This window comes from Panthera leo, chromosome B4, assembly GCF_018350215.1.
Source record: "Panthera leo isolate Ple1 chromosome B4, P.leo_Ple1_pat1.1, whole genome shotgun sequence".
Classification (NCBI taxonomy): Eukaryota; Metazoa; Chordata; class Mammalia; order Carnivora; family Felidae; genus Panthera; species Panthera leo.
Window position 1 is genome coordinate 44,635,876 of NC_056685.1, and position 107,511 is coordinate 44,743,386.

General features: G+C 39.4%; 3 protein-coding genes and 1 pseudogene across 5 annotated transcripts; 1 reads left to right on the forward strand and 3 right to left on the reverse strand.

Annotated features, from left to right (window-relative positions):
• Positions 1-11,975: 11,975 nt before the first annotated feature.
• LOC122225566 (killer cell lectin-like receptor 2) lies at positions 11,976-24,675 on the reverse strand. The gene is made up of 7 exons (XM_042948421.1): positions 24,582-24,675; positions 22,827-22,943; positions 21,185-21,274; positions 19,815-20,021; positions 17,777-17,919; positions 15,591-15,697; positions 11,976-12,692 (listed from the first exon to the last, which is right to left on the reverse strand). The coding sequence occupies exons 2-7, from the start codon at positions 22,939-22,941 to the stop codon at positions 12,533-12,535; spliced, it is 822 nt and encodes a 273-aa protein (XP_042804355.1). The 5' UTR covers positions 22,942-22,943; positions 24,582-24,675; the 3' UTR covers positions 11,976-12,532.
• Positions 24,676-42,574: 17,899 nt separating this feature from the next.
• Positions 42,575-51,395, reverse strand: MAGOHB (mago homolog B, exon junction complex subunit). Of its 3 annotated transcripts, none has more exons than XM_042945806.1 (5): positions 51,243-51,395; positions 47,699-47,757; positions 46,678-46,788; positions 44,625-44,707; positions 42,575-42,926 (listed from the first exon to the last, which is right to left on the reverse strand). In XM_042945806.1, exons 1-5 carry the CDS (start codon positions 51,334-51,336, stop codon positions 42,827-42,829), a joined length of 447 nt encoding a protein of 148 aa, XP_042801740.1. In that variant the 5' UTR covers positions 51,337-51,395; the 3' UTR covers positions 42,575-42,826. The 3 variants fall into 3 exon arrangements, with proteins under 3 accessions (XP_042801740.1, XP_042801741.1, XP_042801742.1); XM_042945807.1 differs by having other exon boundaries at positions 47,699-47,801; positions 51,243-51,313; XM_042945808.1 differs by lacking the exon at positions 51,243-51,395 and adding an exon at positions 49,295-49,315.
• A 1,510-nt stretch (positions 51,396-52,905) lies between these two features.
• LOC122225567 lies at positions 52,906-53,257 on the forward strand (annotated as a pseudogene).
• Positions 53,258-58,143: 4,886 nt separating this feature from the next.
• On the reverse strand, positions 58,144-102,869 carry STYK1 (serine/threonine/tyrosine kinase 1). The gene is made up of 10 exons (XM_042945809.1): positions 102,782-102,869; positions 74,615-74,759; positions 73,803-73,937; positions 71,135-71,401; positions 70,187-70,368; positions 67,519-67,602; positions 64,958-65,166; positions 63,022-63,062; positions 62,317-62,413; positions 58,144-59,803 (listed from the first exon to the last, which is right to left on the reverse strand). Exons 2-10 carry the CDS (start codon positions 74,658-74,660, stop codon positions 59,599-59,601), a joined length of 1,266 nt encoding a protein of 421 aa, XP_042801743.1. The 5' UTR covers positions 74,661-74,759; positions 102,782-102,869; the 3' UTR covers positions 58,144-59,598.
• Positions 102,870-107,511: the final 4,642 nt, after the last annotated feature.

The window sequence follows — 107,511 nt, forward strand, 5'->3', positions numbered from 1 at the left end:
TCTTAATGATAATGCTTTGCCAGAAGTAAAAACAACCTTAGCTTGACAACAGCTAGGACTCCAGGATCCAGTGAGTCTTATTTAACAAATGAAAGTCCTTTTGGAAACTTCCCCTTATCTTTACTGCCCCCAACTCCCAAGTATATAATCAGTCCCTCCTCTCAATCTCAGTGCAGCTCTTTCTGCTGATGGTCCTGTACCCCTGCTTTAATTAAGCCACCTTTTTGCACTGAAGACGTCTCAAGAATTCCTTCTTGGCTGTCGGCTCCAAACCCCAACATTTTCTACATCACATATTGTCTCAGCCTTTGAGTCTGGAGTTCTCTCTTGTCCAACAAGAGAGCAGATGCAGAATTAAATGTGAGAGAAGCTAATGTCCAGGAGGAGACAAGAGCCCTGTTTGTAGGAGCCTTTGCTCCATTTTTATTAGGATCCAAAGGCTTTCAAACATGATCGATGTGCAACAAGAGACAATGAAATGGTGAACATTAATTCATGTGTGTGAGAGAAAGGGGGTTTCAAAGATATGCGGTGTTAGGGGTTTGGGTCAATACAAAACAAAATCGCAGCATCAAGCAGGTGCCCCATCTGATTATCTTAGCTTGCCTAGGGGATAAGACAGATAGAGCATGCTACCTCAGGGTCCACAAGGCACCTTTCTTTTGCTAATTGCTCTGCCCAGGGCAATTTCACCCTGCTGCGGAGGTCTATAACCCTGTTTACTTGTTTCCCTATTCTGGACCTTCCTTCCTCTGAAAGCAGCTTTCTGTTTTCCTACTATGTTGGGGACACTTCCACCTTACTTATCTAATCTTGGATGTTTTCATCCTGTGGCTTCCTATTCCTGTGCCTTTGTTCTATATGGGAGGTGCTTTTGCCCTGTTTACCTAATCTTGGACGCTTTCATCCTAAGCCTTTGTGAACCCATTGGTGCAAGCTCAGGGAATTCCTCAACTTATTCCCCACAACATATTCTTTGTATTTCTGCATTCTATAGGTTTTTCGTACCTAATTTTCAATCATTCATGATTAAAATTAACCCTCCTAAATCACCTGATAACTCAATGGTAGCAGTACAAACAACTAAAAATTTTGTGGGGAAGGGATTGGAATTCTCATTTCCAAAGCAGGTATAAGACAACATGAAGCCAGCTGTTCCTGTATCTCCTCTCTAAGTATGGTTTGGATCCTAATGAAAGGATCAAAGATAATATAGAATTCTCCTCTCTCTTACATTGTAAACATGATAGCCTTTCTCACTGGCTAATGATATATTTACTTATTTAGAGAAGGCTTATTTTGTGTGAACCAAATCCTCATTGCGAACTCCCCTGGATGGCTACAACCGTGCCTTTCATTAGCCCAGGGTTGTTGGAAAACAGAGCCTGAGGCAAGCATTATGTGAAAACACCTAATGGAGGAAGGGGTGAAATCCAAAGAAAGCAAGACTGAGAGGCAAAAGGAAAGGGAAATGAGTCAGGGAAGAAGGAAAATGGAATCACACGATGGTACACTTTCAGACTGGCCATAGCTCCACAGGAAAAAAAAAAAAAAAAAAAAAAAAAAAAAAAAAAAAAAAAAAAACCAGGTTTTTATTCATGCACATGGAACATCTCTGAAGAGCCCTTACACAAACATTGCATCTCTAAACAGTCCTTCACATTGGGTGGAAGAGGCTAGCAATTCATCAGCTGCTTCTTTCCTGTCTCCTGTCTTTTTCTGTGGAAATTTGTCATATAAGATCTTATATTCTTGCATTTCTGGATTGTGTTAACTGAACCCTTTGGACAACTTCTGGATACCCATAGCCTCTGAGGGATCTGGTCAATCTGGGCATTGGATCTGCTTTAGATCATGCCAAGATGGACACGATGGAGGCCATGCCAAAGTCTAGTTACTATACAGGTTATGATGATCCAGTTTTATAACCATGGGTAGAGAATTGAGGCTGTGCTTACTGGGAAGCTGGGCGAGCATCCAGGTGAGTAAGACGGCTGAGAACATAAACCAAGTCCAGCACACTGCCCAGTGATGCATGTTTGAACCTTTTATTCAAGTCTTTAAAAACTTTTTAGGTTTACGTTTGACTTCATATAGGTAAAGATCTACGTTTGATGACAGGATATAAAAGTTTTCACTTAAGAAGCCAGGAAAATAAAAGCAGTCCAGTTCAAAATATGTAGAAGAGAGAAAATAATAAAGATAAAAGATGAAATGAATAAGATGGAAAGTGGACAAACATAAACAAGTCATTGAAACAAAAATCTGGTTCATCAGTAAGATCAACAAAATTCATGTAAATCTTCAGCTAGACTGATTAAGAGAGAAAAACACAAATGCAATATCAGAAACACAAACAATATCCAAGAAGAAATTACAGGATTATAGATCTTACAAACAGTAGACAGATAATAAGGGAATATTATTGCTATGGGTGGAATTGTGTCCTCCAAAAGATATGCTTGTCTTAACCCCTGCACCTATTAATATGACCTTATTTGGAAATAAGGTCTCTGTAAGTGTAGTCAAGTTGAGATGAGGTCATTACAGTGAGCTCTAATCCAATATGGCCGGTGTCCTTCTACGAAGAAGAAACTATATGTAAGGACAGAGACACACAGGAAGAATGCCATGTGATAACAGAGGCAGAAAATGAGAAATGCAGCTGCAAAACAAGTAATGCCAAGACTCAATGGCCACCACCAAAAGCCAGAAGAAGCAAGGAAAGGTTCCACTTCAAGGCTCAGAGAAAACATACTGATACCTTGGTTTTGAACTTCTGTCTTCCAGAACAATGAAAAAATAAATTTTGATTGTTTCAAGCTGGCAAATTTGTCATACTTTGTTACTACAGCCCCAGGAAATTAATACAACCATGAAAAACCATAAGATAATACGTTTGACAATTTAGACAAAAAGGACAAATTTCTTGAAAGATAAAGATTATCAAAATTAACAAGAATCAGAATGTCTAAAAATCCTCTATTAAAGAAATTATATTCCCAATTAAATATCATCTCCCAAAGAAAGTTTCAGAAACAGATTATTTCTCTAGTAAATTTGAATAACATTTACAGAATGAAAATACAAATCCTATGCCCCCAAATTGGTGGATATTCAGAAACATCCCAAATGAGTATATAAGACCAGTAATTCTCCAATACCATAAACAAGAAAAGAGATTTAAAAAATAAAATAACAGACTAATATTCTTCATGAATATAAGTACACAAAGTACACTTTTAACAGTATATTACCCAAGCAAATCTAGCAATATATAAAAAAAGAATAATAAATATAGCATTACCATGTTGGAATTATCCAAGAAGTACAAGTTTCGTTTAACATCGAAAAATCAATTAATGCAATTTACCACATTGTGACTATAAGAGAAAATCTATATAAGCATCTCAAGAGATATAAAAGAATTATATAACAATATTCAACTCCCATTCATGATAAAAGTATCAATCAACACGAATAGAAGGGAATTTCCTCAACATAATAAGGAGGATCTCCGAAAAACCAAAAGCAGACCTCACACATAGGGTGAAAAACTAATTTTTTTTTTGTAAGATAGGGAACAAGACAAGGAAGTCTACTATCATCATTCTCTTCAACATTGTACCAGAGGTCCTAACTAGTACAATTAAGCAAGAGAAAAAAATGAAGGAAAGGAAAAAGTAAACCTTTCCTTATTTTTGTAAGACGTGGTTGTGTATACAGAAAAGAAAAACCATAAGAGTTCATAATAAAGGAAAAAAAAGAAGAGAAAGAAAGAAATCCTACTGGAGATAAGTAAATTTAGCAAAGTGATAGGATAATATAAACTCAGTCTAAAAAACACCCAATTTTATTTCTACAAAATAACAAGAAATAATTAGAAAAACATGTTAAATGTAATTCATAATAGCATCAAAAAATATAAATTTAGCAAAATATGTATAAGACGTATATCCTGAAATGTATCACATTGCTGGGAGAAAGTAAAGAAGACCTAAGTGGAGAGATAAATTATGTTCGTGAATTATAACACTCAAATTGTTAAGATGCCAATTCTCCCAAATTATTTTACAGATTCAATGCAGGCCCAGTCAAAATATCATTAGGCAATTTTGAAGAAATTTTGAGAAAACACAAGATCCCAGAATAGCAAACATAGTTTCAAAAAAAAAATGTTTTTTGGAGGGTTAGCACATCTGATCCCCAGGCTTACTGTAAAACTACAGTAATTGAGACAATGTGGTATTACTGCAGGAATAGACATGCAGATCATGGAGACAGAATAAAGAATCCAGAAACAGGCCCACACATATATGACCAATCAATTTTCTACAAAGACACTAACGTAATTCAACTGAGGATTAAACAGTCTTTTTAACAAATAATGCAATTCAATCTACGTCAAGAAACAAGAAAAATCTCCAATAAACAACCTACCTTGCGTCTAAAGGAGCTAGAGGAAGAACAACAAACAAAACTTCAAACCAGAAGAAGGAAGGAAATAATAAAGATTAGAACAGAAATGAATACTACAGACATTGAAAAAAAACAATAGAAGAGATCAATGAGACCAGGTGTAGGTTGTTTGAAAAACAAAATCAATAAATTAAAAAACCTCTAACCGTATTTGTGAGGAAAAAAAGAGAAAGGGCTCAAATACATAAAATTACAAATAAGAGAGGAGAAATAACACCCAACACCACAGAAATACAAACAATTAGAAGAGAATATTACGAAAAACTCTATGTCCACAAATGGACAACCTAGAAGAAATGGAAAAATACCTAGAAATGTATAAAACCACCAAAACTTAAACAGGAAGAAATAGAAAACTTGAACGGAGCAAGAACCAGCAAAGAAATTGAGTCAGTAATCAAAACACTCCCAACAAACAGAAGTCCAAGACCAGGTGGCTTCACAGGCAAACTCTACCAAACATTTAAGGCAAAATTAATATTTATTCTTCTTAAATTATCCCAAAAATAGAAAAGGAAGGAAAACTTCCAAATTTATCCCATGAGACCAGCATCATCCTGATACCAAAACCAGACAAAGCCACCACTAAAAAAGGGAACTACAGGTCAATATCCCTATTGAAGAAACATGCAAAAATTCTCAACAAAACACTAGCATATCGAATTCAACAGTACATGTTACAAAATCCTTTAACTTTGAATTAGCACTGTTGTATTCTTTGGGTAAATACCTACTGGTGTAATTGTTGGATCATAGGGTAGTTCTGTTTTTAACCTTTTTGAGGAACCTCCATGCTGTATTCCAGAGTGGCTGCACCAACTTGCATTCCCACCAACAGTGCAAACGGGTTCCCTTTTCTCCACACCCTCGCCAACACCTGCTATTTCTTGTGTGTTGTTGATGTTAGCCACTTAGACAGGTGTGAGGTAATATCTCATTGTAGTTTTCATTTGTATTTTCCTAATGATCAGTCATGTTGAGGATCTTTTCATGAGCCTGTTGGCCATTTGTATATCTTCTGTGGGAAAATGTCTATTCATGCTTTCTGTCCAATTTTAAACTGGATTATTCATTTTGGGGGTGTTGAGTTATAGAAGTTCTTTAAGTATTTTGGATACAAACCTTTATCAGATATGTCATTTGCAAATATCGCTCCCATTCCATAGATTGTCTTTCAGTTTTGTTGATTGTTTCCTTCGCTGTGTAGAAACTTTTTATTTTGATATAGTCTCAATAATATTTATTGAAAGGGATACATGCATCCTGAAGCTTATAGCAACAGTGTATACAATAGTCAAATTATGGAAACAGTCCAAGTGTCCATATTGGACAAGTGGAATATTACTCAGCCATAAAAAGAATGAAATCTTACCATTTGAAATGATATGGGTGGAGCTACAGAGTATTATGCTAAGTGAAATATATCAGTCCGAGAAAGACAAATACTGTATTTCACATATGGTAAAATCATATGTGGAATTTAAGAAACAAAACAACATTTGAGCAAAGGGAAAAAAGAGAGAGAGGCAAACCAAGAAACAGACTCTTTTTTTTTTTTAAGGAAGTTTATTTTCTTTTTTTTTTTAATGTTTATTTATTTGAGAGACAGAACATGAGCAGGGGAGGGGCAGAGAGAGAGGCAGACACAGAATCCAAAGCAGACTCCAAGCTCTGAGCCGTTGGCACAGAGCCTGACACAGGGCTCAAACTCATGAACTGTGAGATCATGACTTGAGTAAAATCTGTCGCCTAACCGACTGAGCCACCCAGGCGCCCCGAAACAGACTCTTAATTATAGAGAACAAAACTGATGGTTACTAGAACAGAGGTGGGTGGGGAATGGGTCAAATAGGTGATAGGGATTAAGGAGGGCACTTGCTGTAATGAGCACTGAGTGATGTATGGAAGTGTGAATCACTATATTGTACACCTGGAAAAAAAGACATGCATTTAAGTCTTTAAAAAAATCATTCACTGGGGCACTTGGGTGGCTCAGTTGGTTAAGTGTCCAACTTTGGCTCAGGTCATGATCTTGTGGTTGGTGACAGCTCAAAGCCCGGAGTCTACTTCAGATTCTGTGTCTCCCTCTCTCTCAGCCCCTCCCCTGCTCACACTCTGTTTCTCTCTCAAAAATAAATAAACATTTAAAAAAATCATTCACCATGATCAAGTATTCCTGGGATGCAAGGATGGTTCAATATTCACAAATCAATCAGTGTGATACATCACATCAATAAGACAAAGTAAGAATCATATGATCATTTCAATAGATGCAGAAAAAGCATTTGACAAAATACAACACCTATTCATGATGAAAACCTCAACATAGGTTTAGAAGGAACATACCTCAACATAAGAAAGGCCATTTATGAAAAACCAGCACCTATCATCATCTTTAATGGGAAAAAACTGAGATCTTTTCCCCTAAGCTCAGGAACAAGACAAGGATGTCCACAATCACCACTTTTATTCAACATAGTACTGGAAGTCCTAGCCACAGCAATCAGACAATGAGGAGAAATAAAAGGCTTCCAAATTGGCAAGGAAGAAGTAAAACTCATTATATCCAGGTGACATGACACTATGTATAGAAAACCCAAAAGACTCCACCAAAAAACTGCTAGGACTGATCAATGAATTCGATACAGGTCCATGTTCCAAATCAATGTACAGAAATCTATTGTTCTTCTATACACCAATAATGAAACAGAAGAAAGAGAAACTAAAAAAACAATCCCATTTATAATTGCACCCAAAATAACAAGATACCTAGGAATCAACCTAACCAAAGAGACGAAAGACCTATAGATGAAAACTATAAAACATTGATGAAAGAAATTCAAGACAACACAAAGAAATGGAAAAGACATTCCATTCTCATGGATTATAAGAACAAATATTGGTAAACTACCTATACTACTCAAAACAGTCTACACATTTAATGTAATCCCTATCAAAATAACACTAGCATTTACCACAGAACTAGAACAGTCAGTCCTAAAATTTGTATGGAACCACAAAAGATCTCGAATAGCCAAAGTAATCTTGAAGAAGAAAAGCAAAACTGGAGGCCATCACAATCCCGGACTTTAACCTGTATTACAAAGCTGTAATCATCAAGACGGTATGGTAGTGGCACAAAAACAAACACATAGAGCAATACAACAGAATAGAAAATCTGGAAATAAACCCACAATTATATGGTCTATTAATCTTCAACAAAACAGGAAAGAATATCCAGTGGCAAAAGACAGTCTCTTCAACAAATGATGTTGGGAAAACTGGACAGCAACATACAAAAGAATGAAACCGGATCACTTTCTTACACCATACACAAAAATAAATTCAAAATGGATGAAAAACCTAAATGTGAGACATGAAACCATAAAAATCCCAGAGAACACAGGCAGTAACTTCTCTGACATCAGCCATACCACATTTTCTCTAGAAAAGTCTCCTGATGGAAGGGAAACGAAAGCAAAAATGAACTACTGGGACCTCATCAAAATAAAAAGTTTCTACACAGAGAAGGAAACAATCAACAAAACTAAGGGCAAACTACAGAATGGGAGATAATATTTGCAAACGGCATATCCAGTAAAGGTTTGTATCCAAAATACTTAAAGAACTTCTATAACTCAACACCCCCAAAATGAATAATCCAGTTTAAAATTGGACAGAAAGCATGAATAGACATTTTCCCACAGAAGACATACAAATGGCCAACAGACTCATGAAAAGATCCTCAAAATGACTGATCATCAGGAAAATACAAATGAAAACTACAATGAGATATTACCTCACACCTGTCAGAATGGCTAACATCTACAACACACGAGAAACAACAGGTGTCGGCAAGGATGTGGAGAAAAGGGAACCCGTTTGCGCTGTTGGTGGGAATGTAAGTTGGTGCAGCCACTCTGGAATACAGCATGGAAGTTCCTCAAAAAGGAACTACCCTACGACCCAGCAATTGCACTACTGGGTATTTACCCAAAGAGTACAAGAACACTAATCCAAAGACGTACACACACCTCTATGTTTATAGCAACATTATTTACAATAGCTAAATTATGGAAGCAGCTCAAGTGTCCATTGACTGATGAATGGAAAGATAAGAGTTGAGATGATGATGATGATAGATGATAGATAGATGATGATAGATGATAGATAGATAGATAGATAGATAGATAATAGGTAGGTAGATAGGTAGGTAGGTAGATAGATAGATAGATAATGGAATACTACTTTCACAGCCATAAAAAAAGAATGAAATCTTGCTATTTGCAATGGTTCAGATGGAGCTAGAGTGCATCATGCTAAGCAAAATAATAACAGTCAGAGAAAGACCAAAACCATATGATTTCACTCATATGTGGAATTTAAGAAACAAAACAAAAATGCAAAGAGAAAATATAAGGGAGGGAGAGATAAATCAAGAAAGAGCCTCTTAATGATAGAGAAGAAACTGATTAGCAGGGGCAAGGAAGGTGCGGGAATGGGTTAAATAAGTGATGGGGATTAAGGAGTTCACATCTTGTGAGGAGCACAGAGTGTTGTACAGAAGTGTTGCATTACTATATTGTATACCTGAAACTAATGCAACACTATATGTAAACTAATGAGAATTAAAATAAAAACAACAACAATAATAATAAGCCTCAACCCTTTCTCACACCCAAAAATTAACTTGAAATGAGTACAGACTAAACATATAAATCAAAACTATAAAGCTTCTAGCAGAAAACATTGGAGAAAAATCTCTGTGACTTTAACGTAGGCAAAGATTTCTTAGATAAGGCATAAAAAGCACCAAAAAAGAAAAAAAAAACATATTAGGCTTCATCGAAAATGTAAGACTTTTGCTTTTGGGAAGACACCATTAAGAAAATGAAAAGAGAGGCCCCTGGGTGGCTCAGTCGGTTGAGCATCCCACTTCGGCTCAGGTCATGATCTCACGGTTTGTGGGTTCGCCCCACATCAGGCTCTGTGCTGACAGCTCAGAGCCTGGAGCCTGCTTTAGATTGTGTCCCCTTCTCTCTCTCTCTCTCTCTCTCTCTCTCTCCCCCTCCCCCACTCGCATTCTGTCTCTCTCTCTCTCTCTCTCTCTCTCTCAAAAATAAACATTTTAAAAAAAAGAAAATGAAAAGAGAAGACAGACTGAGAGAAAGTATTGCAATACATATATCTAACAAATAATCTGTATACAAATTACATAAAGAACACTCATAACTCCAACTTAAAACAAGACTTAACGGACACTTCAATGGGCTAAAAACTAAACAGACACTTCACAAAAGAAGATATACAAATGGCCAAAAAACACATGAGAAGATACTCAATGTTATTAGTCTTCAGGGAAATACAAATTAAAAAATACAGTGAGATACCATTACACATCTACCATAATGGCTAAATTTTAAAAGACTTATACTATCAAGTACTGGCAATGATCTGGAGCAACTGGGACTCTCATATGTTGCTACTGGGAAAGTAAAATGTTGCAACCACACTGGAAAACAAACTAGAAGTTTCTTATGAAATTAAACATGCGCTTACCATAGGACTCAACTATCAAACTCCTAGGTATTTAATAATTTTAAAAAATGATCTCAAAATTGGGGTGCCTTGGTGGCTCAGTCGGTTGAGCATCTGACTTCAGCTCAGGTCATGATCTCATGGTTTGTGGGTTCGAGCCCCACATCGGGCTCTGTGCTGACAGCTCAGAGCCTGGAGCCTGCTTCAGAATCTGTGTCTCCCTCTCTCTCCCTGCTCACACTCTGTCTCTGTCTCTGTCTCAAAAATAAACAAACACTTAAAAATTAAAAAAAAGGGGCGCCTGGGTGGCGCAGTCGGTTAAGCGTCCGACTTCAGCCAGGTCACGATCTCGCGGTCCGTGAGTTCGAGCCCCGCGTCAGGCTCTGGGCTGTTGGCTCGGAGCCTGGAGCCTGTTTCCGATTCTGTGTCTCCCTCTCTCTCTGCCCCTCCCCCGTTCATGCTCTGTCTCTCTCTGTCCCAAAAAAAAAAAAAAAAAAAAAAAAAAAAAATCTCAAAATAAATAAATGAACTTAAAAGGGGGGCAGGGGGCACCTGGGTGGCTCAGTAGATTGAACGTCAGACTGTTCATTTCAGATCAGGTCATAATCTCATGGTTCATGAGATGGAGCCCTGCCTCAGGCTCTGTGCTGTAAGCACAGCTTAGGATTCTCTCTCTCCTCTCTCTGCCTCTCTCCCACTAGTACATGCAGATGTTCTCTCTCTCTCTCTCTCTCTCTCAAAATGAATAAAAAAAACTTAAAAAAAATGAAAACACATGTCCACACAGAAACTTATACAAAAGTATTCATGACAGGTTTATTCGTAATAGACAAAAGTAGGAACTACATCAAATATCCATAGGTGGGTGAATAAACTCTGGTACATTGGTACAATGGAATACTATTCAGAAAAAAAAAAGAATGAACTACTGATACATGAAAGAGTACATGATTATGAAATTCTCTCACAGTCAAAACTAATCCTTTAGTGACAGAATGTGTAACTGGTTGTCTGGGAACCAGTGGGTAGTGAGAGGGAAGAAAGGAACTTTTGTAGGTGATAGAAATGTTCTATGTTTTGACCCGATGGTGTTTAAGAGATGTATACATTTGTTAAAAACCCACTGACCTCATGACTTAAAATGGATGCGTTTTATTGCATGAAAGAATAACTCAATAAAGTTGTATTTTAAAATGTCAAGGTCAAGGAAAACAACCCTGAGGAATTCTCCCAGATTAAAGAAACATCACAACTGGGGCACCTGAGAGGGGGGTTCAGTCAGTTAAGCAACTGACTCTTGATTTTGGCTCAGGTCATGATTCCAGGGTCGTGAGATCGTCTTGCGTTGGGCTCAGCACTGAGCATGAAGTCTGCTCTCTCCCTCTGGCTCTCCCCCTCTCACGCTCTCTCTCTCTCTCTCTAAAATAAAATGTAAAACAAAACAAAACAAAACAAAAAGATACATCACAACTAAATGTATCATATGACCCTGAAACGTGCAGGAAAAATGCCTATAAATGATATAATCAGGATAGTTGACAAATTTGAATATGGGTTATAGATGAAAACACAGTACTCTGTCAATGCTAAATTTCTTGGTTTTGATAATTTTACTATGGTTATACAAGACAAAGTACTAGTTCTAATAAAACATTTAGGAAAGGGACATAATGACCCCGATTTATTATCAAACAGGTGAGCAGGATGGGGGGAGGGGAGAGAGAGAAGGACTATAAAGTACAGATAGGACAAAATATTAACAAATGGTAAATGTGCAAAGACTATATGAAGGGCTTTTTTTCATTTTTTTAATGTTTACTTATTTTTGAGAAAGAGAAAGACAGAGTGTGAGCAGGAGAGGGGCAGAGAGAGGGGGGGGAGATACAGAATCTGAAGCAGGCTCCAGGCTCTGAGCTGTCAGCACAGAGCCTGATGCCGGGCTCAAACTCAAAAACCACGAGATCATGACCTGAGCCAAGGTCGGATGCTTAACCAACTCAGCCACCCAGGTGCCCCATGAGAGTTTCTATACTGTTGTTTCAACTATTCAGGAAGTATAAAATTATAGCAAAAGAAAAACATTTTAATGAGAGGTGATTATCTAGATGGGAGAGGGGAGGCTAGATAACTATTTTTTAGTTCTTAATCGTGCCATCCCTCAAAGCCGAGGCTATTTAAGTGATTCATCCTATTAATAAGGAAAGACCCAGCCTATTAATAAGGAAAAGACTAGACTATCAGAGATGTCTAATTGCTTCAGGGAAATAGAAAGAGAGAATTTCTCAGGGCCATTAAAGAGAGGGGAAATTGCTCTCCAAAGACAAAATCTTGCCCTCTTCCTCAAGAAAAGATCAGGTATCTAATTTCTTAAATCATAGTCCAAAAAGAACATTTTCTTCCTTCTCTAACTCATCTCCGTTTCCACAGTAAACTAAGTCCTGCTATCAAAAACATTAGTTTGTAAATAATCACAAATTATCACAGCAACAAACAAAAAAAATTACAAAATTCTATCTCATCTTTTCTTATAATTATTGAAGCAGGGAAAGAAAATATTACCAATTGTCTTCTCACAGATACAATTGTACTTCTGAGAGCACTCAGCATTTGTTATTCTTGTTGAAGATAAAAATGCACATTGTCCTCTCCCAGAAATATTCATGAATGCATAGTGCCTGTAGAAAAGAAAGCATACACGCTCAGCTGTTTAATTCTGAAGCTGACAATAACATAAATTATAATTTTTTAAGTCCATTGCCTAAATATCTAGAAAATGGAAATATTATAACTTCATCAGTAAAAGATTTTCTTTTGGTCTTAGCCTATTAAACAGAATATCAACTTTTGATCCCATAATAATCTCTCATTTTATTTTACACTGGGAATTTTTGTTAGAAGGCAAAATTACCTTGCAATATTGCTATGGAGTCACGATACAGTAAGCCTGCTTTCCATCCCTCATATAATTGGTATTTGCTATGTATTTGAATATCCAAATCTCTTACAGAAAGAAAAGAAAGAAAGAAAGAAAGAAAGAAAGAAAGAAGGAAGGAAGGAAGGAAGGAAGGAAGGGAGATAAATGAAACTATCTTGTGAGGCATGGGCAGAAAGCATAAGATGTATTAAATATATATGGATAAGTAAATCAGTAACCTTGGAGACATGTCAGGTATATATACAGTATAGAGCATAGGAAAGGAAGAAAGAACAAAGCAGCACTAAATGTCTCACTCAAAATATACACTATGAACAGAGATACTTAACATCCATGAGGTCTTAAACTCACCTCCCACTGGTGACACGCATACTGGCCCTCTGCCTAAAAAACTCAAATAAAATCCATACCTGCTCAGCAGGTTCACTGAAAAGCTGCAGTTGTGGCCGGGCTTACGTGTTCCTGCCTCTCCCCAAGAGAGAAAATGTGTATGCTGGCCATAGAGGCTTCTGTTTGGTGGGCCCTCTTAGTCAAAACTCAAGTGATGTCCTAGAAACCACACCATTATCAGGAAAGCAGTATGGAGAAGAATCAGGCCATATGAAGATTACTTAAACCAGGATTCGAGTGATCCTTTTACCCACTGGCACCCTATCCTGAGTTTGACAATTGATCCCATTCCAGCGCACTGTGAAAAGCTATCCCATTTCTTTCCCCTTGCATAGTGCTATTTGTTTTAAATTGATTTGATTAACTGTACAATTTAGGCATCTTAATTTGGCCCATGAGCCTTTCTGTTCTATGCTTCTGAGGTCTTTGCTTAGAAGTGTATTCACTATGACTATATCGAAGTAATCTCCTTCATGACATCTCTTGTAAGTTTGCAGCCCAAAATCACACTACTTGTAGGACCTAAATTTAGAATTAAAAGTGGCCCAGATACACCATACCCCAAGGTATCCAAAAACAGCTAATTATTCCTTGAAAAAGCAACCTTCATCTCAGTCCCCAAATAATTTCCACAGCAGCTCAAAAAGAAAAACAAAAATCACTAAACACTACAAAGGAAATGACACCATGAACAAAAGCAAGCAGAAACAATAGAGTAGACCCACAGACTTCAAATATTAGAATTATCGGATACCAAATATAAACTAGTATGTTTGATATCTTTCAAAAGACAGTTTGAAAATATGAGTAACTAGCAAGATTTGAAAACTTAAAACAGAATCCCTAGAAATCAAAAGTGTAACAGTTAAGATTTTTTAAAAGTCATTGAGCAATTTAAAAGAAGATTATAACTAAATATAAACCCAAGCATTTACAAAACACTGCACTTCAAAATAAAACTTTAAGGGTGCCTAGCTAACTCAGTTGGAAAAGCATGCGACCAGGGCCATGAGGTTGAGCCCTATATTGGGTATAGAGATCACTTAGTTACTCACTTACTTGCATAAAGAAACAAATTCAAAATAAAACCATAGTGAAGGTATATGTATGCATGTTTGTGTGTATACTCATGTATATTTATGTCTATAAATAATATAACTAACAATATACAGATCAAATGATGTGATAATATTTCACACGTATCGAAAATATCCTAAGTCAAAAATGCGTTTAATACACCTAACCTACTAGGTTAGCCTAGCATGCCTTAAATATGATCAGAACACTGATGTTAGCCTTTAGTTAGGCAAAACCATCTAACACAAAGCCTATTTTATACTCAAGTGTTGAGTATCTCCAGTGATTTGTTGAATCCGATAGTGAAAGTGAAAACCAGAATGGTTGGATGGGTACAGGATGGTTGTAAGTGTCCGGGTTGGTGATCTTGTGATCACGTGGCTGACTGGGATCACGTGGCTGACTGAGAGCCGCAGCTCCCAGCATCACAAGAGATCATACTGCACATCACCAGCCCAGAAAAAGATCATATGAAATATTCAAAGTACAAATTCTACTGCATATTGCTTTCACATTATTGTAAAGTAGAAAAATTATAAGTTTGGGGCCCCTGGGTGGCTCAGTCAGTTAAGCGTCCGACTTCAGCTCAGGTCACGATCTCACGGTCTGTGAGTTCGAGCCCCGTGTGGGGCTCTGGCTGATGGCTCAGAGCCTGGAGCCTGCTTCCGATTCTGTGTCTCCCTCTCTCTCTGCCCCTCCGCCGTTCATGCTCTGTCTCTCTCTGTCTCAAAAATAAATAAACGTTATAAAAAAAACAAAATTAAAAAAAAAAGAAAAATTATAAGTCAAACCATTATAACTCAGGGACCATCTACAACGGTGTGTCAGATGAATTTGGGGTATCCTCAAAATACCCATCTGTCATTGTGGGAGGGATCACTATAATTCAGTCAGAATGATGTACTTTATAATTTTGGTTTATTTTGTGTGCCTCATAACACATACGTCTGAGCATGTGCCTAGGATCATAATTTTGTTAATAATCTGCATGACATTTCCCTTCCTTTTTAATTATACTTCCTAAAACATTTTCTTAATCACTCTACTTGTTCTTACCAATGACCCCTGTGGGAAAACTGTGGGAAACAAGACAAGATTCTTTTTAGATACAGATACATCCTGATTCCAACACCAATGTTGGAGTTGGAATGCATTCATTCCAGAGACTTACATCCCCAAAAGTGGGTCACTGTCAATCCATTTCCATTTTCTTTCTCCTCCTTTATATGATAATCCAATCCAGTAGTAATTCCTATAAGTTTGGGTTTGAATGAAGGTCTGTAAAGGAAACAAAACATATCATGTGACTAGCTCCCATCGGTTAGATAAATGAAAAAACCAGATAAAGGTCCCAGCTATTTCTGTGGCTGGTACTCTGCTATGTTCCATACCATACTTCATCTCTACTTCTTAGAAAACCCTCTCTTCCCGCCTATCCCTGTGCTTTTATCTTCTGAAGTAATTTTCTATCATAGATTATTTACTTAGTATTAAAAATGGCTGCCAAGGGGTTCCTGGGTGGTTCAGTCGTTTAAGCATCCAACTCTTGTTTTCAGTTCAGGTCATGATCTCACTGTCATAAGATTGAGTCCCAAGTTGGGCTCCATGTTGGGCATGGAGCCTGCTTAAGATTCTCTCTCCCTCTCTCTCTGCTCCTCCCCTGCTCGTGCTCTCTCTCTCTCTCTCAAACAAAATCAAATAAAATTAAAATTAAAATTAAAATTAAATGGAGAACTCCTGGGGTGCCTGGGTGGCTCAGTCAGTTAAGCATCTGACTGTCGGTTTCAGCTCAAGTCATGATCTTGTGGTTTCATGAGTTCAAGCCCCGCATCAGTCTCCGAGCCTGCTTGGGATTCTCTCTGTCCCTCTCTGCTCCTTCCCCACTCACGCTGTGTCTGTGTCTCTCAAATAAATAAGTAAACTTAAAAATAAAAAAAAAAAAAATGGAGCACTCCTTTAAAAAAATTTTTTTAATAGAATAAAAAACAAAAATGGCTGCCAGTCTCATGGATTATTTAAAACACGAAAAAAATGTAAATTTAAGTATCTAATAATAGACTTGTTAAATAATTTATGACACTATGAAACTACTCAAAATCATGCTCCAGAAAAATATTTAAGGATACTGACAGTGATCATTACATATTCTTAGATGAAGAAAGGAATTTTCAAAACAAATTTATTAAAATAAGAAGTATATATAAGAAGTTGTGCATCAGAGCTGAGAAAGGCTTGCTATAGTGTAGTAGTTAGAAAGGGTGAAGGGAAAAGGGGCAGTATTTGGAAATATTTGCTATGTCAAAAAATGTAATATATCAAAGTGACATATAATGTCTGATCAAATGTGTGAGTGTATTTTAAAATATAGGTTTAAATTTAAGTGGGTTTTACTGCAACAAACAAAAATAATTTTATGACTTCATATCATAAATTTTTTTTATGTTGTGATTTAAAACATCTATTAGATTTGCATATAAATGTTGTGTTGTTTTCCTAAGTGATAAGTAGACGTTTCAGACTGGTCTTTGAAAACATTTCTCAGTAAAAAACATTCTGTGTATGTGGATAGTTTTTATTGGTAATAAATTTAAAAGATAATTTTGATATTGTCACTTTATTTTCTCTTTTTACAATTCATTTTAAAAAATATACATCGATACAATATATTAGAATATTGATCAAATGAATGTTATGTACAGATGCAATGAAAATCACCATTAGGCTAATTTGTAAAACTGTTATCACTTTTACGTTACTCATTATTATCTCCATTTTGCAGCTGGAAAAACTGAGACCCAGACACTAAGTAATTCACCCAAGCTCACTTAGCTAGAAAGTGGCAGAACTGGATTTTGCCTGATACCAGGCAGTCTGGCTCCTGGATTCCTAATAGTACCTACTGGATTAGATTGCCTCCAGGTACTTAGTTGCCACCTTAGAAGGATAAATAACCACTGCTTCCAGGCTGCAAATACCAAAGGGTTAAGAGCTCCATTGAAGGAGAGCCATGCTTTTCAGTGAGCTGTTCTCCTGCAGATGCCTTAGAAAAGGAAATGAATGCAAAACCCCAAAGTGAATCTTCAAGGGGGTTTTCCATTTTGGAAATATTAATGGTCATCATGAATAGATAATATAAGAATGCTTAGTAAGTGGCAGCATCATATATGCCCATCAGTAGGCAGGGTTTTCCAGAACGCTTAACCTTCTTAACTACACAACTTGTGCTCACTCAACAGATACAACCCAGAGGATAACTGAAGGTCCCTCTGTCTGGATTGCCACATCCTCATTATCTTGGGTCCCTGGGTAAGAGACCTGGTGCAAGAAAATAAAAGTAAATGTAACAGTCCATGTTACCAGTTCATCTTGATCATTTATCTTCAGAAGAAATGAATTATAGCTTTGGCATGTCTGTTTACATCCCTTCCAGTTTTTATATTCAGGAATAAAATAGTAACACTTTATTCCACAACAGGACCAGTGGCTTTCATAGAGTTTGCCTGCAACATATAAGGTGAAACATTACCTGCTATTCCATTAAGCAGAGCCATATATTTATCAGCCCTCCATAACTAAGTAAAATCTTAGTATCATCAATAATGACAATATTACGTTCATCAAGATTCTGGAATGCAAAGAGATAGCTCTCATGTTCCTTGCAGCACAATTCACGACAGCCAAGATATGAAAACAACGAGTGTCCCTCAATGGATGAATGGATAAAGAAAATGTGATATATACAATCAATAGAATACTCTTCAGCCTTTAGAAAAAGGAAATCCTGCATAGGCAACAGCATGGATTAACCTTGAGGATATTATGCTCAATGAAATAAGCCAATCACAGAAGTATAAATACTCCATGATTCCACTTATATGAGATACAAAAAATAGTCAAATTCAGAGAAACAGAAACTGGAAGGTGGTTGCCAATGGCTACAGGAGGGGGAAGTAAGGAGTTTTTTGTTCAATGGGTATACAGTTTCAGTTGTGCAAGATGATTAAGTTCTAAAGATCTGTGGTACAACAAAATGCCTTTGGTTAACAATACTGAAGTGTGCACTGAAAAACTTGTTAAAAGGGTGAATCTTGTGTGTTCTTACCCACTCCCAAAAAGAGAGACATGAGAAAACTTTTGGAGGTAATGGATATGTCTATTACCCTGATTATGGATGATTTTACAGATATATGCATATGTCCAAACTTGTCAAATGATATACAGTAAATATGTGCAACTTTTGCATGTTAATAATACCTCAAGAAAGCTGTTTTTAAAACAATAAAAGTAAGTTTTTAAAAAGATTCTGGGGGCGCCTGGGTGGCTCAGTCGGTTAAGCGTCCAACTTCGGCTCAGGTCATGATCTCACAGTTCGTGGGTTCGAGCCCCGCATCTGGCTCTGTGCTGACAGCTCGGAGCCCAGAGCCTGTTTTGGATTCTGTGTCTCCCTCTGTCTCTGCCCCTCCCCCACTCGCGCTCTGTCTCCCTCTGTCTCAAAAATAAATAAACATTAGAAAATAATAATAATAAAAAATTTTTTTAAAAATAAGATTCTGGAATGTCTTCTAAATAAAAGAAACATTCTTCGGGATTTTTTTCTTTTCCTCATACATTTTATAATGTATCAAATTTTTGAAATAGCATTGATTCTTTAATAACAGAGAAGATAAATTCCTACAACCTACCATATTGAAATGATATTAAATATGCAAAATCTTTGTAAACTCCAAATCCTAAACAAATATTTAATAGTTGTTAATTAACCAGGTCAGTTCATTCCACCATTATACATGATAACAGAGTTTATTATGTGAGATTTAATATTCTTATCTCTTGGATGTTTTTAATGGTATTATCAGACCGAGTTGCACAAACATCAACACTTAGGCAAAACTTGCAGGAGCACTGCAGAGAGCATACAGGCCAAATATCTCAACTCAAGGCAGAATGGGAACACATGCACACAATCATCTTTCCAAGAGCATCCAAATGAAAGGCATTGTGCCCATTTTAGCCGAAGTACATTTTTACTTATAGCCTCCATATCTCATGTCAGCAACAAAGCGGAGTGCCTAATTTGCCCACAGGTCCAAAATGATCCAAGTTTTCAGGGAAGCTGACACACGATTTCACCTTCTGGGAGCAGTAGAAATGCAGGGCTTGTCATTGAGTTTGGGGGAAATATAGAGCCCTACTAATCCAAATGGCTCCTGGGGTCTGTCTCATATTTGATACAGGCAAACCCGAACACTCATATTACATCTCAGAAGTAGAAATAAAAAGTTGCCTGGTAAACCTAGATCACTAGCATAGATTGTAAACCTGTCTATTTAGCCTCAAACCTTCTGGGAGGGGAAGAAATAAAAGAAAATCATGCAATCTTCCCTTCCTTTCATACCTATATTTTTTCTCTGGCATGTCCTTTCTATAAAATCCTGCTTCATTTTCTGCTGAAGACTTTCATTTTCACGACTGTTATATTCCAAAATCTTATTTGTCAAAAGTTGCTCCTTGAAGTAGCTGTCATTTTGCACAATTTGGTACTCTTGGCTCAAATTTCTTATCTTTTCCCTCTGCTGATGGTTTTCTTGAATATACTGAAAAACTAAAATTAACAGCATAGGTATAATATAAAAGTACTCATACGGCTTAACTGTTAAAATGTAAGACAAAGGAAAGTCTCACTTTGATAACCAACCCATTTCATTACTTTAAATGAGTAATTTGACATTTAGAAAGTAACACCTCAATAAACTAACCATAGAAATGGAACCACCAAATTTCACACTGTTAGTAACCTGAGTGTAGAATAAATAAATAAAATTATGATGGTAACACCTTATAATTCGGTTTTGTTTCTTTTTAAAAGTTAGTGCATCATTTATAAATAGGTACCAAAGTAAAAATCAGTCAATCAACTTTTAACAACACATCTGAGCATGAAAAACTGTGCTGAGACACATAAGGAAATAGCATCATTGTTATTAGAGGAGATAGAATATACACAGAAGAAAAGAGAGAAAGATTTAAATATGTACATTTATCTGAATGTAACATATTAGTAATTTTCTCAAAAAATGTCAAGAAATTCAAATAAAAGATAACAGTTGAATTTAAGGGGCACCTGGGTGGCTCAACTAGTTAAGCATCTGACTCTTTGTTTTGGCCTTAGGTCATGATCTTTCAGTTTCCTGGGTTCAAGACCCATGTGGGGCTCTGCATTGGCAGCTCGGAGCCTGCTTGGGATTCACTCTCTCCCTCTCTCCCTGCCCCTCCCCCACTCACGCTGTCTCTGTCCGTCTCAAAATAAATAAATAAACTAAAAAAACATTTAAAAAGTTGTATTCAAGATCATCTAATGTCCATGTACAGAATCACTCTTTCCACTAAACTATATCTTCGTTAAATACTTTAAAAAAAATCACAAGAAAGTCATAATTTCTTCTGAACAGCTATTTCTTGAAGAATGTTTAAGAATCACAGTGATCTAAACTCAGAAGTCAGAATATGACTAAGTCCTGTAACTGGAGGAATGTTATCATGTATTATACACAGTAAGACAACTCACTGAACCACAGAGTCACTGGAATAGGTAAGTAACATGAAAATAGCACTGTGACATGTCTATGGAAAAAATCACCCAGAAGGAGCCACCTGGGACATTCCCTGATGGGAGTCGGGGAACAATTAACGGAGCACAATTAATATTTGCACAATTAGCGGTCCCTGCTATTACTCAGGCTTGAAGGATATATTTCAATTACTCACTCTTTGTCCCCAACACTGCAACTGTCACCAATAGTAGTAAACAGAGGATCCCAAGAATCACCGCAATGAGATGCCAGGGCACTGAAAACTCTTTAAATAAAAAGAAAGATAATTATCAGGGGCAGAGCATGGCCCCTACTAACCTTAGCCTGGGATACCATTTGAAACAAAGAGACAATCTTCCCTAAAATTTTTACAAAAATATATCATACCAATTGATTTAAATTCGTAACCTAATAATTACAGTTTTAAAGTCTCAGATTTCTGGGGCGCTTGGGTGGCTCAGTCGGTTGAGCATCTGATTCTTGATTTTGGCTCAGGTCATGATCCCAGTGTCATGGAATCCAGCCCTGTGTCAGGCTCAGCAAGGAGCCTGCTTGAGATTCTCTCTCTTTCTCTCTCTGCCCCTCTCCCCTTTTATGAAAAAAAAAATAAGGTCTCAGACTTCTGATGATATACACCCACTGTAGAAATATTACACATAAGAACAGTCCAATAGGATTTTAAAAGTACTTCCCTTACTAAATAGAAAGCTGTCCAATGACTATGCTGTGCACTTGAAACTAAGGTGCATTGCATGTCAACTATCCTTCAATTTAAAAAAATCTAACCAAGTTTTCAAAAAGAAGCACAGAAGGCAATAGACATAATACACATTTATAAGAATCCACACGGACATTGTATACTCTTTCCTGTGATCACAACTAATCATGAAGAGGAACAAAAAAGCAGTCAATATTCTTGAGGAATTGGTAGCCAACAGTGGATATTCTGAAGCTGGAAATGTGATTGGGATCTATCCTTAAACGAGTTTCTAGAAATAGGGGCGCCTGGGTGGCTCAGTTGGTTGAGCGTCCAACTTCAGCTCAGGTCATGATCTCACAGTTTGTGAGTTCCAGCCCCACATCGGGCTCTGTGCTGACAGATCAGGGCCTGGAGCCTGCTTCGGATTCTGTGTCTCCCTCTCTCTACCCCTCTTCTGCTCGCATGCTGTCTGTCTCTCTCTCTCAAAAATAAATAAACATTAAAAAAATTTTTTTTAATTTCTAGAAATCAAATTTCCTTTCTTTTTCATCAATTCTATTTTTCCCTAGACAATATTATATTTAGCCTCCTATTTTTGAGGTCCTTGATCTGAAAACTGTATCTCTGTCACTAAATTAAAACAGTAAAAGTCATTCTCACTTTAGAGCTCGTGACAATATTTGAAGGTAGAACAGAAAAGAGAACAGAAAAAAAAAAATGAATGCTCCTTCTGTTTCTTCATTGCCGTTAAGGTTTGGTAAATATTTAAGACACCTAAAACACCTTCTATCTGAATAAAAACATTGTTTCTAACAAATATTGTCATTTTTCAAGCAGTCTCTAAGACCTTTATTTCTCTAGGAAATGCAGTGTTTTCTTGAGACTGTAATCTGTCCTTCACTTTTAATGGCCTCAAAAATTCCTCTTGATCAGCTTTATGAATCTAAAAGAATTCATCAATTTCTCCATTCTCACAAACTTAAAAAGAAAAAAAAAAAAAAGACTTGCTCTGCTACCTACGCCATTATCGTTTCCTATCACCATTTGAGAACCTGAAGGACAGACAGGAACTTTTTTTCAAACGTCAAAGTTTGAAAGAGATGCTTAAGACACGTACCTTTGTCATCAGTTTTCCCAGGCCTTTGAGTCCTACCTGGCCTTATTCTATTTTGTGACTCTGAAGGAGACTGAAGAAATCTCAGGGTGGAATAAATCACTTTCTGATCGCTCATCTCTACAGGAAGAAGGGAAACGTGTTTTGCATTAAAACCTCACAACAGGATGATTTCTTTCCAAAGAAAAATTACAGTGTCAGTCTATAGAAATATACAAGAAACATACCTAGAGGTGTGTGTGTGTATCTGTATGTGTAAGGGGAGGTGTGTTTAACTCCTTCAAGTGCACAAAGCATGTGGACTGAGCCTGATATATATAGGAAAGCGAAAACCTTTCAATATTTCTGTTAAACTCATTTATACTTCTAGTGATTATTGCCATTATGATTAGAAATACAGAAAGGTGGTTTTTTTTTAATCTATCAATACACTGAATAGGCTGAGTCATATTCACCCAGCCAATTTAACTCCAAATGTTCAATGTACATATACAAATGTTGGGCAAATTTGAGGCACCATTGTAAATTACTGAGACCATTTTAAAACTATCAATTCAAAAAACAAAAATTCTGTTTCTGAAGTACTGAAAAAATATAAGTATCTTGCCTTAAAAAGCCTTAATATACACATTCATATCTATATATAAATATTACAAAGTTCTTGCATTCTTTTCAGTTATGACATGACTCTACTAGAGTGTTTCCCAAAATACATCCCATAAACCATCTGCAAAAGAATTATTAAGGGTTAACATCACAGATTGCTCAACAATCTGATTCCAGTGCCCCATGCAAGGTGTGTGGAATAAACATCTCTTAGGGGTGCCTGGGTGGCTCAGTTGGTTGAGCATTCAATTCTTGATTTTGGCTCAGGTCATAATCCCAGGTAGCCCCATGTCGGGCTCTGTTTTGAGCATTGAGCCTACTTAAGATTCTCTCTCTCTCTCTCTCTCTCTCTCTCTCTCTCTCTCTCTCTGTCTCTCTCTCTTCCCCACTCCCCCACTTGCACGTGCTCTCTCTCTCAAAACAAAAATAAATTAATTAAAAAATAACGATTAAAAAAATCTCTTAGTTGGAGCCAAGACTCCTGTATTTTTAATCCCAAATGATTCCATGTATATTTGAATTTTAGAAATAATTTTCTAGTGTATGATGTTGCCACAGAAGCCTCTGTGAAAATAAAATTTGTCAATAGGCAGTCATTAGTTAATATCCATAAAGGATTTGATCTATAATAATATCAATATAACAAGAAATTATTAAATAGTAAACGTCTAAAACTTACCTTGGTTCTTATATTAATCAGTGTGAAGAGATGATATCTAAGGAGCAGAAAACGTGGAAAACAAATTGCACATGTAACTATATCCTTTTTCAATTTTTTAATTAACTTCTAAAATTTTCTAACTTCTTCACATTTTCCCTAATTTCCTAAGGAACAGGAGTGTTTTCACTTATTCAGTCCTTTAAGATGGATAGTATGTAAGTAACTCAACATAAAGCAAAACACGCAGCATATTGAGAAAAAGAAAATAGCTTCCCGTGAATGCTGCAGTAGTTTTCATATCCTTTAGAGTTCATGCAGTTCTGATGTGATCATTAGAAAATTCTTTTCTAGCAATCCCATATTCATGCCAAGCCACTTGTAATAAAACGCCATATTCCTAGCATCTTTTTTCCTGAGAATTTTTTCTTTATAAGTGGGACTAGTAGGATACTCAGATAACAAAGCTATGAGAAAGCAAAAGCAAATGTTACCTGTGTCTATGCCAGGCAGTGATGCAGGTGGAGAACACTGATCCAGAAATGCGGTGGAAGAAGCTGGCCTTTCCAATCCTGGATCCCTTGTGTGCGTCAGGGCTATAAGACAGAAGGCAGAAATGAATTTTCTCTGAATGGTACTCACACTAAAAAAATTAGTGCCCCTCCTCTTGACCAAAGTGGTGAAAGGAAATTATATCAAAAGGCTGATGTTGAGGTATATCTTCCTCCATTTCAACTAATCAACCACTTCGAACTCTTTGCAAAATAACAGTCAAAATCAATTATTTGAGGACTGAACATATAAATGAACACAGTTTTGTTCTAAATTCTAAGTAACTAAATTCTTTAACTCTTAAATAGCCTGTTAGAAACTTTGTCTTCCATGTTGCTATTTGAAAAAAATGTATTATTTCTTTTTTCCATTTATGTGTACTACAGATAAGTGTATTTTAGAAATTGTTTTTACATGTCCATAATTCCACTACAAAAATTTTGGCGTATATTCTTCTAGTTTTTCTATCCACACACTGGGTTTATTATCAAAGTTGGAATCGTTCCATACATGATGTTTTTGATTATTTCCTAATAAATGTTTCCTCATTTAAAAAATATTCATCTACAATGTGATTTTAAAAACCATATATAGTCATTACCCAGACAGATTATATCACAATTTATTCAGGCAATCCCCTACGGTTGGGCATCTGGGTGGTTTCCATGTTTTTTGCTAACATAAAAAATATTTGGCCTTATTTTTGAATACTGTCTTAGAAAAAATTTTTAAACATAAAATTATGGGATCGATACGTTAAAGAACTTTGATACATATTGCCAAATGCCTTCCAGTGAAGTTGCTCCCATTTGTACATCACTAGGTGTGTGAGAAAATGCTCACATTTGATCTTTTAAGAAGAGATACTATTGAAGTATTCCTCCACTCGAGTTTTGTGCGTGAACCTTACTTCGTGAAGATCTTCAACCTTCCAGCTAAAGGAAATTCATCTCTGCAACTGTTTCTATGAGTCAGACCTTACCAGAATACAGCCAAATCTCCCTGAAGTTCATTGTCATGTAATACAGTCCTTGTCAGTCTTCTGACATACAGCTCTATGAAACCAACCGACGTTGCCCTTCACATCACATGATTATGGTTAACGTGGGGTGTGGCAGAGAGGAGTGAGGTGGGATGAGAAACAGAAATTGGTTATGCAGAGACAACTCACCCTTATTTCACCCGACTCTGACCAAATTCCTCGCTTATTCTTTTTTTCCCTTACCACGTCGAGCCACAACCAAAGCATTGTCCTTTAGAAGGATTTCTCATTCTTCAGTTTGCTCATGCTGCCCACCTCACTTCCATGCTACTTTACAAACACAGCTACTGACTGTTCTCACCGCTAGGACCACCATGTCTAGGTTATGTTGCCAGTGTTTGGTCCCTGTCTGTCCCCAAAGCGGTCCTGAATCTCTGAATCACCACTTGTCATCATGTGCAGGCACTCAGCTGAAATACCTCCCAGAGACTAATTTAATTCAATAAGACAAAGCAAAGTTGCATGGGTAGTTTCTGGACACTTCAAGAATACATGCTGCTGGGCATTTTCTTGTCTTTACCCCACTCCTGGTTCTACTTTGTTCATCTCCAAACAGAGAAAGATCTTAGCCTTCTATCCTAGCACCAAAAATAAATAAATAAATAAATAAATAAATAAAACCAGTTCTGCTGAGAGAACATTGGGAGTAGGGGTGGGAGAAGTATTCATGGTGATCAAAAAAGTGGCAGAGAGAGACACTATCATTTATTGGAGGACCCACTGTACATCCAACCATATCAAAACCTTCCAATGCTGAGAACTGTTTATTACTGTCCCCATTTTACGAATGAAGAAACTAACGTTAAGAAGTTAATTGACTTGCCGACACCCACGTTCTTGCTAAGTCTTGACCCATGTTTAAAATCAGGCCTGACTGAATATAAAGCACTGACAGAATATGGATTCAGAAGGGCTTGGATTTGCAACAAACCTCATGCTACAAAGCATGAATTCTGGAAGCAGGCAGATGTGGCTTGAAATACCAGCACTAGCTTCCCTGTGAGATGTGGGGCAAGTCACTACCCTTCTATAAAACGTCGGGTTCATCATAGTAAGATAGCGAGAATATTTGCCTTCTCAGGTTGTTATGAGAGTTAAGTGAGACCGGGTCTATCAAGTGCCAACCAGACCTGGTAAACATGCAGTAGGCACTCATTAGATGTTAAATATTATTATTTGAGGTCCAAGGTTCAAATCCTTTCTAGCTGCAAAAATGTGAACCAGTCACTTGCGATCTTCAAGCCAGTTTCCTCCCATGCTCTATGAGAATATCACTCACTTGATAGACTTGGAAGACTTCAATGAGATTAGCACTACAGATAGGATTTCTCAGACTTCAAAATAAATAGTCATTTTTTCCCTCTCTCTCCCAAGGTTCTATAAATAGTAGAAAAGCCAGGACTGCAATCCAGAAGTCCTGACAGGCTGAGCTAGTTTCTCTGTTCTAACATGTGAGGTTTGGAGTGTAGACACTCGGAAGAAAGGAGGTGGGAAGGGGCGGTCAGGCACATTAGTACTGGAAAAACGTGGGCGGCATCCTACTACCTCCCTAGAAAAACCATTCTGTGCCCTCAGATCTAGCTATTTATATTTTCCTGTCCCTGTGGAGACACTAGTAATGCTGAGCCTTTATTCTGTTTTGATTTACATCCTTATAGCTGATGAAAGGGTGGAGAGTTCTCACGATGGAGCCTAGACAGCTGCAGATTACCTTTTTTCACTTCCATACCTGTCTGTCTTCTCTACGTAAACTCTGTGACTACCATGTCTGTCTGGTCCCTTATCGTAACTGCAGCACAGACAAGAGATACGATGCCTACATGTGTGCTTGATGAGCAAGGGGGTTCGAGTTAAGAGAAATTGACTATAAAATCTAGATTTTTCCATTTTAGAGAGAAGCCAGTGAGAGGTCTTCTGAATTCACTTTTGCTCAAAAGACACATAATACATAAAACATATGTATATACAAAGCATTTGTTTACTTACTTCCTGGTTGCTTGGCTGCAAAGCCTTTTTCCATTTGGGAAACTACACAACTTACCTCAACCCCTACTGGCAATATTCACTTTGTCAGCTAGGAGCTTAGATCACGGCTTCTAGTCACACCTTCCAGCTTTCTGGTCACACCGTCAAACCACAGCAGCATGCTGTTTCTCCTCTTGAACGTGAAGTATGTCTAGCATAAACACTAGTTCCTACGAAAAGATGGTCTTCCTCCCTCTCCTGAGAAGTGGACCTCACCTAGCCAAGATTCCCACCTCCACGGTTGTTAGACTTAATGCCTAAACTTCATGACACTGAGCGACTTCTGGCTCTTGTTGTAAAAACTCAAAAGACTTCATTTGAAGGTTCCTGTTCCCCTGACTAGTACCTCATTTGTCCTTCTTGTCTTTACAATAAAAACTGTTCTAACACTCTAGAGTCAAAATCTTTGATATTGGCCCAATTGCCCTCCAGCAGTCAATCAAACAGTACCCATCCTTCCTCCAATTTCTAAATACCTAAATGAGAAGACCGTCTCAGGAAATAAGTAAGCATGAAAAATTATGGGAAAAGAAAAAAAAAGGATTTCAGGTTGCTATTTGGGCTCTCCGCCACTAAAGGATAAAGTCTGTTCATGGGTTGAAGGGAAAATAGCTCTGCAAAGTAGTGGCACAATTAAGAAGTTAGATGTTTGAATTAGTGTTCCCTCCACTATATCACACAGTTCAGACTCTAAGCTCACCCTCAAACCATTCATTTACCTTTGCTCTTTATTTTTATTAAATTCTGTGGATTTTCTATTCTAGCTCATTACCATATAATGCTAAGAAGCCAACTATTAAAACTGCCCATAGATGTGTATAGGAGCCTTATTCACAATTGCCAAAACTTGGAAGCAACTGAGAGGTGCTTCACTAGATAAAAGGATAAACAGTTTAAAAGGATAAACCGTGGTCCATCCAAGCAATGGAATATTCAGCGCTAAGAAATGAGCTATCAAGCCATGAAAAGACACGAAGGAAACTTAGTAAGAAATGAACTATCAAGCCATGAAAAGACATAAAGGAAACTCAAATGTGTATTACCAAGTAAAAGAAGTCAATCTGAAAAGGCTACATATTGTCTGATTCCAACTATGACACTTTGGAAAAGATAAAACTATGGAGACAATACAAAGAGTAGCAGTTGCCAGGGGATGAGAGTAGGGAGAAATAGAATAGAGCCCAGGGGAATTTTAGGGTGGTGAAAATACTAGCTCTGAGACCAGAATGATGGATATATGGTCATTATACATTTGCCCAAACTCACAGAACGCACACTGCCAAGAGTGAACCCTAATGTAAACAAACTATGGGTTTTAAGCGGTTATGATATGTCAGTGGAGACTCATCAAATATAACAAATGTGCCACTCTGCTGAGAGATGCTGATAACAGAGAAGGCTGTGCATGTGGGCAGCTAGAGTATATGGGAAATCTCTGTACCTTCCTCTCATTTGGCTGTGAACCGAAAATTGCTCCCCCCCCAAAAAATCTTTAAAAAAAAATCACAGGGATCACTGGTTGAACTTACAGCACAACCCATGTTCACAGGTCTCAAACAAAATGGTCTAATGATGGATACACAAAATAATCTCAGCTCTCATTTACATTAAAAATGTCCACATGAATAAACTCAGTCTGACATCGATGAAGTATCCGCATGTACTCTTAACTGTAAGAAGCAGAGGTGCAAAACCTAGAAACTCAAAATAAAGAATTCTCGCCGGTCCTCTTTGCAGGGCCATTTATCTATTCCTTGGCTGAACAAAATTAAAGTGCTCTACTTGGACCATACATGAGAAAATTAGAATCGCAGTGGGACCACATCCAAAAGACACATCCTGTTCCGAGGTATTTGAATATACAGCTCTGTGGCAGAGGTATGTGTGTATGCAAAATTCATGGCAGTTGGAAGGTTTGCACAGTGGCAGAAATGAGTCTCTTCCACCTCAGACTAAGTTACAAAGACACATAATCTGAAGGCAGGAAGTACAAAAGACAACAAGCTCAATCAACTGTTACAAAGCACCTACTCTACGGAAAAGACTGTGCTAGGTGCTGGGTGGTGACACTCCATCCCAAAAAGGAACAAAAGGAGGGACGGGGCACAGAATCAATACTTAGGAATACTTTGATTATTGTAAGAGGTCTCTTTTTTTATGGGGAGAGGGGAAAGGGAACATGTATCTGCTGACCTGAGTGCTATAACAATCTGGTTTCACATAAAATTAGTACACAATTTAGTTTTTAGTGATCCTTGTCCGCTAGCAACTTACCATCAAGGAGAGCCAGTTCAAACAGGGTACATGAAAGCCAGAAACAATATAAAGTATTTATCCTAATGACCTATCCTCCAATCTTGGTTTGAACATGAGAAACACAGTAGATAGTGGAGACAGAGCATAACAAGTGAGTCAGCGCTAGAGGGAAGTCAGAGAATGAAAACAGAGTTAATGCATTAGAGGCTTTTTTTAATCTAAGGACTATTTCCCCCAACTCCCTCAATCTTCATCATTTTAGTCAATGTCTTCCTCAGGAGACTCAGAATAAAGATTCTCTCAAGGAGCAACCAAAAATTGTGGCCCTACAGAAGGTTAACAGAGCAATTTGTTTTTCCCTTCCTCCTCGAGACTGACGTCTAAGAAAATTATAACATGACTTTATGACTTTACATTGCATATCCACCAAGGTCTACAACTTAAGAAGATATGCTTATTTTCATAAGAGACCAGCAGGTGAAGACAGTATAGTCTTGCACCGTGGAGATCAGGTGACGTTCCAGAGCAAACCTGAAGAGGATGCCCATTCGTGTTCATGCCTGTTTATGCAGTGTGAAAGACCAGACGGTACTCCAAGGCAAACAGGCTACCAAGACGTGCTTTAGAGCTACATTGTCCAAAGGATAGCCACAAGGGACACTGGCTACCTAAATTTAATCAAGAGGGAGGAGTCAACAAGAGGGATACCAGAACTTCCCTCCTCCCTCAAACTCGGCAGTATTGAGATCACTTGGAATTCCAGGAATCCAGGCTGCAGTCGGACAGAAACCTCTCCAGGAGCTAGAGAGAAGCTTGGCAGTTCAGAGGTGCGTTTAGTGAATTGGGAGAGACCAATCGGGTGGCTGCGGAGGCAAGGAAGAGGGAGGTAACCCTGTCGGTGGAGAAACAAAAGGAGCAGAAAGAGGCTATGGAAGTGTGGGATTGTATTTGAATAAGAGAAAAACCTCTCTGGACCACGGTCCAGGAAACAAGAATACAAAGAGAGATGAGAGACAGTTTCTACTTTGCAAGCAGCCCAGGAGTGAAGATCAGAGATTTCAGGGTTGCAGGACTATCTCCGGACCACAGCCACTGCCTGCAGGCTGCCCTGCGTGCACCTGGTGGGGAGGAGAGCCAGCCCCCGGCTTGGTAATGCTCTGGGGGCGCACTGCAAGAAAGCTGTCCCCTCCATGCAGTGCTGTGAGAAGAGGGTTTACTAATGCTTCAAGAACAAGACGCTGCAGGCGCCAGGCAGACGCCCGTTGTCCACCGGGCGGAGTAGTGCTATTCTCGGTCCATGCAGAGTGGGATCCTTTAAACCACCGAGTTTTGAATCCCAGTAGAGTGCCCAGGACGCAGGGAGACTGGGGAGCCGGACAAACCCGGCCTGCTCCCGCCCATGCTGCTCAGGGAGCACTGCCTGAACAGTGTGTTTCGAGACACCCAGTGCAGGGGGAGGACTAGGGTGTCACCATTTTCCTCCCCGTCACCAACACAGTGGGGCTTAAGGGAACAAGATAGCAGCACCCAGTGCAGGGGGCACCCAGTGGAGGCAGGACCCACTAACACCAAACCTCACCCCTCTGAGGCTAGCAATGGCTTTTCTCCAGGAGTGAGATTGACACTCACGGAACCAGTAGGCCCCTCTTCCAGACGAGCACAGCCACGGGGTCCAAGGCACCACTGGACAACTGTCCTGTGGTTTTGTATGTGAGTCTGTTTTTGTTATTGTTGTTGTTGTTGTTGTTTTCTTCTTTCTTTTTTTAATTATTTTTTTCTTCTTTTTCTTTCTTCTTTTTCCCTGCCTTATCTTTCTGCTCTCCTAATTTTTTTCTTCCTCCCATGGATTCAGACTTGAAGTTTCTGATTTGATTTTTAGTCGATTCTTATTATGCAATTTTTTCTTTCTTTTTTTTTTTCTCTCTCTCTCTCTCTCTTTTTTTCTTTCTTGGTCTGGTTGTTTGTGTAATCAGACCTTTTGCCATATTCTTTTTACACCTTTTCTGTATCTCCTTCTTCTTTATTTTCATCTCTTTCTGGATTAAGCCCTATAAATTATTTGATTCTCTGACTGCTCTCTCTATCCACCCTAATCATTTATCTCTTAGTTTGCAATAAGGTTTCTTCCCCCCACCTTGTCCTCCTTTCCAGGGTTGCTTCAATGAAAAATCAAAGCATACCTGGTGGGCGGTCCAATACACCACTAGAAGTAGTGAGATACAGCAGCCAAGGCACAACAACGGAGTGCACATAACACACTCCAAAAACATTTCCTGAAGTGCCAGACCCTGGACAGTCCTTTTTAATATAGTAGTACTCGCAAGTGCAGGACACATAACAAGCTATTAAAACATGTAAAGGACAGAAAACTAGCCAAAATGATGAAAGGGAAGAATTCTTCTCAACAGAAATTCCAAGAAGAAATGACAGCCAGAAAATTGCTCAAAACAGATAGAAACAACATATCTGATCAAGAATGTAGAATAGTACCCATAAGACTAATAGCTGGGCTTGAAAAAAGCATAGAAGACGGCAGAGAATATACTGCTGCAGAGATCAAGGACCTAAGAAATAGTCACGATGAATTAGGAAATGTTGTAAATGAGATGCAAAATAAACTAGATATAGTGACAGCAAGGATGGAAGAAGCAGGGGAGAGAATAAGTGAAATAGAAGATAAAATTATGGAAAAGGAAGAAGCTGAGAAAAGGTGAGAAAAGAAATTAATAGACCACAGGGGCGAATCAGAGACCTAAGTGACTCAATGAAACAAAATAATATTCATATCATAGGAGTTCCATAAGAGGAAGAAAGGGGCAGAAGGTTTATTTCAGCAAATTATAGCTGAGAACATCCCTAATCTGGGGAAGAAACAGGCATCCAAATCCGGGAGGCACAGAGAACTCCCTTCAGAATCAACAAAAACAGATCAACACCATGACATATCATAGTGAAACTGAGAAAATACAAAAATGAAAAGAGAATTCTCATAAGCAGCTAGGGAAAATCAGACCTTAACCTACAAGGGTAGACACGTAAGGGTAGTAGCAGACCTGTCCACTGAAACTTGCAGGCCAGAGGGAGTGGTAGGAAATATTCAGTGTGCTGACTAGGAAAAATATGCAGCCAAAAATCCTTTTTTCCAGCAAGGCTGTCATTTAGAATAGAAGGAGAGATAAAGGCTTTCCCAGACAAACAAAAACTGAAGGAGTTCATGACCACTAAACCAGCCCTGCAGGACATCCTGAAGGGGACTCTATGAGTGGAAAGCAGCAAAACCTACAAAGGACCAGAGACAACATCACAAGCACAAAACCTACAGATAACACAATGACACTAAACCCGTATCTTTCAATAATCACTCTAAATGTAAATGGACTAAATGTCCCAATCAAAAGACATAGGATATCAGAATGGATAAAAAAACAAGACGCATCTCTATGCTTCCTACAAGACACTCATTTTATACCTGAGGACACCTGCAGATTGTGAGGGGATGGAGAACTATCACGCTACAGGATGTCGAAAGAAAGCTAGAGTAGGCATACTTATATCAAACAAACTAGATTTTAAAACAAAGACTATAACAAGAGATGAAGAAGAGCATTATATCATAATTAAGGGGTCTATCCATCAAGAAGAGCTAACAACTGTAAATGTTGATGCCCTGAACATAATAACCCCCAAATATATGAATCAATTAATCATAAACATAAATGAATGTATAGACAACAATACCGTGATTGTAGGGGACTTTAATACTCCACTTACAACAATGGAAAGATCATCTAGGCAGAATATCACTAAGGAAACAATGGCTCTAAATAATACACTGGACCAGATGGACTTAACAGGTATATTCAGATTTTTCATTGAAAAGAAGCAGAATACACATTCTTCTCAAATGCATGTTGAACATTCTCCAAAAAAGATCACATACTGAGTCACAAAACAACCCTCAACGAATATAAAAGGACTGAGCCATACCATGCATATTTTCAGATCACAATGCTTTGAAACTTGAAATCAACCACAAGAAAAAATTTGGAAAGCCTCCAAGTACATGGAGGTTAAAGAAGATCCTACTAAATCAAGAGATGAAGAAGGGCATTATGTCATAATTAAGGGGTCTAAGATGCACCCCCATGTTTTTACCAGCACTATCAACAATAGCCAAAGTATGGAAAGAGCCCAAATGTCCATTGATGGATGAATGGATAAAGAAGATGTGATATATATGTACAATGGAGTATTACTCGGTAATCAAAAAGAATGAAATCTTGCCATTTGCAACTACATGGATGGAACTGGAAGGTATTATGCTAAGTGAAATTAGTCAGTCAGAGAAAGACAAAAATCATATGACTTCACTCATATGAGGACTTTAAGACAAAACAGATGAAAATAAGAGAAGGGAAACAAAAATAATATAAAAACAGGGTGGGAGACAAAATAGAGGAGTCTCAGAAATATGAAGAACAAACTGAGGGTTGCTGGAAGGGTTGTGGGAGGGGGGATGGGCTAAATGGGTAAGGGGTATTAAGGAATCTACTCCTGAAATCATTGTTGCACTATATGCTAACTAATTTGGATGTAAAATTTAAAAAATAAAAAATAATAAAATAATAAAAAATAAAAAAAAAATAATTAAGGGGTCTATCCACCAAGAAGACCTAACAATTATAAACATTTATGCACCAAATGTGAGAGCACCCAAATATATAAATCAATTAATCACATAGAGAAACTCATTGATAGTAATACCATAATAGTAGGAGTCTTCAACACCCACTCACAGCAATGGACAGATCATCTAATCAAAAAATCAACAAGGAAACAAAGACTTTGAATGACATACTGGACCAGATGGAATTAAGATATATTCAGAACATTTCATCCTAAAGCAGCAGAATATACATTCTTCTCCAGTGCACATGGAATGTTCTCCAGAATAGACCATATACTGAGACACAAATCAGCCCTCAGCAATTACAAAAAGGTCGAGATCATACCATGCATATTTTCAGACCACAACGCTATGAAACTTGAAATCAACCACAAGAAAAAATTTGGAAAGGTAACAAATACTTGGAACCTAAAAAACATCCCACTAAAGAATGAATGGGCTAACCAAGAAGTTAAAGAGGAAATTAAGAAGTATATGGAAGCCAATGAAAATGATAACACCACAACCCAAAACCTCTGGGATGCAGCAAAGGAGGTCATAAGAGAAAAGTATTTAGTAATCCAGGCCTTCCTAAAGACGGAAGATCTCAGATACACAACCTAACCTTATGCCTGAAAGAGCTGGAAACATAACAGCAAATAAAACCCCAAACCAGCAGAAGACAGGAAATAATAAAGATTAGAGCAGAAATTAATGCTATAGAAACCCAAAAAACGTTAGAACAGATCAATGAAACCAGAAGCTGGTTCTTTGAAAGAATTAACAAAATTGATAAACCACTAGCCAGTTTGATCAAAAAGAAAAAGGAACGGACCCAAATAAAGAAAATCAAAAATGAAAGAGGAGAGATCACAACCAACACAACAGAAATAAAAACAATAATAAGAGAATATTATGAGTAACTATATGCCAATAAAATGGGTAATCTGGAAGAAATGGACAAATTCCTAGAAACATATATACTACCAAAACTGAAACAGGAAGAAATAGAAAATTTGAACATACCCATAACCAAAAAAGAAATCGAATTAGTAATTGAAAATTTCCCAAAAAACAAGAGTCCAGAGCCAGATGGCTTTCCAAGAGAATTCTACAAACATTTAAGGAAGAGTTAAAACCTATTCTCTTGAAACTGTTCCCAAAAAATAGAAATAGAAGGAAAACTTCCAAACTCTTTCTATGAAGCCAGCATTACCTTGATTCCAAAACCAGACAGAGACCCCACTCAAAAGGAGAACTATAGACCAATTTCCCTGATGAACATGGATGCAAAAATCCTCAACAAGATATTAGCCAACCGTATCAAACAATACATTAAAAAAATTATCCACTATGACCAAGTGGGATTTATACTTGGGATTCAGGGCTGGTTCAATACCCACAAAACAATTAACATGATTCATCACATCAATAAAAGAAATGACAAGAACCACATGATCCTCTCAATATATACAGAGAAAGCATTTGACAAAATACAGCATTCTTTCTTGATAAAAAACCCCCAAGAAAGTAGGGATAGAAGGATCATACCTCGAGATCATAAAAGCTATATATGAATGACCCAACGCTAATATCATCCTCAATGGGGAAAAACTGAGAGCTTTCCCCCTAAGGTCAGGAACAAGACAGGGATGTCCTCTCTTGCCACTGTTATTCAACATAGTATTGGAAGTCGTGGCCTCTGCAATCAGACAACACAAAGAAATAAAAGGCATCAAAATCGGCCAGGAGCAGGTCAAACTTTCACTCTTCGCAGATGACACCAACTAATCTTTGACAAAGCAGGAATGAATAACCAATGAAGTAAAGACAGCCTCTTCAGCAAGTGGTGCCAGGAAAACTGGACAGCGACATGCAGAAGAATGAACCTGGACCACTTTCTTACACCATACATAAAAACAAACTCAAAATGGATGAAAGACCTAAATGTAAGACAGGAAGCCATCAAAATCCTCAAGGAGAAAGCAGGCAAAACCTCTGATCATGGCCGCAGCAACTTCTTACTCTTACAACAACTTACAACGTCTCTGGAGGCAAGGGAAACAAAAGCAAAAATGAACTACTGGGACCTCATCAAAATAAAAAGCTTCTGCACAGCGAAGGTAATAATCAGTAAAACTAAAAGGCAACCGACAGAATGGGAGAAGATATTTGCAAAGGACATATCAGATAAAGGGTTAGGATCCAAAATCTATAAAGAACTTATCAAACTCAACACCAAAAAAACAAATAGTCCAGTGAAGAAATGGGCAGAAGACAAGAATAAACATTCCTCCAAGGAAGACATCCAAATGGCCAACTGACACGTGAAAAAATGCTCAGCATCACCAGGGATGACACATGAAAAAATGCTCAGCATCACCAGCATCATCATCAGGGAAATACAAATCAAAACCACAATGAGACACCACCTTACACCTGTCAGAATGGCTAACATTAACAACTCAGGCAACAACAGATGTTGGCGAGGATGCGGAGAAAGAGAATCTCTTTTGCACTGCTGGTGGGAATGCAAACTGGTGCAGCCACTCTGGAAAACAGTATGGAGGTTCCTCACAAAACTAAAAATAGAACTACCCTACGACCCAGCAATTGCACTACTAGGCATTTATCCACAGGATACAGGTGTGTTGTTTTCAAAGGGACACACGCACCCCCATGTTTATAGCAGCACTATCAACAGTAGCCAAAGTATGGAAAGAGCCCAAATGTCCATCAATGGATGAATGGATAGAGAAGATGTGGTATATATATATACAATGGAGTATTACTCGGCAATCAAAAAGAATGAAATCTTGCCATTTGCAACTACATGGATGGAACCAGAGGGTATTATGCTAAGCCAAATTAGTCGGAGAAAGACAAATATCATAGGACTTCACTCATGTGAGGACTTTAAGAGACAAAACAGATAAACATAAGGGAAGGGTAACAAAAATAATATAAAAACAGGGAGGGGGACAAAACATAAGAGACTCTTAAATATGGAGAACAAACAGAGGGTTACTGGAGGGGTTGTGGGAGGGGGGATTGGCTAAATGGGTAAGGGGCATTAAGGAATCTACTCTTGAAATCATTGTTGCACTATATGCTAATTTGGATGTAAATTTAAAAAAATAAATTTAAAAAATTAGACAGAAAGAAAGAAAGAAAAAAATATCCTACTAAGGAATGAATGGGTCAATCAGGAAATTAAAGAACTTTAAAAATATATGGAAGCAAATAAAAATGAAAACATGACAGTCCAAACCCTTTGGCATGCAGCAAAGGCAATCCTAAAAGGAAAATACATCATAAATCAGACCTATCTCAAAAAGCAAGAAAAATCCCAAATACAGAATCTAACCTCACACCTACAGGAACTAGAAACAGAGCAGCAAAGAAACCCCAAAGCCAGCAGAAGAAGAGAAATAATAAGGATTAGAGCAGAAATAAACAATATAGAATCCAAAAACAAACAAACAGTAGAACCTATCAATGAATTTAAGAGCTGGTTTTTTGAAAAAATAAACAAAATCAATAAACCCCCAGCCAGACTTCTCAAAAAGAAAAGAAAGAGGACCTAAACAGATAAAATCACGAATGAAAGAGGAAAGATTACAACCAATACCACAGAAATACAAACAATTATTAGAGAATACGATGAAAAATTATATGCCAACAGACTGGATAACCTAGAAGAAATGGACAACTTCCTAGACATTCACACGCTACCAAAACTCAAATAGGAAGAAATAGAAAACTTGAACAGACCCACAACCAGTGAAGAAATTGAACTGGTTATCAAAAATCTCCCAACATTTAAGAGTCCTGGGCTAGATGCCTTCCCAGGGGAATTCTACCAAACATTTAAACCAGTCATGGTACCTATTCTTCTCACACTGTTCCAAAAAAATAGAAACAGAAGGAAAACTTCCAGACTCATTGTATGAAGCCAGCATTACCTTTATACCCAAACCAGTCAAAGACCCCACTAAAAAGGAGAATTACAGGCCAATATCCCTGATGAACATGGATGCAAAAATTCCCAACAAGATACTAGCAAATCAAATTCAACAGTATATTAAAAGAATTATTTACCATGATCAAGTGGGATTCATTCCTGGGCTACAGGACTGGTTCAATATTCACAAATCAATCAATGTGATACATCACATTAATAGAAGAAAGGGTAAGAACCATACGATCCAGCCAATAGATGCAGAGAAAGCATGTGACAAAATACAGCATCCTTTCTTAATAAAAACCCTCAAGAAAGTCAGGATAGAAGGAACATACCTTAACATCATAAAAGCCATATATGAAAGGCCCACAGATGATATCATCCTCAAAGGGGAAAAACTGAGAGCTTTCCCCTTGAGATCAGGAAATGACAGGGATATCCACTCTCACCACTGTTGTATAACATAGTGTTGGAAGTCCTAACCTCAGCAATCAGACAACAAAATGAAATAAAAGGCATCCATATTGGCAAAGAAGTCACACTTTCATTCTTCACAGATAACATAATACTCTACATGGAAAACCCAAAAGTCTCCACCAAAAAACTGCTAAAACGGATACATGAATTCAACAAAGTTGCAGGACATAAAATCAATGTAGAGATATCGGTTGCATTTTTATTCAACAATAATGAAACAACAGAGGTATCAGGGAATCGACAATTGCACTAAGAACCATAAGATGCTTAGGAATAAACCTAAACAAAAAGGTAAAAGATCTGTACACTGGAAACTATAGAAAGCTTATGAAAGAAATTGAAAACACAAAGAAATGGAAAAACATTCCATGCTCATGGATTGGAAGAACAAGTATTGTTAAAATGTCCGTACTACCCAAAGCAATCTACACATTCAGTGCAATCCAATCAAAATTGCATCGGTATTCTTCTCAAAGCTAGAACAAACAATCTTAAAATTTATATGGAAGCACAAAAGACCCCAAATAGCCAAAGTAATGTTGGAAAAGAAAACAAAAGCTGGAAGCATCACGATCCTGGACATTAGCCTCTACTACAAAGCTGTAATCATCAAGACAGTATGGTATCGGCACAAAAACAGACACACAGCCCAATGGAATAGAATAAAGAACCCAGAAGTGGACCCACAAATGTATGGCCAACCAATCTTCAACAAACAGAAAAGAGTATCCAATGGAAAAAAGACAGTCTCTTTGGCAAATGGTGCTGGGAGAACTGGACAACAATATGCAGAAGAACAACACTGGACTACTTTCTTACACCATACACAAAAATAAATTCAAAATGGATGAAAGACCGAAACATGAAACAGGATATCATCAAAATCCTAGAAGAGAAAGCAGGCAACAACCTCTTTTGCCTCAGCCGCAGCAACTTCTTACTTGACATGTTCTCCAAAGGAAAAGCAAAAATGAACTACTGGACCTCATCATAATAAAAAGCTTCTGCCCTGTAAAGGAAACAATCAACAAAACTAAAAGGTAACTGACAGAATGGGAGAAGATATTTGCAAAAGACATATCAGATAAAGGGTTAGTATCCAGGGGCGCCTGGGTGGCTCAGTCAGTTGAGCGTCCGACTTCGGCTCGGGTCATGATCTCCCAGTTGATGAGTTCGAGCCCCGCGTCTGGTTCTGTGCTGACAGCTCAGAGCCTGGAGCCTGCTTCTGATTCTGTGTCTCCCTCTCTCTCTGCCTCTCCCCTGCTTGTGCTCTCTGTCTCAAAAATAAAGATAAACATTAAAAAAAGTTGTTTTTAAAAAGGGTTAGTATCCAAAATCTATAAAGAACTTACTAAACTCAACACCCAAAAAACAAATAATCCAGTGAAGAAATGGGCAGAAGACATGAATAGGCATTTTTTCCAAAGAAGACCTCCAAATGGCTAACAGACACATGAAAAGATGCTCAACTTTGCTCATCATCAGGGAAATACAAATCAAAACCACAGTGAGATACCACCTCACACCGGTCAGAGTGGCTAAAATGAACAACTCAGGAAACAACAGATGCTGGTGAGGATGTGGAGAAAGGGGAACCCTCTTGTCCTGTTGGCGGGAATGCAAACTGGTGCAGGCACTCTGGAAATCAGTGTCGAGGTTCCTCCAAAAATTAAAATGTGAATTACCCTATGACCCAGCAATAGCACTACTAGGAATTTATCCAAAGGATTAGGGAATGCTGATTTATAGGGGCACATGTACCCCAATGTTTATAGCAATGGTATCAACAATAGCCAAATTATGGAAAGAGCCCAAATGTCCATCAAATGATGAATGGATAAAGATGTGGTATACACACACACAAACACACACACACACACACACACACACACACACACACACACACACAATGGAATACTATTCAGCAATGAAAAAGAATGAAATCTTGCCATTCGCAACAACACGGATGGCACTGTAAAATATTATGCTAAGTGAACGGAGCCAGTCCATGAAAGACAGATATCATGTTTTCACTTATATGTGGAAGTTGAGAAATAAAAAAATAGATAGATAGATAGATAGATAGATACAAACAGAAAGGGAGGGAAACCATAAGAGACTTTTAATTAGAGAAAAAACTGAGGGTGGAAGGGAGTGGGAGAACAGGGGTATGGATAAAATGGGTGATGCGCATTGAGGAGGGCACTCATTGGGATGAGCACTGGGTGTTTTATGTAAGTGATGAATCATGGGAATCTACTCCCGAAGCCAAGAGCACACTGTATGCACTGTGTGTTAGCTAACTTGACAATAATAAATAAATAAATAAATAAATAAATAAATAGATAAATAGATAGATAAATAAATAAATTTAACCAAAACTAAATAGGACTAAAAAAAAGTTATTTATTGATACCAATTATACTAGTTATTCCATTCTTAAGTCAAAAATCAACAGGACAGGATTTATAAGCCTTACTTCAGTAAAAAAAAAAAAAAAATTATAGACTCTAGATTTGACATACGGGTGTTCATTTTACAATTTTTTTAACATTTTCTATGCTTGAAATTTTTCGTAATAAAATTTAAAAAATGTTTTTAATTAAATAGGACTGTAAATTCAGTTATTCTGGCCACATCTCAGGTACTAGTTGCCACACATAGTAGCTGGTGGTTACCTTACTGAACTACAGATAGAGGACATCTCCATTATCTCAAATAAGTTTACTGGCCAGAACCTCTCTAGATAATGTAGCTCAGGAGTACTGCACACCTTCAGAGACTAATTCTTCCCAATAAGGTCATCCTCACTGTCCCGGGGCAAGTGAATCGTCACTACAAGGACTGCCCCTTTAAAAAGTGGGGGTTCAGATGGAGAAAGAACAATACCAGGGGCATGCTTACTAAGAGAAATAATGAAAGACCAAGTCTATCAGAAAGACGTTGAAGGGAACTGAAAATCACGAGTGGAAACTATGGTCATTAGAAATTAAAATACACACACACATGTGCGTGTAAAAGCCTAAATTTTTAATAATTTGTCATGCTGAGAACTCATTTAGTTCCTACAGAAACACAAATATATTGTGAAATATCTTATTTACAAAATTTACTGTGAAAATAAGGAATAAGGGCAGAATAAAAGCTGTGTTTAACTTGGGGTGCTGACTTTACTCTTGTAACCCTTTAGGCATGATTGATTATACCAAAAGTGTTTAAATTTTAATAATTCCTGGGGGGTTGGTGATAAATGTAAAAAATCCAGAACCTTCTGTAAACAACTTCTATAGGCACCAACAAATTAAGTCCCATTAGGTATGGAAGTAATAAAGGTAACACGTAATTGCCTTTAATGGATGAAACTCTGGCTGCATGAAAGAACTTCTGCCATAGGATGTCCTACCATAACAATTCTTTATTATCTTAAAGTGAATAAAAAGACATACCCTTCTGGAAAAAAGAACAAAAACAAAACAAACAAACAAAAAAAAAACCACTCTCCATCCAGGCTTTGATATGTTTTATTGGAGCAAAATCTCAACAAAAAGTTGCTTTCATTTACAGAATTTAATATGTGTGAGGACTATCTAAACCACTTGGAGCCAAGTGAGAATAACCATTAAGCCTGTTTATGTATTTTCTTATTTTCAGTGGGCATACAAAACAAGAGTTTCACATTTATAAAAATCCCAATATTGTAAATGACAAACCCATCCCTTAATTAAATATAAAAACAGCTTTTAAAAAAACATACAACTTAGATTGGTTTAATCTTGAAATGTAATCCAATAAGACTAAAAACTAAACATTTCAGGTCCTGTACCAAGTAGTAAAATACTCGAAGGCCTTCAGGATCCCTAAAATTTAAAAAGGTAAAAGTTACTTTTTTGTTCCTAAAATGAAACATATCATTTTGTAAGTTAATTCCTAAAACAAAATAAAAAACAAAACAAAGGAATCCAGGAGAAAGGAAGGATTTGCTGCAACTAAAATGAACATACTGAATAATTTTCATTTCCTTTCTCTATCTTCTCTACAAAAAATATAAATTTTATTCACCAGTATTCATTTCATACTCAAGTATTTATTTTCTTATCAAAGTAAGAACTATACATAGCAAAAATGTATAAAGCAGATATAATTATAAAGATAGAAAAAATAATACTCATAATACTATAAAATGTCACTCCTTACAGAAAAACTATGAATATTTTGGCATTTCTCTATTTTCATAACTAAAAGCATTCCCTGGCCCTTTTTGATTACAAAAATTTTTTAAATGTTTATTTTTGAGAAAGAGAGAGAGAGAGAAGCAGAATGCGAGTGAGGGAGTGGCAGAGAGAGGGAGACACAGAATCTGAAGCAGGCTCCAGGCTCTGAGCTGTCAGCACAGGGCCCGACTTGGGGCCTCAATTCATGAGCCGGGAGATCATGACCTGAGCCAAAGTCAGATGCTTAACCGAATAAGCCACCCAGGGACCCCTGTTCCTTGTACCCTTTTTAACGTTGTTTTCCATTACATGAAAAATAATTCGCAAATGATTTCTAATTAACAATTCTCTTTTTGTTAAACAGTTGGATTTTTCCCCAATTATAAGTAAGACTCCAATGACCATTTTTATGACTAATAAAGCATTTTCATTATTTGACAGTATTTCCCTAAAATAGATGCTCAGAAATGGAATTACTAAGTCAAAGATGAATTTAAAATGCTAGCACCTTTTGATGCACAATTATCAAACTGCTTTCCAAAAAACACTGTACCAATTTAAAATCCCACTTAGGATATGAACGCCAGCCACATCCTCACCACTGTGGGGAAATAAATGTGATAGTTTAAAAGTATCTGGTCGGTCTTTATTGTATCTAATAGTTACTATACATTCATTCCTTTCTCCTTTCCTCTAACATATATTCACCAAGCACCTATCCTGCGCCAGGCACTGTGTTAACTTTGGAGATATAGCAAGGTTCTCATGGAGTTTATATTCAAGCCAGAAAAGCAAATAAATAAGTTATTACAATTTAGGGTGATAGGACAAAATACTAAGAAAACATTTTGAGGGGTAAAGAGAGAAAAGTAACTCCAAGTAGAGAAATTTTTCAGACAAAAACAACAGTATGTCCTACAAAGGCCCAGAGGAAACAAACTTGGAAAGACAGAGGAAGCTAAAACCATCCTTAAGTTACAATGACTTTTTTCAAATTCTTTCAAATATTAAATTCAAAGATGAGGATGATGTGATAATGAACGATATAATCCAATAAGAATTTCTTTTAAACTCTGTAAAAAGATACCCAGACTTTTACCAAAAATAGCTATTACAACGTGGTCATTATTGTACACAGTTGTCAGATTAACATTCTTTTGATAATCACAAAAATACACTAACCACTTTGATAGCAAGTCTTTAATGACATAAAAGTTAGAATTACATCTGCATAATAAACTGATAGGATGCCACCGAAATAATCTTAAAAAACTGGCTACTGTTCTAAAATGAGCCTCTCTAATTAATTACGTCAATTTAGTCAAAATACTTTAACATACTCACTTTGACTGATTTACATCAATAAGAGAACCTATTTTTGATGTGGTAAAAGAAATGTGTTCATCTCCAATTACAATTTCAAGTTCCTGAAAAAAACAAAATAGATTCATGTAGTTAATATAAAACTCCATCTCAGAAGTGTCTGTATTCTTGTTACCTAGAGGTCCCAATTGTAGCTGCGAGTTTTCTAGCAGTCATAGAGGAGAAAAAAAAAAAAAAAAAAAAAAAGAAAAGAAAAAGGAAAAGGAACTTGACCTGTTAGACATAAACTATGTCTGTAAAATAAAAACCTCATCGAATGCTCAGGAGTCCCCAATATTAGGATCAACCAAGAATTGCTTTCCAGAGATCTCATAAAGAAAACACTATAAATATGAATGACACATGAACATTTCTTATGTCCGTAAAAACTAAAGAAATAACTTTGAAGCACAATGTTGTAAAAATAATAATATGGGTAAAAACCTATTTTTAATAAATAAATATAAGCACACTTAACCATTCTACCAGAAATGCAGAGTATTAACAGCACCACTTTGGGATCTACTGTGTATGAGGCCCTGCTGCTAGGGACTTTAAAACATACTCTGTAATCCCTAAAATACCCTTATCAGGGTATTTGACAAATGCAAAATACAAGATTCATAAAGCATAGGGAAAAACATCAACATTTACAACCACTAATAAGTGATAGTACTCATATTTGAATCCTGGGCTGTTAACACTGAAAGACTCACACTTGTTTGACTTCACAAAACATTTAAAATTAAGCACTACTAAAACAAATACAACATACTGTAGACATTCTCAGTGTGCCATAATTACTGGATAAGTTTTTCTCTATATTTTATCTGCAAATCTAAAACCAATGATTAAGAGGCTATGTCTGTAGTGATTTATCAGGTTAAATAACAAATGCCATTAAAGACAATCTCAGCTATATGTCTGATCAAAAGACCTAATTACACACAGTTTATGGCACACACAACATGGAGAATTACCTAAGGCTCTCAATCAATCATAAAATCTTTGACTTAAAGATCCAATGGATGATCTCTGGAACATGCTTAACCCTCCCCACTAACCAAAACATAAACACATCATCAAGTGGGTACATAAAATACTGGGTTCTCCCAGAGTCTAAAAGAGATAAAAGGTTTACTGCTGTTGTCTGTTTTTTAGTACAAATGTACCCATTGCATAAAGCAAATTGAGATTTAAATTTATTTTTTAAAAGTGTTTCAATGCATAAAATAAATACTGTTAACTATTACCTTTGCTTTCCTAAATAATGTTTCTTTAAACAGAAGAGCTAAGTGACTGCTATAGAATGTCAGCATCTATTCGATTTCTCCACATTTTCTTCTAGAAGAAAGTAATATAAAGTCAAAGAAGGTGACATAAAGTATAATTCTTAGGAACATAAAAAAGTGAAATTAAGTGTTTCTTTCTCCAGGAATTGTATCTCATGTCTTCAAGAGCTGAAAAGACCCAATCAAACTATCTTTTTACAGAGTGAAATGAAACCTTCAAAGTTCTTCACAAGCCCTCTGAGAAACATTAATTACTCTAAAGGGAATATGAGGCAAAAGCAATGGTCAGTTCGAACAAAGACACCAATCAAATCCATCTCCTGGGCATAAGGATGCAGACAAGGGTTCTCAAAGTTATAAAAATGAAGAAAGTAAATTTTACAGTCAATAAGAATCCTGTCTTGAATTTAACAAACACTGTACTTATTCCTAATAGAAGTAATACACAATAGAAATTATTCATAACAGCGTGAAAACATCATAGCTTTAACTGGGGAGGCTAGAGAGAGGACTGGTCAGAAAGGGGTCTAAATCTTGAGCTACACATTGACTCCTTCACTACTCAGAGGTAGCACAGGAAATGAGCCTAAGTGAAACAAAATTAAACAGGATTTACCGGGTGCCTACTAAATGGAAAACCAAAGAACCAATGGTCTATTCTAAATAAATAAGGAGAAACGTAACAATTAATTATATTACCAACTTTTAAGACGTATGCATTTAAAGAACCACTAAACACCAACCTGTCGGCCAACTCTGTCAGGGGGAGGCCACAAAGCATCATCTTCTTTTGTAATTTCACTGTCGTCAATGATTCTCTTCAGTTCTTCCATTACACTCTTGTGTACATAAGCCTGAAAATAAGTTCCAGTAAAAATCTCATGTCTATTTCTTCCCCCAACTCAGAATGAAATAATCATACAATGTTACAAACACTAAATATTCAAAGGGAGTATCAGGGAAGAATCGAATGCTGATTCCAAAATTACAAGGTGAGAGAGAATCACTCATCCATAGGATTCTTCTTCATTCTCTTGCCCTTTCCTTGAATATACATTTGTCTCCAAATTAAAAAAAAAAAAAAAAGGTAATTTACACTAGCCTCCTTTTAAAACCCTGGATTCTGGACTTCATAACATGGGACTCAATTACCTGAGTGGTTAGTGGTGATAAGGGAAAATCTATAAGGTGAACAGAGGCAAATACAAGTAGACATCACAGCTACTGTTCTGAACTTTTTCTTATCCCTAACTTTTGAGCCTTTTATTTAAATTCACACTGTGTTTAGCACCTGGGTAGCTCAGGTCATGATCTCAGGAGTTCATGAGTTTGAACCCCGCATCAGGCTCTCTGCTGCTAGGGCAGAGCCCGCTTTGGATCCTCTTTCTCCCCCTCTCTCTCTGCTCCTCCCTTGCTTGGTTTCTTTATCTCTCTCTCTCTCTCTCTCCAATAAATGAATAAAAACTTAAAAAAATAAAATTCATACTGTGTTTAAATACTATCAATTAGTTTTAAATAGTGAATGTGACATAAAGACAAAATGAATTAAATCATATGTTCAAAGGTGGGTCTACAATTTATATTCAGATTGCTTCTTTTGATGTTACACATGCTACAGTTATATCTAATTTAAATAGAATCCCTTTTAAATCTATAAATGGCTTCTTTATAGTAATATAGCCTTAGATGTAGTTTTGTAAATTCAAAAAAGATCTGAAGAAAATGGTCTAAATGTAAAAAATTAGACATTCAAAAAGAACTTACCTCCTTTCTGATCATGACGTCATTTTTGTAGTTGCTGTTGTTGGCATATCTAAGCTTTCCTGTGGGGAGTGGAAAAAAATTCAATCTATAACAGCAAAAACTGCTAAAAAAAAATAAAGAAAGAAAGAAATGACACTGTAAGCAATTTTGAAGGTAAAGACCATTTTATACTACCACTTTTTTTATTAAAAGTTTCTGCCTTTTTAGCATAAGATCAATGCTAGATCTGTATTTGCTGGTAAAAAAAAAAAAGTTAGCTAAAGCTGAAGTTAGTCATTTTCAAATATTCCATACCTTCAACAGAATTTTTAAGTACTCAATTTTTAAATATTTCATGCCGTTGGGGCACCTGGGAGGCTCTGTCAGTTAAGCGTCCGACTTCAGCTCGGGTCATGATCTCATGGTTCATGAGTTCGAGCCCCACGTCGGGCTCTGTGCTGACAGCTTGGAGCCAGGAGCCTGCTTCAGATTCTGTGTCTCCCTCTCTCTCTGCCCCAACCCCACTCATGCTCTGTCTCTCTCTCTCTCTCTCTCTTAAAAATAAATAAACGTTAAAAAATTTTTTTTCAATAAATAAATAAATATTTCATGCCTTCAATATAATTGGAGGGCCTTTTTTTAAAGTTTATTTATTTATTGGGGGCAGGGGAGCACAAGCTGGGGAGGGGCCGAGAGAGAGAATCCCAAGCTGATAGCACAGAGCCCAATGTGGACTCAGTCCCACGAACCACGAGATCATGACCTGAGCCCAGATCAAGGGTCCGACACTTAACCAACTGAGGCACCCAGGCACCCTTTAGGAGAGTTACTTTTAAGGCTCATTTGCTTAAGCTATTATCATGAACTAGACAGGGAATCTGAAAAAGGAACTAACATTTCTTTTAAAGCCTATGTTTTATGTCTTCATTGGTCCTAAGTGATTTACCCAGAGCATTTAATCTAATCGGTACTTCATCTATTCATGGTTGAGAAAACAAGAGTTCAGTTATTTGCCCAGGGACACAAAGATTCGGATCTGGATCCACCTTCTTTCAATACTCACGCTTTCCCTACTACTCCAAAATGTTCTCTATACAATATGGCAATGCTAATATTTTAGCACTGTCACTAGGATGCATATGCTATGTAATGCTTCTAGATAAAAAATAGGCCAGTTTGTTAGCTGACCTACAGTTAATTTTAATCCATCGTTGACTTTTGTACTCCCTGATGCATGCTTCTCCTTATGGCTGTAGTCAGTTGCTCAGGGACAGATGTAATATGGTCCTGATCTCTGATGTTACCCTAATGAGGTGATCCCCTCACTAATGAAGGAAGTATGTAGAATGGTGTGATGGCAGATTACTGGATGAGAACCACCGTCCTGGCATGAAATTTTCCTGATAGTATCAGACTGCTTAATTTACGTGACTGGCTAAACAGGATATAGGCAAGCTGAAAGCTGTTCACAGGCAAAGACACTAAGATTATCACCTAAAAAAAGAATAGATGGAGTATTCAGGTAAATTTGGCTCCTTAGCTAAATTGAGAAGAGACATGGGGAGAACAAGGGAGAATAAAGTGATTACAGTTTCTAAATTGCATGGCTGTAGTTACCTTGAGTTCTTCCTTCAACGTCTGATTCTCTTCCTCTTTCCTAATATACGAGGCTTCTCTACTTTTTCTTTTTTTAAAGTAGGCTCCACGCCCAGCGTAAAGCCCAACATGGGGTTTAAACTCACACGACCCTGAGATCAAGACCTAAGCTGTGATCAAGAGTCAAACACTTAACCGACCCACGCGCCCCTTCTCCACTCTTTCACTCCCACAGAACTTTGCCCAAAACATATCGCACCACTTAATATCCACGCTGTTTTATGGCTAGTTTCATGTCTGTGTCGCCCACCAAGACATAACTCCTTCATGGAAATTAAAGAGTCTTATTCATTACTGTATCCTCAATTTTTGTATTTACTTGTTGCCCAGCACATAACACGTATTCAAAGAAGGAAAAGCCTAGGTGGGTGGACTGCCCAGGTTGCCAGGAGAGTTCAGTATATGGGGCTGTCAAAAGATAGACTATGTTGCACCTACACGGCAGCAGACCATTCACCCTTTGCTCATGCTATTTTCAGCAGTCTGAATGGTTTTCTCCCTCACAGGCCCAGAACATCCTATTCTCATTTAAAGACTCATTTGGGGCTCCTGGTGGCTCCATCGGTTAAGCATCCGACTTCCGCTCAGGTCATGATCTCTCAGTTTGTGGGTTCGAGACCCGCATGGGGCTCTGTGCTGACAGCTCAGAGCCTGGAGCCTGCTTTGGATTCTGTGTCTCCCTCTCTCTCTGCCCCTCCCCTACTCGTCCCGTCTTTCTCTCATTGTCTCTCTCAAAAATAAATAAATGTTAAAAACTAAAAAAAAAAAAAAAAAAAAAAAAAGACTCATCTTGAAAGAGGGCTTCGGCTGCCTCCATTGTGATCTCAAACTTTTTAGTTAGGTTCCTCCTTCCAGCTTATCTCTCGGCTCCTGCAGAAGACCCTAAGGGAAAAGTATCTCCTAATGGAAACCAAAACTACCCCCTCAAGCAACAAGGACTGCCCCGAGCCAGCAAGACCTCAACTGGGATTGAAATCCAAGACAATGATCAATTTAAAATTCAAGGTCCACCGGCACACAACCCACCCACCTGTGCCCCACGTTTTCCTTACATAAACCTGGAAGTATTTTTGGCATTTTAGAGACGTATTTGAGAAGCTAGTCCGCTGTCTTCCGGTGCTGGCCTCTCTGAAATAAACTTTCTTGTTTCACCATCAGTAGATTCTCTACCTTTGGATGTGTCAACAATGAGCTTCCGATTTGGTCTGTTTGGGAACCCGGGAGACAAGTGCTCCTGTAGCCCTGCGCACCAGCTGCAATTTCAACTGTTACCTTCTCTAGGAAGCTTTCCTTGACGCCTCCTACACGTAGCCCTAACCATCCCCCTCTTTTGTATTCTTAACACATCCTATGGCAAACAACTGTATTTAAGCACCCTAAACACATCATTACATTCATTTTTCTACACTGAAGAGCTCCCCTCTTTAGAGCAGGTCCTTTTCCTACACACGTGGCTTGAGAGGCAGGGCCTGAATGAATACAATGGTTGAACGGGGAGTCCGAAAATTAACTGGTCACCGGAAGACCTTCAGCATCCCTTGGACCCCGGCACGATGGGATGTTCTTCAAAATGTTCAGGTATGACGTCAAGTACACGAGATGGCTTTTCAGGTCCCTTCCGGTGCGCTGGATGCAGGATTCTGCCTACCCCCAAGTTTTCAGTATCTGGCAGGGTTCGATTTTTCTGAATTAATTTACACCGATCAATTTTCTTTTCTTCACGGAACCAATGTACGCCTCTGACAGACTTTCGTTCGTGTGTATTTCGGCTCTAGTGGCCCCGGCCCCCACCGCAGGCTCGCCAGCCCACCGCGGACGGCTCAGCCCACCCCGCCCCCTCCGCGTCCTCTGCGCTCCGCTTCCCCCAGCCGCGCAGCGCGCTCGGCGGCGGCGCCGCTCCCCTGCTCACCGTCTGGCCGAAACTCGAACTCCAGGAACTCGTGTCCAAACTTGCCCTTGTGCCCTACGTAGTAGCGCAGGTAGAAATCACTGGCCATAGCCATTTTCGTCCCCCTGAAGCCCGCCCGAGGCCTGGCCGACGTGCCGCCCGGCGCCTGGTAGTGACGTCATCGCCCAGGGTAAAAGCGTCGCGGCGGGCGTGCCTCTCTGGTCCCCGGTGACCGGAGGAAAGCGGGAAGGCGGGTTCTCCCGGGAGAGACTCGGAGGCGCTGGGGAGACCTGAACTTGGTTTCGCAAGGTTGGAAGAACATTTTTTTTCCCCCAAAATTAAGTAGATCGTGTGCTACAAGCAAAACACAGAAGTGTGAAAATGTTATAGTATTTTTTTATGGGCTGAGAATTCAGGTTTGCAAGTCGCTTTTACTTTTTGGGTCTCTAATTCTCGTGGCACCCTGCCCTCACGAGGGGGGGGGGGTGGCGTGAATTCGCCTTTCACTGGTGGAGTGAGGAAAGATAAAGCCAGAATCCGAATGGTTGACCTGGACTACAACCCTTTCCTGCAGTTAGATTCCTAGCCGGAGATTTCCCCCTTTGCACCACGGTTGCTAGCTAGCTGACAGCTAGAAGCCTATCAAACAAGAGGTATGAAATTTGAAAGACACATTGAAACTAAAGATCCCTGAAGTCACGGTATAAAAGAGTTCCTTTTAATAGTAAAACGTGTACCATTCAGCAAGGGTTAATCTTCAGTAGCCTGTGGAGTTTTGGCAATTTGACTGAAGATCAAATGGTTTAGCCCACGTTTCTTACCAGAAAAGAATTACATTGGGGAGGGGAAAGAATGCTCCAGTGTGGAATGGGTTTTGAAGGAGGTGGAAAGACAAGGGGAACGTTTACGGAGTCTACTTTTCAAATATTATTGATCACCCTGTTTTTACCAACCGAGTAATTCTGCTGGGTGACCTTTAACCCTCAGCAGTATTTGAAATAAAGAGTGGCAGTCAGAAGACCTGCGATTCATTCCCATCACTTATGCTCTACTAACCTTGGTTACTTAGTCACTGTCCACACCTGTTTGTTCACCAACTGAATGAATATCCTATGATCAACTTTGTCAATCTTTGTTGAGAAGATCAAATGAGATAATACATATATAATAAGCTTTAAAATTTATGAAAACAAGGGTGCCTGCGTGGCTCAGTGGGTTAAGCATTGGACTTCGGCTCAGGTCATGATCTCACAGTTCATGAGTTCGAGCCCCACGTGGGGCTCTGTGCTGACAGCTTGGAGCCAGGAGCCTGCTTCAGATTCTGTGTCTCCCTGTCTGTCCCTCACCCGCTTGTCTTCTCTCTCTCTCTCTCTCTCTCTCAAAAATAAATAAACAATAACTTTTTTTTTAGTTTATAAAAACATACAGGGATTTCTTATGTGCCAGAAATGGACAGACACTGGTAATAATGATAGAGCCCTTTACAAGTTTAGTCTAGAAAAGAAAGCAAACATGTAGTCACGTATTAGCACAAGGAAGCAAATATTATAAGAATATTTTTAGGTCTTTTGAGGAAGATACAGTCACAGCTACAAAGGAGCTTTGGACTTGCCCGCTCCTGTTCCCAGCTCACTGCTGTTAGCTCTCTCCAAGGAACCAGTCATGAAGAAGCCGCACCACAGCCATGGCTTTTAAAGACACCATAAAGACACCCATGGAACCAGAGGTTTTAATTCACTGAATTAGAATTATTATAACCAGACGCAACTTAAAATCTTTGGAGAAGGTATATGCTGACTTGATCAGAGATGCAAAGGGAAAGAATCTCAAAGTGAAAGGACCAGTTCAGATGCCTGCTAGATTCACCACAAGAAAAATTCCTTGTGGTGAAGGTTCTAAGACTCAGGATCATTTTCAGATGAGGATCTACAAGTGACTCATTGATTTGCACAGTCCTTTTGAGATTGTTAAACAAGATTACTTCCAAGAGTATTGAGCCAAGAGTTGAGGGTGAACTCACCACTGCAGATGCTTAAATCAATTTTTTTAATAACTTGATTATCAGTTGTTAAAAAAAAAAAGAAAAGAAAGCAAATTTTTAAATGCTGATAGTACAGCAGAAGAAGCAAGCCACTTTATTGGGGAATAGGGGAAATTGAAGAAAGGGAAGTATCAAGGAAGGGTGTGTAGATGTACGATATGAATTGGACCTTGTTGGGTAAGTTCAGTGTATGGTCAAAGGGAGGGAAAGCATTCAGGGCAGAAAATAGCCTGAACAAAGGCACAGTGGTATGAAAGTGCCTGATTCTGGAAAGCCAAACACTTCACTATAGTTAGAACATAAAGTTCAGGGGCGCCTGGGTGGCTCAGTCGGTTAAGCGTCCGACTTCAGCTCAGGTCACGATCTCGCAGTCCGTGAGTTCGAGCCCTGCGTCGGGCTCTGGGCTGATGGCCCAGAGCCTGGAGCCTGCTTCCGATTCTGTGTCTCCCTCTCTCTCTGCCCCTCCCCCATTCATGCTCTGTCTCTGTCTCAAAAATAAATAAACATTAAAAAAAATTATAAAAAAAAATTAAAAAAAAAAAAAAGAACATAAAGTTCATACAAGTGGAATGACTAGAAAGGCAGACTGGGCCAGATTATGTTGAGTCTATATTAACACTTATATAACTGTCAATGTAGAAATCTATATTAACCATTGTATAAATGTTAATATAGAAAAGTTATTCAGTTCCTATTATTTGCTGCCATTATGGAAAATATACAAGAGACATAAAGCACTATTCCTTAACACTAAAGTGACTAACTGTTTTGGTTTGCCCAGGACTAAGGAGTTTCCTGCGATGTGGGACTTTTCAGTTGTAAAGCCTGCAAAGACCCAGGCAAACCGAGATCAGTTGTTCACTGTACTTACTACAAGAATAACCCATAGAAATCTGACCACGTATTCCATAGTATCTCTGAAAATATAGGCAATAATCCATTTGGGTTGTTTTGTTTGTTTGTTTGTTTGTTGTGCCAGGAGCCTCATTCAATATATTTACATTCCCCAGTACATATCCATCAGATTTTTGGCTCACATGCCAATGTTCATCTTCATGCTTACGTAAGAGAGCTACCGGTTCCAGAACTATGACTATGCCAATAGTGCATGTGGAATGCGGTAGTAAGATCTTTATCTGTAGGCCAATTACTGTTTCTAATCCCCTAAAAAGACTTCTGCGCTAAAGACTAATCCTTTCTAACCCCTGTCGGTTTTTAAGGTGAAATGTGAAAATATATTCACTTAATCCCTTATATATGAAAAAGTAATCTCTTGTATCATTCTCTCTTGTATCATGATAAGCATTGCAAAGTGGTCTTCTTGGATGGTATACGAAGCAGATGTGGAAATGTTCTGAATGGCTTGTGAGCACTTGAAATGTGGCTAGTGAGAATAGGAAGTGATTTTTTTTCTTTGTAAAGGTTTCATGGGGAGTGCCTGGGTGGCTCGGTCAGTTAAGCGTCTGACTTCAGCTTAGGTCATGATCTCGCGGTCCATGAGTTCGAGCCCCGCGTCAGGCTCTGTGCTGACTGCTCAGAGCCTGGAGCCTGTTTCAGATTCTGTGTCTCCCTCTCTGTCTCCCCCTCCCCTGTTCATGCTCTGTCTCTCTCTGTCTCAAAAATGAATAAACGTTAAAAAAAAAAAAAATATATATATATATATATATATAAAAATAAAGGTTTCATGGGTATGAATTTAAAATAATACTGAAATAGCCACATGCGTCTATTGGCTACCATGTTGGACAGTGAAGTTATAAAAGAACCATTTCATACACTTTTAGTTGGGCTGGAAATAGTGAAAATATTTTTCAAACATTGATAAATCTGAATCCCAGTTGCTGTAGGCTTCAAATTAGAGTATACTTACTAGTATCACCACAGTTCATTTATGAAAATAAATGTCTAGGGCGGCCTAAATGAAGCCAAGTAAAGAATTATTTCTGTCTTCGCTAATGTAACCTATCTGTGGTTAGCTTTAAAAGACCCTTCTGAAGCAGTTAAGAAATACACATTTTATTTCCAACTCCAGTTGAAAATAAGGCTTCATGATTTAGTCAAATACACAATATTCACTGATAAAATAATGAATTTTAAGTTTAGTGTTTTCAGCTTCATGGTAATGAATCAAGTCAGAGGGCTATGGTCAGAGATGGTTATTTCTTAAGTGTTAATTTAGTCTTTTTTAAACGTTCTGATTTTCCCTGCATCTAAAACTCTTTCTTTTTTTGGTCTCTCAAATCTGGTTTATCCTCACACTTCTTTTGCCTTTTGCCTCACTATTTAAAATTATCAAGTTATTCCTACTTATAATTTTCAGAAATATGTTATGAATTTCGTGAGATAAACACTAGAGAGGACAGGTTTTTTGTTGTCCTTTTCTTTCTTTTCCTCTCGGCTGCTCTCCTCTCTTCTCCTCTCTTTTCTCTTCTCTTCCTTTCCTTTCTTTTCTTTTCATAATCAGTAGCTTTTGAATAGTTTACTTTTGTATTTACAGAACAAAAGCTTCCAGGACTATCTCCTTCCATTAAATGGACCAGAGTAATAAATCAAGAATATTATATAATCTAAAACAGCAGTCTAAGGTAATTTAAAGTTTTTTTTTTTACTGTCAGAATGAGATGGTCTATTTCAACCTTTATTCCATCCACCCACCTTTCTCTTCTCTCTTCTATAATACCTTCTCTATGGAATTTTAACATAATGTCATTTTAATCACTCAGTGGTATTGCTTTTTTAGTAAGAGAAACACTGTCCTGCAGAAATACCAAAATTTTCACATCATTGTTTCTCAGATATGTTCATATATGGTGAACACTATTGCTACATTATTATGACATGATGATATATTTAATTCCATCATTCAAACTAATAATTTTTTCCAGTGTATGACAATATTATATGCTTCTAACACAAAGCACGACCGCTAACCCTTATTTTCAAAACAAGTAAAAACAGTCTCTAAATTAAGCTATACTTAAAAATCCCCAGTTTTCCATTGTACTTGCCCTATTTATTTGTTCAAATGAGATATGGTAAAGCAAAAATTTAATAAAAATTATTATATAAAGGTTAAGATTAAGAGGATTCTGTCCATTAGCTTATTTTTTCTTTAAAAATGGTGAAGAAATTATTCCATTTTAATAATAAAATACCTAAATCTACCGTGAAAAACACTAGTGTTCTGCCTAAGCATGATTTGAAACTACTGTTTCAGACTATTCTAAGTTAAACCACATTTTCAACTTTGAATTCGACACTGTATCCAGGTGGATGTTTGCTCAGTTCCTGGCTGTGTTAGAAGCTGTTTTGAACAATAAAGCATAAATTGGGAAAACGGGATCAAGGGAAGGAGGGAATCAAAACAATAATACAAAGGCTATCCCAGATTCAACATAATTGAATGGTAGATATTTTAATTCTCTTTTCCATTCATTAGCTCGGAAATACGATGACTGTCTGACCAGTCGAAATGCCAGAAATATAATCCTCCTTTTGGAAAGAGCCTGGCCAAGTGAGGAAAAGACCCAGTTTTCTTAGAATGAACAATTACTGAATCCAGTTTTCCAAACCTGTATCCAGAAAAACAAATAAAATTATGGGTCAAATTTTAAATAGCAATCATCTGATTGCTGATCTCCCTCCTACCAGAACATATTTTAACATGCAGTATGAAAGAGCAGCTCTCCCATTAATTATGCACCACTTTTCTCCTAACTTCAGTATGTCCCCATCCACTTGCCTATTTGCAGTTCCTCAAATAAATTATGCTTTTTTTTTCCCTTGCCCCAGAGTTTTCACACATATAGTCCCTCTCCTGGATGGTTCCTCTCCTCACTTTTTGTCTGGGTTTAAATACCATCTCTTCAGGGAGGCCCTCATTTTATATCTCATTCTACTATCCTATACTTTTTCCTCATAGCGCTTAACCATAATTTATAATTATACCTACACAAATATATACATACAGTCTCTTTCCAGACTGTAATCAAAAGCCCTCTGTTTTATCCAACATCTAGAACAATGCCTGGCACAGTTGGCCCTAACACCTTTTTAAAAACATTTGAATAAATACATAAGTATTTTGTAAATCTGACTTATGTGAACAGGCAAGAAACAACGAGATTCCATAGGACTTTATCATTTTGTGCCAAGCCACTCTATCTCCCTTCTCCCTATTGCAGCTTAACACCCATTTAAATCCTGAGGAATCATTGTGGTATTCCTACAGATGCAAGAATCATTATTCAGTTGAATGACTCATCGTGACTCCATCAGGATTCCAACTTCTACAAAATTTTCAGCTGCCAGCTATGTTTCCTATGGCAGCCTTAGATGTCCCTCCAGAGCACCCAGAATATTCTTTAAAATCACAGATAACTTGTTCAGATAAATTGTCATCATCATGATATTTTCAGTATTTTTAAACAGTAGGAGGCTACTATCATCATCCAGAAGCTCACACAAAAACGATGACCTCATTATTTTAGTCATGTGAGACTTGTTTAAAAAAATGTTTTTAACATTTACTTATTTATTTGAAAGACAGAGAGAGACCGAGTGTGAGCAAGGGAGGGGGAGAGAAAGAGGGAGACACAGAATCTGAAGCAGGCTCCAGGCTCTGAGCTGTCAGCACGGAGGCCAATGCGGGACCCGAACCCACAAACCGTAAGATCACGACCTGAGCTGAAGTCGGACGCTTAACCAGCTAAGCCACCCAGGCGTCCCTGTATCATACCACCTTTAAGCATGTCCTGCCTTGTAGTGTTACTGGCAGACTGAGGTTCTCCTTTTGGCTACAGCAGATTTTAAATGAAATAGATATGAGTAGGAAGGGAAAAAATAACGAAACTACCATTTATTGAGCACATATGTGCCAAATATTGTCCAAATATATATATTCTCATTCAGTCCTCACAACAACCCTGTGAGGTAGGTATTATCCCCATTTACACGTGAGGAATCAGTGTTCTGGCAATGTAGATTATCTCTTGAATTTTTCTGTTGACATTAATTTCCATTTATTTACTTTCATGCTCCCTATTATAGAGATTTGGGCAGCTATCTACTAGAAAATCCTATTTTTACCCAATAAATATTAATTTAATGAAGTTTCACAGTACATCAGTGAATGATTGAAAAGCAGAAACTACCATCCTTCTGTCTCAGATGACATAGTTTTCTAACCCTTTTAAAGACCTTCTGGACTACTAAGCATTCACATTTCCTACTTTTTAAGTACATAGTACAGGTGACCCTTGAACAACACAGGGATTAAGTGCGCCGACACCTGCACAGTCAAAAATCTGTATATAACTTTGGACTCCAAAACTTAACTAGAGTTGACCAGAAGCCTTACCAAAAACATAAACGGTCAATCAACACATATTTCGTATGTTCTATGTATTATATACTGTAATCTTACAATAAATAAACTAGAAAAAAGAAAATGTTAAAATCATAAGAGAAAATACATTTACAGTATTGCACTGCATTTATCAAGAAAAAAAAATCCATGTGTAAGGGAACCCACACATTTCAAACCTATATTGTTCAAGGGTCAACTGTATATTCATTGTCAGCCTAATGGACTCTCTAGGCTCAGTTTCCCTAGTCTTATGGGGACCAGGAAGCTAGTCTGATGAACAATAGATGTTGAATGTTCTTAATCATGAAAGGACCCCTCCAGCTTCTAGTTAAAAGTATTTCCAGCAGAGTTCACTTGTCTCATAAGTAGATAAAAGGAGACCATCTTTCTCCTATTTGTACCCAAAGGGAAGCTCAGAAGTTTTCCTTCCTGGTTCTCCTCCAGTCCCGCAAGGATGGACCAGGATTGAAGAACTTTATCTCCTTCCTCCACCACCTCTTTGAAGGATGACCTTGGTCCACATCTATACTCCTTTTAATTCTCTTTCTCATCAACTTCTTTGTCAGCTTTCTATTCCCTCAGCTGACTGCAACTTCTCTGGGCCCTGTAATAAGTTAGGTAAAGGTATGCTTCAAGAGGAAACCAGCCTATGGTGGGAGGGCCAGCTTATGAGTGCAATGCCAGACAAACACTGGAGATTTCCAAGCCCTTCTTTGCAACGCTACTATCCACCACAGTCTACCCTGGATCTTCAGGACTGAGACAGCAGAGATGAAACTGTACTCCTCAGTCTCCATGGTAGACGGTGTGGAGAGCCTCATCTCGCATCACTTCAGGTATCCAGGGAAATGTGTAGGGGAAGGTCCTATTTCTCCCTTTATGCCCCGCTAGAAAGCCGTTTTCTGTCCTTGGAGGAGTTCTTTCCAATAGGATGTGATCACCCATCAATGTTTCGTGCCCGAGGATCTTCAAAGGATGCTGTAGCTGTAGGAGAGGCTCTCCAGGCTGATACCTGCGACAGCTGCATACAGCTCAGGCACCACCAGCTCGGGCACTTGCAACACAGCCTTGTCATTGGCAGATCGAGCGGCAGTTTCGAGGCGTGAGTGTAGCTCTTTGAGTGAAGGGCGGCTCTCCTCACTCCAGCGCCAGCAAGACTTCATAAGATTGTACCTGAAAGGGGAGTAAGAGAAACCGACTTCCTTGACAAGGCAAATATTTGAGGAACACATCTCTTCCAGTAAAACTTAACAACAACCACCACCCCGCGATTCTTTAATCTACTTCTCATTGTCCTCTCATATTCTTCCCAGGGAATAATATTCCTTTCTTTTCCTAATACTAAATCTCTTAACATCATCTTCTCATCAGGGCCCTTTTTATAATAGGAATGACTGGGGGCATCTGGGGGGCTCAGTCGGTTAAGCGTCTGACTCTTGGGTTTCCGCTCAGGTCATGATCTTGCGGTTCGTGGGTTGGAGCCCTGCATCAGGCTCCACGCTGACCATGCGGAGCCTGCTTGGGATTCTCTCTCTTTCTCCCTCTCTCTCTGCCCCTCCCCTGCTTGCTCTCTCAAAATAAATAAGTAAACTCCAAAAAAAAAAAAAAATTATAGTAGGAATGACTGAGGATTTCTCAAACTGGAATCGGTATGACAAAGCAGTTGTTTTCATTCTATTACCAAAAACTCTCACAAGTTAAGTGTTTCTCATCTTTAGATGTTACTGACTTGTAGCATGACAGGCCATGGCTATAGGGTGTCTCCCAGTAAAAGCTACACTAAGCCAGGAAAATAAGAAATAGAAGAAGAAGAATACAATAAGAAGAATAATATGATTCATATTATTTTGAGTAATCTAGCTAATTAGATATTTCCTTTCATTAACCCAGGCCATTTCCCTCTTTTATTATTTAGCTTCTCCAGGAAATTGCCTTAATCTAGATAAAAGTACTTACCACCTTAAGCTGTCTTCTCTTCAGCCCAGTTTACAAAGAATGAATAATGTCTGTTATCAGACACTTTTTTCATGTCTCATCCCTCTCAAGAACCTACAGTGGCTCCCATGTAAAGCTGACATCCTCCCTGCTAGCTTCTCTGCCTCAGAGACCTTGCCTAACTGAACCCTCTCCTCCAGCTAAGTCAGTGTCTTGCAATGCCTTAGATGTGGTTTTTAACACCCAACTCTGTCTTTGCTGGTGCTATGCCCAATTCCTCGAATACCCTCTATGGTCATCATTTCCTGCAGGTTTGTTTTAGGTCTCAATTCTTCTGTTCAACCTTCCCTTAAAAACCTCAGCCCACACTGCGTCTCCCACACTCCTCACTGTCGTTCAGTGTAAAAGATGCCAATTTAATAACACTGATAACATTTAGCAAGAACTTACTTATTTTATAAGGCATGGTAGTGGAACTTAACATGCATTGTTTTATTTTAGCCTCACAATAACATTGAGGTAGGATTATCATTATACGTATTTCAAGAAAAGTCAACAATGTTCAGTAAAGTAGCAGGACTAGGAGTGAACATGTGTCTTTTTGACTCTATGACCTGAGTCTGAACTTTTCATCATTCTTTTATATGGCCTCCCATTTTGTGTTGATTTTCATATTGCTTTTAGATATCTCCTCATCCCAATACTAAATTCTTGAAGATCAGATACTTTATTGGTTCAGTGTCTCCCCCCGCCAATATAAAGGACAGCTTTTTACACATTAAAAAAGTCAACAAGAAAGTTTTCAACAATCATTCCAGTGTATCCAAGCAGTATTATTATACTATATATATATGCATGTGTGTGAGTGTGTATGTGTGTGTGTGTGTATACATATATATATATAGTTATGATATTTAACACTTATAATCTGCTTGATACAGTCACTGTTCATTGATGTGAAACTCAGGTGATGGAAATTTACCCTTTCAACGCTGAAAAATTTATAAATACCAATAATTTTATAAGAAATGTATATTAATATATTCTCCCCTGACTTCTTATAAATATTTTAACCTTTCCTTATATTCTTTAACAAGCCCTTTTTGTACTTCATTGGTTTTGAAACTCTGTGTGTAATTTTTAATTTTTCCATTTTCTGCCTCTGCATTGGCTCGCCAGCTGTCCCTTTCTGCTGACATTATTGGCTATTCCTCCCATCTTTCTAATTTCTTCCTACCCTCCTTCTTCTGGTTGACTTCTAATTTGATCAGAATTGGAAAAAAATAGATAGTCCATAGTTTTTAAAAGTTAAATGCTAATGAGAGCCAGTGAGTAACTAGGGGAATGGATTTTATGGCAGCCATATTAGAGCTGAGGCTGGCAGTCTCTGACTGATACTGACATTTAGACAGACAAAACACTACTATATTTGCGTTGGATTTGGTCCCCTCCTTACCTATTTTAGAAGGTTCTGAAAGAGCTAAACTTTATCTACTTAGAACCCTCATATAGTTCTCAGTAGTTGCTTCAACATTGTGTGTGTGTGTACACAGATATACACACACATATACACATATGTAAATATATATGACATATGAGCAGATGTATTTTACCGCATAGGTATGTCTAAGGCTGTATATTAGCACATAAAGGACAGATAGGGATCATCTGAGCCACTTTAGAAGGGCAAGATCGATGGGGATCAAAAAGGCATTGTAATGAGAGGAGAGTAGGTCCTAAAAGCCACTTACATGGTATGCGTGCAACTACTTGGTTTCTTCATAATTTTCCTTCTTTGGAGATGCTGCAGGATGCTGGTTGGAGGAACTTCAGGATATGGCGGTGCCCCTGTTGGCATGGAAAAAAAGGAGAGCAGCAAGGGAACCTTAGGTCCTCTAGAATACCAACTATAACATGACTCTTCATGCACCGGGGCTAATTGCCTGCAAAAGGTGGAGCCAAGGGGAAAATACCAGAGACAATGTAAGTGTTCCCTGGTGATCAAGTAAGGACACAGCTTAGAGAGTCTGGGGGGTAGAAAAGTTGTTTGGGAGGAAAAAACCTGAAAATTTAGGATAATGTTGAGTCTTTACAAAAGTAACAAAGCAAAGTGAGAAATGAGACGTGCCCTCTACTCCCCAAGCACGGGAAAATACTGCATTTTCTCAATCAAATGGATTAATACATCTCAGGACAATACATTTATGTTTATACAAAATCACCCTTGGAATTATTCTTTGGACTTTAAAATATGCTTTGGAATTGGTAAAGTGTTAAGGAAAAGAAAGCAAAAAAAAAAAAAAAAAGCTAAAAGGATGAGGGGGATTTCATGTCAGCCCAGTTAAAACCTGAGATTGTAGGGAAACCTCTCCTCATAGAATATGTCACCCCCCACTCAAATAAACATACTTGGATATTTGCATCCAGGTACATACTACTTTAGGGACCCTCCTTACCTAGAGTCACCATCTCATAAAGCAGGATCCCAAAGGACCAGCTGTGAAAGAAACAAAGCCATTTACTTAGTTTCTATTTCTGCCTTTCCTAAAGAGAGCTCATTTCAACTCTCAGAGGTCTTCAAATAAGAACCCTATAAAGAAGACAATGAAGGGGAAATTAAGGATGTCATGCCTTTCCTAAAGAGAGCTCATTTCAACTCTCAGAGGTCTTCAAATAAGAACCCTATAAAGAAGACAATGAAGGGGAAATTAAGGGTGTCTGATAACATAAGCAACGTAATTAGAAAGCACTGCTGCTCAATCCCCTTCAAGTCTAATCTCTTTGTGGACTGGCTTTATGTCTCCTTTCTTCTACATTTCACATTAATGGATGTTTATTATTATTTGCTACACTGTGTGTATATTTATGGAAACACACAAACACATCTACGCAAACAAAAAGAAATGACACTGTGCATCCTTTTCATCCTTTCCATTTCTTCCTGCTGAAATTCTAACCTTTATTCTTAGCACAAATCCCAGTGAGGCTTTAATCATTTATCTACTATTTCCTCAATAGCTCTAACTGCCCAAACCTAGGAAACACATTAACAGAGCAAGCGTTACACATAATGGGAATAGATATTTGCCAGAGCAATATGATTTGAGAGATGTATATTTCACTATTCTATAACATCATCATTAAACAAGCAATATTTCCCAGTTAAACTTATTACTCCCAGACCCCTACTGAAAAGCAGATGTGAGTGAAACAGCAGTGGAAGTCTTTTGATTGACTCACCATATTAACTGATGTTCTAAATTTTTTCTGCTGCTCACAACATTCAGGCTAGTAAGATATTCTATATTACCTCTCTGTGCTTCTCCAAGCTGCTGAATTATCTGGTTACCAAAAACCAATCATGATTCTTTACAATACTGTTTACGCCATCATATGTATCAATGTAATTATGTAATGAATTAAATATCAATGCAAAAAAAAATGCATTAGCTCCTGAAAACTAGGTTGGATGCTTTGAAAGTATTCTATAAAAATAAGCTGCTAAAAAGAAAGTGTTGTCCAATTGTGTGGGAGAGCCAACAGTAGAAAATTGAAAAAAATAATAATCAATGTCTGCAGTCAAATTGCTTCACAATTTTTTTCAAATTTCTCACTCAGAATCATCGCACGCAAAAACTCAAAAATAATGTATTATGAATGCTTTTACACAAGAAATACAATGTATAACTTCATTTAGGAGGTCCATCCTCATAGAAAAAGCCTTGGCCCTCCCCTAAAAGACCAATCAATACATACATATTTATATGTTTTAAGCCAAAATAAATTATTTGAAGTATGTATATTTCTTTTTATTTTAATAATTACTAGTTTAACAGCTTTTGATTAAGTGGACCTACCTCCTTCAGATAAAGGGGACTCTACTAGATTAAATCCTTGGATATTGGTATGAATAATCTTTTCATTTTTCTTTTCTCTTTCCTAATTATGGCTGCTAATCTAATACAGGAGTCATACTTAAAAAGACACTAAAAAGGACTGTAGCCAAATGCCCAATATGAGCTCTGTCACAAAACACACATTTCCCCTTGAGAGTCTGTCTGACTTCTAAATAGAGATTTCACATGTAGACATAACTGACAATAGACACAGTCATGGTCAGGGACTGGAGGACACCTAGGTCAAGAAGGGAAGAAGTCTGGGACACCTGGGTGGCTCTGACTTGATTTCAGCTCCGGTCATGATCTCACGGTTAGAGAGATCAAGCCCTGCATCAGGCTCTGCACTGACAGCAGGGAGCCCGCTTGGGATTCTCTCTCCCTCTCTCTCTGCCCCTCACCCCATCACGCTCAATCTCTCTCTCTCTCTCTATCTCCCCAAAATAAATAAAGAAAAAAGAAGGGAAGAAGTCCAAAGGGCAGGAACAAACCGTACACATCTCCTCTGATGCCAGCTGGTCTCAGCAGAAGCCGTTCTGGGGCGAGCCACTTGAGAGGTATGGGGTAAGTAGCTGGGATGGCCCCTCGGGCATGGACTTCATAAGCCAGGCCCAATCCACAGAGCTTAGCAGTAAGATCACATTGGATCAGGATATTCCTGGCTGCCACATCCCCATGGAACAGATGCTTATCCTGGAGAAATTCCTGTCAGCATAAGATAAAGATGGATCAGCTGTCTGAGGTCATGGCTCGAGTCACAGACAAGGAGAAACAGTCCTAGGAATCCTCAAAAAGACAAGGACATTTTCAACTCTGAACAAGCCTCATTGATAACGACATATCACTTCCAAGGCACTCTAATGAATCGCACATTTTTGCACTGTGTTTAGGATTACCAAACTGAACAAATAATCCGGATAGCTTTAATAAGGTTTGGAAAGTATGATCACCCGCTCTGAGTCAAGCTCTGACTCCTGCCTGATTTTACATTCCTCTCAGATAGGACCCAGCTAGCTATCAGAAAAGGAAGCCGGTTTCAAGTTTCTAGCAGCAATCACCCAAACAAGGTAATATATACACAGTGAAATTGAGTGCCATACTAATGAATTTACACAGAGCTTTATATCATCTCATTTTGTCCCTAAAATAACTAAGGTGAGTTAGGGAAATATCTTTGCGATAAATCTAAATGATTACGTAAAGCCACACCGTTTTGAGTGGTAGTAACCAGAACGAGGTATTCTAATTCATAGGAAGTACCACAAATTCTACTAATAATTCTCAAGCCAGGCTGCAGATAAGAATTAATTGCCTGAGAGCTTTTGAAAAACACACACTTTCCACACCAGCTGTACTTAACCAAAATCTAGGAAGAGGAACCTGGTAATCTTTATTTTTATGAAGTGTCACAATGATTCTAGCACAGCCAACAAAGCATTTAAAAACCATTGCATCTGGATGATGCTGATTTGCTGCAATCCTTTCCCTCCAACATCAGGCTATTCAAGGGATAAGAAGCTGAAAATCTATACATGACCAAAGAGCTAGAGATTGAGGTCCATGACTGCCAAACAAGAATGACATTTAAAAAAAAAAAAAAAAAAAGAGGGTAAGATGGTCATTTCCAGTCCTTGATGATGAAGGAACCAGTGACTGGCAGTTTTCTGTCCCCGTGAGGCAAAGTTTTAGAGCAAAGAAATTATTAAAGAATTAAAGAATGTTGTGACTTTGTGGTTGTTAAAATTAAGAAAAAAGATAGTATGATATTGCCTTGTAACTGGTAATCTTGAACCTGGTAACCTGGTCAACGCATCCCCGTGGGGCACCACCACAGTTGTGGCTCAGAATACAAGGTAGGCTGTATTCTGACACCCAGACTTTATCAAGGGGACATACCAATTAGGCCTTCCAAACACTGTAGACAATATTCATTTATACATATATACTACTGCTCTTTAGCACCTCACTCCTTCTTTTCTAAGCTTTCCCAGATTCCATTTATATCCCTGGTACATTTCACATCTCGAGGGGGCAAGATATACCAAACACTTAAACAAGTAGCCTCACAGATGCTGATTTTCTATACCAAATGCTAATGTTAAACGCTATTATCTAAATAACTTCATAGAAATTGTCATCTAAATTTCCTGGTTAATCCTGACAAAGGTACATTTTTTTTTCTCTTAAATCTTGCTTTCTCTTACCTCTTTATCTAAGTTGGTTTAAAACGAAGGAATGATCTCACTGTTGTCCCTTCTGATATCTTCTCTCCCACTATTCCTTGTTCTTTTTGAAGTTTATATATTTCCTCTCACATTTGGTATCAAAACAAGTCTCCAACCAAACGTGTCCTGAACTAGTCTTTCTTGTTTTTCAGGTACAAAATTGTACACTTCCTTGTGGCTCTGCAGCCTTTCACCCATTTGGTTTCTCTTCCTGTGTCTCCTCCCAACTTGCTCATTATTTGCCATTTTATATCTCTTCATGTTAGTATATATGAGAAAGTAAGAATATAAAGCATCTAACTCTTGGCCCTGAGTTTTGACCTTTAAGATTGAGAAACCCTTGTAATGTCTATTTTATTTTTGAGACACAGAGACAGAGCATGAGCGGGGGAGGGGCAGAGAGAGACACACACACACACAGAATCCCAAACCATCTCCAGGCTCTGAGCTGTCAGCACAGAACCCGATGCGGGGCTCAGACCCACCAACCGCGAGATCACGACCTGAGCCAAAGTAGGACGTTCAACCAACTGAGCTACCCAGGTGCCCCAAGACTGAGAAACCTTTTAAAACCTGTCCTGTTCCTTCTACAAACCCTAAGTTGACTACTTTCTTCCCAGAATTACCATCTTGTAGTATATTATCTAAATAATTTCATAAAGAAAGAAGTGAAAACAATTTATCAGTGCTTAGGTTTCTGCCCCCTAACTTCCATTTGATTTTCTCTATAATGTATACCCCATTTGGAAATATAAATATTAGAAATATGATTTCAAACACCAGGCTAACAAGAAACATCCATACTATCTGTGGTCATTTTGCCCAGCCTTACCAAAGCCTGGAGGACCTGCCTTCCGATGTGATATACTTGTTTTTCTGTGAGATCATAGAGAAGGCCATCCATGGTCATCACATCCTAAAGAGACAAAGATAAAAGCATTATATCAGAATGACATGAACAGATTTGAAAAAAAAAAAAAAGAGAGAGAGAGAGAGACACAGAGATATTCTCTTTTTCTAAGTTTTAATTTAAAGTCTAGTTGGTTAACATATAGGGCAATATTGGTTTCAGGTACAGAATTCAGTGATTCATCATCCACATATTACATCAGTGCTCATCACAAGTGCCCTCCTTAATACCCATCACCCATCAAGCCCATCGTCCCCCCCCCCCACCGCCCCACCACAGCAACCCTCAGTTTGTTCTCTATAGTTAAGAAGCTTTTATGATTTGCTTCCCTCTCTTTTTTCCCCCTTCCCCTATGTTCATCTGTTTTGTTTCTTAAATTCCACATATGAGTGAAATCATATGGTATTTGTCTTTCTCCAACTGACTTATTTCACTTAGCATAATATGCTCAAGCTCCATCCACATCATTGCAAATGGCAAGATTTCATTCCTTTTGATGGCTGAGTAATATTTCTTTGTACACACCACATCTTCTTTATCCATTCACCAGTCAATGGACATTTGGGCTCTCTCCATAGTTTGGCTATTGTTGATAGTGCTACTCTAAACATTGGGGTGCATATGCCCCTTTGAATCAGTATTTTTGTATCCTTTGGGTAAATACCTAGTAGTGCAATGGCTGGATTGTAGGGTAGTTCTATTTTTAACTTTTTGAGGAACCTCCACACTGTTTTCCAGAGTGGCTGCATCAGTTTGCATTCCCACCAACAGTGTAAGAGAGTTCCCCTTTCTCCACATCCTTGCCAACATCTGTTGTTTCCTGTGTTGTTAATTTTAGTCATTCTGACAGGCATGAGGTGGTATCTCATGGGCTTCTTTTATTTGTATTTTCCTGTTGATGAGTGGTGTTGAGCATCTTTTCATGTGTCTGTTAGCCATTAGTATGTCTTTGGAAAAATGTCTGTGTCTTCCGCCCATTTCTTACTGGATTATTTATTTTCGGGGTGTTGAATTTAATAAGCAGAGTTCTTAAATGCAAGTATCAAGGCAAAAGAAAAGATACAAAAACATAGGGACTAAGATTCAAGGAGAGGCTAATATCAGAGATTCTCAGATATGCAGAGAAGTACAATGATTTACTGGCCTGGAAAAACAATACAGAATGTAGATGAATCACAGAATGAAAGAAGAATAGAATAGCAGGTAAGAAAGACAAATATATATAAGACTATCCCCTGGATAAAGCAACAATTTTCCTGGGATAGTGTGTGTGTGTGTGTGTGTGTGTGTGTGTGTGTGTGTGTGTGTGTCAGAGAGAGTGATAATTAAGCACATTAATCCAACACATCATCATTGAACGCCTAATATGTGCCATGTTCCATCTTAGGACCTCAGAACACAAGAGGGAGCAAAATAAACGTATCTGCTGCCTTCTGGATCTTACAATGTGACAAACACGTGTGAATCATAATCAAATAATCATGCATAAATATATGCACCATGAAAGTCATGGAAAATAGCACATGATGGCGACAAGAAAAGATCTGAAGGATGAGTGGACAATGACTATGCAAAAAAGAGAAGGGAGAAGTTTGGTGTAATGAGGAAAGCATGTTCCAATGGTCTAAAATAGAGAAGCATAATTGTTTTGAAAATAGAAGCTAGTGAGGTTAGAGCAGAGAACAAGTTACAGATGGATAACCTCTTAAAAAGATTTAAACGCCTAAAGACTTGCACATCATCCTGTTTGTACCTCGTTTGGATGAAAACAGGGTCCCTTTATCATACACAATTAGTAGTAAAATAATCAGTCTATTGAGGAGGCTTGATTAATATTGAACTTGTCCATTGGTAAGTGAGGAACTAACTAGGAAAATGCAGCACTTCAGAAAGACGAATATATAGAGAAGTAGGAAAATTGTAAGGAAAAGAACTTGCATTTTAGTCTGGAAATTTCTGAACACTTAAATTTTTTTTAATAAGAATTTAAAGTACAAAAACTTTCAAGCTGATTTCGCCTCATCCACCCTGGCACACTAGAGCAATGTTACGGAATAGAAGACACACTTAAGACTAACAGCAACAAAATTACAAGCAGTACTAACAAGAGTTTTTACATGCATAATTTCTGTTAATTTTCATAATAATTTATTTTTATCCCCATTTTACAGATTCAGAAAATTCAGGCTCAGAGAGGTGGCCTGCCCAAAGTCACACAGCTAGTACGATGCAAAGCGTAGAGTTCATATTCTAATCTGCACTGCCCAATCTGGTAGCCATTAGCCACATGTGGCTATTTAAAAGTTTATTATTTAAAATTAAATAAAATTAGCAATTCAGTTTCTCAGTCACATCAGCCACATTGCAAGTGCTCCATAGCCGCATGTGATTAATGGCTACCATTTTGGACAGAGCAGATATAGAACATTTCTATCATCATAAAAAGTTCTATTGGATGGTGATACTCAGTCATTCTGTTATGTTACTATAATGTCTCTCTGCTTCATCATTTGCCAGGCTAATTGACATGTGAACAGCTAATCAGCCAGGTCAAGCCTTTCCTTCCTAACACCTCTACGCTACCGCTTACCCGCCGGCAGGTCCAGAGAAAGCTGAGCAGGTCTCCTTGGGCCACATCCTCCAACACCATATAGAGTGGCAGCCCTTCTGTGCAGCAGCCTTCCAGCTGTACCAGGTTCTTGTGCTTCCCCAAGTACTGATAGAATTGGATTCGCCCTAAGAAATCCTGCACCTCATAGAGCCCAACTGGTTCTGTGGAGGACAGGAGAGCGATGGGAAGTGAGTAATCAGAACATTACCAATAAAATGGGAGGTATGAGGGAGGAAGCAACCTCAGATGGCAAAGCTCCAAAGGAGAGTAAGTATAGACAAAAAGTAAATAGAAAGGGAACTAATTAGAAGATAATCCTCAATGTCACTGCTTTTTTGTCAAAGCTAACATAGAATCATAGGTTTTAGAACTGGATAGGCTTTCATTTGCCTAAATAGACAAGTGTTCACATTCAAATATGATCACTGCCTAGGCCTTTTGATTAGTATTCTTGCTTATCCTATCCTTGTTCTGTTGTATCTAGCCCCTATTACTGGCCCATATGAAAGAAAAAAAAAGGGGAAAGAGGGAGGGAGGAAGAAAAGAAGGAAGGAAGGAAGGAAGGAAGGGAGGGAGGAGGAAGGAAAGGAGGGAGGGAGGAAGAAGGAAGGGAAGAAGACAGTATTAGGGAAAGTGATAGTGCAGAAAAAGAAGGAACAACTTCAAAATCCTCATGCAAGTAATATCCATATGAAAAACTGACTTCTAGCAGCCTCAATAAGCAAGCTTGAGCTAGGGAAGGTCCCTAAAGAAAACATTTCGGCCTCAAGTTTTCACTTCCTCTTCCCTTCTTATCCTGCACACAATGGTGATCCCAGCTATCTGTTGATTAGCCTTCATGTCGGCAAGCTTGTCAGCATTCACTGTTGAGGGCTCGCAGTGGAAACGTGAAAAAGGGGAAAGGAAGTCAAACACTTCTCCTTTTACCTTTCAAAGCCTTGATGACAACACTCTTTGGCTTAGCAGGGTCCCCAGTGTACATCTTGGTTCGATAGATGGCTCCATAACTACCACTGTGGATCTGCTCCAGAGAATCACAGAATTGCTCCCGGGGCACTTGCAGCTTAGCCAGAGCATGAGTCATGGTTTGTAGGAGGCTTTCCACCGATGTCTCTTTAAGTGGCACAAACACGCTTCCTCCATGACCTGCTGCCTCCAAGCTTAAGCCCCTAGATGGAGGCACAGGGGCAATGCCTAGAACGAAAAGATGACACCAACCACTGGTTCCCTACCCCAGGGACTCCAGGAGGACAGAACCTGGAACAAACTGGCAAGGAAGTCCCTTTGGCAATTTTCTCTCTGCCCAATGTGAGGATAACTTCTGAGTCTTCTCTGTGAACCAGCATCAATACCAACCTTTCTAGAATATTTATAATAACCCCATTACTTCTAAGACAACTCAAGATGGATCTCTGGAAAGTGGCAATGACATTTCCTTTCTGTCTCTCTTGGGATTATAGTTCAGTATAAGTATAGCATGGAGACAATTAAGGAAGTTCCTGAATAGGTACTCTACCTCCAGGTACTTAAAGGTAGTGGTAGCTACCGGTAGGGGCTATTGATTAAGTCGATCAAATGGCTTTTAAAGGTGGAGAGGACGGTATGGATAACTCCTCAACTCCAAGCCATGGTTATTCTTCCTCCCTTAAGATGTTCCCAAAGTTAAGTATTGCATATTTCCTATAGCCTCAGTCAAAAAAAAATCTTCTGGTATTTTCCCCTTTTCTTAGTCAACTTTTCTCCATTGGAAACGAGAAATTCATTCTTCTCATTAAATCTCCATTCATTCATTCCATCTATTCGACAAATATCACATGTTGTGTGCCAGGCATTGTTCTAGGTGTTGCGAATAGGCAAAGTCCAGATTCTTATGATTACCCTCTAATGGTAGGAGAAAGGAAGCAGATAATAACAAACCAGGTGATGAGTGTTATGAAGGAAAATAGCAAAGTCAGAAACACCAATGATGCTATTTTACATTTGAAGGTCAGGAAAGGGATTTCTGATAAGATGACATTTGAGAAACGCCTGGAAGCAACTAAAGAGCAAACCATACTTGTATTGGGAAGGATATTCTAGACAGAGGGAACAGTAAGAGCAAAGGCATCAGGAAAGAAGCACGCCTAATATATTTAAGGAAGAGAAATGAAGTTAGTACAGCTGGAACCATATGGGATAACTGGAGAATTATATGAGACAAGGCCAGAGAGTGCCCAAGTCATGGAAAGTTATTGAAAGAATTTTGGCTTTTCTAATTCTAAAAAGAAAAAACATTCTATTTTGTTTCAAGGAGAGAATGGCCAGGACTGACTTAAGCCTTAAAAGAATAATTCTGCTGTCCTATGGAGAACAGACCATAAAGGGATAGTGGTAGTAGAGAATCCAGTTAGGCGTGCATTACAAGGATCTACGAGAGGTGAGAGCTGCCTCGGTTTATCCTGAAGATAGAGTTGACAGGATTTGCTAAAGGATTGGACATGGAATGCAAGAGAGAGACGAGTCAAGGAAATCTTCAAGATTTTAGACTGAACACATAGAAGACAGGGCTTGCCATTTACTAGTAGAAAAGACGATTGGGGGAGAACATTTGTGAGGGAATTGCAGGGCCTTTGTTCTGGGCATATTACAAAGATGTGCATTGGATCCAAACTACAAAATGGGTGGTTTCACATAGGAATCTGGAGTTCAAGGGGGACTAGACTCAGATCAGAGAAAGTGTTTGAATCCATAAGACTGAAAAGGAGATCGTTTAGGAAGTGACTGTAGATTTAAAAGGAAAAATGAAGTGTTTCGAGAAGGAAGAGGTACAAAACTGTGTCAAATGCTTTTGACAGGCCACGATGAGGACTCAATATAGCTGTCAGTGGTGATCTTGGAAATAATTGTTTTGGCAGAGTGGTGGGGATAAAAGCTTCAGAGAATGTGACAAGTAGAAGTCATCAGAATGAGTTTAGACAACTCCTTTGAGAAGTTTTTCTGTAAGTGAATTCAAAGACAGTGGGGATAAAATGTAGAGAGGGATTGAGGACCAGCCACTATACAGTTTCTGATCACTGTCAGGAATTTTTTTCCTTCTTTTCACCCTTAGTTTCATGTGAGCTAAATCTCTCGCATTATATGCTTCAGGACAGGACATCATCTCCTACTTAACACTTCAGAGACAGCTATGAAGGCTACCCCTCTTCATCACATAGTCCAGGAGCACAGAGCAGGGCTGGGATGTATTACATAGTAAAATGTCATCCTTCAAGGCTGGTAACAAGGCCTTGGGCTTTACCTACTAATCTTCCTTCCCAATATGTAGACACTCACATGGCCAAATAGTTGATAGTGCAGTAGGAAAAGAAGACAGAAACAGGCCACATGAGGCTTCTCTTGCCTATTGTAGTTTCAACTACCAAGCACATACTGAGTTGCTACTCATGACTTCCTAGAGAAGAGCTCACCTCCATTCAACTCCACAAGAGGGGCCCCAGACCTCCTCTCCCACAGTGGGGACCTCACCTTATAGACGTGGGCTCACTGACACTTGGGTCTTATTTTCTGTAATCTCCATCTTCCCTGAGCCTCTCCCCAGCCCCACTTTGAGTTTTACCTCGGAGTCCAGGAGAGTGTTGTTGAGCTCTTTGCCCTCTGATAAAAAGCCACAGGATGACCGCAAGAAGGATGAGGAAAGTGCCCACCAGAATGGTTGGGATGATGATGATCTCATACTGCTGCTCCCGGACAACTGGGTAGGAAATCAAGCAGGAAAAGAAGAGATTGAAAAAGAACCCCAGTCTGATATTCACTCAACTTCCCCTATCCACCCGTTCTCAGCTCCTCATACATGAAATGATCATCTCTTCCTTCTTCCCCTCTACTTGCATACAGTGGAACCACTACGGGGAGCAGCTCTCTAATCAGAGACCCCAGTGTCCCTGCTTCTCAGCCTATCAAGTGTGCTCTGTGCCTCATCTTCCATTTTTCCTGCTGGGGTTAAGGATGCAACATCTGGATCTCTGGCACTTGCCCCCCTCTTCAAAGACAATGACCTGGGCACCTGGGTGGCTCAGTCAGTTAAGTATCTGAATCTTGATTCTGGCTCAGGTCATGATCTCATGATTCATGGGACTGAGCCCTGCATCAGGCTGTGTGCTGACAGTGCAGAGCCTGCTTGGGATTCTCTCTCTCCCTCTCTCTCTGCCCCTCCCCAGCTTGAGCACTCTCTCTCTCTCTCTCTTTCAAAATAAATAAATAAATAAGCATTAAATAAAAAAGAAAATGACCTCCTGTGTGCCCATTCCTTTATCAACACCGTCTTCATTTCTACTAGAAGTCATCTCATCCTCCTTCTAGAATCTGTTCAGACCTTAGTCTCTGTCATCCTAGAATCAGAAGATAGGCATCTGCGGTGTTTGTCCTTACCACACAGCTTGTCACTGAGACTGCATTCCAATAACATTCGTGCCATGACCCTCTCATCTCAGCCACACAGCTGTCCACTTCTATGCTTGGCCCTCAGAGAATGCACAGGGCACCACTGAGAAGAATTCCCAAGGACTGAGTTGTTCTAAAAAACATTAAATGGAGCATAGAGAGTTTTAAGACACCTCTATAAATCATTAGGTATTAAGTACATGACTACCTGGAACTTTCTGAGTCATCTATTCATCTTATCCATCTGCCTGATACTCAAGTGTGAAGAACTTTATTTTTTCCTGGCATTTTCCCTTTTTTCTATTATAGAGGAAGTATAGCCCTGATCTGGCTTCATCCTTTTATGCCATTATTTCTCAAATTATTTCAAAGGCTTCCCTTCTACCCAAGACCGCTGCTCCAATGTTTGAGTCCATAGTACCTGTCTGAGCAATTGTGGTCCACAGGCAATATGGGAATGATTTACCTGCCCTATGATCCTAAGCAGGTTCGGGGTGCCTGGGTGGCTCAGTTGGTTAAGCATCCAACTCTTGATTTTGGCTCAGGTCATGATCTCACAGTTTGTGGGATGGAGCCTTACATTAGGCTCTGTGCTGACAGTGCAGAGCCTGCTCGGGATTCTCTTCTCTTCTCTTCTCTTCTCTCTCTCTCTCTCTCTCCCCCCCCCCACTCTCTCTTTCTCTCTCTCTCAAAATAAATAAATAAACATTTTTTAAAAAATCCTAAGCAGGTTTAATTTTTTTCTGGGTATTACTTATTTTTTAATTGGACCTTCCCCTGCCCATTATATATAGACAGACACAGGCATTCATTCTAACAAGTAGATAGATTAAAGGGATTATTGCAACCAAGCCATCTTCTTTCTCTTTCTAAAACTATATATATACATATATATGTATATATAAAATAATAAGGTATTTTACCTTATTTTATATTTTATATTACCTTATTTTATTTTATATTTTACCTTAATTTATATTTTATATTTATATATTTTTACCTTTATTTTATATAAAATAATAAGGTAATAAGGTATATTTTATATATATATATATATATATATATATATATATATATATATATATGAAATAAGGTAAAGTGATATACCATAAATATCTTTCTCCCACCCCGTCATTCTCCATTTATCCCAGTCCCAATTCTCCTCCAAGTAAACGGTAGTTCTTAGTTTCTTGCTTATTGGGCCACAGATGCTTTATGTACATCACTTTTAATTCTATATCATCAGCATATATTTGAAATTACACCTCCAAAAACTTGGTTCTTTCTTTCTGAAGAGAACTGGTGGTTACCACTCTTTCATATCCATCTACAAACCTTATTTTGCCCTTGGTAAACAAGAGTCTTCCCTGGTTCTAGTCAATGCTGACTGACCTGGAAAAAAAAACAGTGGTGGTTTTTTTTTTCACTGTCTAGGTGATCCTAAGTTTATGATCTAGTTTTGCAGTGATTTGATAACGAGGTAAAACTTTATGAATCAGAGCTGTAGCTTATATAATATTATACTATATTGTACATATGTGCTATTCACCATATTAGGTGGTCTTTTACTACATTGTCTGTTGTGCTTTATTGTTGGTCCTAATAACCACAATGTGACTTATGGAGGCAGAGTCACTTAGTGCTGGAAACACATACAAAGAGACCTTCCAGTTCCAGCCACACCCCCTTTTCACTCTTCTTTATGGGGAGATGAGAGTTAAACAGTTTTCTTACCACCCAGAAGAAAGACAGGTGTGTGGTTTGTTGACAAAAGCCCGTGCAAACAGAGGAGTAGCCAGGAAGAAAATAGCACAGAGGAGAGGCACCTGCTTATCTGTGGGCTTGTACCTAAAAAGGGATCTATGCACTCAATGAATTATAAGATAACAACATCCATCTCATTTGGTTATAAGCCAAAAAGGCAAGGTGAAAGGTGGTTGAGAACGTTTCCACAATTCCACAAGACCCCATGGAAGGAAAAGCCCTGGGATGGGGCCAGAATCAGAGAGCCTCGAGAAGGTGGAGAAGGAGATCTTAAACAATAAAACACTGGCTCAGTCAGGTGAATTCAAAAGCCATTTGAAAATTTCTCACTGCCATTCTCATTCTTGTTTTCCTTTCCTCTTACTTCCCTTTCAGGGCATTATCAGATGTAATTGTGTTCATCCAGGGAGCAGCCAGTTAAACGAGTTTGGCTCTCTGGGGAATGTTCTGTGAACATAATCTCTCTTAACCACAGTACCAGTAAGAAAAAGTCAGCAGCCAGCCCCGACTTGCGAGCTCTGCCCAGAAGCCAAACCACGCACCCACTAATACATAGTGAAGGAAGAAATGTAAAGGCCTGTGTGCACATGTATCCTCACTTAGAACTGCTCATGGTGGGCCAGACTCAACTGCAGACACGTGGTCAAACATACCCGCACCCAATGACTCAAATCCACGCCTAGACCCTGGCACCTACATATCACACTTATTACAGGGCACAGTGTGGTCATTTGGATACAATATGACCTTCTATTACATTTCCTGAACAAGGTTCATTTGTGTGTAATTTTATTTGCGCATGGATACTTTAAAAAAAATGTTTTTAACATTTATTTATTTTTGCAACAGAGAGAGACGGAGCATGAACGGGGGAGGGTCAGAGAGAGGGAGACACAGAATCCAAAACAGGATTCAGGCTCTGAGCTGTCCGCACAGAGCCCGACGCGGGGCTCGAACTCACAGACCGTGAGATCATGACCTGATCTCGACCGAAGTCGGCCGCTTGACCGACTGAGCCACCCAGGCGCCCCTGTGCATGGATACTTTAAAGAAGCTAGGTTTATTAACAACTAGAAGCCCAATGTGATCAGATGCTGGAGCAAGGAAACAAATGTATAGGGCTATGGTGAGGCCCACTCAGTAGATAGTTTTTGTATGATAAGCTCTTTCCAATTATTACAGTTTGGCTAGAGACCTATGGAACATACCACATGAGTCTAGAATTTTTAAGGTGTACACACCCAACCATACCTACCCACATATGCATGGAAGCCTACACTTACCTTACCACTTAGAGCCCACCAAAGCATTTATATCAGAAGATGCTCATATTTGCCCGTAGTGACAATATTCCTCTCTACATCGCTCTCTTCTCTGCAGTTTATATTCAATTACCACACGACTCTGCCTGCCCAGTGTGTCAACGTGAGAAAACACATGCCTTGGTGCCCAAACCTTCTAGGATAACTTTTCCTATTGGTTAGCTTCTAACCTATGTATTAGAAGAATGTTCTTGACCATTTCTGTACAATATGACAAATACTCTATCCCCTTCTATTATATCTAGACCATTTTCTGACTGTGTTAAGAAAAATATATAGGGGCGCCTGGCTGGCTCAGTCGGTAGAGTGTGCGACTCCTAATCTTGGGGTTGTGAGTTCAAGGCTCATGCTGGGTGTAGAGATTACTTAAAAATTAAATCTTCAAGGGGTGCCTGGGTGGCTTAATCAGTTAAGTGTCCAACTCTTGGTTTCGGCTCAGGCCATGATCTCACAGTTCATGAGTTCAAGCCCCGCATTGGGCTCCATGCTGGCAGCATGGAGCCTGCCTCAGATTCCCTCTCTGCCTCTCCCTCTGTCCCTCCCCTGCTCACTCACTCTCTCTCTCTCTCTCTCAAAATAAATTTTAAAAAATCTTCAAAAAGAAAAAAATAATACTGGTTACTGCTTCTTCTCCTTACCTAGACTGTAAAATCCTCACGCATGTAAAACATTACCCCACAGTTCTCTCCTTGGTACCATGTATCACTAGGTTTTACTATATTCAAGCCACTGGAATCAAGGATCTAGAAAAGTTGTGAAATTGTTTATTCTGATCATTCTATTCGGTGGCTGGAACATACGTACATTGGCTGCCTATAGCTTTCACATACCTATATCTACAATGTCAAATCCCCTCAGACAGGCCTCTCATTAAAACAATATTATTGCCTCACTTGTGGTTATCATTCTTTACTTTCTCTCTTCTCAGTTTCTTCTTTCTGTCGGCATATTGAAAAGCGTAGTTCCCTTCTTGAACTGAGAACCGAGAGGAGGAAACAGCACGATGAAGAAAGAGATACAAAGGAGTATGAAATGGGGAGTACAGTGCAGCTCAAATCTTCGCACGATTAGAGTCTGGAGTCGAATGACTATAACTGAAATTAAGCTAACTATTTAACATAAACTCTCCAAACCCTCATGCATAGGCACAATACAAGCATAATGCCACGTCCCCTCTCTGTCTGTTTCATTACACACAAAGACAGTTCTATTTCCAAGAATAGTGCAACCTCCACGAGCCACACTTCTGTCCAGTGAGCACAATAGTCTCCCAGATATGATCAGCAATTTACTCATGGGTGTCCAGAAGAAACTCATCTTACCAAAATACATCTACAAATAGAACTTTATTTGTTTATGATTATTATTTTATTTATTTATTTTTTGAATATGAAACTTATTGGCAGCTTGGTTTCCATACAACACCCAGTGCTCATCCCAACAGGTGCCCTCCTCAATGCCCATCACCCACTTTTCCCTCCCTCCCACCCCCCATCAACCTTCAGTTTATTCTCAGTTTTTAAGAGTCTTTTATGGTTTGGCTCCCTCCCTCTCTAACTTTTTTTCCTTGCCCTCCCCCGTGGTCTTCTGTTAAGTTTCTCAGGATGCACATATGAGTGAAAACATATGGTATCTGTCTTTCTCTGTCTGACTTATTTCACTTAGCATAACACTCTCCAGTTCCATCCACGTTGCTACAAAAGGCCAGATTTCATTCTTTCTCATTGCCAAGTAGTATTCCATTGTGTGTATAAACCACACTTGCACCCCAATATCTACAGCAGCACTTTCAACAATAGCCAAACATGGAAAGAACCTAAATGTCCATCGGTTGATGAATGGGTACAAACAGAACTTTAAAAATTAGATCCATTCTCCCGCACTCCAACTGCCTAAGTGTTGTGAGTAATCACTTGACTGATCTCCGTATAACATCTGGTCCCATTCCCGTAAGATATGGTTAAACGTTACACCAGCCTCCACCCTCAACCTTACCACCTGTGTATCAACACAAATGGATCTGCCAGCCATGTTGTTTTTATAAAGACAAGTGACCCACCCACTCAGATGAATGCCACACTGGGTAAGGGAGTTATTAATAGCTATGGACCTTGGGGCAGAGGACCCAAAGGCTTTGGGTGAGGAGAGTAAAACATACAGAGGTAGCAGCTCCCAGACTGAGACAGTTTGCCTTCCAGCTCACTCCCCTCTTCCCCTCCCCCTTCTTCCTCATCCATGAGATGTCCTAGCAAAACAAACAAAACAAAACACCATTTAATGGAATGAACGTGTTAAATTGGAAATGAGATCGAAAAGAATTGCTCAGATCTATCTACAGGATTCCAAAATTAGTCTTTAACATTCTGAACAGCAAGCCGTCCTTCCTATTTTCAACTCCAATAAACATATGTCGAGCAACTATAATGTGCCAGGTGTGATGCTAGGCACTTTCACACAACGGGGAAACTGAGGTCTGAAAAGGTTAAATTTGGGGGGCACCTGGATGGTCCAGCTGATTAAGTGTCTGACTTTGGCTCAGGCCATAATCTCGCAGTTCACAAATTTGGGCCCCACGTTGGGCTCTGTGCTGACTGACAGCTCAGAGCCTGGAGCCTGCTTCCGATTCTCAGAGCCTGGAGTCACCCTCTCTCTCGGCCCCTTCCCCGCGCACACTCTGTCTCCGTCTCTCTCAAAAATGAATAAACATTAAAACATTCAAAAAGATTCAATTCTGAATAAGCCCAGGTTAAAAAAAAACAAAACAACAAGCAAATGCCACAGCAAGGTGTCATGCCCCAGTCTTTTAATTACAAACCCAATATTCCTTAAACCACTTTACTACACATCTGTACTTGTCACTCACATGGAAGAAGAAATTATGTCCGAATCCAAAAGAATCATAGAAACCGTAATGCAGAAACCAAACTTCACCAACAAATGCAACAGAATTTGGAAAGCACAGGGGAGGAGAATCTGCCTGTTAAGTGTGTGCTCCAAGGTCTTAGAGGGCCACAGACAACGACTGCATGTCTGTCTTCAAACTGTATCCAGAATATAAAGGTAGAATCGAAACTTTCCCCCAGTACTCCCCAGATTATGGAATCTTGGATCATTTTCTTTGTCTGTTCATTTTCCTGGATTTGATCTCCATCCTAAATCCCTTTTTGAGGGAAAGGGTCTAGTTTCCAGGACTGGCGATCTCTCACTGTGAGCATGAAGGTCCAGAAGGAGCTAGAACTCCCAGGAGACAGGGCACTGGCCTGAGAATTGGGAGCACCATGCAGCGCCCAAGGCCCCACCTTCCTCCTGAAGCACACTTGCCAGAGGACAAAGAGTACAGGCAAAGGCACACTGGAGAGGCGAGCCTCTTTCGATCCAGAGGATTTGACTAGTGTAGACAACTTGCCTTGTGCCAGGTGATATCTCCTAGGGTGGATGAGGCAGAGAGAAGGGGAGGTCACCCAGAGGGAATCCCTTGTCCTCCTGTTCTCCTCAGATACTGAAGGATTGTGATTGTTCTGATCCTCCCCCTCCCACACCTTCCTAGAGACCCAGGGCTTGAAATGCACTTTGAAACCATTAGAAGAGAGGCTCCCATGGTGCTTGGGAATCCTGACCTTATTTCAACAAAGGTCTTGTAATAAGGAGACTGAGTGTTATCAGCTTTTCTTCCTTATTTTTTTTTAATGTTTTATTTATTTTTGAGAGAGCGCAAGCGGGGAGGGACTGAAAGAGGGGGACAGAGTATCCGAAGTGGGCTCTGAGCTGACAGCAGTAAGCCCGATGTGGGCCGATGTGAGATCATGACCTGAGCCTAAGTCAGATGCTCACCTGACTGAGCCACCCAGGCGTCCCAGTCTTCCTTCTTATTTTAACGTGTCTGCAGGAATTCCTAAAACACATGTACAACCCAGTAGAGATGAAGAAGCCTAATTTGTATCCTGGAAGCTCCCAAAAAATTTGCTTTGGAGAGGAGTACTGTGATTGCAAGACAGACAGGCCCCTTAACATCTAAGTAAGAATCGCAGTAACACTACCCACCCCATGAGGTTTTTAATATGACTGCAGAGATTAATTTTAGGTCCTTTGAGGTGTCACCCAAATTCAATACATTTTATTTTTATTATAATTATCATTCTGTTTTTCACGTTCTCAATTCCATAATTCTCCATCTACCACAGGCAAACCTCAAAAACCCAGAAATGATATATCCCAAATTAGACATTATCTCGCTGATTGTTTTCTCTTCCCGAGATTACCAATCAACAATTTCCCCAGCCCAGAATAAGGGTTCTCTTTATTTTTATTTTTATTTTTTTAGTGTTTATTCATTTTTGAGAGAGAGGGAGAGAGCGAGAGTGGGGGAGGGGCAGAGAGAGGAAGACACAGAATCCGAAGCAGGCTCCAGGCTCTGAGCTGTCAGCACAGAGCCCTATGGGGGGCTCGAACCCACTGACCCGAAGATGACCTGAGTCGAAGTCAGTCGTTTAACTGACTGAGGCACCCAAGCGCCCCGAAAAAGGGTTCTCAATAAGGGAAAAGCCAAGGACACACAACTACCACCACCCCCCCCCCAAAACACAGAATCGCCTCTTTTCTATCTGCGTCTCCTTTCTCCTACCCGTTGGACACGCCAGAGGAGACGCCTCCCTGGGGCTTCTCTCAAACACTTCGCTGCTGCTGTGGTCAGTCACAGTGCATTTCCAAAGATCAGTCCCCCTCTCTGCTATTCATTCTGCTAGACTTTTCATTCAGGGGCAGTGGGGGGACTTCTGGAACTTGAGAAGTCTTAGCAGTTTCCCCTGTAAGTGAGGAGCTCCACCCTGTTCTACCACTCTTCCCGCCCATTCTAGCACATTGCCCTCTGGCAGACGGGAGAGCCACACTGAAAAAGGACAGAAGGAAGGCATTCTGCGAAAGATGGCGGGAACACACATACGTGCACACGCGCGCACACACACGTACACACGCTGTCTCATACTCTGATAAATGAGTCCCGGACCCGGGCAGGCAGAGAGACAATGGACAGGGGATGTCACAAGCAGGAAATGTGTGTGTGAAGTGCTGTGTCACACAGGGCGGGTCCCTGTAAAGATCCTGCACAGAGAAGGTAATCCCAGGTACACAACCACAAACGCCTGGCGAGATGAAAACGATGCCCCCGGGAACCTCATTCTGCACAGCAAGGAGCAAACAGTGGAGTCCCTCCTTAAGAGTGGCTCAGTGTGCCTCAGAGCTGAGCAGTCTGGAAGCTGGGAAAGATGGAATCAGCACTGAGCTGGTGTTATGATAACAGAGGTGCCAATTCCGGTTTGATAGGTGATTCATCAAGCGTCCAGAGGCACGACACCTGACTTTGCCATGCCTTCCCTTCCTAGTTCAGGGAGCGGGACACCTGTTTCTCTCCTGAGGGCAGTGAAGAACCACAGACAGCAGCAAGGAATGAGTCACGTCAGAAAAGGGGGCAGGGCAATGAGCAAGTCCCCTCAACCAGTGAGACGACCTTGCCTCTCAAATTCTGAAGGTCCTGCAGACCTGCCTCTTTCTACCCATATCCCAGCAGCCCCAGAAGCTCACAAGCTTCATTTCTATCCCTGCCCTGCCTGCACTTTCCTCCAGGGAAGTGGCAAGAGAAGGAGATTTGGAGTCAGACTTCTATTTGGATCTCAGGTCCAACATTCTCCCAGACTGTGTATAAGTCATTCTAACCTTCTGAGCTTCCATTTGTCCATCTGTCAGCGGAGACAATGATATCTCTCTCCCGAGACTGTGGAAAGCTCTCCAGGATAATTTACGTATAATACCTAGCATAGTGCTGGGCCCATTATTGACAATCAATATGAAGCAGTGCCTCCCTTCCTCCCCCATCCCTTCTTCACCTGTCTCCCAGGTTGGGAGGTAGTCACATAGCTGTACCAATCAGGTAAGCGTATATAACTCCAGATAACAAAACAAAACCCCTATTGTCAAGATATTTATAATATTGGTAGATCTAACTCCACATAGTCCTGTGTGCGAAGAGGAAGTTAATCATAAAGGAACGTGGGTGTTAAAACTTCATACAGCAACTACGTACGATTGGACAGTCTAAGTATTACACCTTCTAAGAGGTCTCTGAATTTGACAATCATGTTGAGGACGGGAGATTTAAACAAGACGGATCAAGAGCACAATGCTGTAAACTAAGGTATAAAACAGATAGAATGCTACATCGTGGTATATTATTAATTAGTTAATTAATTCACCTTCTGTCCCTAAATGTCTCAACGCCTTCTAGCTGCTTCCATTGACACCACCTATCTGCTGGCTACATTTTTACCCAGTCTTGGGTAAAATTCCTGAACTAATCTGGATGGAGGCAGTAAGGAGATCAATAGTCTCGGCTCCTTCTCCCTATCCTTCTTGACACCCTCCTTAGTTTGAGAAGACAGGTCGCTCATTTCTCGTAAGGTTGTCCAGGTACGCATGCTGAGTACCCAAGTACTCTCAAGTCTGGAGTCCTATCCTGAATGTCTCACAAGTGGATAGGCCCTCACTGTCCTCTCTGCCTAAATCAATCCTCTTTCATGAGATTAGAACTGCACAATATAGTCTGGTTACTGACGTCCTACTACAAATGGAAAGCCACCCCCCTCCTGATAGATACCCTGATGGCCTTGCACCTGAATAATGGCCATCACCCCATCCATACTCTACTTCACGCCCACCCACGTGCCCCTGGACCTCTTGCCCCTACTGTTCTGCTCGCCACACTATAAACCCAAGTTGCTTACTCTCACCTACATGTGAATGTATCACCAAACTGTCGACCTTTACCTAGAATTTACCTCCAAAACCTAGTTAGTTTATCTCAAATCACTCTCTCAGAGAAGTGGCCCAATGGATACAGGCAGAACGGAGATCACTCATGGTCCTAGAAAGAATAAGCAGTAGCGGAGCTAGAGAGGGGGGTAGTTCAGAGAATAAACAGAAAATGAGGATGGGGAGAAAGTTTAGGTAGCTTTTCTAAGATGTGTAAGTAAGTTGAGAAGTTCAATAAGGACTTGTTACAGTTGTTTTTGTTTTTGTTTTTGTTTTGCAAACTTAGGGCTCCAGCAAGATGAGGATAAGAACTAGTGATATCCCAGCATGCATTAATCTCTCATTCCAAAAGCAAAACAAGATTTGAGGCAAGAAGCATATTCTAGGCCTGAATATGTTACAAAGCCTAACACACACACTAACCTACACAGTGATACTCAAAAATAGAGAGTAAGCTTAATAGAGCACATAAATATCCCAGAAATAAATGACATATTTAGGGATTTAATATAAAGAAGTCAGCATGAAACAGAACAAGCAGATTCTCAAACCTGGCTACACATTAGCCTCTTGTAGGGAGCTTTCTAAAAAATGCCCATGTGGGGTTCACTCCCTACCTTAGAAGAATTATGATGTTTATGTATCCCATAAGTATGATTTCACTTATCAGCACTGAAAAAAGGGACTGCTTCCCAGGAGACACTAAATTACAGCCAGGTTGCGAACTGTTGAGATTGATTATCATTATGTGGATTATGCATCATATGCATATTATGGTTACTCGCTTGGCAATAATAATTTAGATCCTTGCTTCATTCCTGTGCAACAATAAATTTTAGTTGGACAAATGATTATATGTTTTAAGAAACAAAAACTAACATTGTACGTTATATGGGATTGGTGAGGACTAGGTAAGATTAAAAGAAAAGATTCCTGGGGCGCCTGGGTGGCTCAGTCGGTTAAGCGGCCGACTTCGGCTCAGGTCACGATCTCGCGGTCCGTGAGTTCGAGCCCCGCGTCGGGCTCTGTGCTGACAGCTCAGAGCCTGGAGCCCGCTTCAGATTCTGTGTCTCCCTCTCTCTCTGCCCCTCCCCTGTTCATGCTCTGTCTCTCTCTGTCTCAAAAATAAATTAAAAAAAAAAAAACGTTAAAAAAAATAAGAAAAGATTCCTGTACAAATCAAAACCACGATAACATACCAACTCACGCCAGTCAGAAAGGCTAAAATTAACAGCTCAGACAACAACAGATGTTGGCGAGGATGTGAAGAAACAGGAACCCTTTTGCACTGCTGGTGGGAATGCAAACTAGTTCAGCCACTCTGGAAGACAGTATGGAGTTTCCTCAAAAAATTAAAAATAGAACTACTCTATGACCCAGCAATTGCACTACTAGGTATCTATCCAAGGGATACAGGTATGCTGTTTTGAAGTGACACATGCACCCCCATGTTTATAGCAACACTATCAACAATAGCCAAAATATGGAAAGAGCCCAAGTGTCCACTGACAGATGAATGGATAAAGAAGATGTGGTATATATATGCAATGGAGTATTACTCGGCAATCAAAAAGAATGAAATCTTGCCATTTGCAACTACGTGGATGGAACTAGAGGGTATTATGCTAAGCGGAATTACAGAAAGACAAATATCATGACTTCACTTATATGTGGAATTTAAGATACGAAACAGATGAACATAGGGAAAGGGAAGCAAACATGATGTAAAAAGAGGGAGGGGGCAAAACATACGAGACTCTTAAATATCTTAAATATAGAGAGCAAACTGAGGGTTGTTGGAGGGGTTGTGGATGGGAGGATGGCTAAATGAGCAAGGGGCCCATCCCATTGCTGGGATGAGCAATGGGTGTTACACGTAGGGGATGAATCACTGGAATCTACTCCTGAAATCATTACTGCATTAAATGCTAAGTAACTTAGATGTAAATTTAAAAATAAAAATAAATAATCAATAACAAAAGAGATACAAATGCATAAAGTAAATAAAGAAATAAACAAATAAATAAATAAATAGAAGAATCCTTCCAACAGAAAAAGTAAAACCACAAAGAAAGGATCAATGCATAAAAACAGAAATTCTACAAAACTTAGTAACTATAGTAAGAAAATTAATAAGATGACAATAAATAAATGGTCATGAAAAGTGAAAAACATGGGGCACCTGGGTAGCTCAGTCGGTTAAGCGTCTGCCTCTTGATTTTGGCTCAGCTTATGATCCCAGGGTCATGGGATCGAGCTCCGTGTCAACCTCCACACTGAGTGTGAAGCCTGCTTGGGATTCTTTCTCTCTCTTCCTCTGTCCCCCTTCCCTGTTCACACAGACTCTCTCTCTCTCTCTCTCCCTCTCTCTCTCTCTCAAAAAAAATTAAAATTAAAATTAAAAAATAAAAATTAAAAATTAAAAAAAAACAGTGAAAATCAAAAGAAAACCAGTATATCAAATCAAAGTGTTTAACAAATATGGGAGAAGGGTGATGTTAAGATTAAAGATGTTCAATTTAACTAATAATTATATAATATACATTCAAGTAAAACCAAGATGTGAAATTTTTGTATTTCCATTTAAGAAAAAAAAAGAAAGAGAATTCTGATGTTCTGAAGAACCCTATTTTAAAAAGCCCACTCTTACACATTAACAGGGAATCTAAATTTCTACATTATGGAAATGAATTTGGCAATGTAAGAAAAGAGTCTGAATGACGTTCATAATTTTGACCCAGTAATTTCTCTCCTAAGACTCAATTATAAAAGGATTTTTTAAGAGATATTATTTTTAAGTAATCTCTACACCCAACATGGGGCTCAAACTCACAACCCTGAGACCAAGAGTCTCAGGCTCCACTGACTGAGCCAACCAGGCACCCCATAAAAGGATTTTTTTAATGGAAGATGTTTCCGAACATGCAAAAAAAAAATTATCATTTTATTTAATAATTATAATTGATTGTTATTATTATTAATAGTAATTATTAATAAATAATGATTGTTTTTAAATTGCTATTATAATTATACAATTATGCAAATTGTATTAAAATTAAAAGTAGAAATAAAATTAAATTTTCATGAAGAGGTGTGTGATGGGTAATTTTATGTGTCAACTTGGCTAGGCCATGGTACCCAGATAATTGATCAAACGTTATTCTAGATATTTCTGTGAAGGCATTTTTAAAATGAGATTAACAATTAAGTCAGGGAACTTTGAAGAAAGCACATTACCCTCCATAATGTGGGTATGGCCCATCTAATCAGTTGAAGGTCTTAATAGAAAAAGACTGACCTCCCCAGAAGAGGAAATTATGCCAGCACACTGCCTTTGGACTTAAACTGCATCACTTCACTGGGTCTCCAGCCTGCTGGTCTACCTTGAAGACTTTGGACTTCCCAACTATCCACAGATTCTTAATTTTTGTTAATGCTTATTTATTTATTTTGAAAGAGAGAGAACAAACAGTGGAGGGGCAGAGAGAGAGAGAGAGAGAGAGAATCCCAAGCAGACCCTGCACTGCCAGTGCAGAGCCCAACACAGGGCTCAATCTCACAAACCGTGAGATCATAGCCTGAGCCAAAATCAAGAGTCGGATGCTTAGCCAACTGAGCCATCCAGGCTCAGATCTGTTCTTCAAACTAGATCTCAATAGACGATACATACATACATATAGGCATACCTACATGCATATACATACATACATAGACACACAAACATCCTGTTGGCTCTATTTCTCTGGAAAACTCTAATGCAAAGAGGACTGCCAAATTTTTATACAGCTATACAATAGAATAAATATATCAATTTTACGTTCATGAAAGTTTTTAATAAAGGGGTTTTTCTTATGTTCATAGGTAAAGTGATATAAGCAGATTTAAAATTCATCAGGATCTAGTTTAATACAGTTCTAAATTGGCAGCCATATCTTAACATTATCTCTGTTTCTCTCTCCCTTTCTGTCTCTATCATTTGGAGCAGGTGTTATCACATCTCTGGGTTTTAATTCCTGATCCATAAAGTAATGGATCATAATCCTTGAACTGCCTAATCAGACATTCTGGCAAGACAAATAAGATAAAACATAGGACAAGACTTCAAAGTCTTAGAATAAAAGAAATTGATGGAATTCAGAAAGGTCGTATTATCAGACATTCTGGCAAGACAAATAAGATAAAACATAGGACAAGACTTTAAAGTCTTAGAATAAAAGAAATTGATGGAATTCAGAAAGGTCGTATTATCACGTTCTCCCTCTCCCCTGCCCCCACAGGTCCACTGCCCTCTTTTCTGATGTACCTTGCTTCCCACCATTAAAGCATTTCTATAGTAAATAATTTGGAGATCTGTTAAGCTGGTGTTAAGGTTTTGGTATTTCAGAGAATTTCAAGCCAGTTCTACTAACTTATTGCTCTATCATTTGCTAATCATACTCTTTCTCCTCTCATATATCAATACCAGTGATTTTGAGGAAGACAGAGATTAATGCAGATATGAGATGCACTTTGGAGGAAACCCTGTGATCAAATGAACTTTAAATAACACTATTTCTACACTAGCATGGACTCCAGTATAATGAGGCCCCAGCACTGATCTTCATGTTGGCTTCAGCTGCCTTCTGCCCTGGAATTGGTTATATTTTCCTCACCTAGATTATTTCTCAATGGAAAGTTCTAGGAGAAATGTAGAATGAAAAGAAAGAATCCTCTCCTAATACAGGCAAAGGAGACGTGAGATCTCAGTTATGACACTGGGTTAGCACCATCTTGTGTGTGACCTTAAGCAAGCTAATTAACATGTCTTGGTCTGAGGTTTGTATGTAAAACACCATGAAATATATAGAGTAAAAATACAAGGCATTATAATTATTTATTTAGAATCCAAGAAAGGAAAACGATGATGAAACCAAGGATATATAACATATACTCACATAAAGAAGAGAATTCAGAAGTGTAAAACCAGAGGAAAGGTGAACAACAGAGTTTTCTCTATTTTTTTTTTAAGTAAGAAATGTGACACCTTTCTATCATTCCCTCAAAATGGCTATGTAATATAGTCCTTCTTTGCTGTATGTTGACAGAAAGAGTGAGATCTAAAGAAAAGTCATGAATGGGAAGTGCATCTTACAAAGATGCAGAAAGCAGTTTAAAACAAAGGGATGTGGTCAAAAAGAATGAAATCTTGCCATTTGCAATAACGTGGATGGAGCTAGATGTATTACACTAAGCGAAATAAATCAGAGAAAGACAAATACCATATGATTTCATGCATATGTAGAGTTTAAGAAACAAAACAGATGAACACATGGGAGGAGGAAAGAGAGAGAGAGAGAGACACAGTAAGAGACTCTTGAAGATAGGGAACAAACTGAGGGTCAATGGAGGGAGGTGGGAGGGGGATGGGCTAGATGGGTGATGGGTATTAGGGAGGGCTCTTGTTATGATGAACACTGGGTGTTGTATTTAAGTGATGAATCACTGAATTTTACTCCTGAAACCAATATTGCAAATATGTTAACTAACTACAATTAAATAAAACTTTGATTAATTAATTAATTAATTAAAAAAACAAAAGAATGTGAATCTTGCTACAAACACCTGCCACTGTCCTAGCTTCTTGATCTGTCCTGGGAATAAAAATGTGGCAGTGACATGAACTTTAAAGATTTGTTTGATCTTTTTTTTTGTTGTTAAAAGGTTATTTATTTATTTTGAGAGAGAGAGAGTGCATGAGCAGGAGAGGGACAGAGAGAGACAGAGAGAGAATCCCAGGCAGGCTCCATGCTTTCTGCACAGAGCCCAATGCGGGGCTTGAACTCACAAACCATGAGCTCATGACCTGAGACTAAGTCAAGAGTCAGATACTTAACTGACTGAGCCACCCAAGTGCCCCTGTCTGATCTCATTTTCAATTGAAAGATGAAGCAAGGTCCCAGTAGAGACAGGACAAGAGAACAAAATCTTAAGTTTATTGTCTGAAACCAGAGGAAAACCCTCAACATTTTTGTCTAATATTTATTTAAACTGAGCAACAAAAAATTTATCCAATACTTTTCATCATCCCTGGCTCTGGTGCCCTCCTCTATGTGTCTCTCCTAACATAGTTCTGGATCTTTTCCAGGGCCAGGAAAGGTTAAATATAGATATGGTATCTTGGATCCATATTATCTCTTCCTCCTTTTCCACTACACCCAGTGTCTTTCTGTGAGTCAGCCTGGAGCAGAGTTCAGACAATAAACCAATGAAGCAATCTGCTTTGGACCCTGCCCTGCTCTGCCCCTCTTTAACCGTCACTTACATGCAGCACAGCTTCCTTCATACTGGTTTTTGCTTCCCATTACAGCCTAGTAGGCATATAGTTACAATGGCACCAATGACCTCTGGGTCACAGAGACGTAAAGTAACTTGCTCTGGACCACTCAGCTAGTAACAGGGATTTGGAACTCCCAGGTTGTATGGCTTTGGAATCTATTTTCTGACATTATATCATCTTCCTAGCAGATTCTGGAAAACCTTTTTTTTCTTTTCTTTTCTTTCCTTTTCTTTCCTTTTTCTTTTTTTTTTTTCAAAATTAGAATTACGTTCAATATTGCTTTCTTTTTGACTGAGATATAATTCACATACCAGAGAACTCACCCTTTAAAAAAATTTGTTTTCATGTTTATTTAATTTTTGAGAGACAAAGAGAGACAGAGTGTGAGCAGCGGAGGGGCAGAGAGAGGGGGAGTCACAGAATCCAAAGCAGGCTCCAAGCTCTGAGCTGCCAGCACAGAGCCCGATGTGGGGTTCCAACTCACAAACCGTGAGATCATGACCTGAGCTGAAGTCCAACACTTAACCAACTGAGCCACCCAGGGGCCCCAAGAACTCACCCTTTTTAAAGTGTATTATCAGTGGTTTTTATAGTCACAAAATCGTACAACCATCACTGCTATCTAATTTTAGAATATTTTCATCATCCCCTCCAAGAAATCTGTACCAATAGTAGTCACTCCCCAATGCCCACTCTCCCCAGCGCCTGGCAATCACCTATTTTCTGTCTCTGGATTTACCTATTTTGAACATTTCATACGAATTGAATCATACAATCTGTAGCTTTGTGTCTGGTTTCTTTCACTTAGCATGCATTTAAGATCACCCATTGTATTAATCAGAGTTCTCTAGAGAAACTGAACGAATAAGATATAAAGATGTAGATATATAGACAAATATATAGGAGGACATTTATTATGGGAATTAGCTCATGAGATTACAGAGGCCGAGAAGTCCCCCAACCTGCTGTCTGCAAGCTGGAAAATCAGGAAAGCTGGTAGTACAATTCAGTGTGAGGCTGAAGGCCTGAGAGCGGGGGACCATGGGCATAAGTCCTAGAGCCCAAGGGCAGGAGAACCAGGAGTTCCGATGGTGGAGGGCAGGAGAAGATGGGTGTCCCATCTCAAGAGAGAGAAAATTCACCCTTCCTCCATCTTTTTGCTTTCCTCAAGCCCTCAGCAGGCTGGATAATGTCCACCCACACTGGCAAGGGCAGATCTCCTTTACTCAGTCCACTGATTCAAATGCTAATCTTTTCCAGAAACATCCTCACAGAGGCACCCAGAAATCATGTTTCCTCAACATCTGGACATTCCTCAGCCCAGTCAAACTGACACATAAAACTAACCATCCTGGGGCACCTGGCTGGCTCAGTCAGTTAAGCGTCCGGCTTCGGCTCAGGTCATGATCTCACAGCTCATGAGTTCAGGCCCCACATCAGCTCCGTACTGACAGCTGGGAGCCTGGAGCCTGCTTCAGATTCTGCGTCTCCCTCTCTCTCTGCCCCTCCCCTGCTTGCTCTCTCTCTCTCTCTCTCTCTCTCTCTCAAAAATAAATAAAAACATTAAAATTTTTTTAAAAAAATTAACCATCCCATCCATGTTATAGCATAAATCAGTACTTCATTCATTTTTATGGCTGAATAATGATTTTAGATCTTACATTTAGATCTTTGACCTATTTTGAGTTAATTTCTGCAAATGTTGTGAAGTAGGCAATCAATTTCATTCTTTTGCATGTTAATATCCAGTGCATCTGCACAATGAATTGTGTTGGCACTATATAGAAAGTCAAATGGCCCGGGCGGCTGGGTGGCTCAGTCGGTTGAGCATCCATCCAACTTTGGCTCTGGTCATGATCTCATGGTTCATGAGTTTGGGCCCCGCATCGGGCTCTGTGCTGACAGCTCAGAGCCTGGAACCTGCTTTGGATTCTGTGTCTCCCTCTCTCTCTGCCCTTCCCCCACACACACTGTGTCTCTCTGCCTCTCAAAAATAAAGAAAAATAATTAAAAAAAATTTTTTTTTAATAAAAAAGAAAATCAAATGGCCATAGGTATGAGTTTATTTCAGGACCCTCAATTCTGTTCCATTGGTCTATATGTCTATCTTTATGCCAATAGTACACAGTCTTAATTACTTAGTTTTAAAACTTAGTGAGTTTTTAGGGGCACCTGGGTGGCTCAGTTAGTTAAGCATCTGACTAGGGCTCAAGTCATGATCACACGGTTCGTGAACTCGAGCCCCGCGTGGGGCTCTGTGCTGACAGCTCGGAGCCTGGAGCTTGTTTTGGATTCTGTGTCTCCCTCTCTCTCTGCCCCTCCCGTTCATGCTCTGTCTCTCAAAAGTAAATAAACATTAAAAATTAAAAAAAAAAAAAAAAACTTAGTGAGTTTTTAAATCATTAGACATGACTCCTCCATCTTTGTTCTCTTTTTGACTGTTTTGGATATTTTAAGACACTTATGTCACGATGTGCATTTTAGAATCAGCTTGGCCATTTCTGTAAAAAAAATTGGGGTAGAGATTACATTGACTGTACAGATCAATTGAGAGGGTACTACCATCTTAACGATATTAAGTCTTCTTAGATCCTCTTTAATTTTTTCAATGATATTTTGTAGTTTTCAGTGTGCAAGTCTCATTTGTTGTTGATGATGACAAACAGTTCCATGGCCTCTAAAGGTTAAACCAGAATTTGTGTATGATTCGGCAATGTCACAGAATGCTCTGTCTCTGAGAAGATCCATTCTAGAACAGGTTGGACAATACATGCCTCCTAGAGTCTGGCCAAGCATGCTATTTATATATGGTACCATAGCATACTAAAAGGCCACTTCTGATCCTCCTCATGTTTGGATAAAGGCACACACTATAGAGCACATTTTGTAGTTCTTAGCATCAGCACCCAGTTTATTTTCTTTGACGGGCCCGAGTTCATCTGATTCCTCACATTGCCATGAATTTGGTGGGACTCTGGTACCCAGAGTCACATCTCTAAATTCCTATCCATAAATGCTTCTTCACATCAAACCTATAGAGAACACTGTTCCCTGGGCACCCAAAATGTTATTGATTGAGCTTAAATGAAAGGCGCAAAGGAGCAGTCCCTAATACCACTATTAAATCCTGTAACTCACATGTAAAACTATAAGGACCTCCATCTAGCACAGAGTTCTAGCCCAGCGTTCAACTCCTTTTGGTGAGTGACTTATCTCACATAGTTTTTGAATACCTATAAACCCACAACCTGCAACCTTGCTGATACTATCAAATCTTTATTGCCCATCTGTTTGTAGATAACGTAAGCTCATACTTTGGTTTTGAAGTCAGCTTGCCTCCATTCCATGGTCAGTGCTAACTCAGTGAATTAAAAATAATCAATTTCAATATCAGCCCAAGGAGAGCAGACTTGGAAAGATAAATGTGATGTGCTGAAGAAGTGATGCTTTACAGATAATTATAAAGTCACATTTGGCTTATTAATATTTCTTTCTTCCCAATCCTATAGAGTTGGTATATTTCTCAAAGTTATCTATCTATCAATATATATAGATATGTATATATATCGATAGATAACTATCTATAGATCGTTATATAGATATAGTTATATAGATAGTTATATAGTTATACAGATATATATCTATATATCGATAGATAGATATAGTTATATAGATATATAGTTATATATAGTTATATAGTTATATAGATAGTTATATAGTTATATAGATATATATCTATATATATCGATAGATTTTAAAGTTTATTCATTCTGAGAGAGAGAGAACATACAAGTGGGGGAGGGGCAGAGAGAGAAATGGAGAGCGAATCCCATGCAGGCTCCATTCCGTCTGTGCAGAGCCCGACACGAGGCTCGAACTGACAAACCATGAGATCATAACCTGAGCCAAAATCAAGAGTCAGACGCCTACCCAACTGAGCCACTCAGGTGCCCCATCTTCATTAAAAAAAAAATTTTTTTTTTGATGTTTATTTATTTTTGAGACAGAGAGAGAGCGTGAGCAGGGGAGGGGCAGAGAGAGAGGGAGACACAGAATCTGAAGCAGGCTCCAGGCTCCAAGCTGTCAGCACAGAGCCAGACGTGGGGCTCAAACCCACAAACCGCGAGATCATGACCTGAGCTGAAGTCGGACGCTTAATCAAGTGAGTTAAGTGCCAGGTGCCCCATCTTCATTTTTATAATAGAAAACCAGTGCAGAATAATCCATGGCTACCTTAGCAACTCCATTATGTGGAAACTAAGGTCTGAGTGAAAAGGGGACTCGCTTAGGGTCAGAAGATAAATCAGAGACCTAATTGGATATGAAACCCCTTCATCATGAATCCATTATTAACTCATCCTAAGAGTGGAATGTGGGTGAGGACAAGGACAAGGACAAGGAGTGAAATCAAGGTCACTTGGTGGTAGCAGAGATGGCTGGGCTTCAAGAAGGGATGAAGATACAACAATCTCGACTCTCAATATCAAAAAGCCATTTTTTTTAATGTTTTTATTTATTTTTGAGACCGAGAGAGACAGAGCATGAGCAGGGGAGGGGCAGAGAGAGGAGGAGACACAGAATCTGAAGCAGGCTCCAGGCTCCAAGTTGTCAGCACAGAGCCCGACGCGGGGCTCGAACTCACGGAGTGTGAGATCATGACCTGAGCTGCAGTTGGACACTTAACCCACTGAGCCACCCAGGCGCCCCCCAAAAGCCATTCTATTCCCATGCTGCAAATTAAGTAACCACTGCTGTTTCCTCTGGGCCATACTCGCTGCTACAGAAACAATGAAAACAGCAACCCTGCCTTCCATTGCTTATTCTGCCTGACCAGCACACTCTGAAATGCAACACGTGCTCCACCAATGCCACAGAATCCTAAACAACCGGAAGAGCCCTTTGAACTCAACAACAAAAAAAACCCTCAGCTCCATAACTTATGGATGAGCAAACTCAGGCACAGTTTGAGGTATCTTCAAACAGCCAGTTAACACTCAGGCTAAGACTACTCTCATGTGTCTTGAATCTCCACCTAGTGCTCCTTCCCTACAATTTTCCACCCTTCATAAGGCTGGCTGGATATTTGATCCCCCTTTTTTCCAGTTGGGGTTTGGAGGGATGAGGGTAAGGAAAAAGATCCCAGTTTGTACAGTTCATAATGTGCATATGCTTTCATAGTTTCTTCTGCCTGCCAGGTCTTTGGGCTCTTTATGTGTCTGGACGAGCCTCTGGAAATCTCTACCCCATGCATGCCCCAAGTTGAAGACTCGAGACTTCCCATTCTGGCTGTGTTTTTTAATTGTTGGCACTTCCAGGCTTTATGAATATTTTAGGGGATACTCTGCTTCTTTCTTCTTCCTCTGCCGGAATTCATTTTGACGCACACTTAATGATCAGCCCCCAGCAACGCTAAAGGAATCGGGCATGGAGACCTATGAGGAAGGACCACAGAGGTAGGACGCAGGACAGCCTCAGACCAGACTGGCTGGATTTGTGGAATCTGATTATGTATCTGATGGAAAACAAGGTAATGGAGGTAAATATTTGGCATTCTCTTACGCCTCCTCCTCCTTCCTTGAACCAGAAGCAAGCCTGTCACTTCTACTACTCAGATAAATCAAGTCCTTTCCTGCTGCTTTAGTCTCTAACTGGCCAGAAGGAGCACTAGATTGAGGCCTGGACTGAGCACTTAGGCAAGACAGCCCCATCTGACGTAAGAGGGACTTTGGAGAAGTTGACCCAAAGGACACAAACCGGGGGTGGCTTGGATAGAGAGTTCTGTCAGAAAAGAAGAGCTTGGGATCAATTTCTCCAAACTCCAAATTATCGTCTTTGGCAGATGTTTTTCAACATTGAGTTGATAGCATAATATGAATAGAAAATAAATGGTGTCTCCTAGAGTTGTTCAACACAAAACTCTGCATTTACCCAACAATACAGTGCATTTGGCTAAATCACTCAAAACTGATGAGACAATGGGGCACCTGGGTGGCTCAGTCGGTTGAGCGTCTGGCTTCAGCTCGGGTCATGATCTCACGGTCTGTGAGTTCGAGCCCTGCATTGGGCTCTGTGCTGACAGCTCGGAGCCTGGAGCCTGCTTCAGATTCTGTGTCTCCTCCTCTCTCTGCCCCTCCCCTGCTCATGCTCTGTCTCTCTCTCTCTGTGTCAAAAATAAATAAACACTAAAAAAACAAAAACAAAAAAAAACTGATGAGACACAAGCTAATAACTTGGAAGAGTTCTCTAGAAAGCTAATTGGCTTAAAATATGAGTATTATTTTGTGTATTTTGTGTAATTGTGTATTGTGTATTTTGTGTAAATGTAATTGTGTATTGTGTATTTTGTGTAAATGTAATTGTGTATTGTGTATTGTGTATTTTGTGTAAATGTGTATTATTGAAATTTACCTATGGCCACAATGTACAGTTTGAAACATATTTTTTTTCCTTACCCTACAGCATCTGCTACAATTTGTTCTTAGTAGATTTCTGACAGAGCCTAGAATTATATACATGTCATAATTTTAATTTAGATCAGTATTCTGGAAATAGCACTGTATTTCTATTTTGTTACCTGCCAACATTGAAAACCACTGCTCTACAAATATATACTGATGGGGCAGTTTACTATGGCTGAGGCTATAACAGAAGGAAAATTAAAACAGGTTTCCTTTCTCATTTATAATTCTTGCCAGTAATTTAGTTCATAAAAATCTTAAAAGTGCAGGTTTGAAACATGCAATCACTGTCTTCAAGTTGATTTGATCATGGCCATTACTGAGAATTAGCTGTATTGACTTGATGGTTGGCTGAGTTGTGGGTGGCGACGATTCTTAGAAGTCGGGCCACAACAGAGACTGATGAGGGTTAAAGGAGGCATGAGCCTAGGGAGATCCTTCCATTCCCTGAAAACTCACCCTTAGGAAATGGCGTTCACAACATGAGGCGGCAGGAATCTACACCGCCCAATTCAGCTGGCCTTGTAGACAGGAGAAAAGTAGTGAAGGCCACCTGAGCTGAACGGGTAAGAGTACCTTCAGGAAAGGAGGCTGAAGTCAAGGGATGGATAGAAACCCCTGCACCCCATCCCCAGTTTCCTTTCTGGCCCAGAGGTGACCATCTCCCCAGCTGAATTCGAACCTGTCCCCTCATTATTATTCTGCTTCAGAAACTCAGAGAAATTGTGAGAAATTCAAAAATAAAAGACTCATTTTGTTTTAAGCCTGGAAGACTCCCCGGAGGTTTCCCAGTCTACCTCAACCCTTCATTTGTTAAGAGAGGAAATAATAACAATAATAATAACGAAATAATAATAATAATGAAGGACACTGAAGTAAGTCCCTTGTTCTTTGCTTGCAAAAAGAGTGCAAGAGCTTAAACCAGATTTCAGGTCCCTGGACTTGGGACAGGACTCATTCCGGTCTACGCTGATGTCTGTGCAAGCAGCCACTTTTTTTTTTTTTTTTTTTTTTTGGTATGTGTGTGCTCATTCCCTTCTACTTTCATTTTTCCCAGTTAGAAACCATGTCCAAGAGGTGATATGCTAATATAGAGCATTGAACCAGCTGACTCAGTGCTTCATTGGCTTGCTTATTATTATCTGCTTCTTCCCAAACAGTTGGTAGTTTCCTTGAGGGCATGGCAATTTCCTTCCTTAGGTCCTTCGTTAGTACAGCCCAGACATAGGCACAGAGCAGTAGCCACATCTAAAGCCAGGGATGTGGTGGGGAATTAGGACCCCAGCTCCTTTCTGCATTGCTATGTCTCTTCTGCCTAAAGCAGCGTCCGCCCACATGTCAAAATTCATACGGCTGTTCGATAAATACACAGCTAAATTCACCTATAAAAATAACATTGGAGCTGAAAGAAATTATTTTTAAGTTTATTTATTTATTTTGAGATGCAAAGAGACTGAGCACAGAGCCCAGGGAGGGGCTTGAACCCACGAACTGTGAGATCATAGCCTGAGCTGAAACCAAGAGTCGGGACGCTTAACTGCCTGGAGCCACCTACGCGCCCCTAGAAAGACACTTTTATCAAAAAAATAACCTATACAAATTAATTGGGTATAAAGAATTAAGTTGTAATGCTAAAAGTACAAGGGATGGGGAGTCGTTTTTAATAGTATTCGATAGAAGCATCATGCTACCCAGGTTTCTGCTCAATGGGAACACATTTTTAGCTCTATCACTAGACAGGATGCTGGTTTTCTCTTATAAAAGGGATATAAAGTTCCTTGCTACACATAGCAAGCAAAACACTGATCCCTCAGAGTGAAAACAGGACAATAAACCCAATAAAGAAAACCCAGTTATTCAAAGCTCAGTGTGGCTGTCAGTGGCCCCTCAAACACATCTATGTCCAAATCTCCAGAACTATGAATATATTAGTTTCTTTTTTTAAATTTTTTAATGTTTATTTATTTTTGAGAGAGAGACAAAGAGTGAGTGGGGGAAGGGCAGAGCGAGATAGGGAGACACAGAATCTGAAACAGTCCCCAGGCTCTGAGCTGTCAGCACAGAGCCTGATGTGGGGCTCAAACTCGGGAACGGCAAGATCATGACCGGAGCCAAAGTCGGATGCTTAACCGACTGAGCCACCCAGGTGCCCCGAATATGTTAGTTTTTAATAGTGTTAGAATGGCAAAAGGAAATTAAGATTGCAGATGGAATTAACCCACTGACCTTAAAATGAGGAGATTATTCTAGATTAGCCCGTGAGTCTGATGTAATCATAAAGACCCTGAATATGGAAGAAAAAGGCACAAGTGTCACTGCCGGCAAATGAACTGTGAGAAACACTTGACGTGGCTTTGAAGATAGAGGAAGAGAGTCCTGAGCCAAGGAATGCAAGCAGTCTCTAGAAGCTGAAAAAAAGGCAAGCAAAGGGATTCTCTCCTAGAGCCTCCAGAAGGCATGCAAACCCCTTTTGGACTTCTGACTTCCAGAACTGTAAGAAAAACATGTGTTGGTTTAAGCCACCAAATTGTGGGGTGATTTGTTACCGCAGCAATAGGAAACTAACACCCTCAGTTTAAAACAGAGCCGTAGTGGGGCGCCTGGGTGGCTCAGTCGGTTGAGCTTCAGACTTCGGCTCAGGTCCTGATCTCACAGTCTGTGAGTTCGAGCCCCGCATCGGGCTCTGTGCTGACAGCTCAGAGCCTGGAGCCTGCTTCAGATTCTGTGTCTCCCTCTCTCTCTGACCCTCCCCCATTCATGCTCTGTCTCTCTCTGTCTCAGAAATAAACATTAAAAAAATTAAAAAAATAAAATAAAACAGAGCCGTAGAATCACAAAACTCCCTATGTGACACTCAACTCACTCTGAGTATGTACATAATGAAAGAACAAGGAACTGTTACAGATCGAAGTGTGCACCCCAAAGTTCATACACTGAAGTCCTAGCTTCTAATACCGCAGATCGTGACCTTACTTGGAAATAGTCTTTAACAGAGGGAATAGAGACATAAAAGGAGGTCATTAAAGTGGGCACTAATCCAATATGACCAATGTCCTTTAAAAAGGGGGAAATTTGGAGACACCTGGGTGGCTCGGTTGAGCGTTGGTCTCTTGGTTTTGGCTCAGGTCATGATCTCACGGTTTGTGGGTTCAAGCCCTGCCTCGGGCTCTCCACTAACAGCACAGAGCCTGCTTGGGATTGTCTCTCTCCCTCTCTTTGTCTCAAAAGGTGGCTCGGAACCTTCTTGGGACTCTCTCTTTCTCCCTCTCTCTGCCCCTCCCCCACTTGCAATTACGCACACGTGCTCTCAAAATAAACATTATAAATACATAAATAAATAAAAAGAAAGAAATTTGAAGACAGACTCATATGCAGGGAGAATGCCATACCAACATAAAGACAGCCATCTACAAGCCAAAGAAAAGGGTCTGGAATAGATCCTTCCCTCCCAGCGCTCAGAGAGAAGCAACATGGCTGTTGATTTTAGACTTTCAGCCTCCAGAACTGTGAGACAATACATTTCTGTGCTTAAGCCACTCGATTTGTGGCCATTTGTTAGAGCAGCCCTAGCAAGCTAATAGTGAAGGCACTAAAGAAAGAGTGTATGATTTTCACAGAAGCAACACAGGCGTGTGGTCCTAAAGCATTTTGTTTTATTGCGCTTCACAGGTATTGCAGGTTGTTTTGTTTTGTTTTGTTGCAAATGGCAGGTTTGTAGCAACTTTGCATTTTTTTTTCAAGAACACTTGTTCATTTCGTGTCTCTGGGTCACATTTTGGCTAATTCTCACAATATTTCAAACTTTTTTATTATTATTGTATTCGTTACAGTGGTCTGCCATCAACGATTATGACTCTCTGGAAGCTCAGATGACAGCCTTTTTTAGAAAAAAAAAGTATTTGGGGGGGCGCCTGGGTGGCTCACTCAGTTAAGCGTCCAACTTCAGCTCAGGTTGTGATTTCGCGGTTAAGTTCGAGCCCCGCGTCAGGTTCTGTGCTGACAGCTCAAAGCCTGGCACCTGCTTCAGATTCTGTGTCTCCCTCTCTCTCTGCCCCTCTCCTGCTCACACTCTGTCTCTGTCTCTCAAAAATAAATCAACATTTTGAAAGAAAGAAAGAAAGAATTTTTAATTAAGGTATACACATGACTTTTGTAGGCATATTACACACTTAACGGGCTACAGTACAGACTAAACATAACTTTTGTTTGCACTGGAAAACCAAAAATTTCATCTGACTCACTTCATTCCAATATTAATTCCACTTTAATGCAGTGGTCTGAAGGCAAACCCACAATATCTCCAAAGTATGCCCGTAGAGTTGACCCTTGAACAACACAGGGTTTAGCGACACCGATCCCCTGTGCAGCAGAAAACAGGGGTAAAACTTCTGACTCCCCCAAAACTTAACTACTAATAGCCTACAGTCGACCTTACCAATAACATAAACAATCGAGCAACACTGTATGCATACGATATTTTGCATATCATACGTATTATACAGTGGATTCTTAGAATGAAGTCAGCTAAAGAAAAGAAAGCACCATTAAGAAAATCGTAAGGAAGAGAAAACACATTTACAGTACTGTACTGTACTTATTGAAAAAATCCATGCATAAGTGGACCCACCTAACTTAAACCCGGGATGTTCAAGGATCAATGGTATCTCCCCATGTCTCACTGAAAGACCCAGATGGCCCCTCGCTGAGTGTTAGGAGTACTGAGGAGGGTCAATCAGGTCGAAGTCACCATTTCCAGGTGCATTTCACTGTGTGTGTGAGCTGCACATTACAGGAGCTCTGGTGCTTGATTTCCACAACCACTGATGGTTCTCGCTAAGTAGCAAGAAGAAAGCTTGGTCTGAAACGTCTGAGAAACTCAGATGGCATGGGGATTCCTAACAGAAAGACGCCACAGTCACAGAAACCAAAGGGTCGCCTGGGTGGCTCAGTCAGTTAAGCGAGGGACTTCAGCTCAGATCACAATCTCAGGGTTGGTGAGTTCGAGCCCGGCGTTGGGCACTGTGCTGACAGCTCGGAGCCTGGACCCTGCTTCAGATTCTGTGTCTCCCCCTTTCTCTACCCCTTCCCTGCTCGTGCTCTGTGTCTCTCTGTCTCTCAATAATAAATGTTAAAAAATCTTTTTTCAAAAAAGAAATGAACGGGAAAAAGGAGACAAATGGGGATGACATTGACAGGTAGGTAGGAGGGAAAGAGACACAGAAAAAGAGAAGACAAATTCAGAAGAAAGCAAAAATCCGGTCAACACGGAACAGCATATCACATCGTACAATCATAAAAACATAAAAGTCAAAATCCACAAGATGTTCCTTCCAAAGAAATACAGGTTCGTTCACCTGGTGATCATTGCCCGTTCAGATAAAATTCGAACCGCCTCTCACAACCTTCCCACTCTTGGCCTTCTCCCCCCTTTCCCTCCCAAACGCCCAAGCTATCCACCTCCCACCCCCCCTACCCCTGAACCCCAGTTCGCTACCGTGTCCCTCCTCCGGCCACTCTGCTCTCAGATGGAACCGGCCCAGCCAGGGGGGTTAGAAAATGATCGGTTTGGATGTGACAAGGTGTGCCAGCCTCAAGGAAATGCTTTTCAGTCCCTCCTTCCCACTGTGGGGCGTGGCTGCCCGCAAAGGATGGAGTTGGGGCGGGCTCCCCACAAGGGGAAGTCTGCGGGCAACTGAGGTTTCCGGGACTCACCGTGCACCAGCCAGCAGGAAACCTCTGCCGAAGCTGTAAAAGCTGCACTTGCTGCTGGTCTGCTTACTGTGTTCCTCCTCTAGAGATCGCTACATGGTCCGTTGTGAAGGAGACGGCAGCCCAGGTAAAAAAAAAAAAAAAAAAAAAAAAAAAAAAAAAAAAAAAGTCACGATAAAGCGCAACAGCGCCACCTCATGTCCGACCTCATAGCAGCAGCCTTCGTCGGTGCTCGCAATAGTCCGGATTCGAGGACAATTTGAGCTTGATGAGTCCTCTCCTGGGATAATCTCCACCTCAAGCCTTTGCTGGGAAATCGCGAAGGAATAAGTGGAAACAAAACTGTCATTAGTAGGTAATCGGTCATTAGCACATACTGTCTAAATACATTCTGGGCTCTCTTCTAGGGACGTAGCATAAACAGAAGTAGTTCTATGACCTGCCCACGTGGCATTTATAATCACAGGAAACACTGAAGAAAATACACAGCTGAAGTAATTCCAAATTGGATACTAACACTTAATACAAGTTCTGGTAAAGAAACGCGGGTCACAGATAACTGAAATAGGGGACCAGTTTGTTGAGGACCGATAGCATATCAAACAGAAAGGGGTACCTGAACAGAAAGAAGGTAGGGGCAATGTAATATGGGTACAATAAATTTACACACTGAGGTTCTTTAGTTCTCTAGAGGCTTCTCTACTGCAGGTGAGCTCTCTGAGGGGCGCCTGGGTGGCTCAGTCGGTTGGGTGTCCGACTTTGGCTCAGGTCATGATCTCACGGTCTGTGGGTTCAAGCTCCGGGCCGGGCTCTGTGCAGACAGCTCAGAGCCTTGGAGCCTGCTTCAGATTCTGTGTCTCCCTCTGTCTCTGTCCCTCTCCTTATCACATTCTCTCACTCTCTCTTGCTCTCTCTCTCTCATAAATAAATAAACATTAAAAAAAGGAAAAGAAAGAAAATATATTTGAGGGGCACCTTGGTGGCTCAGTAGATTAAGCATCAGACTCTTGATTTTGGCTCAGGTCATGATCTCATGGTTCCTGAGTTCTAGCTGTTGAGCTCTGTGCTGACTTCAGATCCTGCTTGGGATTCTCTGTCTCCCTCTCTCTCTGCCCCTTCCTTGCTCATGCTGCCTCTGTCTCGAAAGAAAGGAAGAAAGAAAGAAAGAAAGAAAGAAAGAAAGAAAGAAAGAAAGAGAAAGAAAGAAAGAAAGAAAGAAAATACACTTGAAAGTACTCAAAAATCAAGAGCACTATATAAATATTAACTAATACTATCTGATAGTATTAACAATCTAGATTTTTATTAACCTCTACTTGTGCAAGCTCTGATGGGTTGTACATTTGTTGCTGTTGTTGTTGTTGTTTTAAATTTTATCTTATTTCAGTCCCCTTCATGCAAAACATTAAAAATAATCCTGAATCAAATCTCCGACTTACACTTTTCTGGCTGTATCATTGAGACATGGTCAACTACAAGTTGATTTTAAAAAAAAATGAGGGGTGCTTGGGTGGCTCAGTCAGTTAAGCATCTGACTTTGACTCAGATCATGATCCTGTGGTTCATGAGTTCAAGTCCCACACCAGGTGAACACAAGCCCTGCTTCAAGGAAAAAATACATGAGCCCCGCTTCAGGTGAGCTCCGTCTCTCTCTCTCTCTCTCTCTCTCCCTGCCCCTAGCTCACTTGTGCCCTCTAAATAAATAAATATTTAAAAATTTCTACGTACCTGGAGAGCCCCGTGGCTGGCTCAGTCAGTATAATGTGCGACTCTTAATCCTGGAGTTGTTCAAGCTCTACATGGGGTGTATAGCCTACTTAAAAAAAAAAAAAAAAAAAATATATATATATATATATATATATACATATACACATACATATATATACAGTGAGGTATATATATATCATATACATATACATGTATATACATATATATCAGTGAAGTACATAGAAATATATATATATGTTTATAAATATTTATATATTGAGCTCTGTGCTGACTGTATATATATTTTATATATATATATATATATTTCTATGTACCTCACTGATAACAGTAAAAGAACAGGGTTTTAAAACCTGCCATTAAATAATTCTCTAAAGGTTGACCCCAATTAGTTGATAACACTCTCTGGATATGATTTTCCAAAAAGCTACCGGTCTCTCTAAGAAGCTTCAAGTTTAGAGTACCAAATCCACTTAACTGTGCAAATTTTAAGCTGGGAAATGCTGCATTGAGGCTTATCACTCTTTCTACCCCATTCCAGCTCAACAGATGGCACCAAGGACAGTCCTACCTATACATCTCTATCATTCCTCTTTCCCCTTTCCACTGAGTTCACCCCCTCTTCTCTTGCCTGAATCTCTGTAAGTCTTCTAACGAGTCTCCATCCCTCAGCCTCACCACCCTCTCATCTTTCGTATTGCTGCCAGAATGATTTCTCCAACAAGCAAGTTTTGCCATGGAACACCTCTTCCCATCTGGAATCTTGACACTATTGAAGAATGAAATCTCTTACTGATTACACATCTCCATAAACACCTTCTTTCTTCCTCAGCCTCAATATCCTTCAGTCATACTGTTCACATTCCCTACCATAAGAAAAAATAAATGAGAAGTACTACGTCCTCTGACCCCACAATCATTTGCACGCTCTGGTCCCTATGCCTGCACTGCCCTTCCTCTCCTAACGTTTCTAACAATTCTTCCTGGTTCTTTAGGATTCAGCTCACCTCTGAGAAGTGTTCCCAACCTTCACTTCGAATCCTCTCCTACACAGACTGTCCTTCTCCATCTTCTTAGCATCCAGAATGCTTTTCATTGCTAGAAGTTTCTTTATTTCTTCTATTAGGCTATATTCTCCCTGAGAGCAGACACCACAATTTATCACTATATCTAGACCCTAGCAAAATATCTGGCACAGGTTTATCAAATAGGGGAAGCAGATCAGAAGAAGTAACGGTCTTAAACTCAAGTCTCAACATACTTTGAGATTCATCATCTTCTTTGATCCCTAGAACAGTTTTATGGGGCAGAGAAGATGGATACTGTGAAGAACACGTATTTCTTTTTTTTTTTTAGTTTATTAATTTTGAGAGACAGAGAGAGCATGAGTCAGGGAGGAGCAGAGAGAGAGAGAGAATCCCAAGCAGGCTCTGCACTGTCAGCACGAATTCCAATTTGGGGCTCGAACCCATGAACAGTGAGATCATGACTTGAGCCGAAGTCGGACGCATACCTGACTGAGCCACGCAGGTGCCTCGAACGTGTATTTCTTTACTGTAGAGTAATTGAGACTCGGTAATTGTGGCTCCTCCATGGTTACAGAAAGTCAGCTTCCGAGTCAGGATCCGAACCAAGATCTCTTTCCAAATTAAATGTTTTATTAAGTACATACTTGTACTTAAATATCTGAAAATTAATAATAAAACTCAACTTTAGGGGCACCTGGGTGGCTCAGTCAAGCGTCTGACTTTTGCTCAGGTCATGATCTCACCATTCATGGGTTTGAACCCCACTTCGGGCTCTGTGCTGACAGCTCAGAACCTGGAGCCTGTTTCGGATTCTGTGTCTCCCTCACTCTCTGCCCCTCCCCCACTCGCACTCTGTCTCCCTCAAAAATAAACATTAAAAAACTCAACTTTAAAATATATATAAATATCTAAAGTCTCTAAGAAGTGATTAAGAAATGCATTGAGATTAGGAAACCCAAATCCTGTTAAGGACTCATTTATGTTATACCAATGCAGTGGTCTAAGTAGAGTAGAGAAAAAGAAAAACCAACGAGTGAAATTTGTCAAGTGCGTTCAGCATCACCTAGGGGAAAATATGCCTTGATCAGATGATGTGAACATGTTGTGACTGTTACATCATGCAAGATCCATAGTACCTCTCTGACTGCACCTCCCCAGCTTCCTACTTTCAAAAACTCTAAACATGTTCCCAGACCAGTGTCCTTGCCATTTACTGCTTCTAGAACGTTCCAGATTTTTGCACAGCTAATCACCTCACTTCCTTCGGTTCTCTGTTCACATGTCATCTGGTCAGTGAAGCCTTTCATGACCATTCCACGCACTCCATCTTGGTACCTCTATCCCCCTTACCATTTCCCCCTCTTAGGACTTAGCAGCCCCACACGTACTAAAACATCATTTATTTGTCATCTCTCTTCCTTAATTACATAAGGCCAGAATTTTATTCTTTGCACAGATGTATCCCCAGAACTAAAATAGTATCTGACACATAGTAGTCACTCGATAAGTATTCATCCATCATGAAATAGATGAATGGATGAACCAACATTCCATGGGTTATATTTTCTTCTGGTTTGAATATTTATTGTGGTTGTACATGTTTTTGAAGCAAATGATTTAATTCTTCTCATAGATTCAGTGCACCCTATAACTATTTGTGTTTCCATCTTAGAACCATAGTTGCTACAAATCTTAGAACCAAATTCGTTGTCTGCCCTATTATATATATGATTTCATGGCTAACGTACTGAATTCTGCTTCA

Excerpts from the sequence above, each read along its gene's own strand:
- STYK1 (XM_042945809.1), bottom strand. The coding sequence starts at position 74,660 with ATGGCACGAATGTTATTGGAATGCAGTCTCAGTGACAAGCTGTGTG. Across the intron at positions 73,938-74,614 it reads TCTCAGTGACAAGCTGTGTG|TTGTCCGGGAGCAGCAGTAT; the intron begins GTAAGGACAAAC and ends TTTCCTACCCAG. Across the intron at positions 71,402-73,802 it reads ACACTCTCCTGGACTCCGAG|GCATTGCCCCTGTGCCTCCA; the intron begins GTAAAACTCAAA and ends TTTTCGTTCTAG.
- LOC122225566 (XM_042948421.1), bottom strand. The coding sequence starts at position 22,941 with ATGAGCGATCAGAAAGTGATTTATTCCACCCTGAGATTTCTTCAGTCT. Across the intron at positions 20,022-21,184 it reads TGCAGTGTTGGGGACAAAGA|TTTTTCAGTATATTCAAGAA; the intron begins GTGAGTAATTGA and ends TGTTAATTTTAG. Across the intron at positions 12,693-15,590 it reads AGTGACCCACTTTTGGGGAT|GCACTATGCATTCATGAATA; the intron begins GTAAGTCTCTGG and ends TCTTTTCTACAG.
- MAGOHB (XM_042945806.1), bottom strand. The coding sequence starts at position 51,336 with ATGGCTATGGCCAGTGATTTCTACCTGCGCTACTACGTAGGGCACAAG. Across the intron at positions 44,708-46,677 it reads CTGACAGAGTTGGCCGACAG|GAACTTGAAATTGTAATTGG; the intron begins GTTGGTGTTTAG and ends TGTTTTTTTCAG. Across the intron at positions 42,927-44,624 it reads ATTGATGTAAATCAGTCAAA|GGATCCTGAAGGCCTTCGAG; the intron begins GTGAGTATGTTA and ends TTTAAATTTTAG.